Source organism: Ictidomys tridecemlineatus, unplaced genomic scaffold, assembly GCF_052094955.1.
Source record: "Ictidomys tridecemlineatus isolate mIctTri1 unplaced genomic scaffold, mIctTri1.hap1 Scaffold_54, whole genome shotgun sequence".
Taxonomy (NCBI): Eukaryota; Metazoa; Chordata; class Mammalia; order Rodentia; family Sciuridae; genus Ictidomys; species Ictidomys tridecemlineatus.
In genome coordinates this window covers 2,338,316-2,468,105 of record NW_027523576.1, presented here as the reverse complement: position 1 = coordinate 2,468,105, position 129,790 = coordinate 2,338,316, and the positions used below count along the sequence as shown (strand labels likewise).

The 129,790-nt window shown below is 41.5% G+C and overlaps 1 protein-coding gene, 1 long non-coding RNA gene and 1 pseudogene across 10 annotated transcripts; 2 read left to right on the top strand and 1 right to left on the bottom strand.

Annotated features, from left to right (window-relative positions):
• Window positions 1–8,580: 8,580 nt before the first annotated feature.
• Window positions 8,581–95,359, bottom strand: LOC144373980 (uncharacterized). 9 transcript variants are annotated; one of them, XM_078036954.1, is made up of 7 exons: window positions 94,998–95,208; window positions 79,366–79,441; window positions 56,128–56,317; window positions 39,665–39,754; window positions 38,680–38,811; window positions 9,413–9,527; window positions 8,581–8,623 (listed from the first exon to the last, which is right to left on the bottom strand). In XM_078036954.1, exons 1-6 carry the CDS (start codon window positions 95,103–95,105, stop codon window positions 9,479–9,481), a joined length of 645 nt encoding a protein of 214 aa, XP_077893080.1. In that variant the 5' UTR covers window positions 95,106–95,208; the 3' UTR covers window positions 8,581–8,623; window positions 9,413–9,478. The 9 variants fall into 9 exon arrangements, with proteins under 9 accessions (XP_077893080.1, XP_077893082.1, XP_077893081.1 ...); XM_078036956.1 differs by having other exon boundaries at window positions 38,706–38,811; XM_078036958.1 differs by lacking the exons at window positions 8,581–8,623; window positions 9,413–9,527 and adding exons at window positions 22,266–24,494; window positions 95,215–95,359 and having other exon boundaries at window positions 94,998–95,046.
• LOC120891596 (uncharacterized) lies at window positions 94,158–99,085 on the top strand. Its single transcript, XR_005736082.2, has 2 exons — window positions 94,158–94,322; window positions 98,538–99,085. It is a non-coding gene; the product is annotated as an uncharacterized LOC120891596 (long non-coding RNA).
• A 5,869-nt stretch (window positions 99,086–104,954) lies between these two features.
• LOC144373974 (dynein regulatory complex protein 8 pseudogene) lies at window positions 104,955–105,551 on the top strand (annotated as a pseudogene).
• The last annotated feature ends 24,239 nt before the right edge of the window (window positions 105,552–129,790 follow it).

Genomic DNA, 129,790 nt, shown 5'->3' with positions numbered 1-129,790 from the left:
TTTTAAAAAACTTGGCATTAAAGATAAAGCAACCTTACTTTATACTTAATTGTGAATGGGCTGCTCTAACTACTCCTCTTTCATATTCATTTGTTATTTTTAACCATGCTTTATGTCTTCACTCTGTTTCGAAGAGGCAGCTGGAGCCCACAGGTCTAGACCCTCATCTGGGTCCTGCCAGAGGAACCATCTACCACAAAGAGAATCAAGACAGTCATCGAAGACAACATTCCAAATTTTTATCCAAGTAGAGAATCCAACAGTTAAACTGTCTGCAAAAATGTAATTTTTTTTTGTAGGTAGACTGAGATATATAATTATCTTTCTGAAAACACTGCAATTTTATTTTGTTCTAGTAAATAAAGTCAATCTAGATGAGTACAGAAAAGGGTGGAAACTTGGTACTAAGGTAATCAAATACAACTTAAAAATATGACCACACACATCTATTTTTTCTCTCACCCAAAACAGCTAAAGGACAATACACAGATTTCTAAAAAGATATATGAGGCAATGGTAGATGAAACAGTGCACGAATTCTTTGGAAGATAAAAAGTGGATAAGAAGAGGACAACAGATTCAAAAGAGCTGTGGAACCAAAACACTGGTATCTAGCTGGGGCTGACTGCAGGAACTGAAACACTTTCAGTTCTCCAAAAACTCAGATGCACAAGCACAGGCACCACAGTATGGAGGAACTGAGAGGATCCGCACACCAAACACCAAGAGTACCACGTGCCCTCAGCTCCCTGTCTTTCCAATTTAAACCACCAATTTCACTGTAATGGTATAGGACTCGTCTTAGGATACAATGAGTTTTCCAGTGAAATCTTCAAATCTGACTCCCCCAGTGCAAAAGCTGGCTTGCCAACCAGTGCTGTTGGCATGAGGCCCAAAGGCCACCCACCTGTTCACAACAGAGCTGCCTGTCAGCTTTGGGGTATTTCACCAGCACGATGATCAGAGGACACCAGATGTTTCAGATAAACTGCTAACAAGAACGAGAGACTCCAAAACAAAACTTTTAAAAAGAGGAGGAAGAAGGAAAAGCAAATAGAGGAAAAAGAGATAATACAGTGGGCAGGGTAACACTTTCTGAAAAGATATAATAAATATCCTCCCTGAGATATATTTTAAAAAGCTATAATAAATGTCCTCGGGGAGGATATTATATCCTTGAAATGGGAATAGGATACGATTAAAACAACAAGCTGAGAACAAGAAAGAGTTCTTGAAGAATATAAATGTGATACTATCATAACAAATAACATTTGTTTTATCATAACAAGATAAAACACAAGAATAAGTCCAAGAACTGTGTTCTGTAAAATAATGCCAATTGCCTAGATTTTGAATTCTCCATATATTCCATAAAAACCACACCAGTCAACAAGGATAATCAAACCACCCCTAATCTAAGCCTACCACAAAATTAGGAGTCGGGAACTAGTATAAACTTCCACTTGAAGGTAAACAGAGAATGAACATCCCAAACCAGCTGAGCTCTGAAGCCCTCACTGGTCTGGGGAGGCAGACAGAGACTGCACAGGAGCAGGACAGTGGGGCTCCAGCAGTGCCAGACAGATGAAGTTCATCCTCCAGAATGAGGTCACCCCAGGATGACTGAGATTGGTAGTTCAGAGCAGTGGCTGCTTAGGAATTCAAAGGAAGGGCTGGAAGGAGACGCAGTCAGACATCTAGGGACGCTCTGCTCTCGGGTGAGAAAGGGGTAATGCAGACAGCCTTCGACAGTCTATGGCAGGGAGAGAGAGAGAAGCAATGAAAGAAAATTCAGAAGGACAAAACCAAAAGCCTCACCCAGCCCTTTCCCTACTAGTAAAAAAAGAACCCTACTGAAGCCACTGTGCTTCTCTGTATTGATGAGAGAAAGAACTCTTTTTCGGGGCGGGGTGGGGTGGGGTGGAGAGGGAGGTACTGGGAATTGAACTCAGGGGCATGAACCACTGAGCCACATCCCCAGCCCTATTTTGTATTTAATAGAGACAGGTTCTCACTGAGTGCCTCGCTTTTGCTGAGGCTGGCTTTGAACTCATGATCCTCAGCTTCTGGAGTCACCGGGATTACAGGTGTGCACCACTGTGCCAGGCTAGAAGGAACTCTTGAATTAAGAATCTCAGTAAGGGTGAAAGATCTATATAATGAAATTTACAGAACCTTAAAGAAAGAAATCCAAAAAAGACCTTAGAAGATAGAAAGACCTACCTTGCTCTTGGATAGGCAGAATTAATATTATCAAAATGACCATACTTCCAAAAGCGCTATACAGATTTAATGCAATTCCAATCAAAATCCCAATGACATTCCTCATAGAAATAGAAAAACAATCATGAAATTCATCTGGAAAAATAAGAGACCCAGAATAGCTAAAGCAATTCTTAGCAAGAAGAGTGAAGCAGGGGGCATCACTATATCAGACCTTAAACTATACTACAGAGCAACAGTAACAAAAACAGCATGGTATTGGCACCAAAACAGACTGGTAGACCAATGGTACACAACAGAAGATACAGAGACTAACCCACAAAACTACAATTATCTTATATTAGACAAAGGTACCAAAAACATGCACTAGTGAAAAGATAGCATCTTCAACAAATGGTGCTGGGAGAACTGGAAATCCATATGCAACAAAATGAAATTAAACCCCTATCTCTCACCATGCACAAAACTCAACTCAAAATGGATCAAGGACCTGGGAATAAAACCAGAGACTCTGCGTTTAATAGAAGAAAAAGTAGACCCTAATCTCCATCATGTGGGATTAGGCTCCAACTTCCTTAATAAGACTCTTTTGGTGCCAGAATTAAAATCAAGAATCAATAAATGGGATGGACTCAAACTAAAAAGTTTCTTTCTTCTCAGCAAAAGAAACAATCTGTGAGGTGAATAGAAAGCCTACATCTTGGGAGCAAATCTTTACCCCTCACACATCAGATATAGCACTAATCTCTAGGGTATATAAAAAACCTCAAAAGCTAAACACCAAAAAAAAAATAACCCAATCAATAAATGGGCCAAGGACCTGAACAGACACTTCTCAGAAGATAATATACAATCAGTCGACAAATACATGAAAAAATGTTCATCATTACTAGCTATTAGAGAAATGCAAATCAAAACCACTCTAAGATTTCATCTCACTCGTCAGAATGGCAGCTATTATGGATACAAACCACAATAAGTGTTGGCGAGGATGTGGGAGAAAAAGGCACTCATGCACTGCTGATAGGACTGCAAATTGGTGCAGCCAATATGGAAAGCAGTATGGAGATTACTTGGAAAATTGAGAATGGAACCACCATCTGACCCAGCTGTCCATCTCCTCAATCTATATCCAAAGGACTTAAAAACAGTATACTACAGGACACAGATACATCAATGTTTACAGCAGCACAATTCACAATAGCTAAACTGTGGGACCAACCTAGATGCCCTTCAATAGATGAATGGATTAAAAACTGTGGGGTGTGTGTGTGTATGTGTGTATACACACACATACACACACACACACATACAATGGAATATTACTCAGCAATAGAAGAAAATAAAATCATGGCATTTGCAGGTAAATGGATGGAGTTAGAAAAGATAATGCTAAGTTAGCCAATCCCAAAAAACCAAATGCTGAATGTTTTACTTGATATAAGGAGGCTGATTCATAGTGGGATAGAGAGTGGGAGATGGGAGGAACAACAAGCTCTAGATAGGGCAGAGGGGTTGGAGGGGAAGGGAGGAGGCATGAGGTTATTAATGATGGTGGAATGTGATAATTATTATCCAAAGTACAGGTTTGAATACAGGAAGTGGGTGTGAATATACTGTGTATACAATCAGAGATATGAAAAATTGTGCTCTATATGTATAAGAATTATAATGCTTTCTGCTGTCATATATGAATAAAAATTTTTAAAAAAGGTCAGTAAAACCCTCTCACACCAGCCCATATTGACTCCCTCTTGCTGATACAGGAGAACAGTCATTTTAAAAATAATCATGAGGAAAAAAAAAACCCTTTCAAGTCTGAAATTCAAATATTTCAGAACAGAAAATGGACAAAAAGATAAATATTGGGGCTAGGGTTGTAGTTCAGTGGCAGAGTGCTTACTCAGCATGTGTGAGGCACTGGGCTCGATCCTTAGCCACCACATTAAAAAAAATAAAATAAGGGCATACTGTCTATCTACAACTATATATATATATATATATATATATATATATAGAGAGAGAGAGAGAGAGAGAGAGAGAGAGAGAAGGGGGGGACACCAAATTTGAGAAAAAAGAAAAAGGAAGACAAAATGATCTCCTACACCTCATGGGTCTTTTTTTTTAATATGTATTTTTTTAGTTGAAGTTGGACACAATGCCTTTATTTTTACTTTTGTTTTTATGTGGTGCTGAGGATTGAACCCAGGCCCTTGCACGTGCGAGGTGAGTGCTCTACCGCTGAGCCACCACCCCAGCCCCCCACCTCATGGGTCTTAAACGACCTAAAGCACATGACATAGTCAGTACTGTTGATGAACACAATAAATGTCCATAAATATCAGTTGCAATTTAAAAAACATTCTACTATTGAGAAGAGGAATCACTGTGCAAAGCACCACCATAAAGATAGGAGGTTTACCAAATAAACTCCAGAGAAGATGTCTGCGTCAAGGGAGAAAAGGTTCAAATTTAATCCTTGAGACTGACAGGACCATAAACATTAACATCATCACTTGGATTCAAAGTCCAGCTTCAAGGGAACAAGGATTACTCTGGTAGTTCTTGGACCAGGAAGCCTTAAGAATGTCATCAGATGACTACAGGGCTTGGTAGGAAAGAAAGGTCCCAGAGCAGGACACAGGACTTCCCGTGGGGACGCATCTCACTCACACCCTACCTTGAGGTGATGAAGTCACTGGCTTACCTAACCCCAACTCACTTCCTTCCTCCTGTTCTCTGATCCCTCCTCCAGCTGCAGGCAGGGCATCAGAGGCCCACTGGCTATTCTCTGTCTCTCCCAGGATGGACTCCAGGTCTACCTCCTCCAGGGTGCTCCCCTCAGAGGACAGCAGTTTATCCAAGCCAAATTTCAGTATGTCACTCAACTTGAATGAAGAAAACGAGAGATCCAGTTAGTTCTCATGAAAACACAGATGAGGATGTGTGACTTGCTAAGTGTCTAAATGATACCAGGTAATTCTTTCCCTGATGCACTTTCTTCTCTTCCATCACAAATGACACCTGCCAGGCTGTTTTGAAGTTGGATGAGGAATAAGCAGAGAGGTGATAAATGATGATCAGAGATGTTGACTTTGACAATTATTTACAATACCAAAAAAAATTTGGGCCTCCAATTTTTTTGAGGAGTGGGGGCAGATAAAATGATTCCAGCATCTTCTATAGCACTTCTCACCAGCATTTTTTACAGGCACTTCCAGCAGTCCTGAGAGAACTCAGAGAACCTGTTGGCTACCTTCTTACCTCTCCCACTGCCAAACTCTTATAAAGAGAAGGTGCCACTGAATACCTCATCTCACCATGAGCTGCCACCTGTCCTTGCCAAGCCGCTTTGCTACTACAGTGGTTTATGGGACCCACTTTGGCAAAACCATAACCACCCTGATCACCAGACCCAAAAGCCCTTTCTCAATTTCAATCTCCCTGGATAGTCCTGCGGCACTCCCCATCCTGCCCTCTTGCTCCCCCTAGGGGATATACTCAGCCTACTTCCTATGGCTACAGGAACCAGAATCTTAGATAGTGTTACCTGGCTTTCATTTGCTACTTGCAACTCTCCACCTCCCTAAGTACTATCTCTTAGGAATTCTGAACCAATTGGGATCCACATCATGGGACTTCATTTTCATTTTGCCCTTTTAGATTTGGTTAATTATCTCTAGATTGCCTATTCTGTAACTTGGAAACTTTAGCTTGAAAATACCCGAAATGAAAACTATGACAAAAACTAAGCAAAACCATACCTGTTATATTTATATTTAACTTTGGTGTACATATATATAACCAAGCCAAATGGCTTTGGCATTTAGTACCCAAAACAGAAGAAAGCCAAGTATTTATGATGAGGCTCAGTCCATACTGGGACCCTTCCCTCTTCCACTCCTTGGACTATGTCTCCTGGCTTCCCTCGCTAATGCTCACCCACAACATGTCTTTAAGGAACTACCCATTTTTTAAATGAAAACCACTTTATTATACTAACTAAGAGAATGTAGTTGGAAGTTAAAGAGTGCTCGGATTAGAGTCATGAATCTGATGTTTGGAAAATTTCTTAAGATGGAGGTAAAGACAACATCTATCTCATTTTTTTGTTATTCTTCTAAAACAACTGGAAAAAGTGCATGTCACACAATGCTTAGCACACAGTACGCATTCAATAAGTGTTCACCGCATCTTTATCTGTTCTCTGTTTCTGTTGTGTTCTCCTTCTAAAACAAGGAACCTGCTTTCCTTTTTCAGGACTTCACTGCTCTATACTGCTTAGATTTATCAAACCAGAACCATGTCTTTTACTATTAGATTCTTTTAATAACTTAAAAAAATGTCCTGCTGTATTTTGAGACAAGGCAGTGAGTTATCACCCTTGTTCCTGGCAACCATAAATAACTCACAGTCTGATGGGGAGGAAAGAAACAAGACAGAACCAGAGTGTGATTTCTTGCCATGGCTTGGGCAGGAAGTCCCACCGAGGTCCTCTCCACCAGCCCATAGTTTGTACTGGCCCCAGGATCTGGTCCCATGGCAGAGTTTGTGCCTGTGCATTTCACAATGATGTGCTAGCAGCCAATGCCACAGGGAAACCCCTGACTAAATGTCTGGAGCTCCCTCCACTGGGGAAGCATCTCCTCTAACTCCTGACACCTGTGCCTTCACAACAGCCCATGATGAGCTCCTCTCCCAAGGTCCTGTGAAGAAGTATATTTAGACACCTACAGTGTACACGCACCTCTCTCTCAAGCTTTCACCTTCCATTTGAAATTGCCTCTTCAATAGTGTGAAAATAAAATGCACAGCCTGCCCGGCCACCATGACAGATGAGCATGCAGAAGACTCAAAACACAAAAGGCCAAAGACTCCAGTTACTCTCTAAGATAAACTAAAGTCAAGCAAACAAACAAAACCTAGGGTTCTTCTTTCGGGTTCTAGTACCCCCAAATCTGTGACCCTTTCCTGCAGGTGAGTGACTCCCTAACAAAAACAGCACCTTCTCTGTCTGCAATGCTGATGATGTGTAAAGATACAGATGTGAGAAAACTGCCATTTTTAAACTCATGCTTGGGCTAGTTGTAAATTTGATGATTCTGCTTGTAATACTGTGTAATTTTTTCCCTTTCATATACCTCTTGAATTTTTTGTTTGATAAGCTGATCCTTTTAAAGCCTGGTTTTTCTTGCAAATTTTTCTAATTCCTTTCTTTTCTGAGTCTCCCTCTAACAATAATGTATATTGATTTTTACTACAAATTCTGTTGACTAAAGCCTACATTATCTTCATCTTTCTAATTTCTATCCCTGTCTTCCTACTTTCTACTCTCATCTTTCAGGCTTAAAGGCTTAAAGCCATCTTGGAACTTGCTCTCTCTCACTGCCTGCCTCAAAACAATAGCCAACTCCTGTCATTTCTCTGCAGTTTCCTACAGCAGACTTTACCACAGCTACTACCTTTTCTCAGACATTTAGTACTCTCTTCATGCTTGAATCATACTATATACTAGGGGTTGATCTCTCTGCATCTAATCCCTCAGAAGGACTTGGGGTATATTATAATATAGGTTCAATTTTATCTCAAAGGCTGCTGCTAAGGAATAACTCTAAACCTCCTACCAAAAGAGAGCTCTCTAGGATATTCTAAGCCAGCATTTGACTCCCATCTAATTTTTCCTTCTTCAACAAATTAACTCTAGTGCTTTCATCTCTATATCCTATGGCATAATTTTGAATTCCTAATCTTGTTCACTCATCTCTGAGTATGGAATGAGTACTGTAAGTCACTACTCAAAGCGTCTGGGATTAAGGAGGAGCTATGGAACTAATCATCACTGATTTTAAAAAAAGGATGAAAAAAAAAGAACTTAAACAAATTCTCTCTGAGGTAACTCGTGGCACACTCATCTTTAGAAGCCATAAAGAGATTAGATCCATGATGTTCAGTTACATGCTCAAAGTCATACATCCAATAAGGGATAAGATGTGAATTTCAATCCAAGTTAGATGGTTCAAAGCTCATTCTCTTTATTCTATTTTCTCTGCCTTTAAATGCCACCCTCATTTTTAGCTTGTATGGCACCTTGCATGTAGTTAGGTACTGAGAGGGTAAGAATTAGTCCAATGAAAAAAATGTGTAATTTGCAACAATGGGTGGTTAATGCTGGTCCTTTTTATTTGCATTCTCATCCAAAGATAGTACTGGTTATAAATCATGAGACTCTAAAAGGAACACATTTTACCTGGAGGTCAGGATCAGCCAAAGGTTTCTGGGCTCCCAGAGTAAAATGGTCTCTTCTATGATCGTGTTGGTGAGCTGCAGTTTGGAGGCTGCTTTCCTATAAACTATTTCTTCCACAGTGTCTCGGCCAATCAGCCGGATCACTTTCACAGCCCTGTACGGGAGTCAAATGAGAGCAGTGTTAGAAGTCTGCAAAGCTGGGGAAAAAAGCATGCCAGGAAAATACACCCAAAAGGAAGCAAAACCAAATGCCACATTCAGGGAACAATGAAAAGGACACTGCTCATTGGGACCTGAGCATTTGTTAGAGAAATCTGGCCTCAACTTCTTCCTGAACTTTTCCCCAAAAGAGGAAGAGGAAGGAAGATGAAGTGACCACTATTGGGCCTTCATCTGTAGCCAGGATAACCCCTGGCAGGAATGTTACCTCAAGTCAAAGGGTAGCTGAACACAACTTTGTTTCCTCTTTGTGATACTGGGAACCCAATCCAGGAGAGCTTTACCATGAAGTTATAATCCTAGCCTTAAAAAAAAAAAGTTTTGAGACAGGGTTTAGGTAAGTTGCAAGGTTGGCTTTAAACTTGATCTTCCTGCTTGAGTCTCCCATGCTGATAATGATTACAGGCATGTGCACCCACTGGCTTTAACTTCATTTTTAAACTGAATTACGATCTAACGTGAGAAACATGAACTAAATAAATTCTAAGTTTCTTCTAATCATTTTGGAATTTAACTCTTCTTTTCAACAAAGTGAGTCTGAACTGATCATGGGACCACTGATCCCCCAACATGACTCTACAAGCCAGCAGCACAACGGGGTTCAAACCCAGTGGACTCTAACTCCAACGTGGCACTGTTGTCAGCACTACACGGTCTACCTTCCTCCCCAATCCACAGCTGCAAGCCAACAGAGCAGAAAGTTGCCAATGACTAACTCACTCACTTGTTCTGGCCAATTCAGTGAGCTCTGGCAGCTGCCCGCAAGTCATTTTGAGGATTAAAATCACTGTCAGAAAAAATAACAGTATCTGCTGCTTTTAAGTTCATGCCAACTCCACCTGAAAACCATAAAAAAAGGAGCATGATCAGCAACACACAAATAAGGAACTAGAAAACACACAAGGCAGGACTGGGTCCTACTGAAAATCTGAAATCAGTCCAACTGACTGGTTTCATCCTTCAAACTGAAATTTCTGCCCCAAACTTCAGGTTTTGACCACCGTACAGTGGTCAAAAGTGCTACCTCACCTTTCATTGTGTGAACTGGGAAAATTTAATTATCAAATATAACAGAATGAGAGGTAAGCAGAAGAAAAGGATGCTTAAGTTAATTGCATGAAGACATTTAATATTTGTTTGAAAACCTTGATTGGATTTTGCTTCAAACAGTCTGTGAATAAGGACACAAGTTCTTTCAGAAAACAGCTCCAAAAATAAGAGGTCTGGGGGTTTCAGTTGTAGCTCATACAATATGATAGGTCCTAGCTTAAGTAAGTTCTCTCGACTTTGTGATCTTTCATCCAATTTAAAAAAAAATTACAGAAATGTCTTAGATGCCAAGGGCAAGGGTGGGAAAAAACAGAAGGTGTTAGACTCTAGGGGGGAAAGGGGTAGATTCTCGACTTTCTTCAAAGGAATTCTCAAGAAATTTTATTCTAAGAAGAAACTAGGAAGAAAGGAGAAAAAGGCACAGGTGGAAAACAGTTTGATTTTTTTTCCTGAAAGGGTAGGTGTATCAGGAAGCCCATGGGCACACAGTTTCAGGGAAGGGAAGAACCAGTCTCACATCATACCATGGGAAGACGCTGAGAGCTAAGGTTCTATAAAGAAACTAGAGAGTTCCCGCTGGTCTTTGACTAGGTTCTGAACACACACCCATTTTCTCCTTATTTTTCCATTAAAATGGTGAAATGTTTCATTTGTAAATGGCAAACACAGTAAACTGTTTGCTTTGGCATATGAGGGAAGAAAACTTCATTTGACAAAGAAAAGAAAATACTTTGAAAATGCTTTGAGATTTAATTAGCAAGTGACCTCACTCAGCACAGCACAGTCATTTGTCAGAAGCTTCCCTGGCTGTCCTTCCCCACCCCATCGCCACCCCTCCAATGCACACACTCTGTGTTATAGTGTGTTTTATGTTACCGAAAGGGCTCTTATATATAAATGTTTCCTTTCAAATACAAATAACTCTGACATGGTTAAAGATGTTTAGTTTCCAATTAGCAGTAACCCTACACTCAAGAATGCCCCTCCTTTTGCTCCTGACCTTTTGCAAATGATGATTTCCCAAAGGAATCTGGCATCCATACAGGAGAAAGAATGGAAAGTGGGAAAAGTGCCAGAACTTTCTGCTTTCAGATACCCTATACTAGGGTACTCTCTAAACCCCATAACCAGGTTAAAAAGCAAAACAGAACTGCTCAAAAGGTAATGTAATTGCCAAAGAAGAAAGAAGCCATTTTTTAAAGTAATATTTAATTAAATGACATTAATTATAAAGCAATGATTAAATGTAATTTCAAATTTCCTTCTAGTACAAATTGTTTAAATGGAAGGTTAGATGATAGTTGGATTTACATATATACATATATATATACACTAAGCAAAAACACATTTCCAGGTTACCATTTTGCAAGCTATTGAGAGGAGGGAGCTGGAGTAGTGAGAAAATTTAGAACCTAGTGACTACCAGGATAAAAAATTGGAACATCTGGGTTTTCACTCTGCTTTGGACACTGAGTTTTTTGAGTTGGCAAGTCCCAGTAACCTCTGAGTCTCAGACCAGTTGAGAGGCGTGCAGTAATCTACATCCAGCCCTTTGATGTGCTCTCCAGGAAGCGCTCCAAGAAGGTGCTTTGGAAACACAAAGTTGTTTCGATGCACTGTGCCCATGGCTTGCCAAGTGCTCACACTGCTGAACTGCTGGCCTCTAGGTAGCCCCAAAGAGAGATTTAAAATCATGGGGTAATTCTACACTGTTTTAAATAGATATGATAATAAACTGATGACATGAAGACAAACAGGTTCTTTCTTTGTCCTCTATTAACAATGATGAGGAAGAGTTTCCAGCCTCTGTTTGTGCTGCACTGCTGGGGGTTGAACTCAGGACCTCACACCTGCCAGGCAAGTACCACTGAGCTATATCCCCTGCCCATCTACAGCCTTTCTGAAAAAAAGAATACCCTCCATCTCCCAGACTCCACTTCTTCTGTAAAGTAAAGCAAACAAATTGAGGTCTTGAAGGTCTTATAAACTTTTATCATTGTCTGCAAATCATTTCCTCAATAGCCCTGTGTGTACTCTAAGACCGTTCTGGGCATCTACAAAGCCTACAAGACATGCAGATACTAATGCCTTTCAACTTCTAGTCTCTCACTCCAATAAATTCATTCCATGTTCACATTATGTATTTATTTAAGATGTGGTTTTGCTATGTTGCCCAGTTTGGCCTTGACCTTCTGGGCTCAAGTGATCCTCTTGCCTCTAGCCGGGAACACAGGCCTGTGCAACCACACCTGGCCCAATGTTCATTTTAATCACATATTTGTTATCCTGGCATTGTGTGACAAGAAAAATGATGTATTTTTAATTACAATACTTGTATTCTGCAATTGTATAGTTCTTGGCAGTTTATGAGATGCCTGTATACCTGTAATCTCTTTACAATGCAACATTCCTGTAGGACAAGAGGGAATTATCAGGTGAAAAATAAGATAAAACTCAGGAAGGTTAGGTAGACCCCCTGCCAGGATGTGTAAGCAGCAGTGCCCAGGACAGAATTGTGATCCATGGCTCCAAGGGAGAGTTCCTTGGCTACCCCAAGCTGTTGCTCACAACAGGAATTTAAGGAAGCATAAAAGTATCTACCAGATATAAAAACACACGCTCATGCCAGGGGCAGTGGCACTCATCTATAATCCCAGCAGCTTGGGAGGCTGAGGCAGGAGGATCCAAGTTCAAAGCCAGCCTCAGCAACAGCAAAGGACTAAGCAACTCAGTGAGACCCTGTCTCTAAATAAAATACAAAATAGGGCTGGGGATGTGACTCAGTGGTCGAGTGCCCCTGAGTTCAATCCACCTTCCCAAACACATACACACACATTCATTTACAAGAATATGGAAAATCTCCAAATAAGTTCAGTTTTTTATAAACATTTTCAGGATTATGAAAACACACTGGAGCCTAATATAAACTATGGACTTCCTCAAAAGAGAGACTTATGAACATGTATATGTACACACACACACACACACACACACACACACACACACACACACACACACACTTTCCTATATAGTTTATCCAGGTCAAGAATCCCCAGATTCTTTGGCACACACTGGATGGCCACACAGTGTGGCAGTCAGGTGTGTGCTCTATTTCATGTGATATAAAAATGGAATTAGGACACTGCTCACGGGGAACCACTAGCTCAGGGAATACATGCTGGTCACAAATCTGTGGTACCCACAGAGACACACATGCTATGGAGAAGGATAACAAAGGGAAGTGGGAGAGAGAGTTGGAATGGCTTTCTGGAGGAGAGAGTACCAAGGTATATATCATCCTTCCAACCTTTGTACCTAACACTTCAGATACCAGGCAAGTTTAGAATGCAGTATTCTGAGCACAGGAGAACTATTCTGCCGAGACCATTCTAATTTCCCCTTTCACAGGGCGCAGCGGAGTACTTATAAGGTGTTTCCCCTTGTACATTCACCCTTTGAATTGTTCCTTTCCTAAAGAATTCAAAGGTTAAGTGGCTGCAGAGCACCAAAAGTGTTTCTGCCCACCCAACCTATAGGGAGATCCGCTAAGTACCCACAGGAACCTCAGTCTTTGAAAGTCTTAGTTGGTTTCAGGCTCTAGCCAATATCCTCTTCGACTCTTCCTCACTAACATAATTATTAATGCTCCCCTGGTTCCTCCTTAATCCAAGACCCTACCTCCAGTGCTGAGCTTTGATTTTTAGGCTATACTCTCTATATAGTAGAGGTCCCCAAAGTTCAGATGATGATGGACAGGAGCCCCGACTTAATCAAAGTTAGCACTTTGGGAGCTGAGCTGAGTTCAAATAAGCTGTGTCTGACTACCCTCACGATACCTACTGAGGGAATTCAAGAATGCCTGACCATTAATATTTCTCATATGGTATGGCTGCCTGGTTTTGGGAAATGGTCACCCACTGGCAACCCACAATTGGGATGACCCTTTTGCTGAAGGTAGGGTAAGACTAAGCAGCCTCCTGGTCATACTGCTCATTTTGGTTTTTGTTTGTTTTTTAAAAAAACTTTCTTCCTATATTTATTTTGTCAAGCCAACTACCGTTTAATCTGTAATTCCCTGAACACTTGCAATGAATGTCCTTTCACCCTTGCATCCTTGGGAAACATCTCATCTGAATTCTGCTAAGGAATGACCTCAGAGTCAATCACTGTGCAGGTACTGCACTTGAACAGTTGGCTTTCAGAGCAGGGGAGGACTCATCTACCTTTCCCACAGTATCCCTCGGGCCATCATGTCTACTAGAATGAAATGATCTTGAGAGCAGAAACAGGATCTTCATAGAGCACACAGGACAGGAGTCAAGAACATGTTCTGGAATCCAGCAGACCTAAGTTTAAATCCAAGTCCTACCACTTACTACTGTGTGACCCTGTACAAGCGAGTAAACTTTCTAAATTCTTCATATACCACATAGGGCCTTGTAAAAATTAAATGAGATAAAGCATGTAAAACACAATGCCTATCAGACAGTGATCAAAAAGTGGTAGCTATTATCAAATCTAGTAAGTGGAATAATGTGAAAACTTAAAACCTCCATTAACATATATACACTCTCTCTATTTTTCTCCAGTGTTCTGTCTCAACAACTGTCCAGGAAACAGCCCTGCCTGTACCAAAGAGGTTCTTCATGCTTACTACACCTACCCTTCTCCCTCCTCACCAAATGAGCTGCAACAAGGGGCAGGAAGCTGGGGTTTCTTTGGCACCTACTGACTATTCTCTGGGTTCAGAGTCCAAATCTATTTTCTGTTGATTCTGGTGATATTCCACCAGACTTCTTTTTCATGTGGTTTAAATCTTGTATTGAGGAAAGCATGTGCTTTTAAAAGCATGTGTATATACATATACATGTATAAAAAAGAGAAATACTAAAAAAAATAAGTTTGTATCTAGTGAATGTGAAAAGGCAGTCATTCTCTGTGTTTTGGTACTATTAACCATGTTGCAATTCCAGGCATCCCTAAAACCATTCTCTGCATTCTTGGAGAATACAGCAATGGTCAAGGTTGCCAGATTCTCTACTTGTCCTTCCTAGACCCATTTTCAAGTCATCAAAAGATCTACCACTACCTGAACTAATTGCTCCTTTCCTGTAACTCAAAAAAGTTGCATTTACTGTAATTGTGCACTCTGCAAAGCTCATGAATTTCTTTATTTAAATATATTTCTTAGAAAAGCAGTGGGTTCAGAACTTTTCAAGTTTGATTTTCTAAAGTCCTTCATTTGGGTATTAAGGGGAAAGTAAGAACAGTAGAGAGTACTGAGCTAAAAACTGTACATCTCCAAAAGTCTGGGTGGAAAGCCTTCTAGATCTAACAAACAAAATAAAGCAAAAATTATTATGCTTTTGGGGCTGGGATCGTGTCTCAGTGGTAGAGCGCTTGCTTAGCACAGGCGGGACCTGGGTTCGATCCCCAGCACCACATAAAAATAAAGGCATTGTGTTGTGTCCATCTACACCTAAAAAAATAAATATTAAAAAACAAAACAAAACAAAAAAAAACCTATTATGCTTTTGAGGTAGAATGTTTAGTGTAAATCTCTGGACCTACCAAGTAGCTCAAAAGTAATACTGCTCTTTAAAAATTAAGACTCTTCATCATGTTAAAACCTTTCTAAAGTATACTTTTATGGCAGTGACATTTTATGCTGACAATAATAAGCCATGATAGAATATTTTAAAACTTCAGTGCATGACCAAATGGGACAAGCTAAACAGCAGCCTGGGCCTTAGCAGATGCATGATTTTGAGGCCAACATGACTCTGGCTCTCAGTTACCAAGGCTTTTGTCCAGGCTGATCTGCCACAGAATATAAATTCTAGGCTATGAAAATGGGAGCTGCCAGGAGCTGGGGAGTGGTTTCCATCACCTTGATATATCTCTCTCTTTTTTAAAAATTAATTTATTTATTTTAATTGGATATATATGACAGAAGAATGCATTTGGATTCATTGTACACAATTGCAACACAACTTCACATTTCTATGGTTATACATAATGTAGCAAGAACTGGGCACAGCACTCAGCCACATAATGTGGCAAGGACACAAGGTCACAGAGATAATGGCTGCTAGCATTCATGCCATTCCTTTTAGTGCAAGAAAATAAAGTAAGGGAATTTTTCCACCAAAGAAAGGGAAAGGTTTACAGTGTGGTAGTTATTTTTAAAAGCTTTTGGAAGAATGTGTTTTAATTATTTAGAATTACAGCCAGGGGCTGGGGGTGTAGCTCAGGAGGTAGAGCACTTGCCTAGTATGTGCAAGGCCATGGGTTTAATCCCCAGTATGGGGGCTGGATAAAAAGCCACAAAACAGAATTACAACCAGGTATAGTGAAACATACCTGTAATCCTATCTATTCAGGAGAATTATGCAGGAGGATAGCAAATTCAAGAGCAGCTGAGGGAACATAGAGAAACCTGTCTCAAGCTCAGTGGAAGAGCACTTGCCTAGTATGCCAAGGCTCTGGTTTCAACCCCAAGTACCCACCCCACACACAGAAAATCAGAATTACTAATATTCCTTCTCCTCCTTCTTCTTCCTTTTTCTTTGTGCAGAATTGGGAATTGAACCCAGGGGCACTCTACCACTGAGCTGCATCCCCAACACGTTTTGTTGTGTTGTTATTGTTGTTTTGCAGTAAGGGAGATTGAACCCAGGTATGTCTTACCTCTGAGCTACTTCCTTGCTCCTTTTTACTTTATATTTTGAGACAAGATCTCACCAAATAGCCCAGGTTGGCCTCGTACTTGTGAACTTCCCACCTCAACCTCCAGAGATCCTGAGATTATAGGCATGTGCCTAGCATGATGCACACTGTGTCAAATATTTCTTAAATAAATGAAAGGATGCATGATTTCTGTATATTAATCCCTTATTACTTATTCTTATCAAAACAGATGAAGTATGAAAATTATGTTTCATTTAAATTTTTCATCATTTTTTGCCTAGACAACAACAAATGCAATTTTGAAAATAAATCCATTGGTTATCATGGGGTGATACTTTTAAGTATTTTATCCCACTTTTATACTCAGATAAACCCTATACAACAAGTACACAACATTATATAAATATTTGTTGGTTTTTCACTTTAGTGGGAACATGTACAAAATGATGAGTCCAAATAAAACATAACTACAACCAAATAAAAGGCCTTATACTGATTTCTTTCTGTCATGACTGTGGATGTGGAATCCTTTACAAGCAATTTAGCCCACTAATTCCAATGGTTAGAATTTGTATTTGCAGACCCCATTCACAATGAATTGACAGCCTAAATATGTTTTCTAACAATCCAATTAGTCTTTAACAAAACAAAGTCTTACCGCTTTATAAAGTACTACCTTTTAAAAGGCAAATCAGTCACAGGACTTTGAGCCAAAGGCATCCACCAAATTGTAATCTTTCTTCAAAATATAGAACCCATATCATACTGGGCTAGGTTCCACAAAGGATTTGGCAATGTCCCCTGCTGTCCTCTATCATCATTGATCACTTCAGGTCAAATTACCCTTCAGTCACTCGAAGTATCATATTTATTTAGAGAGAAGTTCAAAATGCCTGAATAAAAATCTTTAATATTTTTAATGACAAGCAAAGATAAACATAGGTCAGAATCTTCATGGGCTTAGGAAAAAATAATAAGTCATCAGCTTTAAGGGACTATTTTGGTCATGTGAAACCTTTTCATGAAGCAGAAACACATGGTTTCCTTTGTGTCTCTTTTAAGTGAGATTACTTTTGCAACATCCTAAAATTAAAATATTAGTATCTAACAATGTAGCCAGAGGCAAGTTACATAATGTCCTCTCATATTCCCTTCTGTAAAAGGTTATTTTAGGAGAAGTGATCTCTACAGTTTCCTTCAATAACAAGATCCTATAAATCAATGGGCATTTAAACAGTCCAGGCAGATGGCTATCTTTTTTTTTATTATTATTATTCTCACATATCTTCATGGTCTCTCTTGACTTGTTCCATTGCTTAATCTCATAATAATATTGATGTTGATAATAAAAATTTTATGCCTAACACTAACCATACTCAATCTCCTTATAGTTGGAGCCAACATCCTCCAGTTTGGGCAATCTGTGGAGTTGGAGAACAAATGACCAGTGTTTTCTACATACAGGAAAACCTTTCATTAGCTCTACTGAAATCCTGTCATTAAAGCACCCCTGACTCTTCCCATCCAAGGGCCACAACAACCCAAGTCCTTTAACCACAGAAAACCTCCTCTCTATAATCTAGTTAATTATTTTACCTCTACATAGAGTTGAATTAATCTGTCCAATACCATCAGCAAAAACAATGATTGGTGCTACTGCTGGATGAGAGAAATTTGAGCATTTCTTTTAATATGATTGCTCTGTAGAGATTGCAATTGTTTTTGCTGAAGTTAATTAATGCCCCGAATGACCTTCCTCATATTTTGTAGCAACACTTCAAGCTAAAATCAGAAAGAATGACTTTTTAAAAATCATAAAGTACAGGAAAAGTCTTGAAAAATCCCAAGAAATTGCACTTTTTTTTGCCTGGAAAAAATAGCACAAAAGAGCAAGGGATACTAAGATGTTAGCAAGAGACCCATCCCAGGGAAGATATCTTCTCTCAAATGAAAACTTCAGTTAGGTAAACTGAGTCATACTTCTGCATGCCTACAGTATCCCAAATAGACTACAGCCAGCCCTTTTTAAAATAAGTCCAGGGAAAGTTTTACATCCTCCTTTGGTTGACCCATGCCCATGTTTAGACTGCCACAGTCAAAAAGTACTTCCTTCTGTGTAAGTAGACTCCTTCTTGCTATAATTTAATTTTGTTTTTCTGGTTCTACATGCCAGAGAAATAAATGAATCTAAGCCTAAAAGACTTGGTCCCAGAATACACTCGAAATAACAAAACAAACAACCCAGTTAAAAAAAAATGGGTCAGGGGCTGGGGATGTGGCTCAAGCGGTAGCATGCTCACCTGGCATGCGTGCGGCCCGGGTTCAATCATCAGCACCACATACCAACAAAGATGTTGTGTCCACCGAGAACTGAAAAATAAATAGTAAAAATTCTCTCTCTCTCTCTCTCTCTCTCGTCTCTCACTCTCTCTTTAAAAAAAAATGGGTCAAAGCTCTGAACAGACACTTCAACAAAGAAGATATATGGATGGCACATAAACACATGTAAAAGATGCTCAAGATCCCCAGTTGTTTGGGAAGTTCAAATAAATACCCCAAGTAGACATAACTACATACTCACTAGAAAGGCTAAAATGAAAAACATCGAGCACACGAAGTGTTGGCTAGGACATGAAACAACTGGAACTCTCATACTCTGTTGGTGGGAATGTAAAATAATACAATCAGCTTGGAAAACAAATTGTTCAATTTCTTAAAAAGTTAAACATACATCAACCATATAGTTCACCCATTCCACTTCTGTATATTTACTCTAGAGAAATGAAAGCACGTCTAGAATATGACTTGTACATGAAATCTTCATAGCAACTCATTTATAATGGTCCCAAATTGGATACAAGATAAATGTCTAAAATGGTTGAGCACATAAATAAACAGTTGCATACATAAATAAATATATGGTAGATCAATATGATGGAATTCTATTTGATGATAAAAAGGAAAAAAAATTCATGGGTACATGTAACAAATGGCTGAATCTCAAAATAATTAGGCTGAGTGAAAAAGTCAGACAAAATAGAACGCGTACTGTATGATTTAATTTACATGAAATACAAAGAAGTGCAAATTAACTTAGAGTGACAGAACCCGGAACAGCCAATGCCAGCAATGGAGTGGCTGTGTAAGGACTACAAAGGGTGAAGGATATGTTCACTATCTTGACGATGGTGATGGTTTTAGGTTGTATATAAACTTATCAAACTATACATTTTAAATATGTGCAGTTTATGTCAGACCTCACTGAAACTGTTCTTAAAGAAAATCCTATCATATCCACTAGAAAAGTTGAGGTATAATCCTGTCTTCTTTTCTCTTCTCTTCCTCTAGCCCTATCTCTGGAACATCCTGTCTTCTCTCCCTCAGATTAAACAAGTCCAGTTATTTCTTTTAAACTTTTCCAACCAGAATTAACTTTTCCTTGTGCTCTCTTAAAAAATCAAATCAATAAATACTTAAGTCCTAATAATCACATAAGAACTAAAAACCAAAAATGTTTTTAGGACAATGTTCTGAAGCTTCCACATGCTCTCTTCTAGACAATCTCAGAGAGATTAAGTAACTTGCCCAAGCTCATAAAGGAAGTGAGTGAACAAGCTGGATTCAAAGTCAGGTGCCTCTAACTCAAAAGCCTACACTAGGAACTGGGGTTGTGGCTTAGCGGTAGAGTGCCCGCCTAGTACATGTGAGGCCCTGGTTTCGATCCTTAGCACCACACAAAAATAAATAAATAAAATAAAGGTATTATGTACAACTAAAGAAAGAAAGAAAGAAAAAAAGCCTACACTAATAATGAAACTGATGCACTCCAATTCTAAGGCATTTTTACCAAAGAATTGAGCAATAATATATATTAAAAGAAATTCAGCTGTATTACTTTTAAGTGTACATACAACTCAAATTATTCAACCAAGAGATGCCAAATCTGATGGACCGTCTTCAATAAACTCATCTGCATTTGGTGGTACAATTTTCCATGTGAGATATTAAGGTAAAACAGATTTTCTCTTCTTCTTGAGTAGATTAAACCAGTTTTATATATTAAATATCCCCCAAAGTTGCCTTTTCCATAGCAAAAAGGTAACTTTGATTCAAACCAGTTTGAATCATCCCAAATTCTGAAAAAACCAAGTCAAATCAGTGACTGTCCTCACTGGATATAGTCCAAATGAATGCACAATGGAACCAGCTGTGCAAAGTCCAAAGATGAAACAAAAATGAGCACACACACGTACCCTGCCACTAATTAAAAATGTACTAGTGTTACAAGTATACAGTTTCAGTGGTGGTGTTATCTTTGTTCAGAAGCATGGTACATTATTGTAAAGCTGAAGCTATCTAGCATTTAATTAGGTTACTAATTCTGGGGAGACTCATATTACCTTCAAGTCTTTTCCTGGATTGTGACCATGCCTTAATGTATTAATTTCATGATGACTATATTTTAAGATGGGGCACATTTAAATGCAGAGTACTGGTCACATTCTCCAAAATGTCCACATGATAAGATTTTAGCTATGTATAGTTTGAGACATTTATTAGAAAAAAATCACTGTTAATTCTCACTCCTAATTTTAATAGTCAAGAGATATTTTATATTGCATTTTAAGTATAAGTTAGCATTTCACAGTCTTCACCCAAAGTATACATACAAATATCAACAGAAACAAAAAAATCATTAAGTGACATTCTGTATTTCCATTTGTGTCCAATCAACTAATAAATTCAGCCTTAATGCACTATCTTCTTATTCCCTAGCTCTCATTTATGCCTATCAGAAATAAAATAAAGTCAGTGTAAAATGTATGAGTCATTATTCTTCAGTCATGCCAAAGCCATAACCTTTAACCTAAGATTACAAATAAAGTGCTATGTGTGAAATTCAATACTGTTTTAACTTTTGGGTGTTGAGGTCTAATAAATATAACATTTCGGAAGAAAATTAAAACATTCTGGATCAATTCCATTCATTTTCATGATTTCCTCAGTAGATTTCTACGGCTTTGACTAAGCTTGCTAGTGTGCAGATCTGGGATAAACTGATGAAGTTTGGCATCATTTAGTTTATAATCTGTATCACCAGTTAGTACAAGACACAGAAATGTTCATTCCCCTATGCACTTCAAAGTACTTCATTTATTATCTAAACAGTTATTCTGACAAAACCATTAGTCAAGAAGAAAGTAAAGATATATTATTTTTTAAATGATGCAACTTTCACACCAGACTCCTTTAACCACCCATGCTATTTCTGGCAAAGTTTTTATTTCCTAAAGAATACATCCCCTGTCGCCATTCCAATTTTTTTCTTGCCTATGAAAAGGCCAGGGCTTGTTTTTAATTAGTTTTCACTCAAAGTGAGCTTTTATATATCTCAAGATTTACCTTAACTTTTCCCTAAGTCCCTCATTTTTCTAGCCTCTTCTGAGGAAATACTAAATTGAAATATGAGCAAGCGCCTGCAAAAATCAAATTGACTTTATCAGCTAACTTCAAGTGATGACAGCGATGAACCAGGAGACATGCACACAAGGTAAAAACAAGACACTTTACATTGGAGCTCTGAGCGAGGGCTTTTGGAGTTAATAAGAACTAAGTTTCATGATTTCGAATGAGGTATATTCTCTTATTCGCTTTTTCTTTCTTTTATTCTTCAAATTCGTACTGCAGGTATATTACCAGATAACATGCTTGTAGGATTTTGTCTTATGAAAAACACAATGTTCTGGTCTTCAGAAGCCCACATCACCAGTGAGCTGAGAGGGTGGGTTGAATTATGTCCATAGTCTTGTTAGCAAAGATGGGTTGGGCTGCAGACCAAACCAAATAAAACAACATGAGGTCAGATATGAACTTGTTTAGTAAAGAAACATAACTTTGTCAACCATTTTAGCCATTTTTAGGAATACAGTTCAGTGGCATCAAGTATATTTACTAAAACTACCTAGTAGTATTACTTTAGATTCAACTGGACTCCAGCCTCAATGTCTGGATATACAATCACTGCTTGATGCTCATGGCTTCACAGAGATAAATGCCATTCTATTTCCAGGTAACTTCCTCAATATTCAGAGCCAGAGCTCAATCAGCACAGTATAGTTGTCTACTGAGGTGAGGAATAGGCTGCCCAAACCAAGCATTTGTCTATTTCCTTCCAGATGAAAATAGAAACTTTGATCTTCTCTTCCTTGCCATTAAGCAAAGAAGAAACCCACTATTTCCTGACCTTTGGGAGTTTTGCAAACTTCAGACTGCAGTTCAGAACACAGACAAGAAACTGTCCAAGAAAAACATGCCCCAAATGAACAGGATATAAACAAAGCTGTAATTAGGTAATTAATGGTAGGGACTTGACTCCCCTCACTTTGCTTCTCTGATAACAATCTGGCATTTTATCAGCATCCTCTTTATCTGGAAGGATTCACTATGTTCTGCTGCCTGGAACTATTCTGGGAGGGGACAAAGACATGCTTTCATCTTGGAAAGGAAACAGAACTACATCTAGAAGGGGTAAGGAAGAGTCAAAGCCGTAAAAAGACCTCCAAGTCTTTGTTTGACAGAAGGGAGAAGTAAATGGAAAATAGGATGCCCTGTTTCCCTGAAAGCATAGAAGCAAGTTCTAATGGGAAAGAAGTCACAGAGTCCTCAGCCAGGCCACAAGAGTGATGACTGTGCTTCCCGCCTTTGTTCCAATTCTGCACCTTCTCCCCATTGTCATCTAATTATCTTTCTTTCAAAACCAAAGAAACTTAAACTAATTTATATCATGGCATAAGTGACTATAATAACATAAAAGTCATTTACCTCCCACTGTGATGTCCATTTTCTTAGAAGGGATGAAATCCAAATACTAAAAGAATAAAAGCCTACCTGAGTCTTTAAGACCTGGCTTAAGATGAAGGCTGCATTTGAGATATCTGGGTGGAGAGAGGGCACTGCCTAAGATTTCTCAAGTCATTTCACACAGGTTGTTACTACATTGGGCAGGGTGTGTGATAAAGCTGGCCCTGGTCAATGACTAGAGTGGGTTTGATCTGGCCCCTCTAATGGTTTCACTTCTAAGAGAAAAGGGAACTGCTATGGGAGAATTAATTTATAGTAAAGAATGACGCCTTGTTTCCCCTCCAAAACATGGCCTCTCCACTTAAATCTCACAACAAGCAGCCATGGATTCGTTATGGAAGAACTTGGGAAAAATAGGGCTTTGAATTCCCTATCCTATTTAGGCCTCAGGAATATTTATTCAAGGTTGAGCCAGGGTATCTGGCCAATTCCAAACCCACAGCCTGGGGTTTCTAAATCAGAGTGTGGATTGCCCAGTGACACTAGTTCCCTTCTCTCAGGCTGAGTAGCAATCCTGTGGAGTCACTTATGTTCATACTCAGGGCCCTGGTGACAATTCACAGTGCTTCAGGTAAGGAGTAGGGCATAAAGAAGTGGCTCTGCTGGCTGGCTTTCAATAGGGAGTTCTATCAGGACATGGTATTCTAAGGCTGCCACTTTAGAGATGTGTTCAACCAGGTAGCAGAATGCTGATCCTTCTCTAGTCTTTCTCCTATGTCCAGTTTCAATCTCTTATGAATTAAATTCTTAAATATCTTAAATCATGTAGTTTTTAAAAAAAGGTTAAAGAAAATAATTGTATTATATTAATTATATAATACTGAAGCTTAGCAAGAAAACCTGTTTCTCTTCACTAGATTTATACAAGTTATAGTAAGTATAAATGAATTCTACTTTTTGTTTAATCTACACCGAAATGGAGCTGCACCTTCAACTCTCATTTCACAGGAAAGAAGGAGTCTTTGTGGGAAAATAAATAAATAAGTAGCCCGGCAAGAACCAAACCAATACTACTCACCCATCACCCACACAGACAGCTCAAGGGACTCCCTAGATTCATGTTTGAAAATAGTTTCCAGCCACTGCTTTGAAAATTATTTCTTTTCTGTGTGACACATCCTTCAGTAACAATTCAGTTTTTCCTTGGCTACCTAGATATATTTCCATAGTTTGTGCCAAAACAGATGACTTCTTCCTGTACAGTTCTAATAATCAAAAAAGAGCAGATTTATTTATAGAGCAGCACCTTTCATACAAATATATACTTTATTAATGCTCTCACTTTATATACTGAGCAGGAAAATCTCACTACTGGGGTCATGCCTAATTTTCATTCTAAGGCTGAACTAAAGTTTCCCTATGGGGGCTGGGGTAGTGGCTCAGTAGTAGAGTGCTTGCCTAGTGTGAGGCCCTGGGTTTGATCCTCAGCACCACATAAAAACAAAAGCATTGTTTCCATCTACAACTATATACACACACACACACACACACACACACACACACACACACACACACACACACATGATATTTATATAGAAATATAAAGTTTTCCTATGTGTCTAAGAGTTTTCATCTACAGCTGAGAGAAATCTTTGATTTCTTGTAGCTGGTAGTCGGGGCACCAATGGCCTAGCCAAGTGTTCTCCCTGCTGCCAAAAGCCTCAGAGGAGCCTACCTCGCCCTCAGTGTGCCCTCACCTCAAGTTGGTGAAGGAGGGAAGTGGGACTAAGCACAAGGAAAACTCAAAACTAAGGAACCAAAGGAGGTTTTAACCACTTCATAGACTTTACGGTCAGCCAAATGCTCCTGTCATGTATCTGTCAGAGAAGTTCCTCAAAGTTACCACCTGCAATTTGGAGTAACATTAGTAATTTAAACACATCACTGATTCAGATTTGAGTTTTTCCAAATCAGTTCAGAATTACCATATAAGAAAACATAGGTAATTTTATAAATTTTCATTGAAAGCCTTGTGATTCTATTTTTTAAGAGAATAAAAACAGGGATGATCAGAAAGGTTACTGTATGTGAAAGTACTTTGTAAATTTCAAATTCTACATAAATTTTTGTTACTATTGCTTTTTTCTTTCCTTTTAGCAACTCTGGAGATTCTCAAAAATTATGTAAGATTTCAACAGTGGAAACTTAACATGACACACTGAAGACAGATAGGAAACATTTTTTAATGGTTTAAAATGTATGCATAAATAGCAACCCACAAATAATCTCATTAAGATTTTATGCTTCTTAGCCTCAAGCCACATTTTCTATTTACTAAGACACTTATAACTGCAATGACCCATGATTTCCTATACTAAGGAAATTTTCTTTTGTAAGAAATTCTCAGAACTTCAGTTAAGCCAGTTTTATTTAGCAACCTGTCACAACCACTTGGACCTAACTGCAACTTTTTCTTCTTTTTCTGTGGATTTCAGATTAGAAAAAGAGACCACTGCCAATGCAATGCCCAAGGGGGCAAGTGTTTCAAGAAAGAAAAGTCTAAATATTTGTTATTCAAAACCACAGGTTAACTCTGGCACGTGGAGAACTAGCTTGTCTTACATCACAGAGCATCATGGGTAGCTAGTGGAAGGACTTGCTATGGGGTGAGGAGTTAGGATAGCCAAGACAATGGCAGATGCGTTCTGGAGTCAGATCACCTGGATTCAAATCCATGCCTTATCACTTACCAGCAGACTGAGGTAGGGCATATTTCTAAATTTTCTTCTGCCCAGCCTTTGCCCTCCCTCAGTAATAATAACAATGATAATAAGCTCACAGTGACTTTTGTGATGATTAAATGAGTTAGTATGCGTAAGGTTCTAAAACAGTGCCTGGCCCATGGTAAACATTTGCTAATTGTTATCATTAATCACTAATTAGGATGAAAAAAATCAGAGTACAAAAGATAGGGACAAGAAGTGTCACAGCACATCATGACAGAACCCTGGGTCTGACTCAACACTGCATTTTTCTAGTGCCTGACACTTTGATGTTCCCAATAAATATCTGTTGAGTGAGTGACTCATAGTCCCTGACTCCTTCCACAGTCATTTTTTCACTGTGGACACATTAGATTTATTCCTTCTGGACTCTGGAGTGTCATCTTTTTTTTTTTTATCTCCAAAGAAAGTTACCAATGCCTGCCACTTGCTACCTCAAACTGATGATAATCAATATAAGAAAAAAAAATCATTTCACACTCCCTAAAGGGCTTTGGGAAGAAAGTGATATATATATTTTTAAAGACAAATGTTCCTTTGTTATTGAGTAGGCAGGAGGGCTGGGCGTATAGCTCAGTGGTGGAGTGCCCCTGAGAGGTACAGTGCCTAGCAGGCATCAGGTCTGGGTTCCATTCCCAGCACTAGAGGGACAAAAAATGAAGAAGAGAAAGAAGAAGGAGGAGGAAGAGAAGGAAGAGAATAAAAGAAAAAAAACCAAGCAAGCATGAGCAGTCAGTTACGGTGGAGAAGCCTCTGTGAGTCCAGATTCCATCATTTTCTTTGGAGAAGGGAACTTCTGCCAGGTGGATGGAGTGTGATGTCAGGCATTACATGTGACGAGGAGAGGACTGGATGTTCAGCCCTCAGTGTGCCAAGGTAACTGAAACTGCTAACTTATGGGTGCCTGTGGCACAGGCAGAAGAAGCTGTCCAATAGGTGGTACATCACTATAACCCCAGTGATTTGGGAGACTGAGGTAATAGGATTTCAAGTTTGAGGCCAGCCTCAGCAACTTTGTAAGATCCTAAGCAACTCAGTGAGATCCTGTCTCCAAAAAACAAATAAATAAAATAAAAGGGCTGGGGATGTGGTTCAGTGGTAGAGTACCCCTGGTTTAATTCCCAGTTGGTGGGGGGCAGGGGGGGTGGGCAAGCTTCATTTGATTCTATGAGTTCCAGATCTAGAATTGACTTATCAGTGTAGGTGTGTGGCAACTCCAGAGTGCATAAGATCGATAAAGAAGTGGGCTGAGGGCAGGACAAAGAGGTGCATCAATGTCTGAAAGGCAACAGGAGGAAGCAGAAAGAAGTGGCCAGAGAAGGTCACTGAGGAAAGAGTATCATATGAAAGGAAGTTTGCAATAGTGTCAACTCCAGATACAAACCAAAAAAGATGACTGCAAAGCATCTAATGGATTTTTTAACTAGGAGGTCACTACAATTTCACCTTTCTAGATACAGTTTCAGCGCAGTGGTAGAAGGAGTTGGCTGCAGTTGTCTGAGGAATGATTAGGAGGGGAGGAAGTAGGAGCCTATGAACACAGAACTTTTTCTAACATCTGACCACAGAAGATGGACTGCAGACCTCTCTTCTCTTTCAAACAAGAGATGAGACCCAGGATGTTAGACAAGGGCACAGAACAGGCCCTCAGTAAATATATTTAATGGTGATGAAGAATTGTCACAAATTCAAGTGATATGAGAACACATGGTAAAACAAATGCTTATTAATGCTGACCTATGACCATTTACTCTTTTCTCTCTTTCATGAGAGGGGCCCATCCAATTTCATATATATTTTACATATTTTCAATTCATGTAGTCATGCAATAGTGCAAACATTCTCCAATGCCAATAAATAAACTTCTTGATCATAAACATAAAAAAGAGAACATATACTATAAAAAAGAGGATGTCTGTAACTGGCTTGGAGGGAGCCAAGCAGCGGAATGTCTCAATGTTCCAGGTGAGTGAGAAAAATAAGCTAAGGAGGAACAAGCAAAAGCATGCAGGTCACAATGCATCTAGTCCAGCCAATGTGACTAATGAAGCTTGTTTTAACTAGATTATAAATGAAGGAGTCCCTGCTTAGCTGAGGTTTTGCTTTCTGCAATTTCAGTTACCCATGGCCCAAAAATACCACATGGAAAATTCCAGGAATAAACAATTGATACGTTTTAGTTTGTGTACCATTTTGAATAGCATGAATAAATCTCATGCGACCCTGCTCTGTTCCACCAGAGACGTGAGTCAGCCCTTTGTGCAGCATATCCACAATATAGATGCTACCCACCTGTGAACAGCCAGCCACCTCACTTATCAGACTGACCATGGCAGTAATGAGTGCTTGTGTTCAAGTCATAAAAACAGTGATGCTTGAAATTCAGATATGCCCAAGATAAGATGATTCCTAAAAAGTAGAAGTTTTCAACTTAATAAGGAAAGAGAATAATAAGGTTGGTGGTAAGATTTATGATAAGAACAAATGAAGTAGTCCCTGTGAAACTTTAAAGAGAGAAAAAAGAAAGTCATGCTAGTTTTTCTGCCACAATTCAAGTTACAGCTATAGTGTGTGGTATTATAGTAACAAACATAGTACACGTAGGATCTGGTACTTTATAATTTCAGGCACCAGTGGGGGTTTTGAACTTGTCCCCTGAGAATGAGGTTGGGCAGGAGGGTGTACTATAGTCTAGCAAGGGTCAAGACTCAGAAGCAGAGTAGAAAAAAACTATGCCAGTCAGGGAAAGATAACCAAAACATACTATAATGTTATTTTTCCATGTCTTCATTTGAAGCCTACTATAATTAATCTTTGCCTGCCTATTTATTCCCTAATTCATATCTGTTTGAAAAGAAAAATATACATATATACTTCTGGACTTAAAATGATCCCTACTACATAGGATAAAAAAAACTGCATATTGTCAGCATTTGGAACTTGGTACTGTGAAATCCTTAAGTTATAATTTAAAATGCCTGCTGAGCACCTTGTCTACTATTTTTGAGAAAATATTTATGGCCAAGAAAATGACAGTTCCTTTTGGAAAAATATTGCTAAAGCTTTTAAAAATTTTAATATTACTAAATTTAAACTTTCCCCCATTACTATTCAGTATTCCCACAAGAGTAAAATGCCGTCTTTGGGGCAAATACTGTTCTTATTCCATATCAATGGTTTCTCCTGTTAAACAATAAGCCATTTATTTTTGTGAATTTCTTGGGTCACCCATGGTTCAAGTGGAAGCAAAGCTCTTTATGATGACTTCCAAGTTATGAATCATAAAGCTCTATCACAATCTCCCCCTTGTTGGGCCCCACTGTCTGCAGAGTGCATGGCCTGACTTTGTTCTCACATGAAATCACCATGAGTGACTTCTAAAAGTCCTCGAGATGGCAAGCTGAATTTCCTTTTTTCCCCTGCTCTGCTACTTGAGGAAGCTTTCTGGACTTTCTGGAACCCACTAAGCCTTATCCTTAGGAAAGATATCCTATAAGGAAGTGGTTACTATACATGGTCAGGCCTATAGGCTGTTGTTCTATCTCACCAGCTAGACTGGATAATTTTTTTGAGGATGAAGACCTTTTTCTTTACTTAGCATTTTGCCCAAGACCTAACACCACTAAGTACACAAGGAATGTTTAGCCAACAATCAACTGATTGGATTCTAAATTTTAGAGTGAATGGCAGCAATAGGCCACAGATTATCATCATTGTAAGAAATTTCACCTAAGAATGAGATTGTTTGCAGATCAAATAACTTGTTCTAACATGACCTGAATTGGCCTGTTAAAGTAACAGATAACATTTAAGAAAAGCTCTTCCCTACAAGTTTTGTTTTTCTAGCTTGCTTTGTCAATGCATTCCATAAGAGGTGAACTCCTCATTCCTCTTGCTCAAAGACATACTTAGAAAAAGGTCTTAAAGAGATCTGTCAGAGATGAAATTGGCTGGGCCCTCTTTAGGAACCGAGAGGGGAAAAAAATTGGTGTCAGACAACAGAGTATATTTTTATGCAAACAGCCATAGAATACAAAAAATATGATTTCATTTCACATGCTGAACCTCAGCTACTGCTACATAGAATTCGGAAGGCCACAAGCACAGCTCTCCAAATAAAAACTAGGCAGAGACACAGTAAGGAGGCAGAGTAGGCAGTTGCCCAGTGTGATTCCACCAGCACTGGGAAAGAACCTTCCAAACGCTGCTTCTATGTCTTCTTTATTTAAGTCCTAAAATGCCATCACCAAAGTCTCATGGCTTTGTTTCAAATATATGTCCCTGTGATACAATCAGCCTCAAAGAAACTAACACTGGGGTCATTGACATGTCTGTGAAAAAAAAAAAAGAGAGGGCACAATTTAGTCTATAGGCAAAGAGGAAGAGTGAGCAACTGAAAACCCCTTGAGCAGAAATGAACATCTCACCTTGACATCTGGCCCAAAGCCTGGGCTGGTGTCACACAGTCACACTACTTAAACCAAGAGGTCAGGGTTTCCAGACTGATGAGGTAGCAGGTTCCTTCTTTCACCAACAACTCTTAGCAAATGAGGATGGTGTAGGGAGACACATTTCCTGTACCCTGTTTCCCTAAGCCTCCTGGAAATCAGTGGTAACCACAGGAAGGGTGGAGTCTGGGAATTCTATGCTGGGGGAAGAGGATATTCTACATTAACAGTACTGGGAAAGCCCTATTCTTGGGTGTTTCTACTTTTGTAATGGGCAAGGCTTGAGGACTCTGCTACTCTCTCTGCAGGGATCTCCGTTCAAAAAGTTCCTCTGGTAAGTTTGGACCACAAAGAGTTATCTATTTCAATCAATTCAGAAAAGCATCTCTAACTTCTCAAAGACTCAGATGTTTCTTATGCTTCTCAGAAAACAAATGTGGCTTAAGCCAACATCTGGAATAGAGAAAAATATAGCAACCACACACACAAAAAAAGATAATTAAATTAATAAGGAATGCTTTTCAGACATAACATCACATAGGCCAAAAAATGTTTTCAGAACAAAGTTATAGAAGTTATTTAGAAGCTAAATTTAGGTGAATTAATTCCTGGAGGGCACCATTTAGGAGCAGATCACCATAACCTTGCAGGCCACGTTAAAAACTGCACCCCTTTCTTTGGGAAACTGAAGATCCATTTAAAAATCTGCAAATATGCATCAAATATGCTTCCATTAAAGGAAGATTCTAACATGTAATTCACTGCCCATTTAGAATCTACTAAATTCCGAGTGGTTCCACTGTTTTGAAATAAGACATCCCAAATAGATGCCTTGGATAGTCATCTAACCCAAATACAGACACACTGCAGAAACCCTTCAGAAAATATTCTCAACATATGATCAGTTTCCCTCAAACACTATGGACAGCTCAGCATTAGGAAAATTTTTATGTCCTTGATGGAGAAGGCTGACTTTCACAGAACTCTTTTTTATATTAAAAGCTGAAATCTCCAACTATTTTATCGAGAAGGAAAAAAAAAAGAAAGAAAGAAATTGTGTGCCTTCTGCCCTCAAGTATGTAAAGACAATCAAGTATGTAAAGACAATCACCACGTTGCCTCTAAGTCTTCTCCATTCTAATGATTTCCAGATGTTTAGCTTCCTCCTTATGTTGGTCACCTCCCCTGGATAAATATTAGTTTATCAATGACCCTTCTAAAATGGGGATCCCAGAGCAGAATAATAAACAGAATAATGTGGGGTTTAGTTTAAGCAACAGAGTTCAGGGGGATTATTGCCTCTGCTATCAAAAAGTGGCAATTGTCACACTACAATTGTCACAGGTCACAAGGAAATCCCACTTCACAAGACTTTTTTGTTGTTTACTTTTCATAAAAACTTCCATGAAGCCAGATATCCCTCATTTTGCATGTGTATGATTTTTTAATTGAAAAAATCAGAATATGATACATATCTCTATTAAATGTTATCTTGATAGTCTCAGCCCATCAATCTAAAGCTATTTTGAATATTACTTTTCAATTATGAACTATATCAGACATATAAACAATCAAACAAAAACAACACATCACAAATTAAATGGAAACTAGAGTATATGGCTTTCAACTGAACCCTTCCCCTCCAGCCACACAGAAGTAATAGCTACACAGAGGTAACGGCCACAAGGCTGAAATTGTGTTTGTCATGCCTATGCTTGAAAACTATTTTGATTTTCTATTCCCTTGCCTGTAATGTTTACTTCACACACAAATTTGATAAACATGCAATCTAGTCTGTTTTCATTTAAGTAAATCAAATATTAAATAAAGCTGCACTATCTATATCCACCATCCTAGTAATCCCATTAACAATGAGGTGACTCAGGCATGACTTATTCTTTGGGAATCCTTACTAGTTCTCAGCAAGTGATACATTTAATGATCCAGTCTGATATCAACACAACTGGTTTGGTCATTAATAAAATATTTTCCTTTCTATTGAAAAATCCTTCTGTAGGCCCCAGGCATAACATTCCCATCCTACACTTTCCTCAAATTACTGACATGATTCTGGGCTCACTTGCACATCATTTATCTGGGTACAGGTATGTGGTCTCACTCATAGGCCACGATGTCTCTTTTCTAGCCTCAGGAGTTTCTAGTTTATTAGCAGAGACATGCCAAAGCAGGATGAAAAAGTCTGTTCTCAGATTTTGAATGTTACCAACACAAAGAAACATAAGGTGGTGGATACGCCACTTACCCTGATCTGATTATTAACTCTGTATACATGTATACATGTATTGAAAGGATACATTGTTGCCCTACGTAAATTACATATACACATTTATCAACTGAATATTGAAGAAATATATTTAAGGAAGTGCCCTCTCTCTCCATTATACTACCAACTCCTTCCTCTCTCTAAAATTTTTCTTAATAAGCAAATTTAGGAGCACTATTTCATAAGCAGAATTATTTATTCCCATCACACTGAAGCACACAGGGCTCTCCTGCATGAGTCTTCCATTCAAGCTGCATTAATCTGAGAGGATTTTCCCACCTGTTTTGGCTTACTTATAATTCTATGATTTTAAACAGAAAAAATACCCCCTCTCCTACTCTTATCAATCCAGGCTTCTCTCATATGGCTCTAAAACATGCAGCAGGGGACAGAAAGATGGGCTTCCACAGGAGTCCCTAAAAAGCAATCAGGGGAGAGAAGTTTACAGTCCAGGAAGGTCTCAGGTCACAGGCTCATGAGGCCAGAGCAGACCTAGGTAACAACAAGGCCAATATCTTAATTTGACAGAAAAGGAAACAGGGTCAAAGAGGGGAAGTCACAATATAAACAAAATGTCAGAGCTTATATTAGAACATAATACTCCTCAAAAGCTAGGTAAAATATGAAACTTATCAGGGCCTCTTTTCTACATAACTAGTAACCAGTGGGATACAAAATGTGGCTCTAATATAGTAGGACTAGGAATCCCTTGTGTACTTCAGAGATACACAACTGCTCAGACAAAAAGTCACAATTTCAAAATTTGATTCATTTTTATGTGACTCTGTCTAGCTCTGCATCCAAACAAATTATAGAAAAGTACCACAACCCACAAAAAAACACAGAAACCCCACAACTATTTCTGTGTGCAAAGAGATTAAGATTTACTTGGGGAGACTGAGCGTGATAGCACATTACAGTTGTGATGAATGGCAAGAAAAGAGGTTTAATGACAAAGGCTATAGAGGAGGGGAGGTGATCCGGAGCTGAGATGGACAGAAAATGAGGACTTTTCTGACTTCCAGCTCAGCAGTGCTGTAGCCACTCTGCTTCTTTATTTCTCTGTTAAAAAAAAAAAAAAAAAAAAAAAAAAAAAAAAAAAAAAAAAAAAAAAAACCTTGTCCTTTATTTATCTACAAGGATGCTGGGAATATGGCCGATAGAAATGTGATGTGCAATCTTGAAGGAGAGTTTCCAGTGTTACAATCACAAATAGAAGGAGAAGTCAGCTACTGCCTCCTGCAAAAGCCCCAACACACTACCGTGGAAAATGAGCTGTTTCACTTCATAGCCTGGGTAAGGACTAAAGTGGTAATACCTGAATTATATAACTTTCAAAGAAAACAAAACAAGAGTCAATATTACTTCCCAATGACACAATCTTAAAAAAATCAACTATTTTATTTTTTTGGGGGGGAGGTTGTAATCTTGCAGAGGATTTTTTTTTAACCATACGATTCATTTTTATTTTTTTTTTTAGTCATACATGACAGCAGAATGTAATTTGACATATAATAGATACATGGAATGTACATACATCAATCATAATGTCTATTCTATTCTGCTGCCCTTCCTATCCCCACTACTCTTCCCCTCCTCTCCCATCCTTTCTCTCAATTTTTATATTCCCACCTTCCTCTCTTATAAGAGAGGAAGTTTCCATGAAATATTTTAAAAATACATAAAACATGTATTTTTCCATTCTTTGTCAGCTAGATTTTCATATTTCATCTAAACAAGTTTCTACTACATAGGTCCCTATAGGTAATTCCTATACCATGTGTTTAAGACTGTATTGCTATTTGTACTTTAGTGTTTGTCAGAAAAAGAGTAGATTACACTGAAAACTTCTTTAAGAGAACAATGACTAAAATGGATTGGGAAAAAGAGGTGCTGAAAGTCATTTGTAATGAAAATAAGCCCAAAGGTATAGTGCTGAGGGTGGGAGGGAAGACCTTTTAAAAGCAACCACAAAAGCAAATGAAAGGCAACGACAGAGTTTCTCCACAGATATTAATCAGATGCTCCAATTTCAGTTTTCAGCAACAGAGCCACTTTCCCAACTGCCCCAGCTCCCTCAAACAGATCACCATGCTGTTGCAGAGAATAAAGAGCTTTGTCCAAGTGTCACAACTAGTAAATGGCAGAACCTGGACAGAACCCAGTCTTTTGAGTCCTGGGTCTTTGCTCTGTTCAAGACTCCAGGATCCTAGGTTTGGGGCATATGTGGTTTCTTACAGTTCTTCAAGGGAAACTTGAAACTTGCCTGTGAAAAGGAATTCAAAGATGCATGTCAGGAGACATTTTAGTCTCTGAAAAGACTTCTAGTGTCTAGAAAGCCCCAGACAGTGGGCACTAGTGAGCGTGTCACAAAGCCAGACACATTTCCTTTGAAAACATGAATTACAATGCTCTGTGGTATTTCAACTGAAGGGTGAATAGTCCTAAATCGGAGTTATCATATTAATATATTAAAGGACTTCGGACCTGGATCCAGCAAAACATCAGGCACATAAAATACACTGGATTAAAGAAAATTTGTAAACAAGATGTTGGGATTAATATTATTATTTCTGTCCTAAGATGTTGCAACAATTATAACTGTGTGCACGCAAGCACATACACGCAACTAGAAAATCCAAACCAGAGATTTCTAAGATTTCAGTCAACAACAACAAAAACCTTAAGCTTGGATATATTCTTAAATGTGGAACAAAGGACTAAAAATACAAATGGTACTTAGCAATGCAGAGAGGATAGAAATAGCAGGTAAGCATACATAAATCAAGGGAAATAAAAGCTGTTGTTAGGCTTTTAATCGTCTTTGCATTGTAGGATTCACTTTAGTATGGTCAAAGCAACTGTGCAACTCCCACTACCTGAAAATTTTCTCTTTAGCTAGATTCAGAGTATCCTTGGGTCTAATGAGAGCTCTTCTAAGTACTTATGTTCCCATTAAGGATGCTATCAAGATAAAACACCACCTATTTCCCATGTGTACATCCATATTTTCAACAGCTACCCCAAATCAAAACTGCTCAGTCTTCATCAGAACCACAAACATTGCTTTGGAATAATAGGATTCATAATCAATCTTTTACATTCTTAATGAGTAATGTTTTCTGAGGTCATTAAATCAAATGTGTGCAGTTTTATCAAATTTGCTATTTTTTAAAGATCCACTTATAGTTCATCTCCCCAGTGAACATTTTGGGGTAGCATAGGTTGTTGCTATAGCAAATTGATGCTACTCAGAACTGGATATTCTAATTTTAATCTAGGCTCCTTCCATTTACCACAGTAGATGGTCAAGGGACAAGAGTGTATTTGGCCATGGACCACCATCCCACAGATGTGTGTCTGATTACATATGGCTGATAAACCCAATCAACTAACCTTTAGTACTGGAAAAGCAAAATGATGTGCAATCCCACCAATGGATACACCCTGAAAACAACCTGTATTCAGATGCAGTGACTGGAGACATAGTCTTCAGTCTCTCTTCATTGCATAACATTCAAGCCTCACAGGCACATTCAATGTGGCTTAAGTGCATGGCAACTCAAAAGGGAGCTGGTTATTTTGGTGTAATAGAAACAGTACATATAATACTACTGACAAAGCCCTGCACTCTTGGGTTCAAATTTCAACTCTGCAACTGGCTCACTCTCTGAACCTCAATTTCCTCAATGGGAAAAATAGGAGTGAAAACTCCTCCTCTAGAAGTCATGGTAAACAAAAAAAAAAAAAAGCAGGCTTTTTTTCTAATGACCTCTCTGCTCAGAATACATCTTTGCTTATTCTACACTCCTGAGTCAAAATCTACTTTTATAAAACTCCTTAAATAGCCTAACCAAGTACATCCAAGTGTGACCCTACTCCTGTCTAGTTTATTAAATGTCTCTGTGTACATGACTCTGATGATGTTTAATATCCCAAATGTAATCCCGCTACTCAAAGTGTGGTCCTTAGACCAGCAGGATCATATTACCCAGAAGTCTATTTGAAAGGCAGATTTTCAGGCCCATCCCAGACTCTACTGAATCAGAATTCATGAGATTCCCAAGTGGTATCTTTATAACTTAAAATTTGAGAAACATTGCTTTATGACACACGTACCCTCAATGAATCCCAGCCTACTGACCAACTAAGGAATCCACTGCAGAGCTTCTCCTCTGGTGGTGCACTATAAATCTGTATTCAGGCAGAAAGCAACTATTGACTACAACATTTTCATCAGGACAATATGATTAAAAACTTCTTACTTTGTGTCTTTTTAGTTTTTGTTTTTTAAAAAACACACTAAGTACAGTAGCTCCAAAGTAGTATTTAAATTTTCTATATTAATGCAATTTTGTTGTATATAATATTTGCTTTTAAGATAACAAGTAGTATGTGCATTCTGATTATATGTAAACAAATAAGTTTAGAAAGATATTTTTAATGCAGTAATTTGTGGCTTCCAGGATCCAACACATCATAGTCTGATAGAAAAAAGAAAAAAAAAAAAAAACTCCTGCAAACAATGTTTTCAACACAGACTGATGACCAAGTTCCATGGCATATTTTTTTTAAGAGAGAATGAGAGAGGGGGAGAGAGAGAGAGAGAGAATTTTTAATATTTATATTTTAGTTCTCAGCGGACACAACATCTTTGTTGGTATGTGGTGCTGAGGATCGAACCCGGGCCGCACGCATGCCAGGCAAGCGCGCTACCGCTTGAGCCACATCTCCAGCCCTCCATGGCATATTTTTGTTTGTAATGTACACTGAGATTCTCTGCGTTTCCCCCTTACATTAACTTTCTAAAACTATATCTTGGGTTTTTTCCCCCAGATAGTCATAAAAGGGAACCTGAAAGTAAAACTGACCACCCAAATTCCTAAAATGAATCACCAAATGCTGAATGAAGGAGACTGGTAACTTTGTGTATCAGGAAACAAAACCAGCTTGAGTGAGTCATCTCTGTGATCAAAGATAACAGAGCCACAGCCAGGAATTGTTGCAAGCAAATGGCCACAGCAATCACACGTCAGAACCTCATGTTTAATGGTTTCTCACAATAAACTGCATAAGTCGGCTCTGTGAAACCAGAAGTAGAACCCAGAGCACCACATAAATAATAAACACACTCTCTTGAGTTTGGTATTCTTATCCTTCTGCTCCAAGTCCATTTCAATTTTCAGTGGATACAATAAAATGAAGTTGCCGTTTTGTCAAGAAGTAAGCAGAAAGGTAAAAGTTAACCAGTACTATAGGCTTCCAGAGTGTTTCTCAAGAAAATGTGAATACTTTTTGAAGGCCTGCTTATTGTGGTGTTTAATCCAAAATGAAAACTGGGGCCACGGGCTCCCGAAGCAGGAAAGCCTGTTTCTGAATTCCATGCATATTCTATGTTCATGTTTCACTTTTTAGGCACTCCAAGCTTGAAGGAGATGAGTGGGAACTTGTACTACATGGCATTGCCATCAACAAGCCACCCCTGCATGCCCTAGCACATTCCTCCAAGTGAAGAACCAGGTGTCCTGATGTCCTCTTGAACTGCTCAACAGGGGCTATATGCCAGGAGCAAGTCTGCACCATGCTGGGTGAGCTCAACACAGGGATAATGCAAATACCCAGGCTATGTTTTTCAAAAGAGTACCTTGTATCAGTACCACACACCCATTAGCAGGCAGGTCTCCAAGGAAAACACTACTTACACAGTGGGTGCACCCAGGAGAGAAGAACCTTCCACTAAAACACTGGAGGGTAGTCTGGGACAGGGGCAATAAGCCTCCTGCTCCTGTCTATACAAGATCCCTTCCAAGGAAAAACATAAACTAATTAATTAACATCTCTTATTATATAATAATTTCTGAAATAAAAACAAACTAAAATATCCTCACAAAATTCCCATGACCACCCCCAGTATTTTCACTTAGGATGATACTACCTCATAATGAAGGGAACAAAAGGTACCATGCTGAGAGCAGAAGAGGTGCCATCCATCAGGGAGGGGTACAGTCTCTCCAGCACCAAAAGTAACAGGAACATGCTTGGGTGATGGTCCAATTGCCCCAGATCACTGAAAAAAAAGTGGATGTACACAAAAGATCTGAACTTTAATAATTGAGGCACTATCTTCAAACCCTTTCTCATTAAGTAATTAATTAATTCTGTATATGAAGTGAGACTCTTTTGAGTTTTCCTTTTTTTTCACTTTTTTCTCCATTCATTTCATATCTTCCTAGTATTCATCAAAAGGGAAAAAACTCTAGGAAAAATCAGGGATTGGGCTCTTGCACATGATTTTCTTCTCAAAGTCAGTCATTTGCTTAAGCAGAGTCTACTACTCTTGAGTATGAAATGTGAAACTTTTGGTGTCCAAATGTATTTAAGGCATGAACATACTAGGGCCAAAGTCTGTCTGCACAAACTACTAATATGAGGAAATGTATCATAAACAGAAGAAAAACTCATTGATATAATTTTATTTTCCTATTACAGACTATTCACATATATTCACACAATATGCAAATACCCCTGGCAGAATATAATGGCACATGTTCTAATGTCCATACTAAAAATCCCACTACCAGTGATAGGGTGTGGTTGAAAGGGCAAAGATGAACTTCTCTAACTGCCCTGATGAGACTGGAAGCCCTCTTTTTTGGGGGATTCTGGGGGGTGGTACTAGGGGTTGAACTCAGGGGCACTGGACCACTGAGCCACATCCCCAGCCCTGTTTTGTATTTTATTTAAAGGCAGGGTCTCACTGAGTTACTTAGCACCTCACTTTTGCTGAGGGTGGCTTTGAACTCGAAATCCTCCTGCCTCAGCCTCCTGAGCTGCTGGGATTATAGGCCTGTACCACCGCACCTGGCAGAAAATAACTCTTAACAGAAGAAATCATCATGGGCTTCTGAAAAACTTTTTACCTGTCCACTGTACTGGCTACAGCTTCCAGCTGTTTTAGAAGGAAGGGATAGAGTTCTGGGAAACAAGAGAAAAACTCTCTGCCTGTCATTCTGTGGAGAAAGAAAAAAGATCAATTACTATCATGTGTTTCCCCTGATCCATTCCCCTCACATACACTTTAAAGAACGGTGACAAAGGTAATTTGTTTGGATACTTAATGCAAGTTAAAAACAAAACCTATAGCAACTTAAATTTAACAGAAATGATACATATAATTTTGACTTTGGACATGTTTGGATTTGTGGACTTTTAACTCCAAATTTAAGATTACATTTATTTATTTATTTATTTATTTATTTATTTATTTATTTATTTATTTTGAGAGAGACGGAGAGAGAATTTTTTAATATTTATTTTTCAGTTATCGGCAGACACAACATCTTTGTTTGTATGTGGTGTTGAGGATCGAACCTGGGCCGCAAACATGCCAGGTGAGCGCGCTACCACTTGAGCCACATCCCCAGCCCAGATTACATATATTTATGAAAATTTGATACTAAGTCTGTCAGGAAGAAATACTTAACATGTGAAAATGCCAAGTCTGAGCAATTGATTTGGACTATGTGTACAGTCAAAAATCTGATTGATGCTGACTCAGCTTTGGTGATAAGGGTAGGTTCTAGAACAAGGTTTCCCAACCTTGGTACTAATCATTTTGGACCAAATAACCCTATGTTTTGGTGGGCAGTGCGGAGCAACATCCTGTGCACTGCAGGCTATTTATGTCCTGTGCCCTGCAGCCTCTGTGGCCTCTACCAAATAGATGCCAATAGCATGACACTCCTCCTTCCAATCATGACAATCAAAATATTTCCAGACATTGCCAAATGTAGTCAGTGAAATAAAATGGTCCCTGACTGAATGGCAATTATCAAGAATATAAGTAACAATAAATGTTGGTGAAGATATAGAGAAAAAGGTACACTCATACATTGCTGGTGGCACTGCAAATTGGTGCAACCACTATTGGAAACAGTATGGAGATTCCTCAGAAAACTTACAGTGGAACTACCATTTGACCCAGTCATCCCACTCTTCAGCATATATCCAAAAGACTTAAAATCAGCATACCATAGTGACACAGCCATATCAATGTTTACAGAAACTCAATTCATAATAGCTAAGCTATGGAACCAACCTAGGTATCCTTCAACAGATGAATGGATAAAGAAAATGTGTTACATATACACAATGGAATATTAGTCATAAAGAAGAATGAAATTATGGCATTTGCTGGTATATGGATAGAAATGGATATTATCATGCTAAATGAAATATACCAATTCACCCAAACCAAATGTCAAATGTTCTCTCTGATATATAGATGCTGACTAACATTATTCAAGATTTTTGTCCATTTTAAAAACAGGTTGCTTCTTTCCTTTCTTATATAGTCATAATTATGCACTGCATATACTTTCTCCTAGTTTGTAGTTTGCTAACTTATTTTCTTCCTAAAATCTTTTGATAAGCAGAGGTTTTTAGATATTTGGTAAGGTCTAATACTTTACCTTCTTTTCCTCCCTTTATGTCTCATGCTTTTCATGGCCTAAGAAATCTCTGCCTACTTCAAAGTAAAACATTTCTTGTTTTCTTCTAGAACCTTTATGGATTTAGCTTTTATGTTGAGGTCTATGATCCATCTAAAATTAACTTTTGTGTATAGGGTGACAGAGAAGTCAGGTTCTTCCCCCCCCCCTGCACTAGTATATCATGTTTTTAAGAAGATGTTCCTCAAACAGGAGAGGTGTGCTGTGCTCATGGCTTAAAAGATTTAATATTATAAAGATGAAATTCTCCCCAAGTTGGTTATAAAGACAATGCAATTCCAATATAAACAGTAATGGGTGTGTGTGTGTGTGTGTGTGTGTGTGTGTGTGTGTGTGTGAGAGAGAGAGAGAGAGAGAGAGAGAGAGAGAGAGAGAGAGAGAGAGAGAGAGAAAGTGATCTAACAAAAGCAGATTCCAAAATTAATATAGACACACCAAGGGATAAGAATTAAGAAAAGCAAAGATAATTTTAAAAAACAAGGTTGGAAGACTCACCAATCAGATAGCCAGAAATATTAGAAAAGTTTAGTAATTAGGACAGTGTGGGGACAATTATTAAGCCAATAAAAAAGGATCAAGAGACAAGGACAGACACATACATGGAAACTTGATTAATAGAAAAGCTGATACTGCAGATTATAGAAAAGGATGGTATGGTAATAGATTATCTAACAAAATTAAAATTGGATCCTGCCCTCTTACTATATATAAAATTAAATTCCATTGAATTGAAGACTCAAAAACAGCCATAAAGTAAAATAACAAATAATAAATAAGTTTTTTCCCTATTTTGGAAATTTATGGCTCTGTCCTGATTATTCCTGGCCTGCTTCTTTTTTTCCAGTAAGGATATCCTGAGACAGCCTAGTTGGTACATCCTCTGCATACTCTAGCCAAAGGGTGTACAGAAGACTCAAACTTCATTCTGTTCAACCACATCTGAATTCTCCCGAGGCTGAGTTTTGTATCATAAGATAATAACCACTTTTTTGAGTACGCTGCTGATTCATTCCTTGATCCTTTGGTAGCCCTAGTGGGATAAAGTGGAGTTTTATAAAAGTTTCTTGCCCCTCTTGTACATGACCATTCCAGACAAAAAGCCTTGCTGCAGTAGAGAATGATGGGGGAAAGGTGACGCTACGAAGTGGGGCAGTTGATTCTCTGGAGGTAGAGGGAGAACAACTTGGACACCTGGGAGGGGAACATCCCTGAACCTAGAAGATACAACAGAAGGAAGAATGTCAATGTTCTGTGTCATTTGAAACTGCTTCAGGAGGAAAAAAAATCAGTTTCCAAAAAGAGGAAAAGCAGAAAACAGACATCATGGAAGAAAAATTTTAAACAGAAGCAGCAAAAAGAAGCATCCTCTATAAAGTCAACTGTGTCACACCATATAAATTCCTTGCTGGATTTAGATTAGCAGGTACGGACACAGACTGTAATGAGAAGAAAGTGTAGGGTTCTCATACATATAACTCAGAGCACAAAACAGAAACTCTGTAGCTGGCACTTATACCTATAATATGCAATCAGGAATAATAAATATCTCTTTTAATTTTTTTTAGTTGTAATTGAACATAATACCTTTATATTATTTTATTTATTTATTTTTATGTGGTGCTAAGGATCAAACCCGAGCCTCACACATGCTAGGCGAGAGTCTTAAAGCTCAGCCACAACCCTAGACCATAAATATCTTTAATAATTAAAAAAAATAAGAAAGAAACTGCCCCTACAGTCTTCCTCACCTAGGAAAATGCTCTGCTATGTCTTTCCCAAACTGTTGTGACCACTTTAAATTCACCTGCTGGGTCTGTCATCCTCCATCTGCTCACAATTTGACTTCCTTTCCCCTTAACCTTACTGAAAAATCTATCAAAAACTCTACATAATGGCCCTGTCTCCAATGGCAGACCCTTCTATGCAAAACACCTGTCAAAAACTCCGGATGTCTTCCCCTTTTCTGAGGCCACCACTCAAGCACTGTCTGAGGGAGGTGAATGCCTCTCAGCTGGTGGTATAACAAAACAACTTAGACATACCACCTACAAGCAGTATCTCCAAATCCAAAGACTAGAATTAATTACTTGGACTCACTGATAAACTCTAAAGTTTTTTTGTTATTTAGAGCTTGTTGTTAGGTAATGTTGGAAGGATCCTGGAGAGCTCCAAAAAGTCCAAATGCTATCTTTTTACAGGGGCATCATGCGTGTCCTGGGATTGTATTTCTTTTTTGAAAGCAGGCATTAACTTGCCTCACTCCTCAAAATATGCACTTAGGCGCAGTTGTAAAAGACTTTCAAATGTTTAAGGGAATGCCACCAGTTGATCATGTGCCCTCCAATGATTGTGAAGATGACTTCAAAACAAGGCCATGCTGGTTATTCACAGAAGCTTCCTAAAGATGTAAGTCACTCAATTTTTACACATACTACTATGAGAGTCCTCCAATTAAAAAACATGTTTTTTTAAAAAATTAAAAAACAACATATTTGTCATCTGACTTCAACTGAAGTCTTCATTGTACCTCAACTGAGGTCACTCAGGTTTGCTTCAAATCATGAACAGGGTTCTTATGGATGAAAAACTGTCCTTGACTTCCAATTTACATGTTAAGACAAACCCTGTGCAATCACTAATACATTTTAAGCTATCTGGATTAATGCCTTGGGCTAAGTGGAAAGGTCAATACAGAAAATTCAAGAGAAAACCAAAGACTCTATTGGCTTATTAAATTTGTGCAACTGATTGGATCTGAGATGCCGGTGGGCATGGTTGATGTTATACTGAAAGTTATACTTATCTGGCTGCTTGGATCCCTGTTGACAGTAACCTAAACTAAATGTTGTATGAGATAAAATAAATGGGCTTAGTCCCAATTTGTCAGTCAAATTAATCAAAAGAGCTGACAGCATGACGTACTCAAGGGAAAATTCTGCAAAAATCAAGATAGTATAGAAATGAGGGATGGATAAAATTGAGAGAAAATTCTCCTTACTACACATCTTGAAAAGTAAGGCAATGGCTACTTATGTTTTGGACTCTATTCAAGGATGTTTATGTAATGAATAGCCTTAGGAGACAGAATATCTCCATCTGGAGCAAAGGGCAGACATGTATACTACCCATTATAAAAGATTTTGGTTCCTTAACTCTGAGATCCACTCCTGTGATGCAACCTACTGAGCATACAGGTACTTTCTGTCTCTCTTCATACTTCCTGTGGTTACTGGAGTTGAGGACACTAACATAAAATTGCTGACCATATGGTTACTAGAGGCTGCTAAGACAGCAACTTAATATTATGAAAGTTAAAATGAAGAAAATTAGTAATAAAAGCATTTTCCTACATTCCCTAAAAAACCTGCATTATATACGAACAAGTAATTGATGAAAAATAGTTCCTTTATAAAAGAATTCTGCCAGGTGCAGTGGCCCATTCCTATATTCCCAGCAACTGAGGCAGGATTTCAATTCCAAAGCCAGCCTGGACAACTTAGTGAGATTCTCAAAAGAAAAAATGAAAAAGGTCTACAGAAGTAGGTCAGGTAGAGCACCCAGTACTGGGAGGGTATGGGTAGAGGGGCATCCAGCTAATACATGTTGAAAGAAAATACAATTATACAATCATCATTTTACAACAGCTGATAAAAGAAAAAAACAAACTAATGAGTCTAGGCAGAGATTACTGATGGACGCTAAAACTATTAAGTGAAAGGAATTTTTGTAAAAAGATCAAGATGACACAATCTGCAATAAATCCACTGATCAACCTCAGCATTACTAAAAATGACATATGCATCTAAAGGGTTCATGAATTAGGAAGCATACATACTATCTATAAAATATTTTGGGTACAGTGGTGCACATCTGTAATCTAGCTGCTCCTGAGGCTGAGAAAGAAAGATCTACACGTTCAAGGCCATCCTCAGCAATTTATTAAGACCTTGTCTCAAAATAAAAATTTTTAAAAGGCTGAGGATATAGTTTAGTGGTAGAATGCCTCTGGGTTCAAACCCCAGTACAGTGAAGAAAAGAAAAAAAAAATTTAAAGACTAAAAGCGATGTGTGGAAGTTGTTTCGGTTCCTCCTCATCCCAATAAATCAACTGTAAAAAGATATTTATAGAACAAAAGGGAAATTTTGAATATTAAGGAATTATTAACTTCGTTAGGCATGATCATAGGACGGTGGTATTTCTTCTTAAACTTCTTTATCACTCATTAATACATAATGAGTAAATTTACAGGAAAAAAACTGACATGGATCTGCAATCTCCTTTATGAGAAGGTAAAAAACGGGAGAAATAAGATTGGCAAAATGTTGCTAACTGCTGAAGCCAAGTGATGAGTATGTAAGGGTCAATTATACTACTCTCTTCATTTTTACATATGTTGAAAATTCTCATAATAAAACTGTTTTTAATTAAAAATAAAAGTCAGGTCACAATTAAGGAGATAATTTATAATAAATGTATCTAAGAGTTACATAATCAATACCCAAAATATATAAAGAACTTTAATGAATCAATAAGCAAAAGATAAACTCAATGTAAAGATGGACATACCTATCAAAATCACAACTCACAGAAGGATCTCTAAATGCACTTGCCCAATAGAAATATACATATACAACTAAAAAGGTCAGTGGACATGTCCTCTTGAGGACTCAATTATTAATGTCTAAGGGAATAAGCCATTTCTTAGTTGCCTGGTATCTCTTGATTGAGAGAGAGAAAAATAAGCAATTGTACATGTGCAGATCATATGATTTTCGCACTTTGATTAAGAAAGTGTCCTGATAGGTAACTAGCTCTGTTGACCACAATACTGCCATGAAAAAGGGCTGCAGAACTACTATTGAAGATTGAAGTCATTAAAACAACTAAAACAACTAACTCAACTAAAACAGTTGAATTAAAGCTAACTGTCCCAAATAGTAAATTACTTCATTCAGATACCTTATCAAATATTTACCAACTAGTTTATCTTGGAAGATATATATATATATATATAAAGAAGGTATATTACTCAAAGGTAAACATTTGGTGGATATTTTAATTATTTTAGAAGCTAAGTAGGATTTTGACAACATTTTTTCAAAAGTACACAGTTGTATCTCAGTATTCATGGTGGGTAGGTTTATTTCAGGACCCCCACAGGTCCTGAAATGCCATTTTATATAGATGCCTTATATAAAATGGCATAGTATTTACATATAACCCATGTAAATCTTTCTGTATTCTTTAATTCATTTCTAGATGATTAATAATACCTCATACAATATAAATGCTATGTATTAAATAGTTGTTACACTGTATTGTTTAGGGGCTAATAGGAAGAAAAACCTGAACATGTTCAGCACAGATGCATTTTTCTCCAAAATATTTTCATTTTATCCTTGGTTGAATACATGAATGCAGAACTTGTATATACAGAGAACCGACTATATACTGTTAAAATCATTGTCACCATGCTAGATGGCATAGGACTTTCAAGAATTAACTATGCACTTATCAGTGTTTAAGGAAAACCAAAATTATTTTCTAAAGTAAATTTTAACTTCACCTGAGCACTCTGAGAACATAGGAGGTGTTCTTCAAGACTACCATTCTTAGGTTCCTCCATCCTGTAAGAAAATGTTGACCCTATTTCTGGTTCGGCTCACTTGAAAGACCAGGATTCCATTTTACTACAAACAAAAGAGCTGAGCTCTGTGTGCTTGCCAGGGAGCATCATCTCAACTCTGTATCTGCCAAAAGCTCCTAAAGACTTGGCTAAATATTTACATACTGTGCCTGAAAGATATGTAATATTAACAGTTATGTGTATTATAAAAAGCCCCAAGAGGTAGAGGACAGGGAGATATTGTTATCTTAGGGACTTAATTCAAACTTCACTCATCTATAACTTTCAAATCCAAAAGTCTACAGCACCTTGAATACAGAGCTTAGAATGATAATCTGCTAATAACAGATTCCAAGTAACAATGGCTATATTTGTTTTTATGGCCACACTGAATGCAAAGTCACTACTTACAATAGTGCTTCTTTGTGGACGTAGTTCAAAAGTTTGGGGGTATCTATGAGTCTGCCTTTTTTTTGTACAAGGAATTAAAACCTGGGAAGATTACCACCAAGGGACATTCTCATCCCCTTTTTATTTTTTATTTTGAGATAAGGTATCACTATGTTATTGAGGCTGTCTGCAAACTTGCAATCTTCCTGCCTTTTCCTCTCAGAGAAGCTGGAATTATAGGCAGTGTGACCATACCTGGATACAGGTCTGTAATACAGTCTTACTTTAAAAGGCTAAGATCATGGTACCATTTTAGGTCATATATGAATCTTTCTCCTCTGAATCCTGACTGTTGTTTTTCACTTGCTACTTAATTAAAATTATCATTAGATTGTAATTTTCTCACAAAGGTAGTAAATATTTTTTAAAAGTACCTACAAGCTTCCTATTGAGCACTGTACTAGATCCTGTGGGAGATAACTAACAATATAAGATAGTTACTGCTCTTGGAGCTTAAAATCTGTTTAGAAAACAAGATATATATGTCAGGGTCAAATGAATGATGTTTATAATAAGAGTTCAGAGTTGGAAAACATATCATTGGGGGTAAAAAGGTTAGGGAAAGTTTTGTGGGAAAGAGGGAAAACAAGATGAGCCTTGAAATACTAGTAACACTGAATTAAAAACAAGATAAAACAAAGTGGGTAGGCCCAGCTGGATGTAAGACAAAAGGACTTTGTGACAAGAGAAGGTAGAAAAGGTAGACTGGCAAAAGTTTCTTAAAAATGTGAATGCCAAGCTAAGCAGCTTCACTTATGTTTTACTGGCTTTGAAAGTTTCCCTTGTAAAAAAAATTCTAGTTGACACAAGAGTTGTACAAATTTATGGGATACAATGCAATGATTCATTACATGTGTACACTATGTAATGATCAAATCAGGATGATTAGCATATCTACCCATCACTCCAAACAAGTTATTTCTTTATGATGAAACATTCAAATCCTCTCTTCTAGCTATTTCGAAATATGTATACATTATTTTAACTATAGTCATCTTACTGTGCGATCACATACCAGGACTTATTTCTCCTATCTAAATGTAAATCTGTGCCTGGCATGAAAAGTTTATGAGCAGGACACAGAGAAACAAAGAAGATGGACGAGGCAGGGAGAGAGCGTAGAAAACTGCTGACCCAACAGTCACTCACTAAATGTTTACCTTGCTACCTCAACTATGGCTGAATTTCTGAAGACTGGAACTCACACTTCTTCACGTCCCTCCTGATACACAACACAATATTACATAAATGCCACTGGGCCAGAAAATATTTTGGCAATAAATGAATAAATAAACTTAGAGAAGAAAAATTTTCTAATATGGTTGATCTCAAACCTATCCTTCAATGCCCTTTTATTTCTCTCAGTGACTGTTACCTACCCAGTAGCCATCTGACTCCCCAAGTCAGAAACGAAACACCCCATGCACAATCAACCAGCAAATCTTGCTGCTTCTACCTCCAGAAGGTCTGTTGAGTCAACCTCTCTCCATCCTTACTGCTACTGCCCCAGATGCTATAATACCCTTTTTGCTTCCCACCACCGGCTTCAATCTAACTCTGTTGTGATAAGAGGTCTTTCTCTAAAACACCAGGAAGGAAGCCAGAGAGTGATTTGGGGGTCATATTCACTCTTACAACAACTCACTCTTTGGAGAATGACCTCAATCCTTTTTGAGGGCAGTACCCCCAAATGATTTCACTCTAAGCTCTACCTCTTATAGGTCCTACCACCTGTAAACACTGCTGCAGTGAGGACCAAGCTCCCCACACATGAACCCCTAGAGTACATGCTCAAACCACATCCAAACCATAGCATCTGGGTTAGGTACCTGTCCTTGGTTTTGCACTGCATCCTGTGCTCTCCCCATCACAGAACTTGCAGCATGTCATACACTGAACTTCCTCTTTGTTTGTGTATTTATCCCACCAGATGATAAATTGGGCCCAGGCAGAGATTCTAACTAATGTTTTTTTCCACAGTCTCTCTGATACTAAGTATGATGTCCAGTTCACAACTGTATCCAATGCAAACTTACTGCATGAAGCAAACAAAAGGACAGAGTCCTTAAGACAGACCAAGAGAAAGAAATTAGGATGAAGATGGGAACAGAATAATTTCATGAAGCTCACAATTAGCCACATCTAATGGCATTCAGAATCATAATTCGGGTCAATAAATTGAGTATCCTGCCAGGGCTTGACATTTTCTTAAACACAAATAGACAAAACTTGTCTCACCAGTTTATAAACAGTTCAATTTGATTTCATCCAAACAAGCAAACAGACTGATGTTACCACCACAAGATATAACAAGCCCTGGGGGTGAATACTCCAGTGACAGCCATTTCAAACCTGTTTATTTATATGGTCAAAACTAGTTCAGCAGCTTCATGAAAACAATAGAAGTGATAACCAAAAGGGAAAAGCTAAACCTCTGTAAGTTCAAGCTCCCAGGAAGAGTAAAGACAACCAAAAATTGTAAATGGGATAAACAGGCAGACATAGGTGAAAACACACAAGCCAGGACACAGGGTGAGAATAAGGCAGCTTTAAGTTGAGGATGCCAGACTGTGAAAGAGGTGCACAAACCCCTAGCCCCCCAGGGAGGATACACAGGCACAACGGGAGGGAGGACTGCTGGGCCCAGGGAATCCCACCCAAGAGTATGACTATACGTATGAGGACAGATCAGACACTTCACACCACATACGCTTCACTGCCATATTTTCATCTGGTTATTCAGAGAAACTACAGTCACAGGAATAACTTTAAAAAGCTTTCATAAAATAATTTCTGTCCATAAAGGAAATCTACGTTAGTGAAAGGATCTATTTCAGGAAGAGGGCTGCTCAGAGACAATTTTTATTACCTGAGACACTGCTGATCTGCACACAAGACAGTCTTTATTCACTATATAATTTCTCCTCTCACCTTGCTATATTTGTTCCCATCTCCCCAGAATCCCTGATCCCTGTTCCTCTCTGGAGCTTGGGAAACTTCATAAGTTTCGGTCATCTGGCCCAGTCTCATATTTTGTGGGACTCTCCTATGTATATGCACATAATTAAAATAGCATTTGTCCTGCTAATCTGTCTTATGTAAATTTAATTCATAACCCAGTCAAAGAACCTAGATTGGCCATAAACAGAAAAAGTTAAAATGCCAGAAGTATATGCTTCATAACAAAAGCATTATTATGATGAAAACAATTATGCAATGAAAAAAACAAAGAATTTGCAAAATGTGTTAAGGAAAAAGAAGGTATATTCACCCCTAGTCCCTATATATATATACATCCCACATCATTCTCAATCATCCCAGGAACCAAGATCAATGGAGCAACTCACAAAGATATAAAAGGAAAAAACTAGAGAAGGCAAACAAAACCCCGCAGGCTTGAGGAACTGCTGGGCAACAGCAGCAAAGGCATAGGTGATGCCCAGCTTTGAAAAGGACAGGACTTATTCACAGGCCATGGAGCAAACACTATAAATCTAGTCATTAGATGGAAACAATGGCTAAAGGCAAAAACCTAGAGCTTTTCAGTTGGTGTTTCAAATAGAAACCAAATAAACTATTAAAACGGAGCAACTCCCTAGATTTGGGCTAATAAAACCAACTCAGAGGACAGAAATCAGCAAAAGGGCTTGTCTCCTTGCCACACTGATTGCTGATAAAATAGCAAGCTCATCTTAAGAAAAACAACATCCTCCAAGTGGAAACAAACTTACAAAGGAAGACAAAGCACACACAAGCATTTCAAAGGATATGATCAAATGCAAAATAAAAAAATAGAAACAACTCATAAAAGAGAAATTTGGCTTTGGAACCTCTCCAGGAGGAACATCTCTGACTCTGTTCTTGGAATCCTATCCCTACCACTGACTAGGCAACACCATCACATATTCCCCAGAGCAGCAATGAGTAAAAGAAGGAGTGAATAACAATTACATAAGAATTTTCTTTTAAATGAAATGAAATGAAACTGAAAAGAATGATTAGAAAGAAATCAGGAGTCTCACAGTCAGAATCTCATACTCAACAAAGCCCTTGGGCTAGAGACATAGCTCAGGAGTAAAGAGCATCGTACACAAGGTCCTAGGTTTCAACCCTAGCAATAAAAAAGCAAAAGAAAAACCAAGCCCTTGTACCCAAGCAGTGGTTCTACCAGGAAGTCCCTTTATTCAGCTACAGGCAAACCATGTAGGAAGCCCAGGAAAGGATCTGCTCCAGGGTCTCTAAGTGCTGACGGATTAGCTGTCCTCCCAGTCTCTTCATTTCCCTTCTAATCCTCTGCAGACGACTGAGAAATTGCTGGACTTGGTGAATGCTTTTGTAACCCTTCCCTTTCAGAAGCTGCTCTCAAGATGGGGAATTTCCAAATGGCTAAACTGGCTATCACAATATCATATCCAGGGAGGGAGTGAAAGGTTTTAGTTCTGGAAGTGCTCCGCCATTTGCCAAGGAAGTCACTGGTCCAGAAGCAGTCCTAGAAACATATTTGCACTCACTTCACTGGTAGCTGTTAATTTTGATACAGGTTCTTGCTAAATTGCTGAGGCTAGCCTCAAACTTTGTAATCCTCCAGCCTCAGCCTCCAAGTCACAGGGATTACAGGTAAACACCACTGCACCCAGAGAAAACATGCATCTCTTAAACGCCTCATGTGTGCAGGTTTCTATTTAGGCAGTTTCTATGGATTTGTTTTCACACCAGAAATTATTTCTTAGAAAATGCTTCTTGCTGAAGGGGCTGGGGTTATGGCTCAGTGGTAGAGCACTTGTCTCACATGTGCAAGGCCCTGGGTATTCGATGCTCACCACCACATAGAAAGAAAGAAAGAAAGAGAGAAAGAGAGAGAAAAAGAGAGGAGAGAAAGAGAGAGAAAGGAAGAAAGAAAGAGAGAAAGACAGAGAGAAAGAGAGAGAGAAAGAGAGAAAGAGAGAAAGAAAGAAAGAAAGAAAGAAAGAAAGAAAGAAAGAAAGAAAGAAAGAAAGGTATTGTGTTCAACTACCAAAAAATATTTTAAAAAAAGAAAGAAAAAAAATGTTTCTTGCTGAAGTCCATTTTCTAAACAGTCTGTTGTATACTTTCTGGAGATGACTGGCAAATTCCTACCTTCCCTTGTGTAAAACTCCTTATTTATTTATTTATTATTTTTACTCATGCTAGGGATTGAACCCAGGGCCTTGGGCATTTGAGGCAAGCACTCTGCCAACTGAGCTATATCCCCAGCCCCACAATCCTCCTTTCTGTATGTTTGTTTCATCCCTGTTCCTCAACTTGGGATGCCTTGTGATCTGCTCTAATCAACAGAAAGCAGCAGAAGTGACACTGTGTTAGTTCTGGCTTAGGACTTAATAAGCATGGCAACTTCCATGTTTATCCTCTTAAAGCCCGGTCAGTCCCCAGTCCCTGATGCCCGCAATTCCAGTTGCAGCCACATAAGTGTGAAGTCATCTTGGTCTTTCCAACCTTGGTTGAGGTCTCAAATGAATGCAGCTTCTGAGTGATTCCATAGGACATCACACAGTGAAGAAACCACCACCACCCCCAGCTGAATCTAGTCAGCCAAGAAAAATATAGAAATCATAAATTGTTGCTATTTTAAGGCATTAAACTCAGGGATGGTTTGTTATGCAGCAATATGTAAGTGAAATAGTCATAAAACTGAAAGCATTGTGTTAAACTTCAGGGAAAAGTAATAATAAATAAAAGAAAAGCTGATAATAAGGAACACAACTCCAGAGGCCAGCAGTCAATGGTATGAAAATCAAGGTGTCAGCATGACACCTCTGGAGGCTCTACTGGAGAATCTTATCTTTACCTCTTCCAGCTTCTAGTATCTGCCAGCACTTTTTGGCTTATAGCTATGTTAATCAGATTTCATTTCCTGAACAAAAACCTAACCAGAACAACTTACAGGAGAAAACATTTATTTTTGGCTTATGGTTTCAAAGTTTTAGTCCACAGTCAACTCAATTGCTCTGAGCCCAAGGTGAGGAAGAGTATTATGGCAGAGAGGTGTAGCAGAAGGACACTGCTCAGCTGATGGCAGCCAGAAAGCAGGGAGAGAGCAGGAGCCAGGGACAGAATACATAATCCCTATGGGCACACCTCTAGTGACCCACCCTCTCCAACTTTACCTGCCTTTAGCTACCACCTAGTAACCCATTCAAATGATTAATCCATTGATTAGCTCACAACTCTCATAATCTGATCATTTTACCTCTGAACATTCCAGGATCACGAGCTTTTGGGGAACACCTCATATCCAAACCATAAGAAGTCGCATTGTTTCAATCTCTGCCTCTGCAATCATGCCATTTTTTTCCTCTTCTCGCCAGCCTGGGTAACTTAGTGACACCCTGACTCAGTGGCAGAGCAGCCTTGGGTTCAATCTCCAGTACTGCCCCCACCCCCAGAAAAAAAGGTTAAGATGATACATTTACTGCCAGGACACTCCTGTGCACACTTTAATGGAGGCTAGACTGGAGGATCACAAGTTCAAGGCCAGCTTCAGCAACTTAGCAAGACCCCCGTGCAACTTAATGAGACTCTGTCCCTAAATAAAAAGTCAAAAGGCCTAGGGATGTGGCTCAGTGGTTAAGGACCTCTGGGTTCAATCTCCAGTACCAAAAACTAGATAAAAATTTAAAAAATTTAAAAGGGGACAGTAGCCACCTAGCTGATGTGAGCACAGGGGGTCTAGTAGAGTAGGGTGCTACTGTGTCTTCTTCCCTAAAATTCTGCATGATGGTGTCAATTATAATTGCACACAGAATTTAATAATTCTATCTCTATTATTTACTCTTAAAGTTGTGTATAATATCATCACAGACCTATACTTCCAGGCCGTATCTGTAATCAAGCCAAGGAGTTACAGAATCATTTCTAAGTGCTTTCACATTCTAATCATACCAACGTCTGAAGCTGAGTGTTTGCCGTCTGCCGAGTGCTGCACTAAGCACTCAAAATAATCATTTGAGGAAGGTCCCCTGGTTACTCCCACGAAGGATAAAGGTGGTGGGATTCAAACCCAGGTGTTTAGACTAAAGTGTACACATCTCAAACATTAAGTTCTCTATTACTAGCATCTGAAAAATGGAATCATTCATAAAAATAAGGCCGACCATCAAGTGTGTGCCACCCTGGGTCCAACTCCCTGCATATTTTAGCTCTAATGCTTAAAATAGTTGTGTCCACTAGCTATTATCACTGTCATTTTACAAATAAGGACATTCAGCTCAGAAAAACCAAGGGACTTGTCAAGGCCTCACAGCTGGCAGGTGGCCGAATGAGGATTGAAACCAAGGCCTGTTGGATCACAAAATGTTGTCACAAAGTTGACTCTTCCTTCCTTTAAAAATAAAAGGAACTGGTCTCTGATTTGGGGTTAGGAAGAGAGGAGAAGAAACAACTCCTAGTAATGGAAGGATGGACTCCAACAGTCCAGAGGCCAACAGCCTCCCCAGTGTGCAGAGCTGGTGGATCTGCAGGGCCCTGCTGCGGCTGGATTCCTGATTGTAGCAAATTCCAGGGCTCCAGACTGCAGGCTCAGCCTCTGACTAACACTGCAGTGATTTATTTGAGGATAAATACCTATGTCAATGTCTTATGACTGAACACAACAGGCCAAGCAGATTGGAACACCAGGAATGCAAGGCTGCCTGAGCTCTGCAGCTCGGGCCACCTCCAGCCGCAGAAGCGCCCTGCCTCCAAGGAGGAAGCCCTCGGAGCCACCGCCTGGCCCAAGGAGCAGCGTCCTTGGGAGTCAGATTGGTGAGACCAGCCTCCTGGAGGAGGACAAAACATTCCTTGGGCTGGCTGGAGGGAGGGGCAAGCCCAGGACCCACAACCACACCAAGCCTCTCCTCCGCACAATCAGAGTGACTTCACCACCACGGCTGACAAGACACCAGGCTCCGATGGTACCAACCCAACGGGATACACAACTGCCACCTGGGACTCTGCCAGGGGCTGGCCAGGTGCCTCCACATCCTGAAAGCATGGGGAAGGCAGTCAGCTCCCTTTGAGAGGGGGAGTGTGGAGCGGATAGGTGGGATGGACGGAGGCAGAGCAGGCTGCGTTCCAGGTAGGAGCCCGGTCCCGCCACTCAGATCCGGACCGCTTGAGCTTCAACCCCTTCATCTTGCAGAGGAAGAAACCAAGGCCCATGGAGTTACAGGGATCTGGGTCAAGACAGTGGAGCACAGGTGTTGGTGGCAGATGGGGGACTGGCACCCAGGCCTCCCGGTCCAATGGCCGGTTCTCCGACCACTGCTGCAGGCCGAGGTCAGCTGGGACGAGCAGCCCCTGGTGCCGAACACGGAAGCCTGGCTCCCCCTCCCCGGGAAGGTCTCGAGGTCACACCAGGAGCACAGAGGTGCATCCCTCACGCACACGCGTCAACACGCATGATCCAGACCCCACTCAGCTGCCAACCCCACCTTCTGCTCCCCCAACACACGACAGTCACTGACATCAGTTCTCTCAAAAACAATCTGTAGGTGCAGGAGAGAAGAGCCCAGTTTTCCAGACAGAGGCCCTGGAGCTCTGAGAGACTCTGAATGGGGCCACGCAGCCCAGGAGGCCCAATCTGCAGGAAGGAAGCCGCCTCTCTCCACAGCTGTAAGGTCACCTGGGCACCTTCCTGGCAGAGCAGAGCTATTTATCTTTGACAGAAAGTACCTTATGAACAACTTAAAAAAATGACAGCTGAATCACTGGCACAAAGTCATTCAAGAAATCTGGCCCCAGCCTTGGGGTGCGCAAGCCCAGGAAGAAGGGACTTACATGTGGGAGTTGAACATGCGACTCATCTTGGAGACGTGGTCATTTTCACAGTCGAGGTCCTCGTCCCCAGGCTCCATGCTGAACTTTCTCTTGCTGGGGCTGATGGGGGGAGGGCCAGTGCGGTGGCTGCTGAGGGCAGAGGCCACTGGGAGGGTCTGCATTCTGGATTCTCCCCTGAGAGCAGCTTCACCTACGCACAGAGAGAGAGATGATGCTGTCACCAGGCAGGACAGCCCCCATCTGGGTCCCCAGGCTCCCCCGCCTGCCTGCCCGGCCCCTTGCAAAACTGCTCCCAGTGGAAAGTTTTTGGCAACGTGACAGGCTGCCTGCCACCCTCAGGACATGGTCTGAGCCCGAGTCCTCTGCCAAGCATGGGGTGTTTGACATCAACTCGGTTTTCAGCACAGTCTTTAGGGTAGAGTTTAAAATGAAAAGGTGCAATACAGCAGAGAGGGAGGAAAACAGCGTCCGCCACCAACGACCTCAAAGGCTAATTTGAAACATGGAAGGTCCCCGACTCCCGAGCCCACCAACCGCCACGCCAAGCCGCCTTCTCTGGCCTGTTATGCTTTTATTATATTTTTGGTCTATTTTTTGAGTTTTGTTCAGAACAAGGAAAACATATGGGCTAACAGTTCACATTTGCCCCTGAAGTGAAAAGGAAGAAAAATACATTGCTTAATGAGAAATAAACATTTTATTCCTAGAAACGGCTTGTGAAAATCTGACGCCGTTGGTCTGGTTATCAGCACCAGGTTTCAGTGTCTAACCTGTGGGGGGCAGAGGTACAGCTCTCCAGACACTTTTCAAAGTCAGACGCCCAAATTGCAGTTCTGATTTTGATGTGATTTGACACCTTGGTGTTTTCTACAACCACTATGTTAACAGGCTTTGTCCCAGATGATAACTCAGTGTCTCACTATGAACTAAAGCAAGTGTGAACTTTCTCATTGATAACGATTCTTTGTGTACCTTCCAAACTTCGTCACCAACAGTGATCATTATTTCAAGTGAAATGAACGTCAAGCTCTCCGAGTCCCACGGGGGCGGGCACCTCGATTTTTTCACAAATAATAACCCTTTTGTTGTGCAATATGTCTTGGTCTCTGAGGCCTGAGCAGTTCTGTTTCCTTTTGGTCACAATTTGAGAGTCATACTGGGATGGAGGCAACTCATCAGAGGCCCTGTGGCACCTAAGAAAAGCAATCTCTGTCTGCCACCTCTCCTGCTCAGATCATCACAGATGTGTTGCGGGTTTAACAGACACTGGCTTCATACACACACGACAAATGCCATTTTGTTACGGGAAGGAGGGAGGGAACAGCCTCTGACCATTTACCAGGAAAAATAAAATCTCTGCCAATTTAGTCAGCAAGATATAAACTCACAAATATACACTGACCTATCGGACACCTCCAGGCATGGCTTCTTATAAGGGTTCTGGCCCCAAAACAAACTGGAACTTTCCATTCTAAATGAAATACAAAAAATAAAAAACCAACCTAATCCTAGGCTAGGCTTCGACCCTTAGAAAGTCGGTATGACTCTGATTGGCCACCACTTCCTAGCGAGTAGCTTTTGTATTAAAAAAAAAAAAAGCAAAGATAATCCTTCTACCTTGGTAAAATAGAAAATACTAATTCAAAACATCCCCCTTTTTTCTTGTCCTCCTCCTTCCATGGAGAGAAAAGAGGGTGTCCCCAGGTAAAACTTCCACTGCCCAGGCAACTTTCTGGGGATCCCTGATGACAGACCCCCAGGAATCAGCAAGTGTGACTCAAACCTCAGGTCAAAGTGGCCTGGCCTCCCACACTGTGCCCAGGGTGTCTCAGCACCCTGGCCTGGAGCTGAGGGGGCGGGGAGGAGGGAGCTCTGCAGACCCCTGAGCTTTGGCCACCATTTCATCAGCCGACTGCTGGGTGGCAACAGAAGTTGCTATGGAAAACAAGCGTCACGGCAACAAAGTCAGATCCATCCAAAAAAGGAGCTCGTCATTCATGACACTGTGGCACGGAGAGCAAAGGCTTCTGGGAAGAACAACATTCCCTCCCCCTCGGGGCTCCAGGGCCATCCTAGTAAAAATTCTTGTGATCATTGGCATTTCAAAGTTCATCAAGCGGATGCACTGCTCAGTCTAACGACTGAAAAGAAAAAAGTCCACAGCAATTCTCAGAAAGCACTGGAGATCCCTAACCAGGGAGTGGTGAAGGGACCACGGAGGCCCCCTAGATGACCCTTGAGCTGGAGGTGACCTGGAGTCACAGCACATCAGCATCTTGGAGGCTGCGCTGGAAGGAGCCTGGGGAATGCTTGGCTGGGGATGCAGGAGGCCTCAGGTTCCATCCCCAGCAAACACACAACAATTATTTAGTTAAACTCATCAGATATTTTGGTCGGGGGACTCAAGACACCTGTGTTCCAATCCTGCTCTTCCCGCGTGCAGTTCTACTCTCTGGCCTCCCACAGTGAGGGCCTGGGCCAGGTAAGACCTTCCAGCCCTTAGACGGACTGAGCCACAGTCCCGAAATTAATCAAGTGACCAACCGACCAACATTTACCAAGACGTCATTACACAAGGGATTGTGATACTAACCCAGCAAAACCAAAGCGTGACCCTCGACTGTTGTGTGTGTTGAGAGAGATAGAGGTGACCCTGGGTTCCAACAGACTTGGAAACCATGAGATGAAACAACTGTCACAGGTTTCTTAATGGCAGGTCTTGTCGTCTGTCAGACGGCAAGACAGAAACCCTGCTCCCCGCCATCATTCTGCACCGTCCCCTCGTGCCATCTCTCAAAGCATTGTCCTCAGCACGTCCACCCACCCCATCTCCAATGCCCAGCAGTCACTGGGAAGCCATGCCCAGACTGCTTCTGCTCTCACAAATGACAGCCAGGTCCTTCCTTGTTTGTCCAGGCATAGCCACCCTTTCTGAGCCCTCACACTTTTAACCCTAGAAGTTAAACAGTCACCACTGCACACAGAACTCATGGTCCACCCTCCACACCCTCACCAGGGTCTCTCCTCAGGCTCCTCTTATCTAAAGTCTGTGTATCCTGCAGAGTCACTTCAAAAGCCACATCCTTCCAGACTTCTTCCTCGATTCCTCAATCCGAACATCTCTTTCCACTAAGATCTATCGTGGTGGCGCTTGCCTTCCTAGTTTGTTTTGTGCTCCTTGAAGAAGGGATCATTTATTTTATGTATCTGAGAATACAGAACACTCGTGATCCTCCTGTGCACACCACGATGCTCACATGGAGGAATGAGGCAACAGTACAGGAAGGTGACAGATTTTTAGGTTATATTAAAGATCTAAGATGCCACAGAGTAAGGAATAAAATCTATTCAATAACACATTTACATGACCAGCTCTCGTAAGTCAGCAATGAAAAGAGAACTTAACCTGGGCACAGTGGCAGATGCCTGTGACCCCAGCCACTTGGGGAGGCTGAGGCAGGAGAATCGCAAGTTCCAGGCCATCCCTGGCAACTTAGTGAGACTGTCTCAAAATAAAAAGGGCTGGGGATGCAGCTCTGGGGTACACACCCCCTGGGTTCAATCCCCAGGACAGCAAATAAAAAAATTTAAAAATACGGTATATCCCAGCAAGGAGACATAATTCAGCCATTAAAAGGAATGAAGTCCCGTTGGTGCCGGGGCCTCTATGAACCTGGGAAGCAGGGAGGTAAGAAGGAAGCCAGAGGCAAAGGCCACGTGTTGCTGCGTTTCCATCAGATGTCCAGACCAGACCCACTAGAGACACAGAGTAGATTAGCGTGGCTGTGGGCTGGGAGGGCGGCTGGGAAGTGATAGCTAACAGGTGCCGGGATTCTACTGGGGATGATAAAAATATTCTGCAATCAATTGTGGGAAGGTCGCACGGCTCCAAAACGTAGGAAAGCCAACGTGCAGGCTTCGGGCGAACTGGACAGTGTAGAGATGCAACCCCCAAACAATAAAAAGATAACCGAAGACTCCAATGTTACCACATCCTTTTCTCTCTTGGGCTTTTCACACTTAACTGTTAAACGAATAAGAACAGGAATCTTTCCGGAGTTTAAAAAAAAAAAAAAAGTCTTGACATTGTGGTATCATCTCTCTGTGATACTCAAGTCAGACATTTTTTCCTTTTCTGGGGGCGGGAGGTACCAGGGATTGAACTCAGGGGCACTGAACTACTGAGCCACATCCCCAGCCCTATTTTGTATTTTATTTAGAGACAGGGGCTCACTGAGCTACTTAGCGCCCCGCGGTTGCTGAGGTTGGCTTTGAACTCGTGATCCTCCTGTCTCAACCTCCTGAGCCCCTGGGATTCCAGGCGTGCAGCACTTGGCCTGGCCATTTAACTACCTTTTAACTCACAGTTATAACTAAAGAGATCCTATTTTAAAAAGAAAATGCCTTTGACCTTTTCATTTATATACATAAAATTTATTTTTTAGTTGTAGTTGGACACAATACCTTTATTTTATTTATTTATTTTTATGTGGTGCTGAGGATCGAACCCAGGGCCTCGCTCGTGCTAGGTGAGCGCTCTACCCCTGAGCCCCAGCCCAGCCCTCTTTGGACTTTTTAATGAAGATAATTTTATCCAGGTGTGTGTTAATGAAGAAAAATGCCTGCTACATGCAAAACTTGTGTAAGCGCTGTTTTTTAGTCTTGGTGATAGTTCAAATGAATGGTTCAAAAATCTTCCTTAAATACTTTCCCCCTCAATTGAAGATAAGCAAACATTTGGGCCCAGCGTTTTACAAGAATCAGCATATACGTACTTCAGTGAGGGAAAGTTTAACTCAAGAGAGGAAAGGCAGAATCATTCGGTTTTCTGATGTGCTATGTGGGCACAGACATCACAAGACAACTCTGCCTTCAGAGTCAGAAAGGAGCAGAGCCCCCAGCAAGGTGATTCAGAGAAGAGAGGCTCCCTTCCTAATCGTATTATCTTCGTATCTGAAGGATTCTAAACGCCCTCCCCTTCCTACATCGTAATACTGCCAAGACTCAAGTTTTTCTTATGCTCAAATGGTGCATTTAATGGATGAGACCACTTCTTAGCGGGACATAAAATAATGGTTCATCTGAGAGAAGATGAAATACAGAGCCTAACGTGGAAGGCTTTCAGAACAGCACTGAGGCTGAGGCTGGCCTCCAACTGGCAATCTCCTCGCCTCAGCCTCCCGAGTCGCTGGGATCCCAGGTGTGCACCACCATGCTCGGCTTATCTGGCTCTAACTTTTAAGGACAGATCTTTTTTGGCAAAAGTCTCTGAACCTTACCCAATGGAGGCTTTATGTTCCCCCCCTCACCCCACCCTGTTTATCATGTCTGAACCTAAATCTAAGACATAAAACCACAGCTGGCCTCTCCAAGCCTCCCCACGGCGCTGATCTGTCTCCCGTCTGACCACAGCCCCCGGCAGCCCAGCTGACATCACCCTCCCAGCGAGAGGCACCCTGATAAAAGAACCGGAGCGGAGCAGAGCTGCAGCGCAATATTTCACGGCTCATCCCACGTGTCCCAGGCCATGACTGTCTGGGCAGGAGCCCACAGGCGGGGCTTATTCCCTTCTTTGTCTCAGATAATACTCCTTTGTCTCAGAGACCAGAGCCAGAGGAGACCGGGGACCAGCCAAGTCAACTTCTCTCAAACAGTTGGACTTGTGGCCAACCCCATCCTGGGGCGTGTGTGTGTGTGTGTGTGTGTGTGTGTGTGTGTGTGTGTGTGTGTGGAAGAGGAGGGCTGTCAGGCAACACCATACAACAGACCCACACAGTGGCACCAGGATCACTAGAGATTCTGCCACCGGGTCACTGGCTCTGTCCCCACCAGCCCCCAACCCACAAAGTCCCTTTCACAACGTGACTCTCAAGGTGGACGCAGACCCAGCCCTCTGCTTCCCGAGTCCCATCTCAGATCGGAGAGGTCAAACCTCAGATCAGCGTGGCCCGTGCAGCTGGGCGGGCTGGCCTGAGCATCTGACCACCCCTTCACGGCTGACCACAAAGAACGCCAGGAAGGATGGACACGCAACACGGCAACACCACCTGTGCGGGTGGACAGACGCCATTTTACCTAGAACTTCAAGTCCTCCACGTGACCGTGCCCACATCCCGCGCTGGGGGCCTGCCTGTATCCAAGCCAGCACGTTTCATTTTCAGAGCATTTTCAATGTCACCTGTTACCCTGGGATCTCCTTAGCCCAGTCCTGTAAGGCAAGCGGGGCGACAATTGCCCCCAACCCAAAGCCAAGGAAACCAGTCTCTGGAGGACTGAGTGACGTGCCCCAGGCCCCACAGCTCATCAACAGAGGCTGCAGGAGGAGCCTGGGCCAGAGTCCCCGAGCTTCATGTGCTAAAACACAACTGGGGGGAAGCTGGGGGGGGAGCAGGGAGACAGATGGGGCAGGTGGAGGAGAGTGGAAAGGAAGGAAGTGGGGGTCCAAGTCTGTCCCCTCTAAAGTCCCAGCACCCAGGACTTCAGAATGTGACCTATTGGGAGACAGACTTTGAAAAGTTCCTTAAAGTGATATGAGGTCACATGGGCCCGACAGCAATACTGTGTCCATGTAAGAGGAAGAGAGCAGGACACAGACACCGGGCAGGGAGGGCGTGAAGACGGCGAGAGGCTCAGACCAACAACCAGTGGACACCCTGACCCTGGGCTTCCAGTACCCCGACCTGTGGGAGAGAAAGCCTCTTTGCTTAAGTTCCTTAGACCCCAATGTTTGTCACGACCCCAGGAAACTCATGCACGGAGGGAGGGAGAAAAGGCAAGGGGGCGGGGGACAGGAAGACCTTCCCAAGGTTTCAGCCCTCGAAACCTTGGAAGCACCCTCCATCTTCCGTCTACCCGAGTGGGCTCCGAGGCCAGCCTGGCTGACAGGACAGTCTGAGCACCAAGGCCGTGGGGAGCACAAGGGTGGGCCCTGGCTTCTCATCACGGTACCAGGAAAAGCACCAGATGCACACTGTGCCTCACCCCAAAGGCGCAGGGAGCCCTGGGGGCTCTCCCAGAGGAGCTGGGGTAAAGGGCAGGTCTCCGCGTGGCAATCCAACTTGGCTCCTCACCTCCTCTGCACTGACCAGATGGATGACCCTGAGCTCCCACAATTCCCGCAGGGGAGGAGGGTGCACTGGGAACCCCTTCGCTAACCAGGACTTGGAGTCAGGGCTCTGGAGTTTGACCCGCTCCAAACAGAACCAATCCTGATGCGTGAGGGGCTGGGGGAGTCTGTATTCCCTCCTGAGGTGTTGTGGGTTTGTTTCTGTTTTTGTTTTGGGGGGGGTTGGCTTTGTTTTTGTTTGGGTACTGGGGATTGAACCCAGGGGTGCTTAACCCCTGAGCCACATCCCCAGCACTTTTTATTTTTAATTTTGAAACAGGATCTCACTAAGTTGCTTAGGGTCTCACTAAGTTGGTGAGGCTGGCCTCAAACTTGCAATCCTCCTGTCTCACTCAGCCTCGAGTCGCTGGGATTACCAGCGTGTGCCACAGCGTCTGACTCCCTTCTGGTTCTGAATATCTATGATCTCACAGGGAATGGGGAAAACAGTATAAAAACTTTTTTATTTCAAAGAAATGTCAACTTTAATTCTCAGCATGATTGTGAATATATACCAAAGAGTTTTAAATAGATTAAATGGAAAACTTAGTCTGGATATCAGAAAGCACTAAATTGGGTACAATGGTGCATCCCTGTAGTTCCAACAACTCCAGAGGATAAGGCAGGAGGATCACAAGTTGAAGACAATTTAGTGAGACCCTGTCTCAAAATTTAAAAAAATAATAATAATAATTGAAAGGGCTGGGAATGATGCTCAGTGGTAGAGCACTTGCTTAGCATGTGCAAGGTCCTGGGTTCCACCCCCAGTATTATTAAAAAAAAAAAAAAGCACTAACTAAAAATACTCTAAATAAAAAGTTGTCACAAGCACATCCAGACATTGCCATTCACGTAACTGGCTTAAAATCATTTTGCTGTCCTTGGGGTTGAAGAGAAGTCCCGCCACCTCACTTACCCTGCTGAACCACAGTACAGGAACCGGGTGGGATCAGCCCGCGGTCAGCACGTTCAAGTTCCTGTCTGACCACAGCTATCATTTCAGCATGAAGAAAACTCAGGTGCAGCTACAGCAATGTGCACAGACTTCGGCTCAGGCTACCTGGGTTTTACGTTGGGTTTGGCCTCATGAATCATTATTGGTATTTAAAAAAAAATAAAATTTAAAAAAAAAGCACCTATCACCTTCCCACCCCCTGACCTAACACCCACCTCTCCTGTTCCTGGCCCTCCTCCCGCTGGACTGTGGTCTGCCAGCAGCCTCAAAGGGTCTGGAGTACCGTAGGGAAGCAGCTGTCACTGGGAGGCCAAGACCTGCTTTTATGTGCAGGGACACACAGTCTGCCTGGAGATGACAATGATGGCCACTGTGACACAGGTCCCTCCATGGGCATGGACCCGAGGAGCAGCTCCGGGACCTCTGGGGCCAGGTGCACAGAGCCCCCCGGGTGGAAGAGGCTCTTCAGGCCAGGCAGAAAGCCTCCCTGTGTTGACTTGCAAATCCACTTTGGTAACAGTCTACCGTTAATGAGGAGGAGGAGAGTTATAAAAGTAAATTGTTTGCAGATGGTTCTAGAGGAAGGAACTTGGCAAGGGGCTCCATTTCCTCCCTGGTGGAGCCTGTAAATGGTTAGAAGGAGCCGCTGAGCCGGAGCAGAGAGGAGGCTTACTCAGACCCCTGTCATGGCGGGGCCGGCCTCCTGAGGGCCTCCTCCAGTGGCAGGACACAGGAGTGAGGCTGGGGGAAAAGCGATTCCCTCCAAGTGTTTGGTAAGAAATGTTCTCTTCAGGCCGTCTGCTAAGCCACAGGGCAAGTATCTGAGGTCGCAAGTTGGTACGCGCATCTTCAAACCACTCTGTATTTGAAAGAGACTCTGGAGGGAATGGCGGGGTCACAGTCCCTGAGTGGGCTGGATCTCAGAGAAAATAATCACTGACCACTGGGGGAGGGGGAGGGGGAGGAAGAGGAGGACCCCATCACAGTGGCACCTGCAATCCCAGCATTTCAGGGGGCTGAGGCAGGAAGATCGCAAGTTTGAGGCCAGCCTGAGCAACGGAGCAAGACCCTGTGTCAAACTAAATGAAGAAGGGCTGGGGATGCTCCCCGGTGAACTCCTGGATTTCATCACCAGGACAGAGACAGACAGACAGACAGACAGACAGACACAGAGAGAGTAACAATCACTGAGACCTGAGGAGTCCAGCCCAGGCAGTCTGCAGCACTGCGTGTTGAGGTCCGTCAGCTGCTAGGGCTCCTGTGTTTTGAGGAGGGTGGGATGAAGGGGACCTCCGATGTCACTCTCGCCATTCATGAACAAAGGGCACAGTGCCCAGGAGCAGTGTCAAGAGCACCCTCGGCTCCCCCAGGGCCTGGCTGCCTCCCCAGGGCTGTCCCCACACGTGTGACGGGGTCCACGTGACACCAGCCCCAGCGCCCAGCACACAGTAGGCGCTCCCTGCTCCGTCCTGCCTGCTCCAGTGCTGGGCTCGCTTCTGCTCCGCCCTCTCCCTCTCCAGAACCCACTCCGTGTCCTCTGCCACTTCATATTCATCCCTCATTTCAACCCAACTCTAGGCCTCTCCTTTGAAACAGCCTCAGACTGGACATGGTTTAAGGGTGACCACAGGTTCATGTGTTGGGGGCTTGGTCCTCAGGGTGGTGGAACTGGGAAGTAGGGCCTTTAAGAAGTGGAACCTACTGGGAGGTCCTCAGTTCAAATGGAAATGTGCCCATGGAAGGGACGGTAGGACCTCAGAACCTCTGGCAAATTGTTTGATGATGTCATCTTTTCCTCCCCCACACAATCCCAGCATTGCCATCCACCATAAGGTAACACAACCAAGCAAGGCCTTGACCAGAAGCTGCACCATGCTGATTGGACCATCAGCCTCTAAAACTGTAAATTAAACAAACCTCTTTTCTTTATAAAACTACCCTGCCTCTGGCATTTCATTGTAGTTATAGAAAAATGGAGGAATACAGATAGCATCTACCTGAGCTGAGCTGCACTGGCATAAATTCTACAAGAAATTATAAAATTGTCCAGCTCCAATTCAAAAACTATTGCTTCTTGTTTTAGTTTTGTCTGCCATACCATCATGATTGTCATAATGCCTCCAAAGGTAAATCAGCAACCCCGCTCTCTATAGTTGTTCTAGTAGGACCTTTAGGATAAGATGATGTGCCCAAGAACCAACTTGAAATTCTCACACCAACCGGAGGAAGGGACTGCTGAACATCACACACGGGTCTACTAACACTCAACATGATCTCATCACCAGCTCCAAATCCCTGGCAGAGATGGAGTCCTACTCCAGGGACAAAAACCCTAAGTCATATGTCTCAGAAAGTTACTCTGATGCCCCACAGATGTTTATTAACTCACTCCCTTATTTACTGTTGCTAAAATTTTCACTGGTTTCAAAAGCCATAGAATAAATTTTCCAAGTATTAAAAATAGGAACATCAAGTTCAAAGATGCCCCGATCCAACGGAATGAAAACAGCATTAGAAACACAGGCAGTCACACAATTCAAGAGCCTAATAACCATGAAGACTGGTAAACTGAAGCTTTTTAAAGATTTTGGAAACCTTCCCACTAGAAGAGCCTAAAGAAATAAGTTTATTCTTTCCAACTTTTTAGTTCAAAAAATTTGAAAGTCACTGAAAAGTGGCTGGCCTCGAACTTGTGATCCTCTTGCCCCAGCCTCCCGAGTTACTGGATCACCAGTGTGCACCACCACGTGCAGCATAACTGCTAAAAAAACAATTTAAAGCTTGGAGAGGTCAAATACCTCTACACGTGTCTTTTCTTCGTGGCCACCACGCCCTGGACTACCCCTACCTAGTGATGTATCGTTGTTATCTGATAGCAGATCCCTATTCAGTTTTCCCCGACGGGACTGGGTCTTCTTTTCTTGGTGGCATGGGGCATTGCACGCTGTTCAATGGCATACTCGGGTCTCGTTTTATCTGAAAGAGTCATTTTTTTTTCCCTTTTTCATGGCATTGGGGTTTTTAAATAATCCAGACCAACTAACTATCCTCTGATTTTAGATGGTCTGATCCTTTCCTCATAATCAGGTCTGAGTTAAATATTTTTGGCAAGAATAGTACAAAAAAGGATCTGAGAACTTGCCACTGCACCCACTCCCACAGCACCCACTCCATCAGAAGCCAGGGCACCCCAGCCGGGGAGGTGAGCTCGACCAGCTGGTGGTACCCACAGATTTCTCTGCTCTAACAAAGTAACTTTTTTCTCTTCTGCAGCAAGAGCATGGGGGTGTGCATTTCTGTCATGATCACTCAAGCTCTTACTCATTTATGAAGCACCTTTTATTTGTAATGCAAGAGACCAGAGCTGAAGGCGCCCTGGTTACCAATCGCTACAAGTCTGCTCTGATCAGGAAGCAGCATTTCCACATAGACGACATCGAGAGAGAGAGACCTGATCTTCACCACCACCAACTTTAGTTCTAGTGGGAAAGAAAAGTCATGAGAATAACTATAAAGAAAAACATAAATATCATGATAAAATACGCTCTTTGAAGGGGTGAACTGTGTGTGATATGAATTACGTCTCAATTAAGCTGTTGCCAATTCAAAAAAAAAAAAAAAATCATTAAGGACCCCAAAGAGCTTTTGTGTATGTAGGCTATATCAATAGTCATCGTTCAAAGAACTGAAATGGGCAGATTTGACTAAAGCAAACCAGAGGGCCCTGGCAGGGAACTGACAGATCCCACCCTATACGGGCCTTGGTACAGAGAGAGAAACTTCTAAGGAGGCAGGTCGGACAGCACTGGGTGGGCTGGTGTCTCTGATGGACACACCTGGGCCTCCAGTGAAGCAAGTGGACAGGGCTCTGGTAAGGAATCACTCAGCGGGGACGGAGAGTTTAAGGAAAGATGAGGCACAGGAAAGCGTTTCGGCTGTGTGTGTGCCCCGCACTCCTCCCGTCTTCTGCCTGTGACTCTCTCGACAATATGGGGCTTCCCATCTTTATAAGCTAGAAAACTGCTAGGAAGCTGTATGGATTGAAAAGGCCAGAAAGCTACAGCTCTCCCCAGCCCATCAACATAAGAAAGAAAACCTCAGGATCGATGAGAGTGCAGGCAGCATTTAAGATCCACAGGCTGATCCACAGGGTCTAACTAAACCCACACCAACATCTTTGAACTGAGGGTAAGGAATGCATGGTTCCTCTCTAGAACTGGGGCTCTCCTAGGGTGCAGAAGGTGTCCAATGATGGACTTTGCTTTAGGACATGAAAGGTGAGCAAAGGGTTGGGGGGGTGTGGCTCAGTGGTAGACCACTTGCCTGGCACATGCAAGACCCTGGATTCCATTCCTGGCACTGAAAACATAAAAGGGAACAAACAAGGAAGCAGGTTGGATTCTTTCTCCCAGTGGTGAAGGACTTTCGCAGATACCGTCTATTAGAGAGCTGACCTTTCCTTGCCCACGAGGGGTGCCCACAGCAATCTGAAGTCATCCTCTGCTCCTCTCTCAGGTCCCTAAGGCAACTCCACATACCTTGCCAGACAGGGCCACTGAATTTCTTTAAAGCACAGTTCTCAGTTAGCCAGGGGTCACTGCAATAAATACAAAACTTCACTGTCTTAAATATTACTCTAGGGCTCCTTCCTGTGCATAGCTTTTAGTCACTGTAAGCTCTGCTTTTAATTCCCTTGGCTTCTGCACCTGTGTTTTGAGTTGTTCTTTTTTTTATTAATTTTGATTTGTTTTCCTTTTATTGATCTAATCCCATCTGTTTTTAGTCTTCTAGGAATCCTTTATGGTTTAGTTTACTGAAGGTAGACAATCCTCCTAATTTTCTAGCACTTTTCAGATTTTTCTTTTGTCTATTTTTTGTTTTGGGGGTTCTTTTTCCTTCTTTTTTATTTATTTTTTTATTGTTGGTGCCTTTATTTATTTGTTTGTTTGTTTATTGGTGGTGCTGGGGGGACTGAATCCATGGCCTTGTCCATGCTAGGCAAGAACTCTACCAACTCATCTACGTCCCCAGCCCCTATCTTTTGTTCTTTTAAAGGATTTTTGACAACAGGGAAGCTACATGCGTAGGTTACTACTACGTGTCTCTGAAAATCCAGGTTTGTCCTCTGGAAGTATTAAATGAAATATTATTTTTTATCCAACTTGTTTTTAATCATGGGACCCTAAACCAGCACTCTGCTAGAGAACTGGGGAAAAAAATCATTTTTCTGAGTCCCTAGTTTCTGGTAAACAAACAAAATTTTACACTGTCCAGGGTAAAATAAGTGACTATGTCTAATTAAACAGGGTAAGTTCCAGGAAAGAAGTGACATTTAGGTAATTTTTTTCAAGATGAGAGAAGACACTATGTTTAATGAGAAAGGCAATCAGGGAGGTGCAATGGTAACTTCACCAGATTTCAAATGGGAAGAAGATTTATTCATTTCATTTATAAGGAATCAAGAGTTTGATCTAATAAAGAAAAAAAAGGCAGTCACAATACATCTAAAGCCAGTGAGGATGTAAGGGCTTGATTTTTCAGACTTGATTTGATTTCTCTAGGAGTGGAAACAGGTATTGCTTCAACAAATTTTATCCACTACAAATGCCAAGTCAAGTGTTTCACAAGAGTGTGACATAAATTTGAAGAAAGCAAAGACACGGAGGAAAATCTAAATGGGAAAGGTACACACATATCAAATTAATTTCCTCATGGAGATAAGGGCAGACCTGGGAATTCAAGGTTCTAATGTCACTGTTCTTCGGCTTGAAAGAGTTGCTACAGTAATTCATGCCACAGTGGGAGAGGGAGAGAGCCTACTGGAGGTTATTAAAAAAAAAAAGTGGAGCTGAGGGTGTAGCTCAGCAGAGCACTTGCCAAGCATGCTCAAGGCCCTAGGTTGATCCCCAGGAATGAAGAAAATTAAAAAATAAAATCCACTGTTATTTTAGGTTTTACTATTGAAAGTACTGGGACAGGACCTCGATAGGTTCTTACTGGTCCAATCCTGACTAGAGAACTACTGCTGGACTCTCGTGGAATTTTAAAACTCTAAAAATTTATGCAAAAACTGGAGTTTCCAGTTTGTCTCGAACCACCACAAAAGTTGACAAACCCAGCCCCACATTCCCATAGAAAGAGCAGTCTACTGGAGCAAGGGGTACATTGGCTAATTTTAACAACTGTCTCTCTTTCTCCAGAGAGAAAAATATTTTTAAAAGGCTCTGGCCTTTAGTACGTGTCTTGGTGTAAATATTCCCCCCAAAGTCTGATCTTGAGTTCCCAAAAGGATCCCTATATTTCTCATCAGCCTGTCCTATCCCTTCTGTCCCTTTACAAGAACTCCTGGGCTTGGTCCAAGTTGTCTTGGACACACTATCCCAATCAGATCATATCTAAAAATCGTTGTTTGGGTACCACATTGTAGGGGAACACTGATGAGCCAGGGCTGATGGAGAAGCCAGCAATGATGAGCTGAGAAACATATCCAAAAACCAGGGTTGACTGCAGTGGGGCTATTCCAACAAGATCTGGGTAGGGGAGAGAGACTCTCAAGCTGCAGAGAGAAGGGAAGACCGGAAGGAGGCAAGTACCAAATTGGCTGGTGGGGGGAGGCACTTCCATGCCAGGATTCTTGACTCTCAAATTTCAATTTGAATTGCAAATGGCATTAAAATAGCTCACAACATTTTTATGTATATTAAAGGAAAATGTGGATTTCTGAAAGACTCAGAAATATGTGTCTAAAGAAAATATGATAACTATCCTCCAGTCTACTGAGCTATTCAACAGAAGAATCTATTTTCAACACCCATTATGCTAATTAACAAGCCATTTTATTTGCCACAGTAGAGATCCATTTCTAACACTTATTATGTGAATTTGATCCGATTAAAAAAAAAACTATAAAAACAGTAGAAGCTTGCAACAGCTGTCTCTGGGGAAGCCTTTCTGATGAAATGCTAGATGTCTATCCTGGGATGCAAACTTTGGTTATAGCAACTGCCCACACCTAGAGACTGACTTAAGCCAGTAATACTACCTGGCTTTAGGTTCTATGTTTAATGAAGGGTTTTTTGTTTTAGTTTGGTTTGGTTTTAAGGAAAAAAGAGTAGTGGGAGATGGTATTTTTTTATGGCATTATGCACAAAAGAGAAGCAACTGAAAGCACAAAATATATTACTGGTGGCTGCAATATTTAGAAAAATCAGTAAATTCACTTCTCTTTTGAAAATGCAGAAGGAGGCTTAGGGGTAACATGCACAAGGCCCGGGGTCTGATCCCAGGCACCATGTAAAAGATAAAAAGGCTGCAGACACATCAGCAAAGATACTGTGATTTCCTAGCTTGGACCTTTTGCAACTTCTCTCATGTGAACTGTTCTGGTGACCACTGCATGTGACTGCACTTTACCAAGGGGAATGAACACATTCAGGTTTTATTCGTTTTAATTCTAATCTTCAATTAGGCATCCAACTTCTCCAAGCTTCATTTTCTCTGAGATTTCCCACCCAGCCTCCTTGCCAAGACTCTTGCTATAAGAATCAAAATGTTTTATAAACTATGAAATGGTATCCAATGGAAATTTGCACATTATAAGTAACAAGAGTGATCACTATAATGACTCATTTTTTTCTAATGTTAAATAAATTAATTTCTTAAAGAAGAACCTTTCACTCCAGTGGCTTTTTTATGCATGATAAATGTTTAACACCAGTGACTTGGGAGGCTGAAACAGGAGGATCACAAGTTCAAGGCCAGCCTCAGCAACTTACTGAGGTCCTAAGCAACTGAGACCCCTTGTCTCAAATTTAAAAATAAGAAGGGCTAGGGATGTGGCTTAGTGGTTAAGCACCCCTGGTTTCAATACCCAATACCTGTAAAAATAAAAAATGTTTGGGCTGAGGTTGTAGCTCAGCAGTAGAGCAGTTGCCTCGCATGTATGAAGCACTGGGTTCGATCCTCAGCACAACATAAAAATAAATAAATAAATAAAGATATTGTGTCCATGTACAACTTTAAAAATATTTTAAAAGAATAAAAAATGTTAATTGAATGCTACCCATACACACTAATGGGGCATGCTTGGAATATGAAAGAGAACAGAACAGGACTCTCATCCTCGATAGGCACAGGATCTAATACAGACTCTCAGGATGTCAGGTACCCAGCAACTGTAGCCATGCTCCTGAGTCCTCCTAGGATGCCTCTGAGGCAGGATTACCTTGCCTCTAAATACTGTGGCTGTGTGGTTTCTCACTATTTAGTGAAGCAGCCCTTATCATCTGAACCAAGTTCCTTTCCTTAACTGAGGGACTTACTGGAAAAGAAAAACGCAACACAGAGTGACGTTCTGGGGCAAGGCACTCCAGAGCCATCTGTACCTGTAAGAAGGCAGTTAAACTCGGGGAAGTCGAGGATGGTTCCTGAGGATGAGCTGTCGCCAGTCCTGTGGGTCTGGCCTATTTTGGAAATGCTATTTTACCGGCAAGGAACACTCTTCCAAATGAAAATGTCTTTGCTGTCTTATTAGTGGTGGGAATAGACATAGGAGTTTTGTGTATCAGGCTTGTATTTTTCAAACAGTAGTTAAGTCTTCCTTGTACTCTTAACTGTAAAGACAAGTAGCAGATTCAGGGCTCCCGTTTCAGAGCCAGGCTGCTTCAGTTCAAAACTGGGTCTTGCCTCTACCAACTGTGTGTGTCTGGGCAAATTATCTGTATCTGTAAGCCTCAATTTTCTTTATCTATAAAAAAAGACTGATTATCATGCCTGGGTTTTGTTTGTTTGTTTGGCTATGATGGGAATGGAACCCAGGGCCTCGCACGTGCTAGGCAAGCACTCTACTGCTGGGCTACAGCCCTGGCCCCGTGGTACCTGCTTACTAGATAGGGTCACTATGAAAATGGAATGAGACAACACAGTAGCCCTTAAACAGCAGTTCACACAGAGGCTCAAGTACCTAGGACCATGAAAAATTTTTACTTGTGCTATTTCAGTGAAAATCTCTTAAAATCTGCTTAAAAGGCATATTCTGAATCATAAGCCTAGAAAACCAACTTGTGCCATATGATTTCAGTGACTATTTTTTTTTCTTCATCTAATTGGAGAAGGACAGAAACAGCCTAATATGAAATTGAGGCATCTGCACTAAGAAAGTCCAATTATGCAACTATGATCTATACAGTGAAATATTTTACAAGAGTATAAAAGATAAAAGTGGTGGGGGGTTGCAACAAAAGACCCAGGGCATCACAGGGATGCCTGCTAGCACAACAGAGAGCTGGCTGTGGGAGACTATCAACTGTGGTATCATGGCCAATTTTCATTGGCTATATTTAATTTATAATGCTTACACGGCATCCCCAATCTAAAAAAAAAAAAAATCTCAAAATTTTTGAGCAACACAACTTGAAAATCCCACACCTGACCTTTTATGACAGATGGCAATCACAACCTGGACATGCCTAGCACAATGGCACATGCCTGGGCTTGTGGTCCTAGGTACTGGAGAGGCTCACTTGAGCCCAGGAGTTCAAAACCAGCCTGGGCAGTATGGTGAGAACCCATCTCAAAACAACAAAAACACCGGCACACTAAAAATATTAGCATGAAATAACTTCTGCGAACAAAGGGTAGTGAAATAGGTGAATTTCATGTTTCAGCTTGGGTTCCATCCCCAGGATAGCTCATTAGATATATGCAAATATTCCCAAATCTGAAATCCATTAGGTGAAGGATTCTCAACCTGTAAAGCTATAAAAGCACTAGGAGCATGAAGATTACACCCTCTTCTTCGCTCATATAGATTTAAGTAACATCATAATAAAGATAGCCACACTGCGGTTATGTAAGAGAATGTTCTCGTGCTTGGGAAACATATGGTGAAATATTTAGGAATAAAGAGGCAAGATATCTCCCACTTACTCTCACACATTTCAGAAAAATCATATGCATATATATTATAGTACAGTGTGTATATTGTAGAAAGAATAGTATGATAAAGGAAGTTGGGGGCGGGGTAAACTATTGGTGAATCCCAATTTTATATATATATATATATATATATATATATATATATATATATATATATATATATATATATATCCCTAGTCTCTTCTGAGAAGCAACCGCACAGCAACCACGAACCTGTGTGGTAAGCCCCTCTGGAGTTTTAGGACAAGAGGATAAAAATCACCCACAGAGGGGAGGGATCAAATTGGTCTCCAACTATCAGAGTGAAGTCCTTTATGAACACTACAGGGCAGGGGACGCAGCTCTGGGGTCGAGCATTTGCCTGGCATGTGAGAGGTCCCGGGTTCCAGCCCAGCCCCGCATCCCAAGACGACAGAAGAAATGAAAATCCACAGAGGAGCTGGAAGAAAAAGAACCCAAAGGCTTCGCTACACCGCACTGATTTTAGATCTAACCTTTCTGAAGTGCAACATTACAAAACCAGGGGTCCCTGAAAGAAACAGACCAAAAGAACAGCTGTGTTCTCCTCCTGGGCGCTCCTAATGCATCTGTCCCAGGCCCAAGTTGGGGAGGTGGGGATTTTCAGCCTGATGCACAACAGGAGCCCATCAGGGCTCTTCCCGTCCCTATCAGCAAACCATTCTGCCCAGAACCAAGACTCCGTGCCTGGGTGGGACATCTCTTCCTAGAGCACTGGGAACATGGCATCCTGTCAGTCACCTTTACCCTTCCATTAGCAGCCCTTCCTCTCTGCTCTAAGTCTATACTGTTCCTAGCTTTGAGTCAATGCCCAAGGAAACGGTCACAGCTCCCTCCTACACCCTGCAGTGTGTTGGGCTGCTGTTGCTGCTCCCGGCCTCCAGGGAGACCCTGACTGAGGAGACCCATCCCCTGCCCTATCTGAACACTCTGCTCTGTTTTCATGGTCAGATCTTCCCAGTATGGAAAAATAGTGCAGCAAGGAGTAAAGTTATCTCATGAAAGACAGATAAACGGAGTCATGTTTTTTCAGACTGTAGATCTCAACTCATTAGTGGATCAGAAGATCAATGTCATGATGCAAAAATTACCAATTTGAAGCAGGAAGATAGAAAGTTCGAGGCCAGCCTCAGCAACTCACCGAGATACAAAGCTTGAGTTCCTAGGAATTCTTTACCTGGAAGGATGATGGTCACTGATGCATCATCCACTTTCCAGGAATCTCACCAAACAAGAGTTAGAGAGGTTCTGTGCGCACATGCTACATGCAAAACACCCACAGCTGTCTCACTGTGTCCTCTCAAGCCATTCTAGTGGCTCCAGCCAGCCTGAGCAGGCTTTTTCTGATCATCTGCATATTCATGAGGCTGGATGAAAAAGCACTAACCCCTCCACTCAAGCCCTCAAGAACAAAGCTGCATTTTCTCACAATGATTTTATCTGTGTGCTGTGTTCAGTGCCTACCAACCCAGCTATTCAGGAGGCTGAGGCAGGAAGATTGCTTGAGCCCAGGAGTTTGAGGTCAGGTTGGGCAACAGAACAAGACCCCCTCACAAGGTGGGGAAAAAAGATTTTGATCTAAGAAAAGAAGTCTGCAGCTACAAGATCTTATCATCCAGAAGATACATGAACTAAATTACCGAAAAATAAAAGTGCTGTGTAAACATCACAAGAAAATGAGGTCTGGTGTTAATGACCGCACTAAGGTATTGTTCTGCATATTGGTATGAAATGCCCTGGTCTCTGTTTTGATCAATTTTTACTATTTAAATAAAGATGGAAAAAGTCAGGGACTTGCTAGCACCGGCATGAAGGATCACTGACAGATTCCTCCTGCACAGGGAATGAGAACAACCTGGAGTTGGATTTTCATTCGGTACCTTCCAGGATGCACGCTGATGAAATCAATGTCTCATGAGCAGTGAGATGATTATTTTAAGTAAATTTATTCCTTCTAGGACACTCAGATAAGCAACGATTGAGTTACTTCAAAACTACCCTTTCATGATTTACCTTAGCTCTGCAGTGCACTGTTGGGGATTCTTTCTTTTATTCGAAGCTAGTAGACATTTTGAAGCCTTAAGACCATCGGGTATTAGAGACTCAAGTCATAATGGGTACTGTTCACTTCAAAAGGCTTGAACAATGACATCCTCAAAAATGCCCAAGTTTTTCGTTCTCCAGGAGCCAAAGAAAAGTAAAGAGAATCATTTGGGGTCATTTACATGCACTGAGAAGCTGATCTCAAGGAATAGAACATTTTTGTGTTCGTAATAAGACACCCAAATCAGATTACAGACACAAGGCTCTTTGGAAGTGTTGGGGAGAATGTTAACAGCCCCTAAAGTTTAAGAGCAATTTATAACAAAAGCCAAAATAGAACGAATTTAGGACAGAGAAATCTGAGTCAGGTTCAACTTGTCCAGAGAAGTCAAAGAAATCTACTGGAAGACACTGAACTTCATGTTCAGATTTAGAAATTATAGAATTGGCACAAGCTTATACTATGGTATATTATTATTGGTTTTGGGGGTTTGTTTGTTTTTTTCATGGTACCAGGGATTGAACTCGGGGGCACTCAGCCACTGAGCCACATCCTCAGCTCTATTTTATTTATTTATTTATTTACAGACATGGTCTCACTGAGCTGCTAATCACCTCATGGTTGCTGAACTCGAAATCCTCCTGTCTCAGCCTCTGGGATTACAGACATGTGCCACTGTGCGCGGCTATTATTATTGTATTAGAATTCTGAATTTAACAGTGGTATACAGAACTTGACAGTAGGAAATCCCCTTAAAGATGGGGCCCAGGGACAGCAATATGGCTCAGTGGTTGAGCACCTGCTTAGCATCCCCAAGGCCCTGGGTTCCATCCTCAGCACAAGAAAAAAAAAACAATGTTGCCAACATGTTAAGAATAATAATTACAGATATCACTGAACTTCTTTTCCCTCTTTTTCCAAGTCAAAAATGATCCTGAGGGCTGGGGTCTTGGCTCAGCAGTAGAGCACTCACCTAGCATGTGTGAAGCCCTGGGTTTGATCCTCAGCATCACATAAAAATAAATAAAATAAAGATATTGTGTCTACCTACAACTAAAAAATACAGATTAAAAAAAAATGATCCTGAAGAGCTGAAACCATGGACAGAGGGATTCCAAGAACTTGCCACTCCATTCCTGAACCAAATGAAGTCACCAGAGGTATAGGAAGAAGGTTCCAGAGGAAAGTCAACCCTCTGATTATTCTAGCTTTGCATGTGTATTTATCTGTATTCTGCAAAAACACCAATAGGCTGGATAAAACTCAGTCTTCTCTCCCTTGTCAGTCTTTGTCATTTTCTCTGAAAATGGCTCTCCCACATAGACCGTCTCCTTCTCTATATACTCGAAAGATAAAGCTTATGAATAATTTGTTTATAAGCTCCAGGAGTGGAAGGACGGTATCTTCTTCTTCTTTATCATCCCTTAAATATACATAAATGTTCAATCATCATTTACAGGCCAGGTGCAGTGGAGCAATGCCTATAATCCCAGCAACTCAGGAGGCTGAGATAAGAGGATGGCAAGTTTGAGGCTAACCTCATCAATTCACCGAGGCCCTCAGTAACTTAGCAAGGTCCCATTTCAAAATAAAAAAACAAAGAGTTGGGAATGTGGTAAAGGATCTTTGGGATCAATTCCCAGTTTAAAAAAAAAAAAATCATTCATACGACTGAAACAAAGTGATCCCGAAGCTGAACTTCAGGAGAGAGACTGAAAAGGAAAAGAAAGGGGGAGAGAAGAAAGTTTTTCCTCCCCACACTCAAGGTTTTATACCAACAGCCACCCTGAAGTCGTTATTTCCATCTTTCACTTTTATAAACAGTATCTTGCTTCACAGACCCTAACTACATTTGGACAAAATACTCTCCAAACTTCTAAATTAAGCATGTTGATGTTCAACAAAGTCTGTAAAGAACTATCCAAGTCAGTCACATGTATTGTGACCTCAGAGGCATAAAGAGGGTTTTTTGTTGCCGAGACAGATAATAGCCTTCAGCTACCTCTCCCTAGCTCAGCGTCCTTGGGAATGACACTTACATCCATGGGCTTCAATTTCCTGAGTAAGGGATAATTATACCTCACCAAGAGGCAGTTACAGCCTCCCAACAATCAAAGGCTAACTAGATGTGAATTATATAAGAGGCTAGAAAAAAAATTCTTAATGACTACTTCAGCCAGTTACTACTCCAATGACAATCTTGTGTGAAGAGTGGTAATGGGGAGATGGTGGGGAGAGACACATCAATAATATTAAAAAAAAATTCCATCAGAGGATCAACAAGGAGTGGGGAGAGAAGCCTAAAAGCTAACGCTGGTACCGTACACACAACAGCTCATTTGATCTCACAACCCTTTATAAGCATGGATTCTTTTTTCACATTACTACTGAGGAAACTGGGGTGTAGAAAGCAAGTCTAACAGCCAGCAACTGGACAGATCTGACATTTCAAGCACATGTTCTTCACAGCCTGCTAGTCCGTTAACAACCCAACTAGAAAGTAGCTCATCTTTGAGACTGTATAATAGGTAGCAGTTCAACCTTGAGTTTTTGGGGTTTTGTTCTTAATATTTTAGTGCTTAAGTCTGGAGATGTGGCTTGGGCTCACTGCAGAGTGCTTGCCCACCATACAAAGGACCTGGGTCCAATCCCCAATATGGCCAAAAAAAAAAAAAAAAGAGGAAGAAGAAGAAGAAAAGTTTCTTGGCTAGACACAGTGGAGCACAGTTATAATACCAGCGGTTTGGGAGGCTGAGGCAGGAGGATGGCATGTTCAAAGCCAGCTTCAGCAACTAAGTGAGCAACTTAGCAAGACTTCTGTCTCTAAATAAATATTAAAAGGCCTAGGGACAAGGCTCAGTGGTTGAGTTCCCTTAGGTTCAATCTTGGTACCAAAAAAAAAAAAAGAATACTTGACCTGTAGCTCGTGGTAGAGCACTTGCTTAGCACATGTGAGCCCTGAGTTCTAGTCCCCAGAAAAGAAAAAAAAAGTTCTGATACTTGCAAATAAAAATAAGGATGCCAAGCTGGTATACTGAGGAAAACAACCAAAATCAACAGCAAATACTCACAAAGCCACATGGAGAAGCACATCATTTCAATATGACGCAAGAGACAAGAAGCATGGGTAAAAAATACTTGAAATAGATTTTTAAGGAGGAAAAAAGATTCCTGACTTACGTTTTTCATCATCAGCATGGACCAGAGATGCTGCCCTGGACAACACATCCAACGGTGTCTCCATTCCTGGTTGAGCCTAAAAGGAAAATAGAGAGGTGAGGTGGGGGAAAATAAGGAATTTAAACAGAACCCAAAAGACTTTTAGAATTCTAGTAGTTAGCGGGACTGGGAGTGTAGCTCAGAGAATGTACTTAGCATAAATGAGGCCCTGGGTTCCATCCCCATCAACAGAATAGGAAAAAATAAATAAAACTCTAGCAATCAATAAAGAACAGTTCCTCCAGTAAATACAAATCACTGTTCCAAGGATGAAATCATTTCATCTGAAGAAACACAAAGGTCCGGTTCAGGAACAGAGAAAAGGGTTAAATTCCATGCTATCTACCAAGCTCAAGTTTGCCAACTCCAGGAAGCAGCTCATGTGAGTACTAAAAAGAGGAATATTGTGAACATTCATGCCCATGTTATTTGTCTTATAAATGTTTATGCGCATGTGTAACATGTCTGTACAGACATAACCAACAATAAATAGCTTTCAGAACAAAGGCTGTCTATGAACACAGCATTACTGCCAGCCTGTGATTTTTGTGGTGGTGGTGATGGTTAGCAGCGGTAGTTGTTGGTTTATTAGTTTCCCAGAAACGACTAAGATTGAACCTTCTTGTTCTCTCACCTCCCTAGCTGAGGGGCTACTGGAGACCCTCTTGGGGCAGTAACCAGAGCGCCTGCATGACCACGCAGGTGTCACTTCACATCTGCAGCATGTTCCTGAAAAGTGGTGTGAGAATCCCACTGGCTAATTAAATGGACTTAAATCCATTAGGATTTTTATTTTTCCTCATGATGTTGGAGACGGAATCCAGGGCCTTGTGCATGCTAGGCAAGCACTCTACTTCAGAGCTATGTCTCCAGCCCAGGAATGTTTAATTTCAATGTTACAATTTATAGTACATATTGTACTATCATCAATGCCTATCACTTTATGTAGCACCACGGATTTTATGTTTCTCTGCAGTGCTGTGGGTTGAGCCCAGGCCCTCAGTGGAACCCTTGTCTTGCATGCTAGGCAAGCAGTCTACCACTGAGTCACACCCCCAGCCCACAGCACTACGTTTTTTTAATAAGACTGGATTTTTATAGTTAACTCTGCTTCCTGCTAGGCATGGTGGCACATATCTGTAATCCCAGTGGCTCCAGAAGCTGAGGCAGGAGGATTTCAAGTTCAAAGCCAGCCTCAGCAATTTAGCAAGACCCTGCCTCAAAATAAAACATTAGAATGGCTGGAGATGCTGTTACCTAGAAAGCAAAAACTGCATAAGATTTCAAGGTGGAAGAAACCCCTGGAAAACTAGATTGCTTTTGCTCAGCTTCCCTTTTCCAGATTATTTAAACACACAGTTATTAAGGAAAGAAACATACACATCCTATTAATTCAACAACTGAGGAAAACCCATTCTTAACTGTACCCTTTGAAAACTCGAAGCATTTACTCAGTATTTTCACCATATCCCGACTATCTACTATGTCAGGGCAGGTTACAGCATGTGACAGCCCTGCTTTTCTATATAATCTTCATACTTGAGGCCTTCAAACACCAATCCTTCTTCTTGCCATGTGACCTCATTCAATAAACATGGACTACCTAAAGGAAGGACTAACAAACAAAGCCCAGTTGCCTTCAAAGAAGGTTCCATCTGCAGAGCAGGTATGTATGTAAGAAACGTGATTCACGGCTATGTTTTTCAAAGCATTTTGTACTGCATGCTTATATTTGGTAAGAATAAAAATGTTTTCCTATGGTAAATTTGGGGAACCCTGCAGCAAATCAAGTTAAACAGCATATTTTCTTGCATGTGCCCTATGCGGGGGACAAAGGCAGTGAAGCTGATAGCTTTATGTACACAAAATCACTCAGCTTCACTGGCCCTTCTTTGAACCTAAAGTATCTCTTGGGGAACACTTAAGGCAATATTAGGCTGCGGCAAAATGTGCCAAGGGCCAAAACAGGACTGCAAACAAAGTCCTAGAGAAATACACATGAATTCTGAAAGGCTTTGCAGAAGAAAGGGAACCACGGCTCAGCCTCTGAAGAATGAATACAGAAGTACAGGTTGACATTCCCAATCTAAATTCCAAAATGCTCCTAACTGATATTTTTTGAGCACCAACATAATGCCACCTGTGCAAATCTCCACACCTGACAATCATGTGATGGGTCACAGCCAAAATACAGATGCACAAAAAATATTGTACAAAATGATCTTCAGACCATGTGCACATGGCAAAGGACAGCAGGTATTGATGGAATCTGGCCTTGATTTTATAGGTGTGACGGATCCACTGAAATCTCTGAGCAGACAAATAACTTAATGACACAGTCTATGCAACTTGTTCTGGAAGCACTATGCAGAACTGAGCAGAGCCTGAGAAGCTAAAAGCAGGTGGATGGATACAAAAAGCAAGCTATAAAAGCCCCAGGCATGCAGAAGGCGATGAGTACTTGATGGAGAGAAGGGATGAAAGAAAACTGCAGAGGAGACATAACTGATGGCTCTTGGCAGGTTTCCCATGAGAGAGGGATGTCAAAGAAGACGGAATGGACCTGTAATCCCAGCAACTCAGGAGGCTGAGGCAGGAGTATCACCAAGTTGCCCTGTCTCAAAATAAAAGGGCTGGGGGTGTAGCACAGTGGTAAAGCAACCCTGGATTCAGTCCCCAGTGCCAGGGTGTTGTGGGCGGAGGGGTCTTGTGATTCTGAGCAAAGAATTACTGATAAGCATTCTATTCCACAATATTGAAGTCCACGACTTCGTATGGGGAGCAGGGGGACCAGGGACTGAACTCAGGGACACTCAACCACTGAGCCACATCCCCAACCGTATTTTATATTTTATTTAGAGACAGGATCTCACGGAGTTGCTTAGCACCTCGCTTTTGTTGAGGCTGGCTTTGAACTCACGATCCTCCTGCCTCAGCCTCCCAAGCCTCTGGGATTACAGGCATGCACCACCACGCCTGGCTCACAATTTCTTAAATAATCCCCCCTCAAGTCAAAGGATAATGCTTTCAAAATTCTAAACCCAAATGGACATATATACTAACATATGCCTTAAATGAGGCAAAATTATGCACAGAAGCAAAATATCCAACCATAAATGCATCAAATGATACAAAGAAGTAGACCTAGAATTCTGGCATAAGAGATCAGATATTTAAGTTTACTCAGATACTCTGAAATCTAAACCCTCAAGCAACTTACATTCAAAGTAGGTAGGAAAGAGATTAGTTATTTAAGGTTCATCCTCAAGATACCTTCCATCTACTTATCTATGAAGCATACCAGTTTTAAATTTTCCAATTAATTCTGGATTCAGAAAATTGTCTGGGAAAGTTTTTTTTTAAAAAAAAAAAGATATGTCAAGCATGGTGGCACACATCTATAATCCTAGAGACTTGGGAGGCTGAGGCAGGAGGACCATAAGTTTGAAACCAGTCAAGGCCTTGTTTCAAAGTTAAAAAAAAAAGTGCTAGGGATGTGGCTTAATGATAGAGCACCCTTGGGTTAAGCCCTCAGTACCAATATTAAAAAAAAAAAAAAATTTTAAGAGAGAAACAGAAGATATAATCTCTGATTTCAAGATGTGATGATCTTCTTCAAGAAACAAGTCTATGGGACAAAATAATGATAGGCATATTTAAAAAGACAATAATAGGGACAGGGAGTGTGGCTTAGTGATAAAGTACTTGCCTAGCATCAAGACAAGCGTTCAATCCCCAGGACCACTAAAAATAAGACAAAAATAAAATGAAAGAGATAATAAAAGAAAGTATAACTTAAAATTAAAGTGTGTATTTTGTGATAAAGGAGAGATCAATGTTAGCCCAAGTGCTGCCCTTATGAACATCTAGTTTTCATTTGTCTAGGGCTGGGGGGGGCGGGGGAGAAGAGTATGTTCCAAAAAGCCATTTCACAGGTTTCCGTCCCCAGCTTCCCTCCTCCAGAATGATACTGTCTGTCCTCCATGACCTCCCCCTACCTACTTGATTGCTGCTTGTGTATTTCCGGGTTGCGAGGACCCTGTCTTATCCACAGGATAGTCACACAGGGTCAACGGTCTGAGGAAAGGCAGAGATAGGAATGAGCACCTGGGACAGGCAGCCTGAGCCCCCGCCTGATTAGAACTGAGCACCTAAGTGAGGAAGCGTGAGAAGCTAAGTCTGGGTGAGTGTGACATAGTGGGTGAACTTGGGCAAGAGCTAGAGGCTGGCCAGGCAGGTGGTACACTTACCCTCAGATCCTGAGCCCACCCGTGACAGGAAATTAATGCTACTTCTTTGGTTTAGAAGTTCTGCTAGGAAGGTCTGACCTGAAGGAGTAAAGTGAGGAATTACTAGAGGCTTCTGTAGGGAGCAGGTGTGAGATAAGGGCAGCAGTGGCTGGTCCAATAACACAGGTGGGAAGTAAAGGTCAGGGACCAGGCATTATCTAGCCACAAAAGTACTAAGCAAATAGAGGTGGAAGATAACAGCAATTTTACAAAAAAAGGTCTTCTGAGTTTTACATGCTGTACAATATTCACAGCTCAATAAAATATATTGACAATGTGGGCGTGGTGGGGCACTACAGCATTTGATGGAGGGTCACACTACATTGAGAAGCCAATCAGCATTATGGCTATTTATTTAAGAGTGTTATCTCTGGACACCTGTTTGACATTGGGCTTAGCTACTTCCTAACTGTGTGGACTTTGGGAAGTGACTTTACCTCTGTGAGTCCATTTTGTCATGTGAAAATGGGGAAATCCCTACCTGCTCTCTCAGAGTGCTCTAAGAAGTGAGGAGACTTTCTAGGTATTAAAATAACTTTTGTTGAAACAAAAATATACGCCTAGTATGTTAAATAGATTGCAAAGGACGGTAAATGTATTGGGAAAAAAAGGATGAGGCATTGACCACTGCTGCAGATACAGAAGTCTGGAAAGATTTCCCTGAAGAGATGAATGCAGGGGGAGACCCAAAACGATAAGAGGTACTGCTTTAGTCAGCTTTTTCACTGCTGTGACCGAAAGAGCTAATAAGAACAACTTTACGGGAGAAAAAGTTTATTTGAGGGCTCACAGTTTTAGAGGTGGCAGTCCACACCCAGCCAGATCCATTCCCTGGGGCTCAAGGTGAGGCAGAACGTGATGGTGAAGAGTGGTGGAAGAAAGCGGCTCACAGGATGACCAGGAAACAGAGAGACTAACTCTACTCACCAGATACAATATATATAACCCGGGCTAGGGCTGGGGCTCAGCGGTAGCACACTTGCCTGGCATGTGTGAGGCAGTGGGTTCAATTCTAAGCTCCGAATATAAATAAATAAATGTCTATCAACAACTAAAAAAATATTTTAAAAATATATATATAATCCAAAGGCATACCCTACCTGTCTTTGGTTACCACTCAGTTAATCCCCATCAGGGGATTAATCCTCTCACTGTGTTAAGGCACTCAGAACCCAATCATTTCACTTCTGAATATTCTTGCCTTGTCTCACACATGAGCTTTTGGGGGACATCTAATATCCAAACTATAACAGGTATCAGGCAAGAAGAGAGAAGAAAGGGTGTAAGAAGGGTACAATAATACTGAAGTTTTACTAAAGTGGTGAAAAGCCCTTCAACGGTCTGACTGGTTGAAGCACAGAAGCAACGTGACATGTCTGGTTTATTACATCCTTCCTGAACCACAAATTACCTTTGACCTTTTGCAAAGGATTATGCAGTGTCTACAAGGTAGACCTAAGGATATCCCAATAACATCCTTTTCTTTATATGTGTTTTTTTTTTTTTTTTTTGGTAGTTGTAGATGGACAGCATGCCTTTATTTGTTTATTCTCATGTGGTGCTGAGGATCGAACCCAGTGCCTCACACATGCAAGGCAAACACTCTACCACCGAGCTACGACCCCACCAACCCTCTGTGCTGTTGTTTGTTATAATTTAGCGATAACCAAAAATAGGATACCTTGACTTGTGAACACCAAGAATATAATAGTACGAAAGAGGAAACAAACATGATTCTAGAAAAAGACAGGAAATGCCCAGTGGCAGTGCTCCTGTGTTGAAAACCCATTTCTGGGTTCACCTTTATTCACGGTGGTGCTCAAACACGATCATAACTCACCATGAAGACAACATGCACTGTCTACCGTGTGTTCTTAGGCACTGGTCATACATTTTGACTTACCAGCCCACTTTCCTTTCCTAAGACCGTCTGATCCCCCATATAATATACTCCTCCAAAAGCTTAAGGTTGAGACTTAGGGAAGAAGAGGTAACAATTCCAAAACTACTAAAATTTAGATGTATTCAGCACTAATACTAAGGTCAGCTATAAATTTGCACACCATTACTTTGGTGTTCTATAAGGAACTGTGGCCATTTTGGTCAATGAGGGGATAAGAGTGCCTGTCTTAAAACAAAAATTATGGAGTGCATTAGATTATATTTTTTCAAGCAACGGAACAGAATAATGTGATAAAAGTTTTCCACAAAGATTTCTTTTTTTTTTAATATTTATTTATTAGTTATTGGCGGACACAACATCTTTGTTTGTATGTGGTGCCGGAGGATCGAACCCAGGCCGCACGCATGCCAGGCAAGCGCGCTACCGCTTGAGCCACATCCCCAGCCCTCCACAAAGATTTCTAAGATGGAAGTTACAGCAGTAGGCATGCCTCGGGCCATGGGTCCCCAGTAACAGCGGCCACTTGCTTTGCTAATTCAGCAAGGAGTGTGAGAATATAAAGCAACCTCTCTGGCTAGAGTTGGACACCAGTGGAGGTGGGGACGGGAGGAATTCCATTCAAACTACCAGATGTTCCTGTCCCACTGTCACTTGGCCAAATGTCAGAAACACAATTGGAATCAATCGCTCTTCTGAGTCACCTGATGGTCTCTCCAACTTCCAGAAGCATGCTTTTAAACAGCCCTAATTCCTGGTGGCCCTCCTACATCACCAGTCCAGACTCCATTCCCCTCCCCATCAGGACACTCCCTGGACGAACCAACTTGGCCTTGGCTAATACCTTTCAATGGTATAAACCATCATACCATGAAACAGGGTGTATGGCCCTTTTGGCTGACAAGAATTGAGGTCTCCACTAAATAGCTCCTATTTCTATTAAACACTCTGTTTAGATGTTACAGATAAACAAAGGCAAAATCCTTGCCCCTGAGCAACTAACACCAATGTGTACCATACCATGGTGAATTTGGTTGGCCAACAGCCTCAGCGAGAAGGTAACTAAAATGAAAACAAAGACCAAACTGTCACCAGATTTTGGTGGTCACAGGCGAGCATGGCTCTTATAGCTTTAACATCCTCCCATTTCTTCCCCAAAGTGTGTCCAAATGATGTTCCACCAACTTCCTGTGACATTCTTCCTATTCACATGCAACTCTCAAACCATTCCTCTCTGCTCTTCTTGCTAAAAATGTCTCATCTGTGTTATTTCTCTTCTCACGCTTTACCATCTGTTAAATAAATATAGCCAGGATGCCACATCAGAAATCCCCTGTGAGCCCCACTATAATACTTTCACCTACTCAATCAACAATTAACCACTGAATGCCTATTTCATTCCAGGTTTTGGGTTGATGTCTGACATTAGCTGTATGGAAACTGAACCTCTCTTGGTCTTAGGTTCCTTAAAGTAAATAATAACACTGCCTAACCCTCCTACCATCACAAACCTGTCCTGCAGATTAAATGACACAACTTAAGCTGTGTTATAAATCAAGATAAGACACAGATCTGTCACCCTACCTCTACCAACACCACACACATAACTGTAGCGCATACTTTTTCAAAACACACATAACTGACCTCACTGGATTCTCACAAACTGTGAGTTAGACCAAATGGACAAAGAACACTGTTCTTATTGTGCTCCAGATGAAAAACTAAGGTGCCAAGAACATAAGTGACTTCCTCAAGAAGCTAAGACTAGAATCTAAGCCTCTGACCCACAATACAATGCTATTCTTCTACACCTTGATTTTTATTTTAAATACATTTTCATTGGTACATAAAACCATAAAAACTGAACAAATCTACGGTGTACCATTTGATGTTCTGATATAAAACTGTGCAATGTTTAAATGAGGGTAAATTGGGGCTGGGGATGTGGCTCAAGCGGTAGCACGCTCGCCTGGCATGTGTGCGGCCCGGGTTCGATCCTCAGCACCACATACCAACAAAGATGTTGTGTCCGCCGAGAACTAAAAAATAAATATTAAAAAAATTCTCTCTCTCTCTCTCTCCTCTCTCACTCTCTCTTAAAAAAAATGAGGGTAAATTTATCTCTCATTTTTTCATTTCTTTATCGTGAAAACATCTAAAATCCTTTCATCTAATTTTTTGAAATATATAGTACATTATTATTACCTAAGGTCAACCTACTGTGAAAATCAAAACTTCCTGCTCCCAGCTAATGGTAACTGAATACCCACTGGTTAAGATTTCCTTACCCTTCTCTCCCCCACTTTTACTCCCCGCCCCGCCTTTGTTGGTACTGGGGATTGAACCCAGGGCACTTAAACCACTGAGCCACATTCTCAGTCCTTTTTAGTTTTTTATTTTGAGGCAGGGTCTCACTAAGTTGCTGAGGCTGGCATAGAACTTGCAATCCTGCTTCAGCTTCCCAAATCTCTGGGATTACAAGTGTGCGCCAATGCATCCAGCTCTATTTTTACTGTTTTTAAGTAAAAATCAGCATGATTAGTTTAAATCATGAATAGTTTTTGGAAACAAGTGCGATTTTTTCAAGTTATCTAAGAAAACCTTCCCTCAGTTACCAAGACTTCTAGACCTGTGCTATTCCCTGTACCTTGAGATGTATATCAAGCAATAATGTAAAGGCTTCTACAGCGGGCACAGGGGAACAAGCTCTTCTCTGGAACATGATAACCCTGCCATATTTTTTTTTCTTTTAATTACAGGCAGGCAGGGGGCCACAGCAATAGTAACCAAAGCAGGAAAGAAAAATAGCTGATGGAGAGATGAGGATGAATGACCACACCACTGGGCCACAAATGTCAGAGTCCTCAGGATCCCTGGGGCTGCAACAAAGGCAGAATCAAGTCAAAGCCCAAAGAACTCAGGCTCCGAGGACAGGCTCTGTGTAAAGAAGAAGGGTGATGCCTGCTTAGTCGCACTCAAGAAAACCTGTTGTTACGCTCCAACAGGGGATAACAGTTCAAAGCTGCACCTGGGTACTTGGAATTCCACAACTTTAAATCATGTGACACCTTCTAAAGTGAAGCCAGCCCTTATTCACACTACTCTTTGGGCACACCACCAAAGAGTGTCCACAGACAGATCTGTGATTGTTTCAGCTTTCCTCATCAGGGCATGTTCTGAGCATGAATAATCGACCCATGTGGCCATAATTTGAAGCACCAGGGACAATGCCCCAAGGACTTACCCAACTTCTGCTTACACCCAACTCCTTATGTCTACACATAACCATTCCCAAAATTCACCAGGCTAAATGTTTAAAATATGAATAATATACCTACGGGTTCTGTTATTTCCAGAGAACTAAAAAAATATATATGTGTGTATGCTTAAAATCCCTAATCAAGCTTCTTTCAGTGCTTGCCAACCTCCTGCATAAGCCCCCAAACAAGAGCCAAATCTGTTGGCAATGGACCTCACGCCATCCTAGAAAATGGAAGAAGCTGGTAACTCGGTACAGGTATGTCCCCTCCCCATAAAGCCTCTGCAGATGGACAGGCTAGGGGAACACCAATCTCTGACACTCCAACAGGGGGCCCCTTAGATATCAGGAACAGGTAACCTCAGGCCCCGGGGTGTCAACTTAGCTCTGGCCACTCATCACCTCAACAGAGAGCCAGACCTCAGTGGGCTTGGGCTGAATAAAGGGACACCATTCTAGACGTTAAATGAACGCTTAACTCAATTGCTTGAGGTTTTCTGAGGCTATATAGTGGCCCCAGGCTCATTTTCACCCAGTCCTTGGGTGTCCTCAGCCCTGTGGAAAGGCAGGGATGTGATATTTAGTCATCAATGACGCTAGCAACAGGAGCTGGCAGGCAGTGCCACCATGCAATGACTGAGATCCTCGGTTACTTCCATGCAGTTTGCTACTAATTTGCTACACAGACTATGAGAGCTGACCATGTGCCAGGCAAGGGCCATCTATACGGCTTAAAGTTGCAAAACCAAGCTTACAGCACATTTCATAACCCTGAAGCAAGGCTGCCTGATGCTGGCATAACTTTTTACTACTGGCTTTAGTTCATCCATCTCCCTGAGGTATCCCTGGAAAATCCCTGAACTGCAGGCCCACAATGACACGGCAATGTCTAATGCTAACAATACAACTCCAAGTCTAGACTTCTGGAGCAGACTACTACTCCCCATCATTGTGGCACATTATTGTCAGCCTAGATTAAAAAGGAACTATGCTTTGCTCTCAATATTTAGGTTACTAGAAATCTACCTTTTCATTTTTAAGACCTCAGTCTTATAGAGTATTGCATATGAAATAAACAATTCTTTGGCATTTGTAGCTTACTCTGGATATGCTCATTCTTACATTTATTCTGCTTAGATACTTTAAATTTCCTATTCACAAGTGCTGAGGGGGCCACATATTCTAAGGGACCTATTATGCTCAAGAATAAGAGTGATAGCTGAATGCAGTGGCTCACACCTGTAATCCCAACCAATCCAGAGGCTGAGGCAGGAGGACCTCAAATTCAAAGTCAGCCTGGGCAATTCAGTGAGGCCCTCAGCAATTTAATGAGATCCTGTCTCAAAATAAAAATAAAAAACGACTGGAGATGTAACTTGGTGGTAAACTGCCCCCCGAGTCAATCCTCAGGATACCCCTCAACAGCAAAAAAAAAAAAAAAAAAAAGAAAGAAAAGAAATCAATTTGCACCATGGTTCAAGTTGGAAAAGCTCCCCTATACCCCAGGTCTAATCTTCAAATCTCAACTCCCAGCCTATTAAAGCCCAGATAAACTTTTTTAACTCATGACATGCTATATTAGGTCAACTTTAACCTATCAACAAAGACAGTTAATTCTCATTATTCACTGTAATTATATTCCATAAAGTCACCATAAGCACTGAATTAGGTTCTTTTGAGTCTCTGCTCAGACTTTTTGTTGTACTGGGGATTGAACCCAGGGATACTCTACTACTGAACTATAGCCCCAGCCCTTTTCTATTTTGGGGCCCTGTGTAGGGCCTCAACAAACTGCCCAGGCTGGCCTCAAGCTTGTAATCCTCCTGTCTCAAGCCTCCTTGTAATCTCAAGGATTACAGTCTACACCACCATACCCAGTTTATCTCCTTTTTCTTTGTATTTCTGTTCAGAGATTCTTTACTAAATATCTATTGTTGATTCCATAATGCTAAACCCAGAGACAACAGCCTTGTAACTATCTAATGCTGAACCCCACAGGAATTTTCTGTCAAGACTATTGAACCCCTCTTGGCTCTAGACAGCACTTCAGCACCACATTTAAAGGCAATTTTTAACAAAATCCCAAGCATAAAGCATAAAAATGCCAAAAAATAAGGTGGTGCTAAAGAGTCACCCAAAGCACACTTGTTTATATGTATGTAATTTGAGAGCTGAAGAAGGCAAAATATTGCTTTTTTCCACCTCAGCTGGGAACACGTGCACTCAAATTTTTTCCTCACCATGTACTTGCTCCCCAATGTCTAACAAAGCACTGCAATTACTGCTTTCGGGGTTTCAAACACATTTTTGCAAGTAGGCAAATTCATAAATATGAATCAGCTGTATCTGATTATCAGGCCTGAGGCAGGAGACACAGAAAGTACATTCTATACTGTATCCCAGATACAATGATTTTTTTTTCCTTGTTTCAACATCTCCTGTTCTCTTTCCTCTTCTACCTTGGCAGTTTGTACCATCAAGATTTGGCAACTTAGTTCCTAGATTTTTGTTTTGCAGTACTAGGGATCGAACCCAAATCCCTAGCTTCACAAATGCTAGGCAAAGACTGAATTACATTCCCATCCCTATTATATTTTGAGACAGGGTCTTGGCTGAATGGCCCAGGCAGGCCTCAAATTTTTAACTCTCCTGCCTCAGCCTCCTGAATTGCTGGAATTTCAAGCATGCACCACTGTGCCCAACTGTTTTTTAATGTGAATGGGTCCTATTGGTAAGAGGCTGATTTAGCAATATTTGCTTTAATTTGCTTTACTCTTCTATTAAGCCCACACACCAAGACTTCATTAACTTTAGGATATATCTTAACAAATGTTCCACACACACAATTTCCTCCGCCACCAGTTTCTCATACCTGCAACAGCTTTTCTCACTCAGACATTAAACAGACTGGATAATATACTTAGTCATAATTTATTAAGTTTTTTCTATGCTTCACTCAACTTGCAACTGTTCGTATTATACTGTCACATTCAAAGTTGCAAGATGATTTTTATTTATTATTGTTACTACTCTAAATATTAAGTGAATTAAAAGTTGCATAGCAAGGCTATCCAGAAGAGACACACAGAAGAGACACAAAAGTAACATCTTCCTCTGGATCTGTCTAGCCATCACCAGAGGTAGGAGGTAACAACATATAACAATATGAACTCCAATAAGGAGTTAAAAGGAAGTTGACATTACAGAACATTTAAAAGTGAAGATTTTAGCTTCCTAATTACAGCTGCGCAGACTGTTAAAATCTTAAAGTCATAGCTCTACGTCAGTCAAGGGAAGTGGCAACAACTGTGTTTATGAAGTTCTTTCCAATCTTCAAAGGCTTTTATAAATAACCTAACACAAAATACTTTCAAAGCACATTATTCCTTGTAATTCCTGAAACTGTGTGATGTTCTGGAACAGACAGTATCACCCTCTTACAGAGGTAAACCAAATGCAAAGGTTAAGCATGAATAACTTTTTCTGGTCCAAAAACCTTCCTGACATAGCTAGGGGACTTGAACTCAAGTCTCTGGAGTAAGAAGCCAGAGCTGTTTTTACTACAACATTCACAGTTTTTGAATGCAGACCATGGTTATTTATAGCAGAATTGTCTTAATTGTATTGTGTTTTGATCAACAACAACAACAACAAAAAATCAGTTTGCATTCCCTTCCAAATGGAAAAGCAAAGGCAGGCTGCCCAGAAGTGTGAAAACACAGTGGCATGGCAGGGGAAATCGGCCTGGGATTAAAATTTTGCCAAAGTGAAACAACAAATTAAAGGGTTTACATCATTTCCATGGGGCGGGGGACTTTTCAGCCAGATGCAACAGGAACTACACAAGACCAAAAGAAAAAAAAGAAAGACAAGACAAGACCTTAGAAAACTGTCTTGGGTATAAGAAACTTTTGAGGAAAGTATTTTTAAATAAATTCAGAACATGGAGATTTCGAGATAATAAGTAACTTCTCCCATGAACACTCCATGGGGGCTGGGGATGTGGCTCTGTGGTAGTGTTGCCTAGCATGCATGAAGCCTTTGGTTTGATCCCCAAGATCATTTAAAAAAAAAAAAGAAGAAGAAGAAAAAAAAAGAAGTCACTCCATTGGGTTCCCACTTAACGCTGCCCCCCCCCAAAGAGATCTCTTTCAAACTTCCTACTCTACCCTTCTGGCAGTCATGCCAGTCTCCTCCTTAGCTACAGTGGGAAACAATGAGCTTCAAGGCCGTGGGCTTTAAAACACTAGGGCAAAGAATCAAAGTTTTGGTACGCAAAACTGACCTTCAAATCTTAACACGCAAACTGCCGTTTATCGTGTTTTGTCTTTGTTCCAAGTGAGTCTCCTTCTTAGTCAAGGTAGCCTTGGGTTTAGGAAAAAGATTCTAAAACCCTACAAAGTGGGTTAGTACCTTTTAAATAGAGGGGCAAGCAGCGCAGATAAAACTGCAAGAGCCGCCTCCACTTCCCCCCACACCCCCGCACCAGGCTGCTGGTTCCTATTAACCACAGAGAAGGAAATACAACTAGCAACATACAGCACAGATGATCAAAGTGAAACCGATTTTTTTAATCATCTAGCTTAAACAGATGACTACATGCCAGTAAAGCGCATAAAGACTAACTTAACAGCCCCAGCAAGTACTGTCATCCTAATCTGAGACAAGTAAATGTCTCAGTGTGATTAATCAAAGGAGACTACCGAAAACAAAAAAAGAAAAAGAACTTTGCTTTTCGGCGAGGCCTGCACACAGTGCAGGAACAGTGTGCAGTTTTGTTTGGGGCAAGAGGCGGGAAGTGTAGTAAGAGGAAAGAGCCTGGTCCCTGCTACCCATCTTCTGCCCCTTCCCTCAGTCCCGCGCCGCAGCCCTGGCTCGAGGCGGGCCGGGACCAAGCGGATGCAGGGTGCGGGGCCTCTACGTCGGCCCGGTGCCTAGGACTCCCTCCACGAGCTGAATCTCCCGCTCCCGAAGCACAGTCGCTTCCCTTCCCAACGTTAGCCTCGTTTGCTGTCCTGTGAGGACAAGCCGCCTCCTCCCCTCAAGGAAGGCATCCCTGTCCCGCTTCAGGTCAACCCACTCCTAAGGTCCCCTGCAGGCCAGCCCTCACCCAGCTCGGGGCCCGCCCGGTTCTTGCTCACTCACCACAGGGCGGCTCCAGGCTCGCCCGCCTCGGGCCGGCCGGGCCCCCTCAGGGGGCGGCTAGGGACAGAGGCGGGGCCGCCAGGCGCGCGGGGAGCACTCCGGGGGCGCGCGGACGCACAGGCGCGCTCGCGCCCGCGCTCCCGCACCGGCTGCCGTTTAAGCACACGCAGACGCGGGCCGCGCGCGCCAGGCCGTCTCCGCGGCATACCAGAGCGTGAGGAATCCCTGGAATGAGGCGCCGCCCGCCTTCTCCCGAGTTCCGCTGGGCCGCCCAGGCCACGCCCAGGCCACGCCTCCACCACGAGCAGGTGGGGGCCGAGCCCAGGTGAGCCCGTGGGGAGGCGGGGCCGGGGCCCCGAGCTGCCCGTGAAGCTCGTTCCCCTCCCCCGCAGGCCGCGCGCGGAGCGCCAGCTCGCCACCTACCCAGCTACTGCAGGCGCGCTCGGGTGGAGAATATTAGCTGGGCCCCTCCGAGTAGGCGCTTGCAAATAAGGGCACGTGGGCACAGCCCACACAGTGTGCTCCCCGTGGGAACACACACCTTCAGTGCACAAACACAAAGGAACATTTGGTGCTCGCCCAGGTTCCTGCTGCTCAGGGCCAGGCACGTTCGCACACGCTCCCCATAGGTTCCTGCACCCCGCGGACACAGCACCGCAGTCCTGTCGTACTCCGTGGCCTCTAGACTTGCTGCCCCTTACCCGCCACTCAGCCCGCCCAGTTGAGCGCAATTGAATCAAATCTGCGGCACCCACGCTGCCTTTCGCTCCGACCCGCTGTCGTTCCCAGCCTCACACTCTGCAACCCAAGGGCGTAGCAACCCTGCAGCGCCTGGATCCGCGGCGTCCACACCCGAGCCACACCGGCGCGCACAGCTGCCTCCCGCCTCCCCAGCTCCACGCTCCACGGGGCGCCACCCTGGGCTACTCTTGGCCTCTGCCCCTCGTTAGTCACCCACACCCAAGCCACACGGCCGGGACAGGCAGACGGCTCCACGTACCTGAAGGTACAGGTCGCACTTGCTTTGGAAGTCTGCGCTCAGGTGCCACCTGGAATCAGAAGAGCCGCTGCAGTTCAGGGCGCTCAGACGCGGTGGGTTTCCTCCCATTACAGCATTTTACACTCCGCCACTCCACAGCGCGCACACACCCGGGCGCGCTCACACACACACATACACACACACACACACACACACACACACACACACGCTCACTCACTCTCAACCCAGGCGCTCAGAGGCGTCTCTCGTCCCCCGCCCTCTCTCCTGGAGAAGGAAGTCCTAGTAAATCAAAACAGTGTGGAAGGGAGGGAGCCCAGTGGCGAAGGAGGGAGGTCAGAGTAGAAAGCGTCCCCTCCGCAGCTCGCACACCAGTGTTTGCTGTGTTTGGCAAACTCCTGGAGTCCACGACCCGGCCTGCTCTGAAATGGGCCCGGGGAGGGGCGGGGAGGAGGAGGTGAACGTTTCTAATTGGCGCAGGTTCTTATTACAGCGGCAGCGTCGACATGTGACCACGAAAAGAAAAGGACTGTCTTTAATTTTTTCCTGTCATTCTCTGGAGATTTGCTGGGGACGGGACGGGGAGGGGAGGCCTGACATTCCCCCATCCCAGGCCGCCCTTGCCCCCCATTGTTTTTCTCATACTGCCACAATTAAGAAAACATTTGCTTAACATATTCAGCCGCTAACTTCATAAAATAAATAGTGACTGGACTTCCTCTAATTTGCTTTACGCGGCTTCACGTTGCTAACCTCCCGGGCCGTTCTCAAATCTCCGTGTTTAGGAGGAGCCCTTATCATAAGGGCTTTCCCAGGAGAGGGCTTTGGTGAGAGGGAATGAGAACAATTAAAACAAATACATTAGGGCTGGGAAGAAAAAAAAAATGTTTTGCAGTTTTCAAACTGTTTTCCCATCTGCTACCTCATCTGATCCTGTCAACCCAGAGCACGTTACCTCATTGGATCCCAAAGCTGCTGTGTATGTAGGACAGGTACGAATAGCTCCATACTACAGTGAGAGGAGAGGGTTTAACTAAAACAGGTTGCCCTGATCTTGTGGCCCTGGTTAAAGGCATTTTCCTCCAATCCATCCACCTAGCTGATTTGAGCCCTGGAGATGTGACAGCCTAAGTGACATGCACAGCCACCCCTGGATTTCCTGGTTCCTCTCAAAATTCACAAATTGAAGGTGCCCTGTCCTCCCAATATTTTTGCTTAGACTTTCTTTAAGTTCATCAATAGTATCCTAATAGGAAAAGAAATTCTGAGAAAGATCACAAATCGGAGATGTTCATCCTGCCAGATTCAGACAGAGAATAAGGAAAGAATGAGGACTGCTGAGACAGATTCCAGACAGTGTGGCAAAACAGGGAAAGGGTTCCAGATTCAGACCTGGATTTGAATCCCAACCCACCTGTATTCATTAGGAAACTTTGGGCAAGTTATCAAGCCTCGGTTTTCTCATCTATTAAAACAGATGATAATTCTTCCTTTGAGGAGGTATTGGAGGGGCAAAGGACAAGGGAATAGTTACCTCTCCCCTTTTTCTCTCCTCCAGACTAGTCTTGCTGAGCAATTTATAGACACCCACTTATGCAGGAGGAATAGAGAAACAATTTGCCTAGATATTGCAAATGAATAATGATGACAAAATAATACAACTGCACATTTATAAAAATGGCCCAAGGTTCACAAAGTGTTCCCACATATCATTATCTCATTTGATCTTTATGACAACATTGCCATTTGCTTGCTACTAAATGATTTCCATTCAGGGTCAGTGCGGAGGTCCTAAAGCTGCCTTTGTAATTTCCATCACTGCTTAGAGTGAACCTTACTCTGAAAATAACTCATGGGGACAGAGGAACTTTTCTCATGGACATGACCAGTCTTCAGCCATCGCATGGATTCATCTCACTCCTTGCCTTACATCAGCAGGAGTGTGACTGAGCTCTGGCAGCATCCAAGCATGGTTGTTTTAGTCAAGTTGTTTTAGTTGTATAAAGTAGCAACATACACATTACCACCAAAAAAAAGTTAGCTATAAAGGTATAGGAGGGGTAGGCACAGTGGCCCAAACCTGCAATCCCACCAACTGAGGCAGGAGGATTGCAAGTTAGCAAGACCCTTCCTCAAAATAAGATTTAAAAATTTTTAAAGGACTAGGGATGTGGCTTGGGTATATATGTATAACAACTATATATATATATATATATATATATGTATGTATGTATATATGTATAAAAACTATACCTGGGTTCAATTCCTGGTATTGCAAAAAAAATGAGAGAAGGGGGCGGGAGATGGAAGGAAGGGGAAAAGGTTTTAGGTATAGGAAAACTGGAATTAGAACACAGCACACAGTGTACTTTAGCCTAACAAATGACGCATAGAGATTCTATTTGTAAGATTAAAAATAAAATGAGGGCTGGAGTTGTGGCTCAGTGGTAGAGCACTCACCTAGCACATGAGAGGCCCTGGGTTCGATCCTCAGCACCACATAAAAATAAGTAAATAAAGATATTGTGTCCAACTAAAAAATAAATATTTAAAAAATAAAATAAAATGAGCCAGGCTCAGTGGTACATACCTGTAATTCCAGAGACTTGGAAGGCTAAGGCAGAAAGATCACCAAGTTCAAGGACAGCCACATCAACTTAGCAAGACCTGTCTCAAAAAAAAAAAAAAAAATTTAAGAGCTGGGGATGTATCTCAGTGGTAAAGTATCCTTGGGTTAAATCCCCAGAATCAAAAAAACAAAACATTAAAAAAATAAAATGAAAAATAATTTTAATAGAACATAAATTTGTGAAAAAACTATATATAAGTAGGTATATATGTATAAAAACTATATATATATATACACGCACATATATAGTATATATACATACACATATATATAGTCAGAAGCTGAACACAGTGACACTCTGTACTCCCAGCTACTGAGGAGACTGAATCAGGAAAATCACTTGAGCAACCCAGCTTCAAATAAATGAATAAATAGATAGATAGATTAAAAAGGTAAATTGTATGTTAAATCTTTCACCACAATTTTTAAAAATGTCTAAGGAACTAAAGAAAAAGATTTGGCAAATCAAAAAGAAAGCAAACACTATTTAAGTAACTCACTAAATAAATAAAAGTAGGCTGTACATAGACTACTGAAGAGACTGTGTTCCAAACTAAGGCTTTTACAAATGCACCAAAAGTTTATTTTTAAAAAAATCAAAATAATCAAGTAAGTGGGTGCCTGGAGTTAAAGAAGAAATAAGATTGGCCCAGAGTTGGTCATCGTTAAAACCATGTTGTGGATATGAAGAGAAGGATGTGGGGAGACTAAGGGGAGTAGTTCTACTGTTCTGCTACTCTTACATATGTTTGAAATGTTTCATATTAACCATTTTTAATTTAAGAAAAAAAAAGGAAAAAGAAACACAGAGGGCCAAAGGATGCTTTGTGGACTGATATTGTGGCTGTCACCCATGGGCTATGAAGGTGTTGATCAGTCTTTCTCTTTTTCGTTGTATCTCCTCCCCCATCCAGCTCTTTCTTTCTGCCAAGGAGATCCCTGACGGCTTTGGCTCCCTGATTGTGGTCCCTACTACCCTTTTTGGTTTCTACCACCGCCTTCCCACAACTACTGCGGTACCTTCATGGTCTTGTAAATGACTTTCGGAACTGACTCCTTTTATACCTACATGGTTCACACTACTCAGAGGGACAATCTGTCTCCTCTCTTTCTACTAATCCAGAATTGGCTGTCATCTGATCTGCCTGGAAGTCATGCATCCCAAAGGCTCGGTGGAGTCAAGCATAGTTCAGAAATGAGAAGCATAGTCCACTGCCAGCTGCAGGAGTGGCATGGCCCCAAGACTGCCACACGTCGAAAGGTTCTCAGGAGTGCAGTTAGCTAAGAATAAGGTGTTTGCCTTTCTACAATCCTTCATCTCTTCCATTAGTGAATGCAATGTGAAGAAGTTTCATTTTCCACACCAAATGGAAAACCAGTGGAAAAATTTGAAATGATCTTATTTCAATGACAGTGTACTGAATAGAAAGTCGTGTAAAATAATATTAACAATAATTCCTAATGTTTAGTGAGCATTTGCTACTTTCCAGTACCATTCTAGGTGCTATTCACAGTATTATCTAATTTAAACCTCAAAATGGTCCAGTAAGTACAGTTGATCCTTCAACAACACAGATTTAAACTGCATGGGTTCATTTATAGGCAGATCTCCCCCCCACCCCAAGATTTGTAGCCATTTGGAAAAAAAAAAAACTCTCAGATGAACCACAGAGAAAAAGAAAGGGAGGGAGGGAAGGAGAAGAAAAGGGGGAGGGAGGAAAGGGGAAAACAAGAAAAGGAAAAAGTATGCCATGAATACATAAAATATATGTCTATTTTATCACTTACTACTATAAAATTATACACAAATCTATTTTAGAAAGTTGAAATTTATCAAAACGCACACACACATACACAGGTGGTGCATGGCACCATTCTGTCAAGAGCAATGTCAACAAACTTATTAAAGATACAGTTATTAAATCATAACTGCATAAAATTAACTATAGCACACACTGTACCACTGTAATAATTTCGTAGCCACCTGCTGTTGCTATTTCAAGAGTCAAAAGTTATACACAGACAATTTTCAACTGGTAGGATGGGGAGGTTGACATCCCTAGCCCCTGCATTGTTCAGGGTCAACTGCGGTTTATTTTCCAATAAGTTCTGCCATGTCATACTGCCGGCGGGGGCGGATAAAGGAACCACAGATAGTCACCAATATCAGATGCTCATAGTACATGTACACTTCCATTGTTCTCCTCCATGTCCTAAGAAGTATGATTTTTTTTTCCTACACACATCCCTTTGCTTACAATGTGCTCATATAAATCTCTCCTGCTCTTTTCTTCTCTTCCTTCCAACTTGTCCCACAGAAAGCATTAAGGAGTCAAAAGCAGTGGTTTCTGGTGTATATTTGGTCTCTAGGTGACAATGTAGGCCCAGGGAACTCATTTCACACCTCTTGGTCCGGCTCCCATCTGAGAGAAGCTTGGACCAGGGCAAGATTAGCAAATTTCAATTTGAACAACAGCTTTGCCTGGGAACCCTCTCTTGAGTTCTATGGGACACAGTTGAGGCTCAGTAGTGTGTCAGGATTGACTGATAATGTCTGCTATGGGCAGCGAAAAGGAACTTGTGAAGCAGATATTTGCCATTTGGGGCCTAGAAGCACTTTAAAAGTCCATTCTAACAATAATCTCTCTTCCTTCCTCTCTCTTTTTCTCTCTCTCCATTTTTAAATTGAACTTTTTATTATTGAATGATAAGAACTCTTTATATATTCTGGACACAAGTCTGTTATCAGATACAGTCACCCTTCCATTGTTCCCAGGATCTCCCCACCCCACCCCTAGGATACTCAAATCCTCAGATGCTTAAGTCTCTCGTGTAAGATGATGTCAAATCTTCATATAACCCATGCACATCCTCCCATCTACTTTAAATCACCTCTAGGTTACTTACAATGCATAAAGCAATATAAATGCTATGTAGAGTTGTCATACTTATGAAGACACATATTGGTGTGAATATACTATATATACAACCAGAGATATGAAAAAGTGTGCTCTATAAATGTAATAAGAATTGTAATGCATTCTGCTGTCATACATAAATTAAAAAATACATAAAAAAGAGTTGTCGTACTATATTGTTTAGGGAACAATGAACAAGAAAAAAAACAATGCTTTTAGCAATTTTGAAATATGTGAATATATTGACCATTATTTCTCTTTTTCAAGGGACTGAAGTAACCAATGGAAAAACTCAAAATTACCTTATATCAATGAAAGAGCAATTAATAAAAAGGTCTAAAATTATAATAATATTTAATTAGCACTTAACTATGTTCCAGGTACCACTCTAAGAGCTGAATGACAATAAAGCCTCATGACAGCCTACAAACTAGAGGTTGTCTATATCCCCATTATACAAATGGAGAAACTGAAACATGGAGACATTAATAACTTGTCCAAGATCTTAAAGATAATAAGCACTGAACTAGAGTTCAACTTGGCCATCTGATTCTGGAGTCCACATTCTTATTCTTGCTCCTCAGCAGTGTCTACAAACTGCAACAGGCACTTCCTAGCATAAATGCTGACTCTCAGGTTCCTACAATACCTACTGACTTAGAATCTGCATTTTGATAAGCTTCCTGACTCATATTCACACTAAACTTTGCGAAGCACTGAGCTACACCAGATAGCCTCCTATCAGGATATCCTCTACAATTTTTGAATGGTTCTCATATGCGTGCACTGTGCTAAACATTACACCTTTATAATTGCATTTGATTTTAAAAACCCTATGAGGAACCACACATGGTGGCACATACCTGTCATGCTATTTAGGAGACGGAGGCAAGAGAATCCCTTGAATCTAGAAGCTCAAGGCCGGTCCGGGCAACATGGTAAGAACCCATCTTAAACAACAGCAAAAAAAATTCTACAAGACCAATGGACTGATCCATGTCCTATAGTTTTTCAAGATGTTACCACAGGAGAAAAAGGAAACAGGATCTGTCTGTATTACTTCTTAGGATTGTGTGTGAATCTACAATTATCTCAAAAAATTAAAAAATAATTTTAAAGAATCTTATGATTTAGGTTATATTATTCCTTCTTTTGTTGTAGGAAGACAGAATTTTAAGGCTCTAAGTTAAGCAGCCCAACATTGAGGTTCTTCTATGTGCAAGGTGCTGTTTTAGCGCTGGGCATATGGCTGAGAGCAAACATTGCCGTTGCTAAGCTATATTTCTAGTCTGAGTGGTCAGAATTCATCCCCAAGGTCTGACTGCTGCTACATCCTCTCCTGCTCAGATTTCATGGATACAGTCAGAGGATTGGAAAGGGGTATATAACAGAACTACCCAAGGTTAAACATTTGCAGAATTTCTAGACAGATGTTTATAAAAGCCTCTACCAGTGCCAGGCACACAGTAAGCACTCAGTAAAAACGAATGCCTTTCCTCCAGTCTAGAAAGAACCTCACCTGCACCATGACCCAATTCTGATTTTATCCTTTACTCAACTGGATGGAGTCCAGGGATGGGGCCATATTGAGTGGTGGTAACCTGAGCCCAGAGCTCCTTTCAGATTTAGCTGAAGAGCTATGCCTGAGGACACTGTTCCCAGGTTTGGAGACATACCATTTTGAGACCTGTCTGGGACAGCTCTTGGCACAGCATAGTTCTGAATGAGCCCCCTTATCAGAACCAGATTTATGGCCAGATGACTGCTCAGACCTGAGACTTCTGATGGGTATCTAACACTGATCCAGAGATTGGATTTGTCCTTACATGAGAGACTTTCCTTCAGAAACTAAAAGAACAATTTGGTTTGGCAATATATTCTTGCTGTCTTTGCTAGAGAGAAACTTCACTGGGCAGCCGCAAGAGATAACAAGAGCCATTTTCTCCAGAAAAGAATGTTGCAGATACTGGATTCAAGGCCAGTTCAAGTTTGACCACTGTTGTTAGCTAGCTGCTTCTCAGACAGAATGGTTTCTATTGGGGAACTTACCCAAAATGAGCATGTTTGGTTTGTTTTCCTGAGTATGAAAAGTACAACACTACCACAGAGAGAAACACTTCAAACTAGAATTGCCAGGTCTCTCTGAGTTTCAATTTTCTCTTTTACATTCTGTTCCTATAATAAGCACAGTGCTACTTACAGGCTATGAGAATCAAGGAAGGAAGAGAGGGAAGGAGAAAGGAAGAGAGAGGAAGAAAGAGGGGAAGGACAAATTCCTACAATCACAGTTCATAGCCTAATGGGAGATGTAGGGGAGAAGGTAGGGAGAGAGATCATTATCTGGGAAACATAAGTTAAATGGGTTAACTTCAAGGGAGAGCACTAGTCTAGTATGTGTGAGGTCCTGGGTTTCACCCCCAGCACTGCAAAAGAGCAACAACAATAATAATAATCTTTTAAAAATTTTTTTTGTTGTTGTTGTAGTTGAACACAATACCTCCATTTTATTTATCTATCTATATGTGGTGCTAAGGATCGAACCCAGTGCCCCCCGATTTTTCCCAGACTGGTCTCAAATTCCTAGGCTCAAAGGATTTTCCTGCCTCAGTAGCTGAAACTATAGGCATGCATCACCATGCCTAGTTAATAATAACCTTTAAGAGGATAAGATTGTCACTCAGTGGTGAGAATGCTTTCCTAGTGTGCACAAGGTTCGGGGTTTGACTCCCAGCACTGAAAAAAAAAACACCTCATTTAAAATAGTGGTAAGATCCTGGTGAATTGGCGCACTACTATAATCCCAGCAGCTCGGGAGGCTGAGGCAGGAGAACCTCGAGTTCAAAACCAGCCCCAGGGGGCTGGGATATGGCTCAATTGGTAGCATGCTCACCTAGCGTGCATGAGGCACTGGGTTCGGTTCTCAGCACCACATAAATGTGAAATAAAGATAGTGGGTTATAGTAGGGGATAGGAAAGGTAGCAGAATACAACAATTACTAATAGGGCATTATGTAAAATTGTGGATGTGTAACCGACGTGATTCTGCAATCTGCATTTGAGGTAAAATTGGGAGTTCATAACCCACTTCAATCTAATGTATGAAATATGATATGTCAAGAGCTTTGTAATGTTGTGAACAACCAATTAAAAAAAAGTAAAAAAAAATTAAAAATAAAAAAAAAAATAAAGATACTGGGTCTACCTAAAAACCAAAGAAATAAATATTTTTAAAAAACCAGCCCCAGCAATTTAGCAAGACCCTAACCAACTTGTTGAGATCCTGTCTCAAAACAGAATATAAAAAGGGCTGGGGATGTGGCTCAATGTTTTAATGCCCTTGGGTTCATTCCCTGATACCACACAAACACACACACACACACAAAAAAAAAACCTCTCTGAAGCAGGAAAATCACAAATTCAAGGCCAGCCTCAGCAACTTAGCGAGACCCTATCCCAAAAACTAAAAAGGGCTGGGGTGGGGGTGACTCAGTGGTACAGTACTCATGGGTTTAATTCTTAGTACTACAAAAAAGAAAGAAAGGAAAAAAATATATCTCTGATGGCCGGTAAAAGCAGGGAGATGTTGCACTTCTACAATCTTTCAGGAGAGAGAGGACAGTGGTTCAAAATGAGAGGAAGATCACTAAAGTGAAGTGGACAGATTAGAGAGTTATTTTGGAGGTAGATGATCTAGTAAGGTATTGCCAGCATCCACAGCAAATGAATTCTAAAATCTTGATGAGTTTTTACATCAAGCCTAATCAGGTGACTCTGGGGAGACAGTGGCTCTCCTCCAAGCAGTAACTCAGGGATTCAGGGATTCTGCATCTTGGGACTCTTCCAGCTTCTGGGGCCCCAGAGTCTTCTTTATCCAGCCAGAGAAAGAGTGTGAAGAAGATATACGTGCTTCTTAACCACATGGGCCAGGTTGTTGCACACATGCTATTTCTGTTCCATGAGTGAGAACTGGTCCAGTGGCCTCACATGAATAAAGGGGGACTAGGAGATGTGGTTTCTTTGTGGGCAGCTACTGCCTGTCAACAGCTCTGCGCTATGGAAACAGAACACAGATCATTGATGGTCAGCTGGTCAGCTGGGTCAGGGAGCATCATCAAGCTCTCTGGTCGGTTGCATATTATGATTGAAGGAACGTGAGGTGAGGCTCCTATGATGACCATTTGGCTTTTGGCTTGAGCAAAGGTGGAAAGTAGTCATTAACCAAAATGGAAAGTTGAGAAAGAAGCAGATTTTTTACTGCAGGTAGGGGAAAACTAAGAGTTCCACTTTGCATACACATTGTGTGAGCTGCTCATGACACATCCAAAAGCAGATGTGGGAAAGGCAGTTGGAGACCTGAGCCAGGGATCCAGAGGAGTCAAGACTGAAGATTTAAATACTCCATTTTCTCCCCTCCCCCATCCCGGGCTCCCGGCGTCGTGGGGGCCCAAGGAGGGCGACCCAGGCTAACGACTGGCATCTCCCAGGCGACCGGCTCCGCATCAAGATGGCGGAAGATAAAGACAAGGAAGAGTTAGCACTAGCAGAATTTCACAAAAAAATCAAAGAAGCATTTGAAGTGTTTGACCATGAGTCGAATAATACAGTGGATGTGAGAGAAATTGGGACAATTATCAGGTCATTAGGATGCTGCCCTAGTGAAGGAGAGCTACATGATCTGCTTGCAGAGGTAGAAGAAGAAGAACCCACTGGATATAATCGATATGAAAAATTTCTTCCAGTGATGACCAAAGTACTTCTGGAAAGAAGGTATAGACCAATTCCAGAAGATGTCCTTCTTCGAGCTTTTGAGGTTTTAGATTCTGCTAAACGTGGGTTTCTTACTAAGGAAGAACTCATCAAATATATGACTGAAGAAGGTGAGCCTTTCTCCCAAGAAGAAATGGAAGAAATGTTGTCTGCTGCAATCGATCCAGATTCAAATTCAGTTAATTACAAGGAGTATATAACAATGATGGTGATAGATGAAAATTAAATGTTTTAAACCCTTAATTTCTAATTGAAAAGATAGTTTGAAAATGGCTTGTCCTTGTTAATTTTGCATTTTATTTTGTAATTCTTTTATCTGATATCAATGCTTGTGACATGATTATTTCAACATATTTTGTTTTCTAAAGATGATCATAACAAAAACTCTTTTTTAGTACTGGGAATAGAATCCACTGAGCTTCATTCCTAACTCTTTTTACATTTTTCATTTTGAGACAGGGACTCACCAACAGGCTGGCCTCAAACTTGCAATTGTCTTGCCTCAGACTTTGGAGTAGCTGGGATCATAGGTGTGCCCTGGTCACCTGGATGATCATAATAATTTTAAATTAAACATAAATGTATTTAAAATGTCCAAACTTACGGAATGACATACTGCTAATTACTTAAAAACTAATCTTAAAACAGTTTAACATTAAAATATATTATTGTTTATTTTCTACAATAAACATGTTACCTTTTAATTAACTAAACTGAGAAAATTAATAATAACTATAATGAGCCAAAGTTTGGCATATAAAGGTCTTGAAAGAGGGCAGAATGACCACAAATTGAAAATGAGTATCAGTGTAATGAAGGCTTCTTTTTAAAGAACAATAAACACTTCAGTAATCTGAAAAAATAAATAAATAAATAAATATTCCATTTTCTCCTCGGCCCAGTGGTTTCCGAACCTGACACTTCCTCCTACAGTGGCCTCCTCATTGCCACCAGACCTCTGTGACTTTACTACATCAGTATAACTTCACTCTCCTATTATGGATAACATTTGTCATTTATTAAATGATAGTTCTTACTATCATATGAATTCTCTCATTAACACAGTGTTTTTGAGTTTTCGGACTTTTTTTTTTTTTTCTTCTGCAGCACTGGGGACTGAATCCGGGGCCTTGTGCAGGCTGGACAAGCGCTCCACTTCTGAACTACAACCCCATCCTCAACACACAGTTCACTGAATGCCTACTATGTGCTGGGTAGTGATGATGAGCAGAGAAATAGCCAGTCTGTGCCTCCTGCGTATCGCATTCTCGTAGAAGCCTGATAATAAACAAACGGTTAGATAGTGTTTCAAGTGCCCTGGAAAACAGGAGCACAAGATGAATGAGTTAAGTACCAGTGTGGTGGAGGATGGAATTACTAGAAGTAAGGAGACTTTTATAGCAAGGCAACATTTGAGCAGAAACCTTAATGAAACTGAGGGAGCAAATCACATATGTACCATGGGAGGAAGACTGTGCTGTGGCAGGTGATGGCAGAGCGAGTGCAAAGGCCCAGAGGCATGACCCAAAACCAATCAGCAGGCTGGAGCTGCTGGACTAAGATGGGAGTGGGGGAAGAATGGTAGAGATGAGGTCAGAGAGGTGGGGGGAAGGGCAGGTCACACAGCAGAGTGGTTTTTCCACCAACATCTTTGTGTAACTCGAGAAGGAGGGAGAAAAACAAACCTATTTCTCGGTGCAGAAATTATTGCAAAGAAAGCAATGCTCCATCAGGAACTTCCTGTGCAGTTCCCAAAATGAAACACCTTCAAAGTGGAGGATTTGCGACCAAAATAAGAAAGGGGAACCCTTTTGTAATGCGGAGCACAGAATACAGGGTTCTCTCCTGGTGCAGCAGGTTTTCTACACAGTTAATTACAGCCACATGTGGAGCACCGCAGGATGGCATTTTTAGCAAGTGCCATCAAAGACCTGGACAAACGATTCCCATCTCTCATGCTCAGAGCAAAACCGATTAGCCCAGGAGGATAGCAACAAAAACACTGCTCTGAGAAACACTGTTTTCCAAATTTCCTCTCCAAAACCCAAGCCAGAGGCCTTTCATTAGCTTGATTTTTGTAAATAACAGAAAAAAAGTGGGTTTAAATAGAAAGAAGAATTTGGTTTTTTTCAAGGAAGACATAGTTTAGGTAAAAATATTTTAGGTAATATAAAAATATTTAGGTAATTTATAAAGAACTGAAATGTATTTCTTACAGTTCTAGAGGCTGGGAAGCCGAAGACCAAGGTGCTGACACTGGTGTTAGGTGAGGGTTTCTCTCTGCTTCCAAAATGGCGCCTTGTCTCTCAAGCCTGTTCAATTGCCAGGGTGGTTCCCTCCTGATATACCCACTGTACTGTGGGACATGAAACAAAAACACCCGTGTGGGGTCTGGGCCTTTCCTTCATTGATCACAGTGGGGCCTCAATGGAGCTGCTCCAGTGACCAGCAAACCTGTGGACAGGACTTCATAGTTGCTGTCCATGAGGTTATCTTCTTTAATGCTGACATTTCTGAAATTGGTCCCATTTTCTGGTTTATAGAAGGGTGTGTCCACAGGACAGGGCTGGGTCTTAGTTCCCCAGTATCTAGCCTCCCTTTCTAGCTGGGGATATTCTCCATGAATTGTGTCTACAGAAGCCAAAAGGAGCCAGAAAGTCCTACCCTGGGGCTAAGAGATAGGCTCAGCCAGCCTGGTGTTCTTGCCCAGGGTCTTAACTCTTGAGGGAATGGCCTAAGGCTTGGTGGTTATGACATCGAGTCCTAGAATTGTCACACCGGCAGAGATGGAGACTCAGCGCTGGGAGTCAGGAGTTTATCTATACCAGGGGACTCTGGGCATAGACTACGCTATCTAACCTCCCAACCACTTGCTGAGTCTGGTTTTCTAGTCTTCTCATCTGTTCTTCAGCTACCCAGTAAGTTCCAAATAAACTCCATTTCCACTTATATTAACCAGATACAGTTTCTGTTGTCTATAACCCAAACTCTGGCTTAATTTTTAAGCAATTTGCAGGCCCCCATTAAAAAACAAAATTTCCCTTGGACTCCAAGAGTTGACTTATATTAGTTTTGTTCACATATGTACATCATAAAACCAACAATAAACTCTTCAGAGGCTTGCAGCTTTAAGCCACTATAAAACACAAACACATTTGCAAGCTAAATACAAGTAACACTACCAAATCTGCACTGTTGAAATGAACATTAACTCAATATGACAGATGATGCTGGTCTGTGAAACTAAATAGCTATTCATTATGTGGATGTGAAACTCACTGACCTGGGCTCCTGTGGCTGTATTTTTTTTTTCTTTTTTATTGCCCTGGGCCACTTGGTAACTGAGCTCTGCACCTCTCCTCTCTGTTTTGTTCATGTACTTCCTGTGTATACTTTGTCTTCAGGGAATTTGCTCTTTGCTGGGTACATCATTCATAAATGAAGACTACCGTGTTCTTCTGTCATTTAGTTGGGACAATTAAAATTGTTTTACTTGATTCCAAGGCCAATGTAAATGCCAGGCCTGAAATCAGCTAGAAAAGTTGTCCACATGACCCAATATTTGCTTATATCAATGCTTTAATGATAAATATTGAAAAAATACTAAATTAAAAAAAAATCTCATAGACGGGGCTGGGGTTGTGGCTCAGTGGTAGAGCACTCATCTAGCACGTGCAAGGCCCTGGGTCTGATCCTCAGCACCACATAAAAATAAATAAATAAAATAAAGGTATTGTGTCCAACTACTTCTAAAAAAAATAAATAAATGTTTAAAAAAGATCTCATAGGCAACTCAGAAGTTCCAATGACTATATTTGTAAGCTCCACTTTCAGAAATCATGTAGTTAGGTGCATAAGCTTTGGAGTTTAAAGTAAAATCCATGGTTTGGGATCTCAACTCTACCCCTTACTAGTCTTAACAATCTTGAGCCAGTTATTTTCTCTCTGAAAGTTCATTTTCTTACCTGTAAAATGAAAACAGGATTTATCTTTTAGGAAAGTTGTATTAAACAAGGATCTATGTAATTGTTCAATAATTGGTACTAATTATTGTTACTGATGTCCTAGTTGACATTCAGATTGTTTAACACCTCTTTCCAAGTCCATACAGCCAGATGGTCACAGAGATGGAACAGGGACCAAGTCCTCTGAACCCTCTGAACACCGTATGTGATGGTTTGAATGTGTGCCCCAAAAGTTTGTATGCTAAAAACATAATCTCCAAAATCGTATGTTAATGGTATTTGGAGGGAGGCTTTGGAAGGTATTTAGGAGGAGGTGAGGTCCTGAGGATAGGGCCCCCATGATGGTATTAGTGGCTTTATAAGAAGAGGAAAGAACTAGCCCACGTCTTCTGTCTCACCGTGTGATGCCTTTGGTCAGGTTATGATGCAGCAAGAAGACCACATCAGATGCTAGGCAGATGCTGGCACCATCCTCTTGGACTCTCCAGCCTCCAGAACCTCTATTAACCATAAACCTCTATTCTTTATAGATAACCCAATATCAGGTATTCAGTTATAGCAACAGAAAACAGACAAAGACACCATATGTGCTGAACAGTATAATTTTAGCCTTAAGGGCAGCTGCCTTCCTTGTAAGGCTGTGCTAAAAGGGAGCTGCTATATCTGAGGGATTTAACCTCTGTAGGAAATAACTCCATCCTTAGGTTAATTCCATGAGTGATCCACCGAAAAAACTGATAACTTGAATCCCTTATGTGAATTCTTCTGCTCACCCCCTGTTACTTATAGCTGTGATTCTCAAATGAGCTCCCCTGAACTGCAGGTTATTTGTTGAAAACATAAATACAAATTCTCCAGCCCCATCCCAGATATACTAAATCAATGGTGGTGCTCCCACCATTGAAATACCATCTGCCCTGAGGTCCTTATCAGGATATGCCCTTGACCTCCAGAACTATGAGCTAAATAAACTTCTTTTGTTTATAAAGTATTCAGCCTTGAGGTGTTTCATTATAGTAACTGAAAATGGACTAATACACTCCTTATGATGAATTGAGATACCCACAATGATCTTGAGGGGGAAGACGTGCTAAAGATGGTGGAGCAAAATGATAGCAGGAGCCTGGGACATTCATAACATCTGAGGCCACTGTATCAACTCTACACCTTCATCCCTAGACTCTGGATTATATGAGGCTCAAATAAATCCCTTTTGTATTAGAGCCATTATTTTTCCCCCAAGGGATTAACAACGCAGCCTCTCAAAGGTAAGACTGTCTCTTATTCATCACTGAATTTACAGTGCCTGGCACAGAGTCTGACCCATAGCATATGCTTACATTTGTGGAAGAAATAAAATAAAGGATCCTTCCTTATTCTTTCTGCTTCAGGAGGAATCAGAGCGCATATGCTGGGCCTAAAATTGCTTTCCTGGGAAATCTGGAAAATCATGAGAGGCTAAAAAAAAGGATAGATCTTTTTTACACTTTATTTTAAATTTAAATGTCACAGTTGTAAGTTAGGCCAGGATAATATTAACTTAGCGTTGGATTAAAAAATAGAAGCTAAACGAAGATGTGTGTTACACCTGCTGAAAATCCCTCAATAGTTGCTCACAGCTCTTAAAATAAAGTCCCAACACCCTAGTGTTTTCTGGCTTCCCAATGCTTTTGCTTTTTTTTTTCTGTTTTTCTATGGGCATAATTGTAGATTCACAGGTAGTTGTAATAAGTGATATAGAGAGGCCCCATGTATGTTTTCCCCAATGGTAACATCATCTAATACTACAATATCACCACCAGGACATGGAGATTTATGCAATCTACCAGTTGTACTACATTTTCCCAGTTTTAATTGGATGCATTGATGCATACATGTTTATGCTTGCATGGGGGTACAAGTATGTTTATGCTGCTATAACAAAATATTTCAGATTAAATAATTTATAAAGAACAGAAATTTACCTCTTACAGTTCCAGAGACTGGGAAATCCAAGAACAAGGTGCTGGCTTGGTGAGAACTGCTCTCTGCTCCCAAGATGGTGCCTTGTTGCTATGTCTTTGGTTGGCAGAAGGCAGAAGAGCAAGAAGATTGAACTTGCTCTCTCAGGCTCATCTATGAAGGGCAGCTAATCCCATTCTTGAGGTTTCTGAATCACCTCCAAAAAGACCTATCTCTTTGTACTATTACCTTGGGGGTTAAGTTCCAATGACAACTCATATTCAGACCAAAGCAGTGCACACGTGTGTGTGTTTAGTGCTATACCTTTTTATCATGTGTGTAGGTCCACATACCCATCTCTACACTCAGAACATAGAACATTTCCATCAATACAAGGATCCCTTACTTTTCTGTAACCACATTCTCTTCCTTCCCATTGTAACCCTTCTCCCTATCACTATCAGATTGGTATTTATCACTTCTGGTAAATACCCTCTGTTCTCCATTTGTAAAACTTTGCTATCTCAAAATGTTACAGAAATAGAGTCATATGGTATGGGAATAATTTGGGGGAATTGGGTTCCTTCTCTCAGCATAATATCTTGAAGATTCATCCAAGTTATTGTGTATTGTTGTGTATTTGTTCCTTTTATTGCTGAGCAACACATATGGGTGGACCACAGGTGGCTTCACTATTCACCAGTTGATAGACATCTGGAATATTTATAGTTTGGGGCTTTTGCAAACAAAGTTAAACATCTGTGAACAATGAACATTTGTGTACAAATTTTTATGCAAGAACATATCACCAGGGTCTGGAGTTGTAGCTCAGTGGTAGAGCGCTTGCCTAGCATGTGTGAGACACTGGGTTTGATCCTTAGCATACAAAAATAAATAAATAAATAAAATAAAGGCATCACATCCATCTACAACTAAAAAAAATTTTTTTAAAAAGAACATATCAAGCTGGGGTTGTGTCTCAGTGTTAGAGCGCTCATCTAGCACGTGCAAGGCCCTGGATTCAATCCTCAGCACCACATAAGAATAAATAAATAAAAGTACTGTATCCAACTACAACTAAAAAATAAATATTAAAAAAAGAAAAAGGATATATCACTTTTTAAACCTTTTGTCAGTCAACTTTCCACCTTTAAAAAATACCTGAAATAGGGGGCTGGGGTTGTGGCTCAGTGGCAGAGCACTTGCCTAGCACATGTGAGGCACTGAGCCGGATCCTTAACACCACATAACAAATAAAATGAAGGTGTGCTGACCATCTTCAACTACAAAAAAAAATGTTTAAAACAATACCTGAAATAACTTATAAAAAGGAAAGATTTATTTTTGCTCATGATTTCAAGGCTTAAGTTCATGCTTGCTAGGTCCTGTTGGTTTGAACTTGTGGCTACATAGTATATCATGGCAGGAGCCCATGGTGGAGGGGGTCTATCACCTCATGCTGGCCAGGAAATAAAAGAGAGACAGGAAGAGGGATGGAGTCCAAATATTCTACCTAATGGCAAAACTTCATGACCTAACTTTCTCCCATTAGGCCCCACCTCCTAAAGACTCTACCATCCTCCAGTAGTGCTATAGGGTAGTAACCAAGGCTTCCACACCTGAGCCTCTGGGGGACATTCAAGATCCAAACTATAGCAAACCTCTTCTTAGGGTTGAGGTGCTACCTCTCCAACAGGTCCTGCCTACTGAAGATATAAGCCTGAGAAATTCCCTCTGCCAACCTCCCTTGCCCTTGGCGAGCTTCATCTCTACCAATCAGACACAGCCATGCAAGACTCTGTTCAGAAGTGGGCTATGCCAGGGAGCGCGCACTCCAGGGAGTCCACCTGAAGCTGGGTGAAAGCAGAGCTCCTAGGGAGCAGCAGTAGTGGTCACCAAAGCTGGTGAGCTTTTGTGTCTTGGCCAGCAGGACAGTGACAATGGAGTCTCTGCTGAGAGTCCTGGGGATGGTTTGGGGGGCTTTGTTTCTGGTTGCAGCCTCCATATTCCATTCTCTGGCCCTCTGGGAGATGTAAACTACCTAATATTCTTTTACAGATTTATTTTCTGGGTGAATAAGCTCAAGAGGATTCTGTTGCTCACAGCTAAAAACCAATCCCCCTCTCTAGGCTCATCTCCAGTCAGTCCTTCTATCAGGGCTCTGGCTACTAAACTGCATTCAGTTCCCAAATACACCTTGCTGGCATCAGGTTCCTGCCTGTTATGACACCTGTTACACTGTGTTATCGTTGCCTCTTTATTCATGTCCCCCATGGAACTGTAAACCTGGTTTCCTCAGCATCTGTCACCCTTCCATTGGCCTTGGTATATATGTTCAATCAAGATTCCAATGAATTATTCACTTATCTATCTTTACCTTTGGTGAGATGAGCAAAGCTGTGGCTAGTCCCATCATGGTCACATGACCATCCAGAACAGTTAATTTCTTGGGTTGGAGATAAAGCTCAGGATAAGAGCACATGCTTAGCCCTGGGTTCAGTTTCCAGCAAAACACACACACACACACACACACACACACACACACACACACTCACATACAAGAAAACAAAGTTTCTTCAATTATAAAATGGAATAACACTACTAAGAGAGGCACAGTTTAAAATTTAGCACCATCAATGACGACGACAACAACAATAAGAACTGGAATTAAAAGTGGATAAAGGATTTGAATAGGTATTTCTTCAAAGAAGGTATACAAATGGCCAATAAGCACATCAAGAGAGGTTTGAACATTTTGCCTAGCATATGTAAGGCTCTGGGTTTGATCTCCATCACTGAAACAAACAAACAAAAACAAAGATGCTCAGAATTAAGGGGAATACAAATCTATATCAAACCTGCAACGATACACCATCCCATATCCTGAGGACGGCTACAATCACAAAAACAGAAAACTACACATGTTGACATGTGGAGAAATTGGAATTTTCGTGCTTTGTTGGTAACAATATAAAATGGGGCAGTCACTAGAGAAGACAGTAATGTCAGTTTCTAAAAAAAATTTAAAATAGAATTACATTTCTGAGCACATGACCTGAAAACATTGAGAGGTGAAATTCAAAGAGATATTTGTACATTTATGTTCATAGCAGCATTATTCGTAATTGCCAAAAGGTAGAAACAAAACAGAAGGGGCCAATGACCAATGTAAGTGGATTAATAAAATTGATACACACATAAGACGGGATATTATCCAGCATTCTGACACCTGCTACCACGAGGATGAAACTTGAGGCCATTGTGCTAAGCAAAATAAGCCACAAAAAGATAGATACCATACAATTTCACATGTATGAGGTCCCTAGAGTAAGTCAAATTCAGAGAGACAGAAAGTAAATGGTGGCTGCCATGAGGTGCTGAGAAATGAAGGACAAATTTAGTGTTTACAGGTATTAAATAAAAATGACAGGAGGCCACTGTTTTGGACTAAGCTCATGTGCTAGGTCCCAACAGACCAGACCAAAAATCAACATGGAGTCACTCATGCTAAAACTCCCTGACCCCAAACTAAAACTAAGTGGTGTTTGACCTTCTGAGAAATTAGGAGAGAATGCAATGAGCATGAAGCTTCCTCTGCTTTAATCCTTACCATAAAAAGGAACCCAAAGGCTGGGGTCGTAGCTCAGCGGTAGAGCACTTACCTTGAGTGCATGAGGCACTGGGTTCAATCGTCAGCACCACAAAAAAATAGATAAATAAGATAAAGATATTGTGTGTATCTACAACTAAAAAATATATATATTAAAAAGAAGTAATACGAAGCAACCTGGCATTAACAATCATTTGTTTTTCCATTGTTCTCTCTCCTTGTTTCCATCTTCCAAAGAAAGTAACTTTGAAATGACCCAGTCTGATTTTTTTGTTCTGCATTTTAAAAAATTTTTTAATTTTTATTTCTTCAGCCTTTTTGTCTATAAAAACCAACGCTGCTGCTAGTTGAAATACTCATTCTGTTTTACTAAATGGGGTGTTACCTGATTCTAGGATGATAAGAAAAATCAGGTAAAGGGTATGTGGGTGTAGCTCAGTGATAGAACATGGTGAGGCCCTGGATTTGACCCCCAGCACCAAGAGAAGTGGGCAGCGAGGGAGAAATCTTTACATTTGTTATTATTTGTCTTTGGCAATGAACACACAATTTTAAAATTGCAAGATGAAGAGAGTTCTCTGGATGGATGGTGGTGATGATTCCCAACCAGTGAAGATACTTAATACCACTGAACTAAGCACAGAAAATGGTCAAGGTGGTAAATTTTAAGTATTTTTTTGAGTGGCAAACCACAACGAGTTTCCACTTCAAATTCACTAGAGTGGCTAAAACTAAACAAGCCTGACAATATCAAGTATTGGCAAAGATGTGAAGTAACTGGAATTCTGATATACTGATGCTTTGGATAAATTTTCAAAACTTTAAATGTGCACTTTCCCTGTGATTTGGTAATTCTATGGTAAGATATTTACCTGAGAGAAATTAAAGGTTACAAAAATGTCAAGCATCTTTATCTGTGACACTCAAAAGCTGAAAACAGGTCAAATGCTCATCAACAGATAAACAGATTTAAAAAATTGTGGAAGATTCCTACAATGAAATACTACTCACTTTTCTTTTTCCTTCATTTTTATACCCAAGATTTCCTTCATTTTTTATCTTTACAACTGAGCTACACCCAAGTCCTTTTTTTATATACTTTTTTTAGTTGTTGATAGGCCTTTATTTATTTATTTTTATGGGGTGCTGAGAATCAAACCCAGTGCCTCACACATGCCAGGCAAGTGCGCTACCACTGAGCCACAGTCCCAGCCCTGCACCCAGGTCCTTTTTATTTTTTATTTTTGAGACAGGGTTTCACTAAGTGGCTGAGGCTTAGTGAACTTGCCATTCTCCCATCTCAGCCTCCTGAGTAGCTAGTATTATAAGCATGTGTCACCATGGCTGGCATGAATAACACTATTAATTAATAAGAGGAATGAACTACTGACAGACACAACAATGGATGAATCTCAAAAATATCACATGAGGCTGCTGGGTACCGTGGCACACATCTATAATCCTGTGACTCAGGAGGCTGAGGCAGGAGGATCACAAGTTCAAGGCCAGTCCTAGCAATTTAGAAAGGCCCTAAGCAATTTAGTGAGTTCCTGTTTCAAAATAAAATTAAAAAGGGCAGGGGTGCTAGGGATGTAGCTCAGTGGTAAAGCACCCTGGGCTCAAACACCAGTACAAAAAAGAAAAGAAAATTATACTGAGAAAACAAACAAAAGGTTACAAAAGACCACATGCAACATGATTTCATCTATACCAAGAAATTCTAGAATAGAGGGGCTGGGGTTGTGGTTCAGTGGTAGCGCACTTACCTGCAATGTGTGAGGCACTGGATTTGATTCTCAGCACCGCATATAAATAAATAAAATAAAGATCTATCAACCACTAAAAAAGTGGTTTTTTTAAAAAAGAAATTCTAGAAAAGAGTCATTTGTCATGATAGAAATTACATCAGTGATGATCTGAGATAGGAGTTAGGAGGAACTAACAGCAATAAGACATTTAGGGACATTCTGGAAAGGTGGAAATAGTTTATCTTGACCTGTGATCAATAAGTATATTTATTTATCAAAAATCCTTGAACTAAGCTGAGCATGGTGGCACATACCTGTAACCCCAGCAGCTCAGGAGGCTGAGACAGGAAGATCTCGAGTTCAAATCTAGCCTCAGAAATGGAAAGGCGCTAAGCAACTCAGTAAGACCCTGTCTCTAAACAAAATGCAAAATCCTTGAACTGTACACTTAAAATATATCTACTTTATACTTCAAAATAGTTGAAAAGCAGTTAGTGGGATACCAATGAGAAAAATCTACTCAGTATTTAAATACTACAATCCCACTATTCAGCTTGAAAATAATTAAAATTTGGGGTGCTTTTTCTATGTTTATATGCAGCCATAAACCAGAGAGAAAGAAAAGGAACAGAAACTGATATTTGTGAGAGCCAGAGGGTTCATCTGGATGGAGCGGTAGAGAACATAAGATTTGAACTTATGGTCACCACTCTGTTATGGGAGAACCTGGAGCTGCTGGGGAGTTCTGCTTGCCCCTCTCACTTACATGGTCCATTTAATCCTCAAGTTAGTCGATTTTGTTGTGCTCATGTTTACAGTTGAGCTGAGAGGCTCAGATTTATTAAATCACTTGTCACATGGCCAGTAAGTGGTAGAACTTGGACTTGAACCTAAATCTGTTTCCAAAGTCTATATTCTTTTGGCTACAGAGCTGGAAAGTGGAATGCTATATTTACAACCCCTGGGTCGTGGCCACCAGAGCCTGTCTCTTCTGTTTTTTAATGATTGGAGTCCCTAGAATAGTCCCTGAATTTTGTGCATCTTCAACTTACATGAAAATAAGAGTAGTGAGCAGTCCATTGTTACTGGAATTGGTGAGGACCTACTGGGATTTCCTTCCTGGATTTTTCTTTTCTCTTTCAGCCACATACTTATTTTTATTTACAGTGGTGTTTGTTACAGATTAATTCCATAATATGCAAAGTTAGCATGAATCAAAGCATAAATACCCAAACACAAGGTACAACCCGAAAGAGATGTAGGATGTTCAGATGTGAAAAAAAAAATGGAAGGGTCTATTCATGGCCACAGTAGCTTGAGATGTGGTGGATCTGCTCATTCTCATGTAGACTTCCAAAGAAATCAAAAGTCAGCTTTGGGCCGGACACAGTGGCACATGCCTGTCATCCCAGCTGCTGGGGAGGCTGAGACAGGGGGATCGCAAGTTCAAGGCCAGCCTCAGCAATGGTGAGGCGTTAAGCAATTCAGTGAGACTCTGTTTCTAAATAAAATACAAAATAGGGCTGGGGATGTGGCTCAGTGGTTGAGTGCCCCTGAGTTCAATTCCCAGTACAAAAAAAAAAAAAAAAAAGTCATCTTTGGTTATTAAGACTACCATGGCCACTTGGCTACAAAACATCTCAGTATCCATGTGTACGCATGTGGGCTAAAGACTTCACGGACTGTCTCTTTCTACAAAGCTTTCTCTATGCTGGGCAGTTGTAAAAGATTCACTTTCTAGAATCAAATCTACTTTAGGGTCAGGGCTAACCATCTAAAATAACTGTCAGGTTGTAATTTTTTACCCATACTGACTGCTGCTAATAGATCTGTGACTGCTCACTTCATTCTAATAACTGAATTCTTGTGGCTTGGGTTCACACCTTTGCTCAATAAAATCCGTTTAAGAGTCTGGACCCCAATAAGCTAAATCCCAGTTCACCCTTATCTCACCAGATGCAATTTAGTTATATGAGTTACAATTCTTTCAACCATGTTTGAGGCCATTTTCTGTTACTATAATGAAATACCTGAGAGAAGATACTCTGCAAAGAAAGGATGTTTACTTAGCTCACAGTTTGGGAGGCTGAAATTCCAAACAATGTGGCACAAGCTCAGTTTGGCTCTGGTGAGGACTTTGTGGCAGATGGATCATGGTGGGAGCCCATAAAATAAGGAGTCATCACATCATCACAAGACAGGGAACCAACAGGACAAACCCTCATGAACTCTATTACTCCCTTTTGAGAGAAGTGACCCCAGTGACCAAATTAACCCCCACTAGGCCTCATCTCTTAGAGGTCAAATCATCTCTTAACATGGCCTCACTGGCAACCAAGCCTCCAACAGATGAACTCCTGGGCAGAGGGGAACCCATCTAAACCATGGTAATCCATAAGAAGAATGTACTGATATATGGAACTGAGGCATTCACAGGGAACTGGATCCAAATGGGGCTTGTTCCTATGGATCCCTCCTCTTACCAAGGCCCCAGTTACCTTTTCCCTCGGTTCTCCCTTCTGTGGGGCCTCATTTACCTGAGAAGGATCGAAACGCACAAAACTGCTCTCTGATTTTTGTGGCAGCAAAATGACTGCCATGAGTCCAGGTTGCAGATTCGTATACCACCACCTCCAGAGAAAGAATCTCTTCCGGGAATTTATAGAAGACATCTGTTGGGGTTTGGATCTATGGTGGCCCCCCAAAAGTTCAAGAGATGAGATGGTTGGGTCATGAGGGCTGTAACCTCACCAGTGGATTAATCCATTTGATGGATAAATCATTGGAATGGACCATGTGGTAACTAGGCAGGTGGGGGATGGCTGGAAGTCACCCTTGAGGACTGTATCTGGCCCTGGTCCCCCAACTCCACCCCACCCCTAGCTTCCTGGTTACCCCAAGCTCAGCAGCTTTCCTCGGTCAAGTCCTTCTGTCAGGATATTTCTGCCTCGGAGTCAGCTGACCATGAGCTGGATCCTCTGAATCTGTAAGCCAGAATAAATAGTTTCTCCTCCAACTTGCTCTTGTCAGGTATTTGGTCTCAGTAACAAAAAGCTGATAACACAATATTTTTACTTAAGATCCTGAGAATGCATCCTGGACACCTTTGGCTTTGATCTGTTCACAAGTCAAATGCTGTAGGGGGTGAACACATCCCTGGGACGAGTCAGAGCCCGCCCTGGATGGATAAGCCGTATCAAACCTCATGACTGAGAATGGAGTGGAATAAATCCCCCAAACCACATCCGGGGCACTGGGGGTAGGAGACCATGAGGTCGACTCAGGAAGGTACCCCGTGTTATTTCTTCCAGAACAGCATCCCCCAGACTTTAAACTGCCCAGCTGCTATGGCTTCGATACAGTTTGAATATGTCCCCTAGAGGCTCGTGTGGCAATGGTAAGAGGTGGGGGGACCTTTCAGCACTGGGCATATAGGAAGTCAAAACATGGGTCCTTCCCTATACTCTGGCTGTCTCCTGCTATGTGATTTCTCCCCTGCCCACTGGTTCCCACCATGATGGGATATAGTGAAAGGAGCCCTTATCAGAGTCAGTGTCATGCTCTATGGACTTTCAGCCTCTAAAACCATGAGCAAAATAAACCTCTTTTCTTTATAAGTACTCAGCCTTCGGTGTTTCATTTTAGTAATGGAAAACAGACCAATACACTAGCTTCACCCCAAGGTGTTCAAGTGTGTGCTTTGTCAGTCCTTCATTGTTGAAATTCCCTTCTTCCTTTGCCACTGCTGATGCATCTTGAAATTCTCTAATTGTCCTTGACCCTGCCTGATATCTGAGGATACCAAAGTGGATCATTTTACACTTGCCAATTCTCAGGGGATTCTAATTTGATAGATTTGAGACTGGGGTAGGGCATAGGCATCTGTAGGCTCACAGAGCTTCATGAGTGACTTGGATGCAGCAGCCCTGAGAGAGAACCACTGCTCTAGGCTTTGGGAGCAGCACCCTTCTCTGGTCCCTTCATTCATTCCGCAGGTGGGTGCCAGACACTCTGGTAGGTGCTGAGCATACAGAGATGAACAAGGCAGACAAGGTCATTGTCCTGGTGGTGGAGTTTGCATTTCAGTGGGGGATGTGGAGAGAGACAAATAAGCAAATAAATATTTAAAAGGATTCAGGCAGTGCTATGAGAGCCAAAGGAAATGCATCAGGATGAAGTGGTAGTCAGGAGGCATAGAGAGCCACCATAGATAGGGTGGCCAAGAATGGCTGCCCTAGGAGGTGGTGGCCTGGGAGGAGCAGATCTAAATCAGGTGTCTTGGGACTGGAGTTGTGGCTCAGTAGTAGCACATTTTGGGTTCGATTCTCAGCACCGCATATAAGGAAATGAATAAAATAAAGATCCACCAACATCTAAAAAAATATTAAATAAAAATAAAACAGGTGTCTTAGTCTCTTTTCTGTTGCTATAACCAAATACTAAACTTTGGTAATTTATAAAGAACAGATGTTTGTTTAGCTCAGGGTTCCAGCGGCCAGGGTGCAAGAGCATGGTGCTAGCGTCTGGCCAGGGCCTCGTGCTGCATCACAATATGGAGAGGCAGCAAAAGCTAATGGGGTTTCTCTCCCTCATCTTATAAAGCAATTAAGGCTTTCACCTTCATGACCTCTTATAATCCCAATTGCCTTCTAAAGGCCTCGCCTCCGGATAACATCGACATATGAGTTGGGGGTTATGTTTTTCACATATGAAATCTGAGGAACAAACATATGCAAGCCATAGCAAAAAGGAAAATATTCTCTGCACCCAAGGAGAGACGAAGGTTATGGATCAGATCTGGAAGGGCAAGGGATGAGATAATATGGGAAGGCCAGAATTTGCTGGGCCCTATGGGCCCAAGAAGGACTTCAAATTTATGCTCACTGCAATGGGATGTCTCACGGTCTCCTCATCTTCCTGAATACCTTTTTTTTTTTTTTGGTGTGTGTGTGTGTGTGTGTGTGTGTGTGTGAGAGAGAGAGAGAGAGAGAGAAAGAGAGAGAGAGAGAGAGAGAGAGAGAGAGAGAGAGAGAGAGAGAGAGAGCTGGTGCTTTTCACATGCCCTATATCTGAGGCTGTCCACCCATCTCTTCTCATTTTACCTGGAGGGATCTTGGTTACTCTCAGTTGGCAACCCAGACTTCTCTCCTGGGCTTTGGACTCAAGTATCAGACATCTGCTAGACCCTCCAGCTGCTATGTTGAAAGGGTAAAGTTTCTAAGCTGGAAGGCTTGAATTAAATGTAAAAGATTAGGTATTATTGAGTTCCTCAAACTTGGGCAAAGCTCTCCCACATTGTTGATTTGCTCCACTCCTTATATCTCCAGCTCAGTTGCCAACACTACCTGTCGCCCAGAGAACCACCTGGAGACCAGTGAGTCACTGCGAATTCCTCCCTCTATCCTACCAGCTTCAGCCAATCAATTCTTTCAGTCCTAAGCATTCCTCAAATCTGCCTCTTTTTCTTATTTGTCCTCATGTCTTAATCCATTCTCTGTTGCAAATAACATAATAGTAGAGTTTGGATAAGTTATGAAGAAAAAATATTTATATGAATCCTGGTTATGGGCCAAGGTCAAGGGGTCACATCTAATGATGGTTTTCTTGATTGGAGAGTCCCAAGATAATACAGGGCATCACATGGGGAGAGACAAGAGCATGTGTGTATTGTCATGTTCTCTCTGCCTTTAATTGTGTATGTGTGCAGTGCTAGGGACGAAACCCAGGGTCTTGTGCATGCTAAGCACCCACTCAACCCACCCCTGAGCCACATCCCAGCAACTCTTTCCTCTTATTGCCACCAGTATTTCCTCATGGTGGGGGTTAGGGAACTCCCTGATGACTTTATCTAATCCTAAACACTTGCCAAATGCCGAAGTCTGGCTGGGCACAAAATAACCAAGCTGCCACGAGGCACTTGTAGGTTCAAAACAGGAATTCCTTGATTGAACTCCCATGAACACTACCCATGCGGCCCTTCCAGGAAACACCACCAACCGGAAATCCCTCCTCCGGCACGGCACTTCCCAAATCAACGTGAACTCTCCAGGAATCCCCGCAAGAATTCCAAAGTAGTAGGCCAAGGCGGATCTGAAGAGGTCTAATATACAATTGAATGCACATCTTAACATAACCATCATCATCTCAATGGCTCGCTGTTGTCACCTCTCAACCACTCCTTTCTGGCAAAAATGCCATGGCATTCCAACTCAGCTGTGGCTCTCAGCAGCCAAAGGCCCCACCCCCAAACACCAAAGTGGATTAAGTCCCCCCCTTAATATCTTACTACGGTGGTAAAATTTCAATCTAAGTTTTCTGAGGGGACAAATAATGTTCAGCCTATACCACCTGCCTCAGTTCATATTCACAGTGACTCTTGGAAGTCAATAGAATTAATCACTCTCCTTTATATTGAATTGAGGGTCTGAGAAGTCACTTTCCCAAAGTCACATAGACTGACGGTCACTAAGAAAACCAAGATGGAAATCTAGGTGACCATATAAACCAGAGGATGGCAGCTCTCCCCCTGGGGAGCTACAGCAGACCCCTGATCATGCTCCCTGCCTGAGTCCCATTTCCTTCAAGTTTGCTCTTCACACTGCCACCAGGGTGAACTTGCTAAGATGCAAGGCTGCCTGGGATGCACCTGAAAAAGTCAGAACTCCTGCTCATGAGGTGGTGGCATCCATTTTCCCCCCTCCCTTCTTCCCCCAGCCACATTTTCCTCAGCCTTGGCAAGACACCTAAGATGAAATAACAAGAGATGCCTTCAGAATGGGATTCAGGGTACCACAGAGATGAGGTCTGGCATACCCAAAACATGGAAGGAATACAAAGAGGGCCACTATCCAGGTTTTGTAAAAAGTCTGCACCTTATAGATGTCGCTCCCAGTGGCCCAGGACCCTTCATGCTGGATCCTCTCACAAGCAACGCAGACAGGAAGGAGGAAGTTTGGCTGCTGGGGAAGGAATGTGGAAGGGGGCTGCCTGGGGAGAGGTAAAGAAGAGAAGGTCAAGGCAAAAGGCTGAACTGTAAAGGAGGGGGCAGGGGTCCAAGTATGTGCATCAGGAGCTGGTCAAGGAGCGGGCACAAACAGAACCATCTCTGAATACTCCAAGAAGCCTGTATGCCATCAGGCCAGATGTTCAGCTTGCACCAGAAGAATAGACAAGGTCTCGTCATTCCCTTGTGGCCAACGTGTTATTTAATGGCTTACGCTAAGGCTTCCTGGAAATGTTCCTCTCCTGTCACTGTGAGGAGGACATAGAGGTGCAAACGACCCTCCACAATCTGTTCTGTTCACACACACCTCTTCAGACTCACCGTTCCCAGTGCCAATTCTTCTACTCCTACAGGGACTGCCTGCTCCTGGTTCCCCGCCATGCCATGCAATGATTTCACCCCATAAAATATCTCTCCTCCTTCCTTCCTCCTGGCTATTGTCTTTTAATTCCTATAAATGAGATTAGCATGGTCCAGTGTTAATATAAAGGGGAGAAAATGGAAACTTTTCTGGCTCAGATGGCTTAGATAAAGTGCATGGAACATAGTAGTTACTCAATAAATGTTCGCTCCCCTTCTCTGCCCGTGACACTCAATGCTAGACTCCTTGGATAACTGTGTGTTGGATGCTATCAATAGAATCTGATAGCAGGCTCTTTCCCCTCTTCCTTGACCTCCCTTTGTCAGGTAATCAGAGTGTAATTTCTCTTTTATTATGTATTGGAAGTAATGTGTTTTCCATGCTGAGGAGTAGGCGGGAGCTATCAATTTACCAAGCATTCACTCTGCCTGGCCTTCAGTAGGTGTTTTCTAAGTAGTATCTTGGTCAATGCTCATAATGCCTCTTTGAGGTCAGTAGTATTAACTGCTATGCTGCGTAGGAGGAGATCAAGCCTGAGAAGCTAAATAAGTTTCCTGAAATCACACAGCCAGCCACTGATACAGCCAGAACAGAACCCAGTCCTCCAGATTCCAAATCCCATTTTTTTCCTCATGAAAAGTACTATATAATAACCATAGTAATCAAAACAGTGAACACTTAGTGATTACTTATCAGCTAGAAACGTGTAGCTCAGTACATGTATTAATTTAATTAACTCTGACAAACATCAGGTGACGGTGTTACTATTATTATCCCCTTTTATAGACAACTGAGGTATGAAGAGGTGAAGAAGAACTTGACCAGGTCCCTGAGCTGAATCTATATGTACACAGACTGCACACAGACAGTCTTCACTGTATCTCCTTCTGTGAACATAAGGTTGGTGATCCAATGAGAGAGGAAAAATAAAAAGGTTTACGAACAGGGATGTGCTACGGGGAGGTTAGCTGTTAGGTTGAGAGTCAAGTTGGGGGTAGAGGGTGGCGGGACATATGTTCTAAATGGTCTCAGAGTTTGAAAACCAGTGATCAAGGGCATGGTTCTCCTGGAAGCAGGCTAGATCCCGAAGGCCACAAGGAGGGCAAAGGGACTGAGAGACTGAAGTTTGTCACCCATCCCTGGAGAGCCACAGAATCATGAGTCTTACAGAGATGATTAGTAGCCCGAGAGAACACAGACGGCCTCTTCCAACCACCAAATGGAGCTGACAGAATTGCACCATCCCTCGGGAGTATGTCACCATGATGTCACCTTGTTTATTCCCTGCATGGGAATCGGGCCCCACAGGGGTTTGATGAACCGCTTGGCCCCAGACAGCAAAATGACAATGCTTTGTAACTTATTCTCCCCCCATCAGGAGCTCCTCATCTGAAACTCACTCAGAAGTAAATCACGGGGCTGCTTAATCTTTGCTCTGATTCTGCGATTTAGAAGCAATTCTGTGTCACTTCCCCTCAATCACTAACCATGTCCCTGCTTCAGGGCAGGGTGACAATCACTCATGTAGACAACATGTATGCACCGAGAGTCACTCCTAGCCCTGATCGCAGAGTAGCTGCTCAGGAATAAAGATGATATGGTCCCAGTTATTAGGAACTGATGCTAGTAGGGGAGGGAGACATTTAAAAATTAATTAAAATTATTTAGGGGCTTTTATAAAAGAGAGATGTAGAGAGCTATAAAAAGCAGAATGTAGGGGTCCCAAGTCAATCCTGAGAGGGCAGAGGATGCTTCCCTACAGAAGAGACATCAAAGCTGAGGCCTGGAGGTTAAGGAGGAGTCAAGTAAAAGAAGCAAGAAACAGGCTACAGATAAAGCCCAAGGAATGAGACCGCACCAGGGGCCTGGAGCTTGGAGAGCAAGCAGGAGAGTCCCTAGGCGAGGCTTCAGGGCAGCGCAGTAGGGGCAGCTTCCACAGGATCCTGGAGCTGAGAGAAGTTCTTACAGGATTCATTTTTTGTTTTGTTTTGTTTTTCTTTTTTCAAGAGCAAAGGAAACATTTAAGGATTTTAGAAGGGAGCGACATGATCATCTCTGTGTGTATGCGCATGTGTGTTTATTTAGGTGCTGGAGACGGGCCCCAGGCCTCATTCGTGCTAAGCACGTGCTATGTTACTAGCTACACCTCAGCTCTGTGTATTTTTCTGGTGCTAGGGATGGAACCCAGGCCCTGGCATGTGCTAGGCAAGTGGTCTATCACTGACCTACATCCCCATTGCTCCTGTGTGTGTATAAATTATTTTTGGCACTGGGGATTGAGCTCACGGACACTATACTACTAAGCTATTAAGGATGGCTATGCCTTACCCCCCATTTTTTTTCACACTTTATCTGTCATTTCATACACTTGGAGCATTGGAAACCCTCCCAGGGTTTACGCATTTGACACTCTCTTTTTACCAAAGTTAAGAGTCAAATAACAGATATAGTTTTAAGACTTTTACCTGGAACACTAAGGAATACAGCCCCACACATCCCTCCACCCTTAGTCCTTGCACAAAATATGTTCTTAGTCAGTGTTTTTTGAGTATCATAACCTTAGACTCTGTTAGCTTTCCATTACTATGACAAACCCCTGAGATAAACCCCTTATAAAAAGGAAAGGTTTATTTTGGCTTACTGTTTCAGAGGCTCCAGTCCGTGAGCCAATTGGCTCCATTGCTTTTGGACCTGTGGTGAGACAGCACATCATGGTGGGAGCACATGGTGGAAGAACGTGCTCATCTCATGACAGCCAGGAGGAAAAGGAGATTTAGAGAGAGAAGAGGGGCCAAGGGCCCAATCAATATCTCCTTCAAAGACACACCCCCAATAACCTAACTTTCTCCCTCTTGGCCCCACCTTGTAAAGTCTCTCCAGAGACTGGGGGACCAAGCCCTCAACACACCTTCCTCTGGGGACATTCAAGCTCCAAATGATAGCAGATTCTCATCACTGACTTAAATTTATCATAATCCTCCTTTGTTTCTTTCCCCCTAAATCTCACCCAGTTTTCTGCTGTTTTAGTGATGCAAGATAAGTAACTGAGTGCGGTAGCACCTGTGTGAAATCCCAGCTGCTTGTGGGGCAGGAGGATCACAAGTTTGGGGCCAGCCTGAGCAACTTAGGGAGACCCTGTCTCAAAATAAAATAAAGATGGCTGGGTTGTAGTTCATTGGTAGAGCACTTGCCCATCACATGCTAGACCCTGGGTTCAAACCCCCAGCAACCCTGCCACACATATAAAGGCAAGTAAAGTGAACACCTAACTTTCTTACTTTTCCCTCTGTGCATGGCAAACATCACAAAGAGTTAGAGAGCTTGCTCTTCTTGCTCCTACCTTTCTGAATGACCCTTCCTTATACCACACTTCAAACTTTTGATTGGGCCCCCTCAGTATAGACATGAATTTCTCCTTGACCATTGGACATCCTAAAGCTCTTGAAAGATGAAACATAGAAAATCAGATAAATTAATTTCCATGTAGTGTTCTCCTTTTAATATCCTGTCATTTTTATTTCCTGCTCTAATTTTGGCTTAAAACTTGAAAAACAAACACATCTGGAAATAACGCAGTTCTGTGATCCTGGGTTATCTACAAACAGCCTCCAACTGAGAACAATAGCTACAATTTCCTATAATATTTCTTTATATTTGAATAACACTCCATTCATCTTTCTTGATTTCATGTCGAACCAAGGAAGTATTATTATTTATTTATTCTACAGATGAGGAAGCTGAAGCAGATTGCTTAATTAACTTGGCTAATGCCACAGATTGGACAAGGGGCAGAACTTAGTCCCAAAGGGTGATCTTTTTGTTTCTAATCTTTTTATTGTCTAGCAGATCAGTGCTATTTCTACCATCAGGCTGTTTTTATAAAACATTGCTTTTCAAGGCCCAGAAGCAATAAACATAAACTTGGTTGTCATTTTAGTTTCGATATTATGATGTTTGAATAAGAAGGTAGAACATTTGTGGAATCACTAACTTTCATTTACTGTAGGCTTCCTTGTTTTGTTACATTTTATAGGTACAATTGTGTGCACGCTTGAGGACAGGGACTGTTCCACATCCTCACTGCTTAGGAGAATCCAGGTGCTGACAAATTTGTGGAGCTTCCAAATACTTAACCCCCTACTGTCACACAACCAGAAGGCTCAGGTTTACTAGCAGTCAAGGTCCCAATGTCATATCATCTTACTCTTTTCATTAAAGACAACTGGGACTGGGGCTGTAGCTCAGTGGTAGAGTACTTTCCCAGGATGCACAAGGCCCTGAGTTCAATCCCCTGTATTGCAAAACAACAAAACCAAACAGAATTTCAATAAAGATGATTGGGTAAATGTATGACCAAATTTGAGTTGGGCTTAAGCTTTTTCACATAGAATGCACCTCAAATCACGTTCACTTTTTCTCCCTAAAGTCCAGCATTGAAAACTCAGTGATCCTGAGTGTTAGCAAAGAAAATACAGCCATTGTCAGATCACGATTTGTACAAAGTGCTTCGTGACTCAGTCCACCATCAGCTAACCTCACGCAAAGCTTGGCAGGCCCCACCCCTCCTGTGGTTTTGCTGCACTGTTTTTGTAGCTTTCACTTAAAATAATATTTGCTGGAGCAGCCGATGGAACCAGGCCTTTGTTCTCTTTCCATTGTTCCTCCTGCAGAACTGACAATTCAATGCAAGCCTTGTCCGGCTCTGAGGGCCACTGGGCTCTCAGCTTTTACCACCCCTGCTGTTACCCACAAATATGAACCACGAGCACCCATGCATCTTTAGTATAATGGTCCCCATAATAGCCACTACATATTGGGCCCTTACTATGGAATGTGTACTCTATTGAGACTTTCACATAAATATGTAATTTTAACGGTCAAAACAACTTTATGGAGTTGATATTACATATAAAAATTTTCTTTTTATATGTAATGAAATCAAGACTCAAAGTAGTTAAGAAACTTATCCAAAGCCACAGAAGTACAAGAGGTAAAAACAGGATTCAAAACCAGAACACTTACGGTGTTAAATCCTCAGGATAGCCCATGTTAAACCTAAGTATGTATTTTACACACTAACACACCCACGGAAAGATACAAGTTGAATTGAGTTGCAGCTATTTGATGTAAAGATCATATTTGTAGATATTTAAACATTTGTTAATGATTTTATGGTTTTCTTTTCACCTTTTAGAGTCTATATTTTTGGAAGGACAGGGGGTTGTAGCTCAGTGGTAGAGCACATGCTTAGCATGTATGAGTCCTGGGATCAATGCCCAAGACCAAATAATTAGATATTCTCAGTGTATCCAAAATTTTGGCCAGTTCTTTAAAAATGAAATGTATGAGCTAGGACTATGTTTCTTAACAAGTAAAAGATGCTAACAAATAACAACATCATTTAAAGAAAATAAAATAGGTGGGTGTAGCAACAGATGCCCGAAGTCCCAGCTACTCAGGAGGTTGAAACAGGAAGATTATTTATTAGGTCATATGATAACTACGTTGAGCTGTCAAACTGTTTTCTACAGGGTCATCTTTGTGTTACATTTCTACCTGTAATGGACCAGGCCTCGGATTGCTCTGTACCCTTGTCAACACTTGCTGCTGTCTATTTTTCATAGCCATCATGGTGGATAAGAAGGGCTGTTTCAGTCTGGGGTTGTGGCTCAGGGCTAGAGTGCTCTCGCCTTGCACGTGTGAGACCCTGATCCTCAGTACTATATAAAAACAAATAAATAAAATAAAGGGTATTGTGTTCAACTACAACTAATATATATATATATATATATATATATATATATATATAATTTTTTTTTCTTTTTTAAAGAAGGGCTGTCTCACTAAGGTTTTG

Bases quoted from the DNA above. Each gene is read 5' to 3' on its own strand.
- LOC144373980 (XM_078036953.1), bottom strand. From the start codon at position 95,105: ATGGGAGGAAACCCACCGCGTCTGAGCGCCCTGAACTGCAGCGGCTCT. The intron at 79,442-94,997 runs GTACGTGGAGCC...TTTTCCTTTTAG, and splicing joins AGTGCGACCTGTACCTTCAG to GCTCAACCAGGAATGGAGAC. The intron at 39,755-56,127 runs GTAAGTCCCTTC...CTTTCTCCACAG, and splicing joins CGCATGTTCAACTCCCACAT to AATGACAGGCAGAGAGTTTT.